The sequence below is a fragment of the Pinus tabuliformis genome, chromosome 7, assembly GCF_031772625.1.
Source record: "Pinus tabuliformis cultivar Carrire ecotype Pingquan chromosome 7, CPIR1, whole genome shotgun sequence".
In the NCBI taxonomy this organism is placed as follows: Eukaryota; Viridiplantae; Streptophyta; class Pinopsida; order Pinales; family Pinaceae; genus Pinus; species Pinus tabuliformis.
In genome coordinates this window covers 1,515,246,436-1,515,390,614 of record NC_142293.1, presented here as the reverse complement: position 1 = coordinate 1,515,390,614, position 144,179 = coordinate 1,515,246,436, and the positions used below count along the sequence as shown (strand labels likewise).

General features: G+C 37.3%; 2 protein-coding genes and 3 pseudogenes across 5 annotated transcripts; 2 read left to right on the top strand and 3 right to left on the bottom strand.

The window, feature by feature from the left end:
- Positions 1–35,403: 35,403 nt before the first annotated feature.
- Positions 35,404–95,803, bottom strand: LOC149253596 (F-box only protein 6-like). Of its 4 annotated transcripts, none has more exons than XM_089459984.1 (3): positions 95,414–95,803; positions 88,816–88,946; positions 35,404–37,053 (listed from the first exon to the last, which is right to left on the bottom strand). In XM_089459984.1, the coding sequence occupies exons 2-3, from the start codon at positions 88,822–88,824 to the stop codon at positions 35,830–35,832; spliced, it is 1,233 nt and encodes a 410-aa protein (XP_089316110.1). In that variant the 5' UTR covers positions 88,825–88,946; positions 95,414–95,803; the 3' UTR covers positions 35,404–35,829. The 4 variants fall into 4 exon arrangements, with proteins under 4 accessions (XP_089316110.1, XP_089316112.1, XP_089316113.1 ...); XM_089459986.1 differs by lacking the exon at positions 88,816–88,946 and adding an exon at positions 67,963–68,053; XM_089459987.1 differs by lacking the exon at positions 88,816–88,946 and adding an exon at positions 38,645–38,792.
- On the top strand, positions 37,064–38,634 carry LOC149253600 (uncharacterized; annotated as a pseudogene).
- Positions 71,048–85,363, top strand: LOC149253599 (uncharacterized). The gene is made up of 3 exons (XM_089460910.1): positions 71,048–72,668; positions 72,829–73,126; positions 85,279–85,363. Exons 1-3 carry the CDS (start codon positions 71,144–71,146, stop codon positions 85,361–85,363), a joined length of 1,908 nt encoding a protein of 635 aa, XP_089317036.1. The 5' UTR covers positions 71,048–71,143.
- LOC149253598 (coatomer subunit alpha-3 pseudogene) lies at positions 85,467–86,384 on the bottom strand (annotated as a pseudogene).
- On the bottom strand, positions 85,789–88,639 carry LOC149253597 (coatomer subunit alpha-2 pseudogene; annotated as a pseudogene).
- Positions 95,804–144,179: the final 48,376 nt, after the last annotated feature.

The following is a 144,179-nucleotide window of genomic DNA, read 5'->3' as shown; positions in this document are numbered from 1 at the left end:
CCTGACTGGTTTGCAATCTTCCTTAATGTATATATGATGATTACATACTGAAGGGTGCACTCCCTTCATCTCCTTATAACTCCAGGTGAAGGCATTTAAATGTTTCCTCAATAAGCTACATAGCTCCTTCTCCTGGGAAGTGGATAGGGATGGATTGATTTTCAAGGTTTTATCTGGGCCAAACTCTATATTCTTAACACAGAGAGAGGTCAGGTCAGCCACACAAAGATTAGTTAAGGGATTGTTTTTGGTTTCTTTCACTATGTCCTCTAATGGCAAGGTACTGGGGGGTGGATTTTGAATTAAATTTTCAATGATATCATCCTCATCTTATAGTTTCCCCCCCATGGAAGTTTCTAATGCACAAAGTGGTGTAGAATAGACTTCATCCTCATCCTCCTCCTCCAACCAGATAGGTAGATCATGTTCTAGCAAGGGTTGGGCAGGAGGGTATAAGAGTAACTGTTTGGACATATGCTCATTCTTGATGGTCATGTTCCGAGCCCAACCGCTGATGTAGGCATCGATAGTAGCCAACCAGGGTCTTCCCAGGATGAGAGGATACCCAGTGAGATTTTCCTTTGACTTGAGAACTACGAAATCAGCATGGTACTCCCAAGAATCAATGGAGACCATCACATCTTTCACAATCCCCTCAGGGGTCACGGTGGAGCGGTCTGCTAGCTACAATACTGTCGTGGTCTTCCTTAAGGAGCCTTGGAGGTTAAGTTTGAGCATGGTGTCCTTTGTCATCACATTAATGGAAACTCCCAGATCAATCAAGCTGTGTGGGATCATGGTTCCATTGATGTGGACATCAACTACTGGGCTTCCAGGGTCCAAATATTTCGAACGGATTACTTGCCCCAACATCAGGTCGGGCAGTTGTCCTATGACATTGATGGTTGGGGCATCTCTCTTGCACCTGCCTGGATGCCTAAAGCACTTCTCTTTGATCAACCTATTGTATATAGGCACATCTTTTATGGCTTGGAGAAGTGGTATCTTCACACATAACTATTTCAATTCTCCCAGAAGTTCAGTTTCTTCTGGGGTAGGTTGTGTTTTCCCGGATAGTCTCTCAGGAAAGGGTGGAATTGCTTTAGGTTCACTTTCCTCTTTATCTTCCTCAACCTCCCTAGGTGGAGGCTAGCTATCTAGGAGAACCTTCCCAAATTGCAAGTTAATCTCTTGAATCTCCACAACATATGTTGGGTATGATGGTTCCCCACTATATACTTGTTGAACCTATCTGTTGTTCAGGTTCGGGTTTGGTTGGGAAGGCATTTGGGGTTGCCTTGGTGGAGCAGGAGGCAATGGTTGTGGTTGAGCAGGTGGTGGAGGCAAAAGAGTGGAAGATTGTTGTACTGGGGCCTCCACCCCTGAGGAGATGCATTCCACTGAGGTTGTGGCTAAGCATAGGATTGAAATGAATGAGAAGCTGGTTGGGCATGGTATTGAGATGGAAAGGACCAAGGAGGAGGCGTGGACCAGGAAGGATGAGTAGGGGGTCCCCAAGAAGGTATGGAAGTGACTTGGTTGGGGTTTTAATATGCCTAAGATGTCCCTTGCATACCCTGCTGGTATGTTCTAGGTCCACGTGGTCTCATTTGGTTCATGAAATAGAGTGGTTCAGTGGCTCCTTCGACCCCTTGGTATACAACTTTAAGTCCAAGCAAAGAATGAAACTTGTCTGTAGAATATTATTCTTCACAGACTGAACAAACCTCTATAGAGTTCAATGGGCATTCGTTCCTAGGATGCCTCTTGGTGCACCTAGGACAAAATATGGCCAAAGCCCTCTCTGCTTCCTCTTGTTTCCTTTTGATATGCAAGGTATCCATTTGCATGGCAAGAGTCTGCAGCATCTCACTCTTGAAGTCTTCCAGCATGTTTTGAAGTTCACCTTTTATGGATGAATTGGATGAGGAGGTACTAGCTATGGGTTGACTCCCCCTACCTCTCTTTATGGCTGCTCTAGCATAGTTTCTAAAGACAATATTTATGTCCTCATAAGTTAGTTGGTAGATGTATCCCCCGGCCAGTAAATGGAGGGTGTCTAGAAGGTATTCCAGAATTCCCCTCAGTAGGACCAACTTCAGAGATTCAGGGTCAAGTGTGCACCTGGCCCTTTTGTAACTGAGCTGGAACCTCTCTTCATAACCTTCCAAAGATTCATCACTTCCCATGGTCATTCGGAAGATTTCTTCCTTAGTATCTTTTGACCTATGGTAGTATCAATATTTGTTATTAAAGGCCTGTTGCATCGGAGTCCAAGTTGTGATCTTATTGCCCGGTAACCCCATGAACTAGCGCAATGCTGTATCCTTGAGAGTATAAGGAAATAGTTTCAACTTTTGCCCATCTTATACATAGTCATAGGTTCGGCATAAGATAAAAAACTCAAACAGGAAGGTTTTAGGATCTTCTGTGGTCAAACCATGTAAGTGAGGTAGGGTTGATGGTTATATTCTTCATTTTGGTGGTCCCATTGGTCTCCCGGATGGGAAAGGTACCCTGTATTCTTTCTCCATTCCCCCTAGGAGCTCAAGCCAACTTCTATGGATTATAGAAGAAGTTCTATATGTAATGAAAGAAAGGAAAGCTTACTCTACAGAGGCTACTCTACTTGCAAAAAGGAAAAGAAGACTAAAATGTAAAGTAAACCTAGCAAACCCTACTTAACCAACTAATCCTACTTTTGCAGAAAGAGAGATGAAAAACCATGAAATGAATGTCATTTCCTACTCAGGAAGTAACCAACGTCTACTCAAGCTATTTCTAGAAGGAAATGAGGAAAAAACATCTTTTTGGATTTTTATGTATTTTTATGCGAAATTGTCATGCATGTAATTTATTTGATTGTGAATGTGACGACAATTAGGTGGCAATGGAGGGTGGTTTTGGGACTTGAGAAGATGTAGGATGGTGTGGATGGGTCCTAGGAGGTCTCAGGTGGCCTTCTGGAGGCTTTTCCTGCAATCATACTTCAAAAAGAAGCCTACAGGAAAATCTACAGGAGGCTACAAGGGATCTACAGGAGGTCTATAGGAGGTCTACAGGAGGATGCCGAGAGTAGTTTTGAAGGTTTTGAAGGTGTGAGAATGGGTGGAAAGGGTAGCTGAAGGCTAGGATGATGTGTTAAGGTGCTAGGGTTCACCAAGGATTGCTAGGAGAGGAAAATATGGTCGGGAGAGAGGAAGAAACCCTATGGAAAACCGCAAAAAACTAAGGCAGATTTGAGGTGAACTTTGGGTGACTTGTAGGGCATAGACCAGGGAGAGAATGTGATGGTTGGTAGGCTGACTTGCTGTGAGAAGAGATTTGCTGCAAAAGGAACTGAAAATCAAACAAGGAGATCAAGCAAGCAAGGAAACTAAGTACATAAAAAAATAACAGAAATTTGCATCAAGCTAATCTAAATTATGAGCTATGGAAAGAAATATTAAAAAATGCTATAATGAGAGAAAGCATGGAAGGAAACTTATTACGAGACAGAAATGAGCATGGTGAAAGAGATCTTAAAGAAAAGCATTAAGCTTCTAACAAACTGCAACACTAGAAATCCTACAGAGAAGGCAAATCTATGTTTTTGTGGCAGCAAGAGGGTCTTGGCCTCAGTTCATGGTCCCAAAGGGAGGAAAGGAGGCCAAGACTCTATTGATTTCCTTTTATATCTTCTTCCTATCATTTTTCAACTTGCTATAGAAAACTCACATGGAAACAACCTTATAAATCACCAAAAGAAACCTATTCTTAACCAAGAAAGAAATTTATCTAAAAACAACTAATCCATAAACTGAAACAAAGCATATAAATACAAACAAGAAGAGCTTGGATGCTTGGATTGGGCCCTAACCTGAGAGCTTCAGCCCTCTGAGGTAACTCAATGCTAGCTCAAAAAGGATCTCATCTTTATTATCAAAATAATAATCGGATTACATGAAACTGTCAACAAAAGTAAGCTTGAAGTTGAGCAGAGCAAAGTTGCAACAAAAATTCAAAAATTTGACTAACTTCCTAATGAGGCCCTAGGCCTTCGTACTTATACAAATGAAGCTCCCAACAACTTCCTTAAAATCAGGGAGGCTTGGCTCCCAAAACTCGAGATAAACATAAGTTATCCTCCACTTACTTGGTTGCCTCCTAGTGCATCGATTTGGTTGTTTGTGCTTTGAGCTGCATGAAGGAGAATTTGAAGTGGGGGAGTAACAAATGAGGGGGATTCCCTCCTATAAATCCTTTCCTTTGTCCACTTCGAATTATTACTGCCAATTGTCCAGTAAATCTTTGACTTTGTCTTCAAAATTCAACAAAAAGTTGCATTAAACACATATTAGACTCCATGGCATCATAACCAATCCAACTCACTCCATAAGCATAAATATAATAAAAATACATGAAATAAGCTAAGGGAATGGTTGATTAAACTATTTTAGGAGGCAAAGTGAGTACATATAATTACCCATTTATGGGGCTCATCAATCAAGCACTGAAAACTATGCCTACTAGATGGTGGGGTACACATAAGAAGAATATAGGAGATTGGAAAAAATGTAGAAGGTTGATGTCAGTAAGATTTGGACAAGTAGAAACGAAGATTGTAGATAAGTATGATGGTTAGAATGATCCTAGAGACCATATAAAACTCTCTATGGAAGATAGGCGAGAAATTATGCAAGAAGAATGGGTGCATGGTTTCGTCCATACCCTAGAAACAATCCCTCAGAACTGGTATTTGGAAACTGAACTTCGACATGGCACTACTAGCTGGGTGGAAATGGTGGATGGATTTTTTATGACATTCATATTTGAAGATGACTATCCACATATAGATGTAGCATTGAATATAGTTAAGAAGAATATTTTTGAAAACAAAGTTCTAGTTATATAGCAACCTGATTGGGTTGCACAGATCCAAATTGTGATGGAATGTTATAACGTCACTGTAAAAGAGGATGAATATCCTCAGAGAATTAATATCAAAGAGTCATAAGGACATCACAAAGTTAATGGACTTAAGATAGAGATGTTAGACATAATGCAACAATTGAAAACAAAGAAAGTAATATAGGGACAAAAGCTAAACCAAAGTATGCAAACATAGGATATTACTGGGATGATGACAGTACTAACAAGAGAACAGCTTTGTTGCATGAATACCAGGAGTTGTTTCCCTCTAAATTTTCAGATATGAAAGGAATCCCAGGGGATTTGGAAGTTATGAGAATTCCTATGAAGCTGAATGTGAATCCTGTTAATCAAACGCCTTATAGACTGAACCCAAAATATAAGGAAAAGATAAAAGAAGAACTAGACAAAATGTTAGCTATGGGGATAATTGAACCTATTGAAGAGTCTGAATGGGTAAGTCCCATGGTAGTTCAGGAGAAGAAGGTGAAAGAAGAAAGTAGAATCTGTGTATACTTGAGGAATTTAAATGATGCATGCCTACATGACTCGTTTCCCACCCCATTGACAGACAAAGTATTGGATAATGTAGGAGGACAAGAGGTTTATTCTTTTATAGTTGGCTTCTCAAGGTATCACTAAATCAAAATTTCACTGGATGAAAGACATAAGATAATGTTTTCCACAGAATGGGGGTCCTATTAGTACATAGTAATGCCTTTTGGGTTGAAGAATGCACCTACCATTTTTTCCAAAGTCGTAATTACAGATTTCAAAAAGTATATACACAAATTTCTAGAAGTTTACTTTGACAATTGGAGAGTATTGGGCTATTAAAGAAGCATGTGGTGAGCTTGAGGTTGAGGCTGGATACATTTAAATAGTATCAGATATCATTGAATCTGAAGAAGTGCATATTTTGTGTGCCTTTTGGAATATTTTTGGGACATGTGGCTTGTAAACAAGGATTGATGGTAGATCCAATGAATATTGTAGTCATTGTGAACCTGGCAGCACCAGAAATAGTAAGACGACTACATACTCCGCTAGGACACACTAGTTACTACAAGAATTTTATGAAAGCATATGCGCAGATAACTGTGCTGATGGAAAATTTGTTGAAGAAGGATGTGACCTTCCAGTGGGATGAAAAATGCTAGAAGAGCTTGGATGTGTTAAAATAAAAATGGTAACTACGCCAATTCTAGTTTTTTTGGACTCGAGGAAACAATTTCATGTGCATGTTGATGCATCTTGCATAGATTTTGGAGTAATACTAGCACAACCAAGAGAAAGGGGATATTTATCATCCCATTGCATTTGCAAGAAGGAAGTTATCTAAGGAAAAAAAGAATTACAACACGAAAGAAAGGGAGGGCTTAGTTATGGTGTATGCACTACAAAAGTTTAGACATTAGTTGTTGGGAGGACACTTTAAGATGTTCACAGATCACTCTACGCTAAAATATTTGGTAAAAAAGTTTGTCTTAGAAGGAAAGATCTATTGATGGTTGTTATTATTCAAAGAATATGACCTCAAATTTATAGTGAAGCCGGGAAGATTGATTGTTGGGCCAGATCATCTATCTAGGATAGAGATAGGAGAAGAACCTACAAGTCTTGAAGATAACATGCCTGATAGATATTATTCAGTTTTTTTTTCTGCAGGAATGGTGCATGCAAAGTACACTACAAATAAAAACAAGGAATTAGTGGTTTGAGTAGTTGATTTCTCGCTGATTACAAGACACTTGTATAAAATGGGCCAGGATGAGGTACTACGCAGATATGTCCCTAGACATGACAGACATAGCCTTTTGATGAAATCTCATGGAGGATTTTCAAGTGGCCATTATGCAAGAAAATCCACTACACAGAAGATTTTGAGAGTCAGGTTATGGTGGCTTACAGTGCATAAGGAAGAAAAAGACTTTTTTCAAGTATATGATGTATGTCAAAGGACAGGAAAATCATCCAGAAGAGATGAAATGCCACTGGTACCCCAAGTGACTTTGCAGGCTTTTGATAAATGGGTAATTGACTTTGTTGGATTGATCAGTCCACCAGGAAAAAATATTAGTGCAAGATATATCATCACCGTGACAGATTATTTGACAAGATGGGTTGAGGCAAAATTGGTAAAGGATTGTAGTGTAGAAACTGCTACGAAGTTCATTTTCGAGTATATATTGTTTGGATTTGGTTGTCGGGAGATATTGATGAGCGACCAAGGGACAATTTTTTCAATAAGACAATTGAATTAAACTAAGGATTTCCAATATTACCATCAGAAGAGCGCTCCCTATCACTGATCAAATGTTTAGTATTTAGCTCAAAAATAAAAGTTCTCATAATGGCTTGAAACTTGAATAACCGCGTCTGTCTCGGAAAAACGATCCTAACACAACTTGTTTCTTCAAAAAATGAGTTCGTATGAGACATTTCTTGTGTTCTAATCACTTTGCTAAACATGCAAAATTTGCAAAAAAATTCCCAGTCACTGCATAGTCAGTATTCTGTACTGCTAATGTGGTAGGTGACTAAGCATGGTCAATGGTGGTCAACGATGAATCATAGGTGGACAAGTTTCATCATTTGATTGGGTTGTACAGGTTGTGTGTTGGTGCATTCTTATTGATTTATTTTTGGACCAATGGAAGAATGCCACATGACAAGCCTAGAGGCTACCATGTGGCAACTCCTAATGGCCTAAACAGAGTTCACTTCAAAATAAAATTGGTGGAATTTGGGGTCGAACCCACAACCTCTGACACACAAACCATATGCCTTAACCATCTTGGCTACCGGGTAGTTATTACCATGTATGATCTCCATTTACATTTGAAGTTAAGTGATGTGGAGTTGGGTAATTAGGGGAGGGCTAGCCTACAAGGCATCCCTCCCCCATGTGAACCCAAACATATAAACCGCAACAATTATTTTAACTCGGCGGCTCCAATAAACCGTTACCTCGATGGTTAGTGTATTGACATGTGAATGTAGTGGGGGTTACATCAAATGGTTTATCTAGTAGCTATTCAAACCAACCTACGATGGTAATGCTAAATCCGCATGTGAATAGGCCACCACAAACCTCTAACAGTTAACCACTCTCCGGCTCCAATGGTTAATTCAATGTTAACCATCGCATGTGACAACCCCACTAAAACCACTGGAAGTTAAGGTTTCAGTTTCCACTAATCTAGTTTTAAAAATTAATTAAGCGCAGTTTAACATTAATTAACTGCAGTTTAATCTGGCAGAGGTTTTGGCAGTTCCCCCAAATTTAGGCTTGCCTCCATATTTAGCGGGACTAACTAGAGATATTCCATAATTAGGGGAGAAATTGTAGGAAAAGACTGTCTGAGTCATAGAGAAGGCAATTTTTGACCAAATTGAGCTCAAAAAGAGGTGTTCTTGGCTAATTTGGACATTTTGAACACATTGGTGTAGGTATCAGGAGCCTTAGAGCTTTTTAAAATAGCATTTTTCCACATTGAGCTAATATAGAGGCCCAAGCTATGGAAATGGACCAAGAAGATGTAGCCCAAGAGGGGTGAACTCCTTCATTAAAACACTATGTTAAAGTGTTTGTTTGATGGTTTGTTGTGCTATGAATGTATGTCGTTAAGTATTTGTTTTTTAAGCTATTTTTCTCATGAATTTCATTTTAAACTTAAGGAAATTTACTTGTTTCCATGCACAAACAACCGAGGAAACCCTAGTACAAGAAAAAATAAGCATGCATGTGTTTATAAATCTATAATTTTTATTAGCACAACAAAACTAATAATAAAAAATAGATCAGTTTGGTATCAGAGGAACGGTTCAATTGCTTGATTACTTGAGTTTGTGCAATTAGGGTTTTAATGGTTGCAAAATTGTGATGCTTACAAGGTTAAAGTTACAAAAAGGAGAAGGGAAGCTATTGGTTGCAAATATTGAGGTATTTCCCAGAAGAAGGAGAGCCACAAGGCCACAATCTCCACCACCCAAAGTTCCAATTCCAGTTGCACTTGAAACTCCTCAAGCTTTTCCTTCAACTGAGATTGAAGAGGTACAAGTAGTACCAATTCTAAGACTGAATGAATGGCCATTATGTTCGGAGGAAGAGAGCCTAAAGGTCCTTCTTTAGAAGAGGAATAATTTAAGAAATATTTCTTCACTTTAACTTAGATGGTAAAAGTCCTATATGAATAGAGGAAGGCTAGAATGGTTGGAGAGAGTTCTAAACCTCCACATGGAGAAGGAATCTCAAAGGATAAAAATGATGAGAAGAAGGATTCCAAAGGGAATGGTAGAAATCCACCTCCATCTCCACCATCCTCGTCATTTTACTCATCATCTTCCACTACCACCATTGAAACTACCCATGCTCATTCAAAAACCCAAAAGGAATGACTCCCTTACTTAAATTAGACATAAAATTTGAACTTCCCATGTACAATGGAGAGGTGAATGCAAAAAAGTTAGATAGCTGGATTCGATAGTTGGAGATATACTGCAGAATTCAAAACCTTCAAGAAGTTGACATAAAGATCCAGTTAGCTTCATTGAGGCTAGAAGGAGTTGCACTAGTTTGGTGGGAAGAGAAGACTCAAGAGGAAATGAGAATCCATGGTAAGATATCCATTACTTGGGTTGAATTTTTTTCTCCAATTAAAAGATAGTTTTATCCTTTAGCCTATATGCAAAAAGCCATTATGAGTTGGAAAAATTTTAGGCAACTTAAAGGCTAAACAGGCCAAGATTATACACAGGATTTTAGGAAAAGGGATCTATTGTTAGGAGTGAATTTGAATTCCCAAGATACACTGCTGAAATATATTGGGGGTTTACATTCCTATCTGAAACATACTATTCTTACATTCAATCCAAACAATTTAGGTGAGGTATGTGTGCAAGCCATGCACCTTGAATCTAGAGGAAAGAACATTCATGAAGAGGGTAGTAAGAGGAATCCATTCAAGGGCAAGGAGAAAGATAAGGGTGGAAAATGGAAGGGAAAGAAGAATTCAAGTGTGAAGAAATAAGGGGAAAAAATCACACGAAAACACTTTTCCAAAGAGGGGCATGATGCAACTTACTGCTGGAAATTGCATCCTGAATTAAGGCCTAGGAAACAAAACAATAAGGGAAAACAAAAGACGACCGCTAGCACACAACATGACCTTGGTTCAAATTCTGGTGATGAGACCAAGATTTCAGCCATGGTTACAAAAGGAAAATAAACTTTTTCAAGAACTAATTCATCACAAAGTCAAAACAATACTCCAAATGAAGAGTCAAGAATAGAGTTATTTCATGTAAGAGTGATTTCAAATCATACAAATATTGATGCTATATTTGATAGTGGGTCACAATCAAACTTGATTTTAGAAGACTTGGTTAATAAACTAAACCTTGAAACTATACCTCATCATAAGCCATATCCATTGGGTTGGATAGTTAACAATGCAAACTTATAGGTTACAAGGAAGTGTTTATTCAAGCTCACCATTACTGAAAAGTTCATTGATGAAGTTGAGTTAGATGTAGTTCCACTTGACATCTCAAGAATCATTTTGGGTAGCCCTTATTTGTATGACAGGAAAGTAGTATTTTATCACCATGATAAAAAACACATATTTCTCAAGAATGGGGTGGAGTACATAGTGAGAGCCCATCGCAAAAAGCCGAATATTTCTTTGGTTAATGCGGGGTAGATGAAGAGACAAGTAAATGCAAGTAAAAATTTTGTGCTTCTCATGATCAAGAAAAAGAGTGATATTGATTATGAATCTTTTGAAGGTTGTGATGATAAATTGAAATTTGATTTTTTTGATGTGGTAAGCAAGCATGGCGAGATGTTTCAGGAACCAAAGGGGTTACCTCCCAAGAGTTGAATTCAGCATGAGATTTAGTTGAAATAGGATGTTCCACTTCCGAACGTTGGCATGTATCACATGTCTATTATGGATAGAATGGAAATCAAAACCAAATTCAAGAATTGCTTAACAAAGGTATCATATGCCCATCTACTTCACCATGTGGTTTGCCCATTGTATTGATGCCAAAGAAGGATGGAACTTGGTGCATGTGTGTGGATTTCCACGCACTGAAAAAAATCACGGTAAAGAATCATTATCCACTCCCAAGAATTGATGATTTTCTTGATCAATTGAGGTATGAAAAGTATTTCACTAAGTTAGATTTACGAAGTGGTTATCATCAAGTTAGGATAGCTGAAGAAGACATTTGGAAAACCGCATTTAAAACTAAACAAGATTGTTTGAGTGGCTTGTTATGCTTTTCGGTCTTACAAATACTCCATCTAATTTCATGAGGGTAATGAATGATGTATTGAGACCATTTCTAGATGATTTTTTTATTGTCTACTTAGATGATATCCTCATATTCAACAAGTCAAGAGATGAACATATCATGCATGTAAACAAAGTACTTGATGTCTTGAGAAAAGAACAATTGTTTTTAAAGATGTCAAAGTGTGAATTTGGCAAGACTTCATTAGTGTATTTGGAACACATTGTTGGAGGAGGTGAGCTGAAGATAGACCCCTCTAAGGTTGAGGTCATTCTGAATTGGCCGAAGCCCAATACAGTTACAGAGGTAAGAATCATTTTAGGGGAAGAACAATATTGGAGAAGGTTTATTGCTAATTTTTCTTCCATTGCAGCTCCATTACATCCATTGAAAAGTGTCAAGAAAGTCTTCCTTTGCGGAGATGTATAGTAGAAAGAATTTTATGCTTTGAAGAAAAATATTAGTTCAACACTGGTATTGGTAGTTCTGGATCTTAGACAACCATTAGAGATTAAAACAGATGCAAGTGATTATGCCATGGGAGAAGTTCTATTGCATCATGTTAAGCCCATTTCATTTTATTCTAAAATCTTGAGTGGAGCTATAACTAACTATTACATATGACAAAGAACTTTATGCATTGGTACAAAGTGTTAATAAATGGAAGCACTATTTTATGGGGAAGGAGACCATCATCCATACCTACCATAAACCATTGTAGTATTTACAATCACAGTCAAAGTTGAAGCAGTCACAACATTTCAGATGGATGGGTTTTCTACAACAATTTCATTTGGTTATCAAGTATAAAAAGGAAATCTACAATAAGGTAGCTGATATGCTTTCAAGGCTTATTGTAAATTCATTTGTTAGAATAAAGAATAATTATGTTTTGCATGAAAGTTACATAGAAAAATATGCAAATGATAATGACTTTCAAGAAGTATATGCAATCTTGAGTCAAAGAAATCAAATTGAAGAGTTGATTTATCATGTATATTACAGTTTGTTGTATCACTTGGGCAAGTTGTGTATTCCACATGGAGAAAGAAACAACACCATAAGGGAGGCACACACACCATTGATTGCTGGACACTTTTGTGTAGGCAAGACAATAGTGAATCTTCAAAGATATTTTTATTGGCCAAAAATGTTGGATAATCTTTCTCATTTCATAAGAGGATGTTCTTTATGTGCTACAAGTAATCCTAGAAATAGAAAACTTGGTTTTTACACTCCACTTCCGATACCTTCATGTCCATGGGAGAGTATCTCAATGGATTTTGTATGGGGTCTTCCATTGTCAAGGAAAGGTCATGATTACTTGTATGTAGTTGTAGACAGTTTAAACAAAATGTGCATACAAACACCATGTAATAAGAAAATTACCACTTAACAAACAACTCATCTTTTCTTCCAAAACATTTAGGTTCATTTTGGTCTTCCTACTTCTATTATAAATGACCGAGATTCTTGATTTGTTGGGAATTTTTGGTCAAATTTGTGGGACATGATGGACACAAAGTTAAAGAAGAGTACAACTTTTCATCCACAAAAGAAGGAGAAATCGAGGTGGCCAATCAAACAGTTATTCATATTCTTAGAGGATTTTGCAGCAAACATCCCAAGTTGTGGGATGAACAATTTCATTCCATACAACATGCATACAACAAGGCAAAGCATTCTTCCACAAAAACATCACCATTTGAGGCATGTTATGGGTACTTGCCAAGATCTCCATTGGACTTCATCTTTGAGAAAGATGTTGCCATCGATGGTCACAGTGACATCGATAAGGCAAGGAATTTCATAGAGAAAATTTAGTTGATACATCATACATTGCAAGAACAACTTGAGAAAAGTCAACGCAGCTATAAGGAAAGGCATGAAAAACACCGGTTTGATCACAAATTTCAAGTTGGAAATGAATTTTGGTTATATATTAGCAAAGAGTGACTTCAAGGGGAAGGTAAAAAGCTTAAACCAATCTATTATGGTCCTTTTAAAATTCTGGAAAAGATTAGTAATAATGATTTTAAGCTTTATTTCCCTCCTTATATGCAAATATACTCTGTTGTTAATGTTGAGAATTTGAGATTGTTTGAGCATCCTTTGATTGATGATCAAGGAGAGTATGTTTAGCTTCCATCAATTGATGATTTTTCACCAGAATATCTTGATGAACTTCAGTAGGATCTCATACTTGAAAAAAGAACGAGAACTTCGAAGAGAGGGGATGTCAAATATCTTAGAGTAGGACTTAAGGGACAAAAGCCTTCTCAAGCCAAATGTTGCAGACTGAGAAGGTGAGGGAGTTGTACCCTCACCTACTAAACAATTGATAGTACCTTTTGGGGTCCAAAAGGCTTCTAGTGGGTAGGAATGAACAGGTGCTCAGTATTTAGCTCAAAAATCAAAATTTCCAGAATGGATCGAAACCTGAATGACCACGTCCATCTCAAAAAATCGATCCTAACACAACTCGTTTCGTTGAAAACCGAGTTTGTATGAGAAAGTTATTGTGTTTTGATCGCTTTGCTAAACATGTGAAATTTGAAAAAACAATGCCTAGTCACTGCACAGTCAGCAGTTTGTACTAATGACGTGGTAGGTGACTAGGCATGGTTAATGGTGGTCAAAAATGAATCATATGTGGACAAGTGGCATCATTTGATTGGGTTTTATAGGTTGTTTGTTGGTGCATTCTTATTGGTTTATTTTTGGACAAATGGAAGAATTCCACTTGGAAAGCCCAGAGGCCACCACATGGCACCTCCCAATGACCTAAACAGAGTTCACTTCAACAAAAATTGGTGGAATTTGGGGTTGAACCCACGATCGCCGGCACACAAATCGTACGCCTTAACTGCTCTCGCTACCGGGTAGTTCTTACCATGTATGATCTCTGTTTAAACTTGAAGTTAAGTGATGTGGAGTTGGGTGGTTAGGGGAGGGCCATCCCACAGGCCAGCACTACCCCATGTGAATGAAAACATACAAACCGCAACATTTAAGTTAACCTGGCAGCTCTGGAAAACCGTTACCATGACAATTAGTGTCTTGACATGTGAATGTAGTGGGGATTACATCAAACGGTTTACCCGACAACTATTCAAACCAACCTGTAATGATAATGCTAACTCCCCATGTGAATAAGCCACCAAAAACCCCTAATGTTTAACCACTCTTTGGCTCCAACGGTTAATGCGATGTTGACCATCGCATGTGACAAACCCACCAAAATTGGTAGAAGTTAAGGTTTCAGTTTGTGCTAATCCAGTTTTAAAAATTAATTAGGCAAAGTTTAACACTAATTAACTATAGTTTAATCTGGCAGAGGTTTTGGTGGTGCCCCCATATTCCGGCTTGCCTCTAGATTGAGCGGGGCTAATTGGAGATATTCCAAAATTAGAGGAGAAATTGTAGGAAAAGACTATGTGAGTCATAGAGAAGGCAATTTTCGACCAAATTTAGCTCAAAAAGAGGCGTTCTTGGCTAATTTGGACATTCTTAACACATTGGTGCAGGTTTCAAGAGCCATAGATATTTGTAAAACAACATTTTTCCAGATTGACCTAATACAGAGGCCCAAGCCATGGAAGATGGACCAAGGAGATGTAGCCCACGAGGGGTGAACTCCTTCATCAAAACATTGTGTTAAAGTGTCTCTTTGATGGTTTGTTGTACTGTGAATGTATGTTGTTTAATATTTTTTTTTGAAGTTATTTTTCTCATGAATTTCATTTTAAACTTAAGGAAATTTACTTGTTTACATGCACAAACAACTAAGGAAACCCGAGTACAAGAAGAAATAAGCAAGCATATGTTTAAAAATTTGTAATTGTTATTGGCACATCAAAACTAATCATACAAAAACAGATTATCACCCTTAGGAAAATGGGACAATGGAATCTTTCAATAATATTTTGGAGAATGCATTAACCAAGGTGTTTAACATAAACAAAGATGACTGGGACTTGAGTATTCTAGCAGTGTTGTGGGCATACAAAACAACATGCAAGAAATTGACTCTGAAGACACCTTTTAGGTTGGTATATGGACAAGAAGTAGTTATGCCAATGGAATACGTTGTGCTAAGTATGCGAATTGTAGTTGTAACAAATATGGAAGACCCTAACATGATGAATGAGAGAATGTCATAGATATTAGCCTTAGAAGAAGGTAGACTCATAGTAGGATTCCATCAACAGGTGCAAAAAGAAATGGAGAAATCTTGGCATGACAGACACATCAAGAAGAAGATATTTTGCGAAGGGGATCTTGTATTATTATATGAAAGAAAGTTCGCAAAATTCTCGAGAAAAGTTAAAACACATTGGTTGGGACCATATATCGTCAATAAAATTACATATGGTGGTGTTTTTCAACTCGTGAAGTTAAATGGTCAAATGATTCCAAGACAAGTGGATGTTAGTAGACTGAAAATATATAGGGACGATTATGTCCTTGGGTTGTCGCACTGAAGAATGAAGGGAAGGAAGTGTTAGTGCCACCTATAGTTGAAAGTGGGCACGAGACTATAAACTATTGTGCAGGAAAGGACCTCATTGAAGGAATATTGTCGTGTGATACTCAAGAGTGTGATGCTGCGAAGAAGAAGAGGTGACTATGCCAAAAGGTAATTCAGATGAAGTTAGCTAGAAACATGACCATTGGAAGTAAAAAGGGCACCCTTAAAAAGAAATTATCGTTAAAAGGAGTGGGAGAAAAGAATTTATGAAGCACAACTGGATGTATCTAGCACATACCTACATTAATGAACCAAATCTAGAGCCAATCATGGGGCTTGGAATTCAAAAGTTGTTATAAAAACTGCATCCCGAGCCACATTTGACACTTTGTTTCCTAAGAGAGATCAGAAATTGTGCCTAAATGAAGAAGAGTTATTACATGTCTAAGAGGAGCTGGGAAGAGTAGGAAAGAAAGGGATAATTGGTATCATGGAGTCACAAGTAGGAAATACCACAAGAGTAAATGTACCTATGTCCCCGATGCGCTCAAGGTCACCAAGGAAGGTGCCATAGGCATAATGACAGTCATAGCCACATAAGATGAAGGAGAAGAGACTATCTCAAGTCTCTGCAACATAATTAAGAATGTCACGAAAAAATAAGACTCAAAAGGAAGTGCGGTCGAAGAACAAGGAGGACAAGGGAAAAAAGCCCATGTAGAAAGGAAAGAGACTAATTCAGCAGGAGGGACCTCAGCAAGTCCATGATAGTGAGGAAGAAGTTTAGTTTCATAGGAAGGAGACAAAGGACGTGGAGACTCCCTATGTTCTCCCAACATACATGCTGCCGAGGAAACAAGGCTCAAAGCTGGTTAAGGAGCCAAAAGAATGGAAATTATCTACTCATATGCCATTGGTGCCAAAAGAGGTTCCTTTTGAAGGAGAAGTGTTGGGAAGATTCCCTAGCTCAAAATGGAAGATTGGGATTTAAATGAAAGAAGAAAATACCCACAATTTGAGCCCAGTAGGTACCTAAAGAAGGTCCATTACCTGAAGAGTAGAGTTACAATATTGGAGCCACAACAATGGGTTATGGGAGTGTAGAGAGCAAGAATTTTGAACATGTTGAATGTACCACACTTTGGTTGAAGCCCATTCAGTACAATCTGTATGTGACAGCTCCTTGCACTGGTGCAAGATAATTGTGTTTTATTAGGGACGGGGATTTTGATTGATGAGATGCTCATAAGAAAAATAACAACACTTCCATATCAAGGAAAGGACCTCGTAGATGAGTTCGTGGTTAAAAAAAAATGTAAGGTGATGACCCAGATTATGAAAGAAAATCAGGTTAGTAAATAAATCCCACATACATGATGTAAACTCCATTAAGGATCAAGGTGTGCACTTAACCACACATATCTTAGCGAGCAAGATCATGAGGAAGTGGAGGGCTAATGAAGTTCCTGGAACAATAGTGTCATTAGAAGAATAGTGCAGCGCATGGGTCCCATTCAACTCAGATTCTTATCTATGTAAGGATTTTTTAATGGATTGTAGGGAAGCACAGGAAGAAGGCAAGACCTTCCACTATGCCTGGTTGTTAGTTCTTATTGTAATTATTGCATGGAAGGAGCAAGAAGATTCTCAATTCTAACTGTTGAGGTGGATGTATGTGAAGCAATGAAGTATGCTTCATTATGGTTTACGAAGGAGCTGACATGCACAACAGGGAACAAGATGTTATTTGTAGTCATGGCGATGGATTTTCGTATAGTGGTGAACCAGTATCCCAAACTGTCACTGATCATGTACAAACAATATTGTCATATAACAGAGTTTAAGGCAGACTTTCACAGGGCGTATGTGAAAGTGATGAAGGACCCAATAAAGACTTGGCATCCATTTCCATACCTGGTAACGAAAGATGATCTCCTCACGGTAGTGTAGGATTGGCCGAAGGAATGGATGACTCCACTTGATGGAGTGGTTGGAGGAGAGGGAGCAGAAAAAGGTACCTCGCAGGGTGCAGGTACAAGTAAGAAGAATGTTGATGAGGAAATAGAAGAAACAGTGGGAGGGAAGGAACATGAAGAACACCTCAGCGATGTGGAGGTAAAAGAAGATTCACCATTTTTGATAAAAATGTGGCCAAGAAAGAAGCAGAATGCAGATAAGAGTAAGGGCGTAGTTCTCCTTGTCCTCACTAATAGGTACATTGATGATATATCAAAAAAAATCTAGGAGATTAACACAAAGACTTGGGACAAGATTGATGATCATTACAAAGCAATCTTGGCTGAGGTACAACAGGGCATCACAGAACTAAAGCCGTTGCCACAAGAAGTGAAGCAACTAGAGAAGGAAACCCAACCATCGTAGCAAGAATAGAGACTCAAGGAAGTGGCCAATGAAAGGGAGGAAGCATGGCAACAATGAGAATAGTTGGAGAAGGCCATTGTAGAAACTTGCAACATAGTTCCGGATGTGAAAGTCCACAAGGATGAAGCACTAGCAGAGACTTTCATGAAGATTTCCCTCGCGATCAAGGACTCGAGGAATGCTATGGCCAAATTAAAATTTGACTAAGAGGTGCAGATATTGGAGCTAAAAATAAGGTTGTAACCAGGTATGCCGCTGGAGGTTTGGGAGCAAAGAAAAAGGGACGTCAACATAGCGTTGAAGGGAATATCTGAGACAGTGGCAGATTGTGTGAAGTTTCTCAACAACACGATGCAGATTTGGACCTTATTGCAGGAGGATCCAAACGTCTTATAGATTGAGGAAGAACTTTAGGCTAAACTGTCGCAGGATGAAGCCATAAAACTTTCACAGGCAGTAGATGAAAGGCTGAAGGAATTGAAGAAAAGGGAATCGGAACTACTACAGAAGACCATTGGCCCTACTACAGAAGATTTGTTGAAGGAGGCGCAGTAGGAAGAAACGTTGATGGCAGAAACACTCCAGAAGTACAATGCAATATACAACAGGATCACAATTAAGATTAAAGGTATCGAAGCTCAGTGACTCGAGACGAGTCAAGGGTGAGTGTTGGGGGCTTGTTGGGCATGGCCCAACTTGGTCCAAGTTTTGGGTAAAATACTCGGTGAAAGAAAGAGCAGACCGCATGGAGCTGGTGAATATAGATTCATTGCACAAAATTTTAGGGATTTTGGGATGGGATAAAGCCCTTATTTTGTAACGAGTATCTGGTAGTAGTTCTTGTTTTATGGATCCATGGTATGTGGCACATGTTTTTTGGATAGATGAATTGTATAAAAGGATATGTAATACTTTGTAAAGAGAGAAGAAAAAATTAATGAAATATCTTAAGTGAATTGAATATATGTATTTACATATGCAGTCTATAGTTTTGGAGAAGGATTTGTAGCTGAGTGCGCAAAGACCTTGAAAAGTCTATAGCTAACTGCACAGACCACTTGTAGCTAGGTGCACAAGTTAGAGAAGTGAATGTAATTGAAGATATATGTTTAATAAAGAAGAATTTTTTACAAAGCATTATATCTTTGTATACATTAATTTTGTCTAGTGTTATGTATCTTATTATGTATGTTTTTGCTGAATTATGCAAACACGTGTAAGATATACTATCATGTGTTAGAGTTTATGTGATTTTGTAAACTAATCATCTATGTGAAGTTCTTATGCATGCGAAGTTATAAGATTGATATACTATAGAAGTAAATACATGATGCCACTTCACGGATATCTCCGTGGTTGTGGAAACCTCGTTCTGCAACCTTCCATAACTGCTTCAAGTGAGACTATCACTTGCTTGCAAGACGTTGCCGAAAGGGCCAATAGTTGAGTGTTTTTTTGGTGTGCAACACACTCTGAACTTGGGTCAAGCTCCCTCAAACCAATAGTAAGAAAATGGTACTTTATTGGAATGTGCTTATTCTTTGAATGCATAATTGGGTCTTTAAAGATACTAGTGGCATTGTTGTTTCAACAAAGAATAGACACAAGTTGTGGCTATTGACTTGAATATCTTGCAGTCTTTGGATCATCTAGAGTAGTTGTGTACAACAAGTTTGAGCGGCAACATATTCTTCTTTAGAAGTTGATAAGGAAATAAATATTTTTTTTTGTTCCCAAGAATAAGGCTCCTCCACTAGTAATTTTTGCAATCATCAATTTTTCTAACCAAATCTACATCAGTATATCCTTGAGGTGTAAATTTCTTTTTCTTTGGATACCACAGTCTAGGATTTTGAGTTTATTGCAAATACTTGAATATTCTTTTGATAGATTTGAGGTTATCATATTTAGGATTTTCCTAGAAGAATATGATTATGTCATTTGAAAGAATAACATCTGGTCTAGTATATGTAAGATAGAGTAATCTTGCAATCATATATTGATATTCAAGTTGATTAACTACTCAGGAGTCATCATCTTCGTTAATTTTACATCCTATTACCATATGTGTGCAAACACATTTACAATCTTCTAATCCATATTTCTTCATGCTATCGTTAATATATTTAGTTTGAGAAAGAAAAATTCCATCCTTAATTTTATGTAATTGTAAAAAGGAGAGGGCATTAAAATTTACATGCATAGGACCAAAAATAAGTCGAACAAATCCAAATCCATGTAGAACAAGTCCAATCAATTTTAATAAAAAGTAATATCAATTTATAAGAAAATGCGTCTAATCATAAAAGTCCTTGTATCAAAATGAGAAAACCATAAAAAATAAACCTTAAAGCTATATTTAGCTTCTAAAATCCTTGAACAAACTAAAAAATATGTGTGATAAAGGTCCATAGTATAAAGAGGCAAGCAACGCACCCTCAATTGCAAAAGGCAAAAGAGCAAGATCGAATTCTTACAAGTGAGGAAGACAATTTATGGTTGAGAGTCGTAATCGGGATAGGCACCTCTTCCCGTAAATCTCTCCACCATACTTGTCCACTCTAAAATTTAGCTAGATAATCAACGCAGATCCATCTTAAATAGGGATCTAACATGATCCAGTTTTTTCAAGTGCAAATATTTTTATGAACCAACATTATTTAGAATGAGCCTCTCCGCTGAATAATGAGGGAGCGAGTGATACATTGCATGTTGTATATTTATTTATACATTTTAGTTTTTATTCCAAGTGATTAATTAAACAATTTAAAATTATGACATTTGAAATTTGTACGAGATTTTAAGTAAAATTGACTAGGAAAAATGTTAAAAAAAGAGTTGGGTAATCTATTAGTTAGGGAGTAGACTAACTTATAGATGAAATGACCCTTTTCACAATATTTGTTCTGGTTAATTTTAAACAAAATATTGTAGATATTTTTAAAAGCTTATGCCCCAGCGATTTTCCAAGGCGTTGAACCCATTTATGCATTCAAAAATACATTTTAATTAAAAAACACATTCTCGCTTGAAATTGTATCCCCATATTCCGATAACAATGGTCATGTCATCTGTAAGTTATACTACACAATTAGTGATTGTATTAAATTTGAACTTTATATGTTTTATTATTTCATTTAAATATCATTTTAAAAATTAAATTCAAAAATGAACAAATTAAGTTTTTACAAATAAATTAATTTACTTAAAGATTATTATTAATATTAAATTTAGGAGGGAATTTCTACAAAAATAAATAAACTGAATTAATCCATTATTAGCTTACTCAATAATGATCGAGGATCAATTTTAAACTACATGACAAATTAAAATTAATTTGTGCATAACATATAATGACTAATCAGCACACGCATGCGCGCACATAGACACACACACACATAAACAAGTTTTTAGTTACGATAATAATTTAAACATATAAAATTATTTTAATTTTAAATTATATAATATTAATAATTCTTCGGTGTCATAAAGTAATAAATTTTCACATTTTGACCATGAATCAACTCTTATCATAAATGTTTAGTTATAATTGGATATGCATAAAATATTTATAAAAGAGAATTTCATTAATGAAAAGCGCCTAACATTTAACGAAAATAAATATAATCTTTTATCAACGAATTTAGATGATAAATTAAGTTTTCTATCACATTAACATGATATTGAAAGTATTTATCATAATTTTACAACAATCCTAAAACGGAATTGTCGATATTTGGTTTCAAAATTCATTGGGGACATATTTAGCTTCTTGTGATAAGGATGAAAGGGTAGGCTCTCCCATCCTCTCTTTCTAAGTCATAAATTTTTGGTATTGTTTATTAGTTGCTCAATATACTGTTATTGTTATAACGGTAGCCTATAGGCTTGATCTTGGGCCTTCCCAAGGCTACTCTAATGAGTTATTAGATAAAAAATAGGAAGATGAATTTGATTAATGAACTTTCTGCTAAGAGGTGAGACAAGATACACCTTGAGGCTTCCAAACAACACTGCCACTTCATTGATTTAATAGTCAAACACTAGATATATTATATTATTACATTTAGTTAGTGAGATCAAACAATCTCCTGGAAAATAGGATCTAAATCCTAAATAAAAACACAATCACAACATCCTAACGAATATTTTTTCTAGTATTTCCATGTCTCCCCGTTAATGGAGAAAGGATTTATCTCCACACCTAATATCTCCCTAAACAACTCAATTTGTTCTTCCCAAGAGTCTTAGTGAAAATGTTAGCAACATTTTCATAAGAATTACAATATTCAAGAAAAATGTCTTTAGACTGTATCTTCTCTCTAACAAAATGAAACTGAGCATCAACATGCTTTGGTCTTGCATGATAAATTGGATTATTTTCCAACTTGATCTAGCTTTAGTTATCACATTTGATCACCATAGACTTATTTTGTTCTTCTCCAACATCTTGAAGAACTTTTCTCCAACAAACAAATTCACATGTTATTGCACACAAAGCTTTATACTTTGCCTCAGCAGATGACAATGATACAATATTATGCTTCTTAATACTCAATGAAACAATTCTCGATCCAATACTAAAATCATAACCTGTAGTAGATCTCATATCATTTGAATTACCAACCCAATATGAATCTACAAAATGAAATGTTCCTTTAAGATACCTGAGTACACCTTTTCACTGCTTTCCAATGGTTTTCTAGAGGTCTCCCTACAAATAGACTTAACACACTAGCAGAGTATTCTATATCAAGTCTGTTTCTAGTAAGATAATTCAAGATTCCCACCAATTTTCTATACACTATACCATCAACCTCCTTTGAGCCATCATCCTAGTGAAGTTTCGCATTATATTGAATTTGAACAAAAGAAACTTTACACTGATCCATTTTAAACTTCTTAAGCAATTCTCTGTCACATAACCAGCTTATCCCAATTTTTTTTTTTTTTATACACATGCTCTTGGTGTAAGTATTTATTTTACAATCCATGCCTTATCCTTATAATTATTCCTTATACTTTAAATTTCTTCAACATAATTGGTTATTCTTTCCCTTATTTTGTACCCTATATGGAAATTAATGAATACAAATATATTTCTTATATTCTAGGGACTAAAATTGGCTCTTGTATACATATATTTTCAACTCGTACACAAGTCTTGATGGGCTTATCCTTATGCTCCTTCATATCTCTTTAATTGATAGAGGCATCATGTGGGCAGGGTTTTTTTTTCAACTTTACCACCAATGGAATGAAGGGTATGCAATCGATTGTCAGGTACTTTCTTACCGTAATGACAAATAGCATGAAAAATTCATCCATTTTCTTTATTTCCATAACCATGTGACTCTTATGTACAAGAATTACTTAACCTTGTTTCATTCATCAATAAACGTTGGTAAACAATCTCTCATTGATGTGATTCCCACCTAGATTATCTAGAGACATTGGTTATCAATTTTATTTATTAAATCCCCACTTACATCATTTATGAATGTGCAAGTGTTATTAAAGGGGTGGAGGTGATCGTCCTAGGATTGTCTACTCGAATTGTAGTTATCCAGCTCCTCCTAGACCATGTGAACTTCACATGGCGATCAATCCTCAAAATATATGAACAATGGGGATTTCGTCATACCCATCCAATGATGACCATCATTTTTTTCTAACACTAAGCTAATATATCCAAATGCTTTTCTTTCTATTTGGGGTTCTTTCGCTAGTTGAGTTGTTTCATGGATGCATAGCACCACCAAGAGAGGTGTTGGTATCCCTATAACTGTGTGCACTTACGAGGTGTCATGGCCTCCTAAACCCATATTGAGTGTCTAAATGACATAGGTAAGTAGTTTATTCGATTACTTTGCTCCTTTTTAATACAATTTCTTACCTGTAGTGTTATTGTTGGCATTATGATACAGATGTTGTCCTTGATGGAAACTCACTCAGATGACAGAGCACAGTGCAACAGGTCAATAGCAAAGAATTAATGATCAGACTACAAAGAATGAAGAAAGAGTGGTATACACAAGTTCACCTTGACAAAGAAGCATATACATGCAGGTTAACAGACCAAAAGGAGTGTATAATGTACACACACACTTTCACAAGAGGGAAATCATGTACATGTTGGAAAACTAAGTTTTTGGTCTATGGTATTTGGTCCATGGTATTTGGTCCATGGTATTTTGATCCATGTTACTAGTCCAAGGCATCTGGTCCGAGGTATTGACCCTAGGAATTTGGTCCAAGGTATTGGTCCTAAGTGGTTTTGGTCCATGGTATTGAGAAAGGCCTAAAACTATAAAAAGAGGAGAAGATCATTAGGCCAAGTGTGCAAGTATTGAAATTATATCTGATGAAGTGTGAGATCCAGTATGCAGGTTACGGTTTGTGATGCTTTGCTAAACCAAGGATGCACCTATGTTGATGATGATGGATGATGGATCGGGATCTTAAGACTTGGAGTGTATTATCATTATGTGGGTTGATCATGGATAGACTAGATCTGAATACTGACACATCTTTTATTATGCAAATGTTGTGATATGGGTATGACTGAATTCTGAAATATCTGTGAAGTGTTTAAGTTAGTATTTTCAGATCTTTACACGGGTTCGCTTTGATGAAAGTGCGTATACACATTGGTTCGACTCATTAGAGTAGCATATACATTATGAAATATGATAAATGAATTTGCAAATGCTTTAGTGGTTGTTGCAAAGTTCTAGGTTCTGGTGGCTGTGTGATTCAATTATGGGTGATTCAGAAATTGATGATTGAGTAATGCAATGGTTGTATTGTAGTGGTGATTGATTTTGATCTTCAATGTTTTTGATGGGTCCAGTATGAAAATTGGATGAAACGTGGCCTTCATATTATAGTGTTGTGATCCAGAAGTATAGAGTCTGAAAATTTATGAAATGTGGTCCCTGGAGGTAGAGTGAAGGTTAGAGCCTTCATTAGGTCGCTGCCTACGTACCAGTAAACATATCGACTAATACAAGAGCCACGGGGTTGTAGCTCCCTTCCAATAGTAGCTAGAAAATGAGTGAAGGTTGTAGCCTTCTATAGATCAACGCCTACGTACTAGTAAATATATCAACTAGTACAAGAGCCAGGGGATTGTAGCTCCCTTCCAGTAGTAGCTGGAAAACGAGAGAAGGTTGTAGCCTTCTGCAGGTGGGTGCCTAGGTACTAGTATGAGTCTGCGCTAATACCATATTGTAAATAGGTTTTTCTTATATTAAAAGGAAGACAACAACAGGTAGTTTTTGTCTCGCATTGGGTTTCCACCTTATATCATGGTGTTCATGTTTGTTTCCTATGTGTGCTGATCTAATTTGTTTTTACTGCACCTGGTTACTATTGATATGGTTATTGAAGTTTTGATGCACTGATTAAAGATCAACATATGATGAAGTAACTGAATCATAAGTTTACCGGATATATGCTAGTTGCATTAAACACAGTTGCGTGTACACGCGGGTTCCCTTAACTGAAGTAATGAATCTGATTATGGAAATGAAAATGTTATTGATTTGCTAATACTGATTCATCCCCCTCCACCCTCTCAGTATTATTTCCAACAATTGGTATCAGAGCAGGTCCTTTGGTAGAAGCTTGATTGCTTGAAGGAGATCCATAGAACAATGGGAAAGAAAGCGCATTAGAAGAAGAAGACAACTCAAAGGAACAACGACAGCTTTCCATTAGGTGGAAGCAAGTATTCAGATTCTGAATCACCTCAAATTGAAGATGAACAAGCAAATGAAGCATCAGATAAAATCATAGATCAACAAGATCTATTTAACAAAAGGCAGTATGCCCTCAAAGAAGAAGTTACCAGATTAAAAGTTCAGCTGGAGTGTGCCTTCAAAGTACGTCAAATACTGCAGAATAAAGTGATATCATTAAAAAATAAGCAGAATGAAGTAGATAAAGAACAAGAAAATGAGATTCTCAAATTAAGGTAACAATTGGAAGAAGGAAGAAAGGCTGCAGAAGTCTTGAGAAACATCTGGAAAAGGAAGAGCAATATCAGGTTGAGGTAAATACCTTAAAAGTTAAATTAGAAGAAAAGGATAAACTGTTACAATTTCAATATAGTACTAAGATTTTGGATGATATTCTTAGTAGTCAAAGATCTCCTGCCATCAAAAATGGTCTTGGTTTTTATGAATCTGTTGAAGGTGAATCTAGCTCACAAGGTAAGGTAAGAAACTCCAATGAAAAATCTGAGATGCTCAACAAGGATATAGAAAGTCAACCACATCAACAACCAAGGAAAGAAATTCTTCAAAAGAATATTTTACTCCTAACTATGGAAGTGATAGATGGTTATTTCCTCCAATGAATAATGTTGAATGTTTCATATGTCATAATATTGGACATGTTGCATCCAGATGCAGAAGTAGAATGGTTCAAGACCGTCACATAGAAATATCATCACATTCTAGGTACTTTAAGGGGTATTGTTTTTCTTGCAATATGTTTGGCCACAAAGTCATTGACTGCTATAGAAGGAATATGAAACATGTAAGATGTTACGCTTGTAACAAGCTTGGACATATAGCAAAGGAATGTAGGAGAAGATTTTGAGCAACATACCAAAAGGAGAAAATATCATCACAGTCAAAGATATGAAGAAGAAGGAAGTACAGTCAGAAAGATGTGGCATAGCAAAGTATACAGACATGACAGACTCAAAGGGAGCTGAAAGTGTGAAACTTCAATGTTCTAAATCTCATACGCAAGTTTCATGAAGACAAGTCATGTATATACGCAAGTTTGGAGCTTCACAGTCGCGTATATGTTGGTTTGAGGAAAAGCAATGGAACAAGGGGTCTGATATGGTTCAGTCAAATATTTTCTCTGTTTGATGATGGTTACAATCTACTAATGATGTATGGAAATGTGTTGGTAATTATAAAATGTTATTTAGAAGTTCTTTTGATCCTCACAAGTTAACTTGATGTATATTTGATTGATGATGATGCCTTGATACTTCTTGCTGATATATGCATGATCAGATTTGACAATGAACAGATGGAACAAGTTCAGGGGGAGCATACGCTTCGAATAATGCATTGTTGGCATTATGGTTGAAGTCTTTGGTGATGATGCTTATGTGGCTAAATGATACATCTTGCTATCTCAGATGATACTTGGGGTAAAATATTATTGTTGGTTGGCCAAGAGAATGTTATTGCAGGTTACAGGTATGGATGCTGGTGACAGATGCTTAAGGTGCAGATCATATATGGTGTATGATAGTGGCTGATGACTATCATGGTCTTGTTTAGATTGTTGTTCATTGTTATAAAATTCATGTATATTATTTGATGTAAAGATCATGCAAAGACCTAATTTCTAACTCCACTTTGCATGGGAAGGATGATGTAATAATTTCTATTCCAGTCATGCATAAACATTTGGTATATCCCCACTTGGTTGGGTGGATGAGTAAAAAATGGTGTATCCCCACTTGGTTGGGAGATTGATGTATGTATGAGTCATTGGTGATAGGAAGGTCATACTAACTTAGTTGAGTTGTGGAGTCATGTTATTCTTTTGAAAATATTTTTTCGTAGACTCTTCATGTGCTCAAGGGGAGCATGGATGGATTGGTACATCTTAGCATGTACAAAGGGGGAGCTCAATCAGATATTTCAGCATGTACTCAAGAGGAGTATGGACAGCATAATGTATATCAAAGGGAGATAATATCTTGGTCCGCCCTTTGCCCTTGATTTCAAAGGGGGAGAGTGACTTGGTGTGGTTTTTGCCATCAAGTCCAAAGGGGGAGATTGTTGGCATTATGATACAGGTGTTGTCCTTGATGGCAACTCACTCAGATGATAGATCACAATGCAGCAGGTCAACAATAAATAATTAATTATCATACTACAAAGAATGAAGAAAGAGAGGTATACGCAGGTTCACCTTGACAAAGAAACATATACACGTGGGTTAATAGACCAAAAGGAGTGTATAACATACACAAGCAATTTCACAAGAGGGAAAGTGCGTACATGTTGGAAAACTAAGTTTTTGGTCCTTGGTATTTGGTCCATGGTATTTTGATCCATGGTACTGGTCCAAGGCATCTCGTCCAAGGTATTGACCCTAGGTATTTGGTCCAAGGTATTGGTCCTAAGTGGTTTTGGTCCATGGTATTGAAAAAGGCCTAAAATTATAAAATGAGGAGAAGATCATTAGGCCAAGTGTGCAAGTACTGAATATCTGATGAAGTGTGAGAACAGTATGCAGGTTATGGGTTTGTGATGCTTTGTTGAACTAAGGATGCACCTATCTAGATGATGATGGATGATGGATCGGGATCTTAAGACTTGGAATGTATTATCATTATGTGGGTTGGATAGACTAGATCTGAACACTGATGCATGTTTTATTCTGCAAATGTTGTGATCTAGGTACGACTAAAGTCTGAAATAGCTGTGAAGTGTTTAAGTTAGTATTTGAAGATCTGTACGCGGGTTCACTTTGATGAAAGTGCGTATACACACTGGTTCGGCTCATTAGAGTAGTGTATACATTATGAAATATGATATCTGAATTTGTAGATGGTTCTAGTGGTTGTTGTAGAGTTTTGGGTTCTGCTCTGTGTTTTGGTGATTGTGTGATTCAGTTGTGGGTGATTCAAAAATTGATGATTGAGTAATGTAATGGTTGTATTGCAGTGGTTATTGATTTTGATCTTCAATGTTTTTGATGGGTCCAATATGAAAATTGGATGAAACGTGGCCTTAATATTATGGTGTTGTGATCCGGGAGTATCCAGTGTGAAAATTTATGAAACATGGTCCCTGGAGGTAGAGTGAAGGTTGGAGCCTTCAGTAGGTTGGTTCCTATGTACTAATAAACATATCGGCCACTACAAGAGCCAGGGGGTTGTAGCTCCCTTCTAGTAGCAGCTAGAAAACGAGTGAAGGTTGTAGCCTTCTGTAGGTCGATGCCACGTACTAGTAAATATATCGGCTTGTACAAGAGCCAAGGGATTTTAGCTCCCTTCCAGTAGTAGCTGGAAAACGAGATAAGGTTGTAGACTTCTATAGGTGGGTTCCTGCGTACTGGTATGAGTCTGTGTCAATACAAGATTGTAAACAGGTTTTTCTTATATTAAAAGGAAGACAACAGTAGGTAGTTTTTGTCCTGCATTGGGTTTCCACCTTATATCATGGTGTTCTTATGTGTTTCTTATGTGTGATGATCTGTTCTATTTTTAATGCACCTAGTTACTGTTTATATGGTTAATGAAGTTCTAATGCACTGATTAAAGATCAACATATGATGAATTAACTGAATCATAAGTTTATTGGATATACGCTAGTTGCATTAAACACAGTTGCATGTACACATGGGTTCCCTGAATGAAAGTAGGGTATATGAATCTGATTATGGAAATGAAAAAGTTATTGATTTTCTAATACTGATTCAGGGAGAGCATGGACGGATTGGTACATCTTAGCATGTACAAAGAGGGAGCTCAATCAGAGATTTCAGCATCTATTCAAGGGGAGTATGGACAACATAATGTATATCAAAGGGAGATAATATCTTAGTTTTCCCTTTGCCCTTGATGTCAAATGTGGAGAGTGACTTGGTGTGGTTTTTGCCATCAAGTCCAAAGGGGGAGATTGTTGGCATTATGATACAGGTGTTGTCCTTGATGGAAACTCACTCAGATGATAAATCATAATGCAGCAGGTCAACATCAAAGAATTAATTATCAAACTACAAAGAATGAAAAAAGAGAGGTATACACAGGTTCACCTTGACAAAGAATCGTATATACATGGGTTAACAGTCCAAAAGGAGTGTATAACGTACACACACACTTTCACAAGAGGGAAAGTGCGTACATGTTGGAAAACTAAGTTTTTGGTCCTTGGTATTTGGTCCATGGTATTTTGATACATGGTACTGGTCCAAGGCATCTGGTCCAAGGTATTGACCCTAGGTATTTGGTCCAAGGTATTGGTCCTAAGTGGTTTTGGTCCATGCTATTGAGAAAGGCCTAAAACTATAAAATGAGGAGAAGATCATTAGGCCAAGTGTGCAAGTATTGAATATCTGATGAAGTGTGAGATCCAGTATGAAGGTTATGGGTTTGTGATGCTTTGTTGAACTAAGGATGCACCTGTCTAGATGATGATGGATGATGGATCGGGATCTTAAGAATTGGAGTGTATTATCATTATGTGGGTTCATCATGGGTAGACTAGATCTGAATACTGACGCATGTTTTATTCTAAAAATGTTGTGATCTGGGTATGACTAAGTTCTGAAATATCTGTGAAGTGTTTAAGCTAATATTTGTAGATCTGTACGCGGGTTCGCTTTGATGAAAGTGCCTATACACATTGGTTCGGCTCATCAGAGTAGTGTATACATTATGAAATATGATATCTGAATTTGCAAATGGTCCTAGTGGTAGTTGCAGAGTTCTAGGTTCTGCTCTGTGTTCTGGTGACTGTGTGATTCGGTTGTGGGTGATTCAGAAATTGATGATTGAGTAATGCAATGGTTGTATTGCAATGGTGATTGATTTTGAGCTTCAATGTTGTTGATGGGTCCAGTATGAAAATTGGATGAAACGTGGCCTTCATATTATGGTGTTGTGATCTGGGAGTATCCAGTCTGAAAATTTATGAAACATGGTCCCTGGAGGTAGAGTGAAGGTTGGAGCCTTTAGTAGGTTGGCGCCTACGTACTAGTAAACATATCGGCCTATACAAGAGCGAGGGGGTTGTAGCTCCCTTCTAGTAGCAGTTGGAAAATGAGTGAAGGTTGTAGCCTTCTGTAGGTTGACGCCTACATACTAGTATATATATCGGCTAGTACAAGAGCCAGGGGATTATAGCTCCCTTCCAGTAGTAGCTGGAAAACGAGAGAAGGTTGTAGACTTCTGCGGGTGGGTGCCTGCATACTGGTATGAGTCTGCGCCAATACAAGATTGTAAACATGTTTTTCCTATATTAAAAGGAAGATAGCAACGGGTGGTTTTTGTCCCGCATTGGGTTTCCACCTTATATCATGGTGTTCATGTGTGTTTCTTATGTGTGATGATCTGTTTTGTTTTTACTGCACCTAGTTACTGTTTATATGGTTAATCAAGTTTTGATGCACTGATTAAAGATCAACATATGATGAATTCACTGAATCATAAGTTTACTAGATATATGCTAGTTGCATTAAACACAATTGCGTGTACACGTGTGTTCCCTTAACGGAAGTAGCATATATGAATCTGATTATGGAAATGAAAAAGTTATTGATTTTCTGATACTGATTCGCCCCGCCCTCTCCATTTCCAATAGTTACTGACTATTTTTCCATTCAGATGGTGACAAGGTTATCTCCACAACTATTTTTCTACCTCTCATTAGTCTGTGCCTTTCTACAAATACTGTAGTCTTCAAGGCACACCTCTCTTAGTATCTTCCTAGTAAGGTTCTAGTTTTTCTTATCTCTTAATTCGATTTGTATCGTTTGGTTTTGGCTTACATTTTTTTGCTTATGAGTGTGGATGAAATCAATTTTATGTTGATTTCTTCACCTTCACTTATCTTTATGAGTGTAGTGTGTTTGCACTGCATTCTGCACATTTGAATCACTTTCCATCAGAGACGAGTTGCACTTGGATAACACAATAGGTATAATTTATATATTTTTTTTCTTTTAAAGGCTTTGTTCATTTCCTCTATGGTTATTGGGAAATTTATTTTTCCTTAGAGGGTTCTCTCTCTCTATATTTATATATTTATATATGTATAGTTTTTGTTGGCGTCCAATCATGGATAGGGATGGAAACATCATCACGCCCTCTGGTTTAGACTTAGGAAGTAATTCACAATGATCTAATGCATAATATTTGGTGATATGTTGTTTTTTTCATTGTCTTCCTCTATCCTTATAATAGATGAAGTTGATGAACTTAGTTGGTTCCTTCCATCCTAACGATAAAACTCCTGTAATGTGCAGAGTGAAACTATGAGGGGTCATCCCCGTTATAGGTACCATAGTCATTAGTCCATGGAAATTAATTTTGTTTTTTGTTGTTATTTGTTAAAATCTAGCTGTGTTCACCCCCAACATACTAGCACTCATCACATGCACTGAGTTATTTCATGGTTCTCAAGGAACAAAGGACTTGTTTTCTAACTGTATCTCCCTATGATAGAGTCCAGTTTCTACTACACAATCCTTTCGACTTCTTGCAGATCTTCTCAAGCACAATGAATATTTTTGCGTCTTCCACTCTTAGTCTAGAGTTTTCCCTTTTATTTATAACATTATGTCAACCTTCCTTTAGAAGAAATATTTTTTTGTGGGAAAACTCTTTCTCTGATGTATTTTCCCCACAGTATCAATGATTGTTACTCGTATAATTTTCAGAAGAGAGAAGCTATATGCTTCACCGATGTAGTAATTAAGGTTTAACCCTCTTATAAAACCTGTGAGGGTTTCCCATTGGGAGATTTTTTTCATCAATTTATAACCCTAACATACCTCTAATTTCTGCAAATTTTGAGGTTATTACCCGTAATGAACACTGTGATGGATTTAACAATATGTAAGAAATTTATTTATAATGAATTCCATGGAGGATTTTGCAGTATAAATCACATGCCAAAATGCCTTGATGTACTAATGTTTAAACAACTCGATATTGTTTTTTTTATTTGTTTTCTTCTTGATTAAAATCAAGGGTGATGCCTTTGCCATAAAACACAAGTTAATCTCACTGGATTTAAAGTCTTTATGTGATATGTATGATATACGACATTCAAATTGCTTCTACTTTTTTGTTGTTGCATCTAAAATTGTATGGGTATAGATAATTATGTTACTGATTGTTCTTTCGTTATGTCCATAGAGAAATATCTAGATTCAATATGAAAGTCGAACTGTTTTGTTGTCATATTTTATCTATGTTTCTACAAAAGAGTTCACCCAACCACAATTTCTCTTGATAAAGTATGATAGTTAGGATTCCATTTTTTTGAGGAAGGTTCCATTCCGAAAAGAGGTTAAGTACCTCTCGACCATTGGAGCTCAACTCAGTCCCTCCTCACTTTTAAGTAGATTCAATCATATTCTGTGTTTAGTATAAGATATAGGCTCAATTTTCCTACGTATCACCAAATCTAAAACTTATTAGAATCTATATGCCTTTTCTCTCTCCGAAATTTAAATGGAAAAGGTAGGACCCACACATTCATATCATTCAATACTTGTATTGAAACTCGAACTTGTTCTTACTTTAGTGGAAATCACTTGTTAATTCCTTCCAAATATTTTATTCTTTTATTTTTTTCCTACTAACATTGTCAGCAACCATTAAGAGAAAAATGGTGGGTTGGGATTTTTATTTCCTCTTTCACAACATATATTATGTTCCTAACTATAGACACATACCCTATTGTGGACAATACTTTGGTGCCCCCATGATCTTAGGTCTTGCCATTTGTTCCTTGTTCTCTTTATGAGTCTAACAAGCTAGTTCTATTGTGTAAATAAAACAATTGAATTTGACTATAGCAGACATGTCTAGAATACAGTAAATTTTGGGTTTTCACCCATACAGCTAGTATGTCAAATCAGATTGTATTTTATTAAGGCTCTCTCCCAGTAATACTATTTACCATTCACATAGTCGACAAGGGGCCACCTAGTTGTCCATTGCTTTTGAGGGTCTTTCTCTTCATTATGGCACCCATGGACCTCATTAGGCATCTCAGAGGGACCTACGACATGCATATATTATTATTTGACCTCTTGAGAGACTTATCCTTTCATTTATGAGCTAGTTTGGTGGGCTTGTCACCAAAAGTTGTATTATTAGAACATTATTTTATTTTTGGGGATTATGTAGGCCGAGTCTAACTCGAACTCCTAAGTTGTGTATAAATACAAGTGATCGGTGAGATAATTTCATCATCACTTTGGTTTTGGATCTCTTATCTCTCTCTAAAGATTTTCACACTTTTTCTAAGGATGAATTAGAGCTTTATGGATGAGTTTTGATGTATGGATATTGGCCTTTCTCTTGGAGCTTATTTATTGTAAATTGTAAATGGTTGGATATACTTTGTTAGATGTAAGTACTCACCTTTTGATGTTATTCTTATTTAATTTTTCCATATATTCTTGATTGGGATTTTCACTATTCTAGGGATAATTGTTGCATGCATTTAATTGCTTTCTATTATAGTATTCCTCCAAGGTATGGACCATTTAATGTGAGAAATCTCCTAGGGGTAAAATTTGACCTTGACAAGCCATTCCTCTTACACATGGAAGTATAAAAACTATCATATTGCTTCTTCTTTACCTAGAAGACAAATCCAAGTAACCCTAAGGCCTCCTTGACTTGAAACCAATAAAACACTCTTACTCAACATAGAATCCATCATCCCAAATATTAAGGCACTCGTCTACCAAGGGTGGTCACCAAAATCCATTTTTTAAGCATTAAAAAATTTAAAAATATTATATAATAAATTCTCCAATAATTTTGATTTGTTTGGACAATATACTTCTTTTAATATGAATATCATTTTTCTTTTGTGTATTTTCATTAATAGATAAGGTAATTCATTAAAAGTTGAGTTGGTAGTGACTTCTTTCCTACTACAAATAGAATGTATATTTTAGTACCCATCATAGATAATTAAAGAAAATATAATTTTATAAATTTCAATAAATTTTATATATAATTGTTGAAAAAATTTAACAATCATTAATTATTATTAAAAATTATAATGTAATAAATAATTACTAATTCCAAAAATACATAATAATTTCAAAATTTTAACCTAGTTTAATTTTTCAAACATAAGTCTCATACATCACATTATTCAACATTCCTAAACTAAATCAATATTCGACATTTTATAACTAAATCAATATTCGACATTTTATAATATAATCTAAGACAATTAAATGAACCAATATTCAACATTCCTAAGCTAAATCAATATTCTACCTTTTATAGCATAAAAGGTAACTTAGTTTAAAGACATGTAATTTTTGTTTCTTCAATAGTAAAAAAAATAATTTTAAGTTTCATATTAATACAACTAAAAAAAGGTCTTCATTTTGTATATAATCATTTAAACCATAAAAAATTATAAATATATCTGTAAAAATCCCAAAAATATAAAAATTTAAGCATAATAAACAAGTATTAATCATGACTAAATAATATCACATAGCTTTCACACATATAAAACCATTATAAATACATTTGTAAAAATCTCATCACACGATTATAAATACATTACACATAAAACGATTATAAATACATTTGTAAAAATTCCAAAGATATAAAATTTTAAGCATAATATTTGTTTACAAATATTGACCATCAATATTATGGTGGCTTTCACACACACCCTTAACTTTTGTCACCAAAAATAACTTCTTTGCAGCAATCATTTTATAACATTATAATCCAATACTTGATAAACCAAAGCTTCATTAAACCCATTTTATGGGCATGGGTGAACACTTACAAATCCAAATATGGAGTGAAAACAAATATATCTCCTAATCAACAAAACAATAATCCTCTATGGACTGAAGCATATCACGATTAATTCATTCAGTGATCATTCAGATTTCCAGAGTGCAGTCATTCAAATCATAGAAAATTGACAGTAATGGAAAACCCAATTACAAGAAATAAAAGACAATGATACTTGAAAATGTTGGGCCGTTGAAAGGCTTCACATGACCTTCATATCCAACCTGGGCGTGAAACCCGTGAGATGGGAATATCTTGCATCACGCGGTGGCATTGAACACCTGGGCAGGCAAGTCCATGAGTTTTCTGTAATGTTGTAAACAGCGATGTTCAGAGCAGTGTCTTTGTCCTCACATCCATAGGCTTTAACGTAGACACAATCGTCTAGTCCCGCCCATTCAAGGGAATCCTTACTTATACGTTGTAGCCGTTTAAATGGCTTGATTATGGTTGCAGGCATCCTCGTCATCTCCTTCCACAAGGGGGATTTAGGTTTTGAGCCCATGGCACGCCTCTGAAGTTCCCAGATAATGACCATTGACAAAAACAAGGATTCGGTTTTCCAGCACGCAACTAAAACCCTAGACCCACAAGTAAAGAGTTTGCTCATGCCATTGAAGGGATCATCAAATTTGCGATGATCCAATCTAGGCAACTCTGTATACATGGTCGTCTCACAGATTTTATCATCTTCAATGCTGAAACTAAGAATACCCCACAATTGCGGCTGCAGATTATCAGGCACTAAACAGTAGAACAAACTATCACAGAAAATAATATCCCTTGTTTCTATTAGTCGTAGCTCCCATTCTCTGGATATATGTCCCACCATTTTCCATGTCTTCTTGGAAGAATCGTAGATTTCTACTCCAAATTGTTCATCACGAAACGCACCCAATGCCACAATTTTGTAGGTGCCTGCATGGTCACCCTCCCCTCCCAATATGCATGTAGCATAAACAGTTGTTATTGTCGACATGGCAGGAAGTTGGATGGACGTTTGTGTTAGAGGATTGCAGATAGTAAGGGAAGCGGGACGCTGGTGTGATAAATAGAGGGAACCTAATAGGAATAGGCCTGCTTGGACTGATGTAGGTTCATACCATTGGCTACCCACTCTTAAGACCAGGGAGAAGGAGGGTTTCCAAGTTTTTGTGAGGAAACAATAGGCCCAAAAGCGAGAGTTTTCACCGTATTCCCATACAAGTAGCCATGGCTTCTTGGACGGAATGGTGTGATCCCATTTTCCAGTGTTGAAATTGGTTGATAAAAAAAGCGTATTCCATTGTTTACATACACTTCTTAATCTGCATAGGGATTCCACAGGCAGCCGTGACAGTATCTCCTCTTCTATCTCCTTTGGCAATTCAGCCAATTTAGACAGATCTCGGGTGCACCTTTTCATCTTTATCAGCACTCCAAACAACTACATCAAACATAGATTAATGTTAAATAGACAATCATGCTAATCAGAAACGATGTTACAGAAACACATACCTGCTAACTGTTAATGTTAAATAGACATCATACTAATCATAAATTTTATTATGATAGACTTACACCTGCTCCAACATAGAAACATGTAACCAATGAAAAGGTTAAATTAGGATATGTAACCAATCTATGAACAGAAACCAGTATTATGTAAAATTATAAGCTATACACACATTCAGCGACTGATAGATTCATTGGATGTGGACACTTATCAGTCCTCCCATTAAATGACTAATTCTTTTGAGAGCTAATTTATTTCTCTATATACTAGATGTGCGTTGAACCTGGACCGGAGTGTGAAATAAACTTTTCATTGCATTTGCCATTCATAAGAAATAGATTGTGAGAGTTTTGAATAGTAGTTCATAACAAATGGCTCCTGGACTGCTGGGTTTCTCCTTTGCCTCCCCTTTAGAGAAGCCCAAGGCGAAGGCCAATATTGTAACTCAGAGGGTGGAGGATAAGAAAGAAGAGGAGATGAGGGAATTGAGATTGATAAACAAGCGACTCCTGCAGCAGTTGGAGGAGAGGCGAATGCAGCAGGCGGAGATGAGGGCGGAGCTGGAGGAGGGCAGGATCCGCCTTCTGACTGTTCGAGAAGCGGAGGAGCATCTGTGCACTCAGCTTGGAGAGTTCCAGGCTGAATCTGTGGAACAACCGCCTCAAACAAGTCTAACAATTCTCTTACGCAGCGCCTCAAACTGGCGGAGCGCCTTCTTTGTGAGGCCAATGATAAGCTCCAACACCGTATAACAAGAAACAAGAAAAACCCTAGGAGAATCAATCAGACTGATTATTAAAGACGCAAGTTTAGAAGTATGAACCCTTTGAAACAAGAAACCGATGTTTTGTTATGTGACGGTGAAGTGATAAAAGGAAAGACCAAAGAAACTTCTTTCATGTAAAATGATTTGTGAAGAGAATTCACAGAAGAGGCATGATTGGGAAATAGTCCACACCTCCCAGTACCCCAAGTTCCTCAAAAGTTACTTGAGGGTTTATGCAATCTGTTGCTTCAACAGATCGAACCCTAGGTGCAACAGATCGAAGCCCAGGTGATGGTGAACACCGTAAAACACAAGGTTATATCAAGATTATACCATTCCGCCATGAAGGATCCACTGAGGGTCACGTTATGACGACCGACAACGAAGAGGACCACTGTTGGTAATGGGGATTCGGCATATTAAGTATGAAAAACCTTAACAAATACCCACAAAAATGGTAAGAAGGTGAAGGCATTAAAATTTACGCGCATAGGACCAACAATAAGTAGAACAAATCCAAATCCATGTAGAACAAATCCAATCAGTTTTAATAAAAAATAATATCAATTTATAACAGCGGCGTCTAAACACAAAAGTTTTCGTATCAAAATGAACAAACCCTAAAAACTAACCTTAAAGCTATGTTTAGCTTCTAAAACCCTTGAAGAGACTACAAAATATATTTGATAAATCTCTAGAGTATAAAGAGGCAACTCTCAATTGCAAAAGGCCAAAGAGCAAGATTGAATTCCTTACAAGTGAGGAAGATGATTTGTGGTTCGAAGTCGTAATCTCGATAGGCACCTCTTCCTGCAAAGCTCTCCACTGTACTCTTCCACTCTAAAATTTAGCTAAAGAATCAGCTTATGTCTTCCGGCAAAGCTCTTCACAGCATTTGTCCACTCTGAAATTTAGCTAGAAAATCACTATAGATATATCTTAAATAGAGATCTAACATGATCTATGAGTGAACATTATTTAGAATGAACGTTGAGTGATTGATACATTGCATGTTGCATATTTATTTATACATTTTACTTTTGATTCCAAGTGGTTAATTAAAGAACTTAAAATTATGATTTTTTGAAATTTGTACCAGATTTTAAGTAAAATTGACTAGGAAAAATGTTAAAAAAAGAGTTGGGTAATCTATTAGTTAGGGCGTAGACTAACTTATAGACGAAATGACCATTTTAATGATATTCTTTCGCGTTAATTTTAAACAAAATACGGTAGAGATTTTTTTTAAAACTTGTGCCTGAATGATTTTCCAAGGTGTTGAACCCATTTATCCATTCAAAAATACATTTTAAGCAAAACAAACACATTCTAGCTTGAAATTGTATCCCCATATTCCGATAAAAATGGGACTACACAATTAGTTATTGTATTAAATTTATAAAAATGGGACTACACAATTAGTTACTGTATTAAATTTGATCTTTATGCGTTTTAGTATTGCATTTAAATATCATTTTAAAAAGTAAATTAAAAAATGAATAAATTAAGTTTTTTAAATAAATTAATTTACTTAAAGAATATTATTAATATTAAATTTATTAGGGGTTTTCTACAAAATAAAGTTGAATTAATCCATTATTAACTTAATAACTATCAAGGATCAATTTTAAACTACATGACAAATTAAAATCAAAATTGCACATAAAATATAATGACTAATCAACATCTAAATCTATATATATATATATATATATATATATATATAAACGGGAGGATGGGTTTTACGCTCCGCGACCGTAAGGGCCTAGGTTAACCCTAGCCGCAGGAGCCGCAGGAACACGGGATACCTCACCGGAACGGCCAGCTCTGAACAGGGATCGGGTTTGGATTCGTCGCCAGTTATCGACTGCGGTTATCGGAGGGTTGACCGGTATGGAGGACCTCGGAGTTACGGATCTCGTGGATTACACCGAGGATCCTCTTGAAGGGATAGGCATATTTAGAAACCCTAATGAGGCGTCCACACCAGCTGTTGAGTTTTCCGCCACCCAGGACGCTCTACCTGTGGTCTCCCTGCCCGATCTACCTCCCACTTCACCCGCTCTGGAAGCCCCGCCTCTCTCGCCAGGAACTGCCCTACTTCTATCTTCATTATCACCAGACACATTGGCTTACGATCTGCTACCATCGCCGAGAATCGATCAAGCTACAGCACAGGTTGAGACTAGGGCAGCAGTTGAAAAACCCCCGCAAGAAGAAGGGATCAGGCCCTCGGGTTGTTTCAGCACCCCGGCCCTCCATGCTCAGCCCACAAAACCCTCCCCTGCGGTAGGGGTCTCCAATCCACTCGTAGATCATCCGACCGCACCCCGCACGAAGAAGAGATCGAAGTGCATCAGAGCGACGGTAAAAGATATTACTGTATCCTTCGGTGACCCCACCAATTTTGAGGAGACTATGGCACTGGCTCGAACGGTCCTGGTTGGACATGTGCGGGGGCGTACCTTCTCGGCGGAAAGATTGAAACTATGGGTGAAAGAAATCTGGGGTGCGCTATTCACAGAATTGCCGGAAGTACAAGAACTCCCGAGGGGATGGTTCTCTCTCCACTTCGCAAAAGAGGAATACACGGACACTGTACTGGCTCAGTACTGGCACATAGAATTGGCACCTGTGCTATTGAAGCGGTGGAGCCCTCTTTTTGATCCGGAGCGCGAACAGATAGGAGCTGGTCCTCTATGGGTGCGATTGTCGGGGCTGCCATTACAATACTGGACTGAGGAAGCTTTCATTAGGATTGGGAATGCGCTGGGAACGTATTTGGATCACGACCGATCCTACAAGGAGACCAATAAAAGAATCCTGGCTAGAATCCTGGTTCACCTGGACACCCGGGAGGGATTAGAAGAAAAAATGACTTTGAGATGGGGAAAATTTAGCAGAACGCAGATTTTGGATTACGAAGGCGTCCCTTTCAGATGCAACCGATGTCACCAAGTGGGTCACCTGTTCAAGGACTGTCCATTGAACAATAGTCAGGAAGGATCTCCAAAATCAACACCAGCAGTTTCCAGTGGAGTCCCCCCAATCAACCCTCGACCACCCCAATGCAGTGCGGGACCTCAAGGTGATTCGGTGAAACCAGACCTGCACAAGACAGCCCCGCCTTCGCCTCCGCTGACTAGGGCTCGGGCAGCAGCAGCGGCCGCGCAAGTGTCGGGTATCTCTCCTATCCTTCTCTCTAATTCATCTGATATCTCTTATGCACATGTAAATTCTATTGCATGCTCCATGGCTCAGTGCATTATTCCCCCTCCCCCTCCGTCGACATCCACTGCTCCGCCCTCATTGCCCCTTTCATCTCCGCCCCCCTCGCCATCATCATCTCGCTCGACCCCATCCCATTCATACTCTCTCCGACCCCGTTCCACACATCTGGATGTTTCTGAATCCCATTCCGGGTTGGGTATTGTCCCTCTGGGCCCTGGTTTCCTTTCATCCCGGGGTCGCAAATCGTATCTAAACAAAGCCATTAGGCATGCTGGCGCGGAAGTGGCAGCTGGGCGCCAAGCCACTATCGATGGGGTTCTTAGAGCAACAAAGCCCCCAAAGAATGGCCCCCCATGAAGTGCCTCTCCTTCAACTGCAGGGGCCTGGCTAGCTCCCCAAAAAAGCTAGCCCTCAAACGACTTTTTGAGGTCGAATTGCCTGATATCATACTCCTCCAAGAAACCCTTGGATCTGCAGAGTCTACTACTCGATCCCTCTCCTCAATAGGGGCCAGATGGAGAATCTAGCTACTGATGCCATGGGTAGATCGGGTGGACTGGCGTTGGGATACAACCCCAAAACTATCAGATTGGACTCCTCTTGGTGGGGTCATGGATACCTGGGAGTAGACATATTCTCTATTGACCTTGGTCTCTCCCTCCGTATTGTCAACATATATGGACCCTGCCAACAGAGGGAAAATTTCTGGAGACATCTTCTCACCTGTAACCTAATGACTCTCGATCACATCATCATAGGAGGAAACCTGAACTTCTCCCTGGGATTCAGTGAGTCATGGGGTTCATCGGCCCAAGTTGACCCCATCACTGATTTCATGAGGCGAATATTGGAACAGTATGACTTCATTGATACCCCTATGCAGAAGCCCCTTCCTACGTGGAGAAATAGAAGGGTAGGATCGGCTGCACTGGCACGCAGGCTGGATAGATTCTTGCTGAAGGGCCCTCTGATTCATCGGCTGCACTCATATAAACAGTGGGTAAGCAATGGGGGTATCTCTGACCACTCCCCTATCGTTTTGGAAATCCTGGGACCGCACCAGAAACCAAAAGCTCCTTTTAAGTTCAATCACTTGTGGCTCCAGGACCCGAGCTTCTCAAATCTGATCACCGAATTTTGGAGAGCACACCCCATTGATCGAGAATCCTCGATGGCAAGGGGATTCGTTAAAAACCTCACTGGGCTCAAGCATATAGTGATCAACTGGGCAAAAGAGAAAAAGACCAGAGAAGATGAGCAGCTTAATAAAGTGGAAGATGAATTGAATGCCCTTCTGGACGAGCGAAATCTGGGGTTCATAACACAGGAAGACAAGGCTCGTCTGGTGGAACTGGAAAACCAGAAGAATAATATTCTAAAGGGTAGGGAGGAATCTATCAGACTTCGCAGTAGAGCAACTTGGCTTAAAGCCGGAGATGAGAATACTAGATTCTTCCACAACTTTGCCAAAGGAAGGAAAGTGGCAAATACCATATGGAACCTTCCCCTTCCTGATGGGGGACTGGCAGATTCCTTTAACAAGCTCTCAAATCTGGGTACTACACACTTCAGAGGTCTATACAAGAGCCCTGCAGGTACAAATCTGGCGGAAATCATCAATGTGGCCTCACATCTCCCTAGATTCGTTGATGAGGACGACTCTGAAGATCTTGAAGCACCCGTCACCATGGCAGAATTGAAAAGTACTCTCAAATGGTTCCATAAGGAAAAGAGCCTAGGACCGGATGGCTGGACTATAGAGTTCTACATTGCCTTCTTTGATCTCCTGGGAGGAGATATACTAAAGGTGGTGGAGGAAAGTAGGATCTCGGGTAGTCTCTACAATGCTATTAATTCCACATTCATTGCCCTCATTCCTAAAACAGACACCCCATCCTCTTTTGATGACTTCCGTCCCACATCCCTATGCAATGTTCTCTATAAGATCATTGCTAATAGGATCAAGCCTATCCTGTCCAGACATATCTCCCCACAACAATTTGCATTTCTGGAAAACAGGCAGATCCATGAAGCCATTGGTTCAGCCCAAGAAGCGATACACTCCATTTGGACAAAACACCTCAATTGTATTCTGCTGAAGATAGACCTATCCAAGGCATTTGACCGAGTCAGCTGGCTATATATCAAAATGATCCTTATACATATTGGCTTCCCCCTTGCCCTAATCAATTGGATCATGGCTTGCATCACCTCTCCCACCTTCAGTATCTTGATCAATGGATCAGCCTCACACTTCTTTCACTCTGAAAGAGGGTTGCGACAGGGCTATCCTCTCTCGCCACTACTCTTCCTACTGGTCATTGAAGCTCTAAGCCGGCTTATCATCACTGCAAAAAGGGAGGGGACTATCAGAGGCCTCAAAATCACGGATGAATGTTTCCTCACACATCTACTATTTGTAGATGATGTCTTAATTCTATTGGATGGCAGCGTACAGGACACATCTTCCTTCACTCGTATCCTAAGTCTCTTCTCAAAAGCTACGGGTATGGAAGTGAACAGATCGAAGTCCACTATCACAATGGTCGGAACCTCAGCCAACGAATCCCATGTGGCTAGACAGGCTTTTCCTTTTACCTCCCAGCCTTTGGACAGAGGCCTTAAATATCTGGGATATTGGTTAAAGCCGACATGTCAAAAGATTGCTGATTGGGTATGGCTAGTAACAAAGATAGAAAAAAGGCTAACATGCTGGAGCTACAGATATCTATCCAGGGCTGGGAGATTAACCCTGATTAAATCCGTACTTGAAGCTACTCCGGTATTCTGGATGGCACTGGCTTGGATACCTCGGAATATTCTGGCAAAACTACAGCAACTTTGCAATAGATATCTATGGGCTCGCAACCAAGACAAGCGTATATTTGCCTGGATTGGCTGGAACAAGATTGCCTTACCAAAGAAATGGGGAGGATGGGGGTTGAAGGAGCTCCCTATCTTTGCAAAAGCTTTAGCAGGAAAAATGGGTTGGGCTCTTCTGACGACCCATAGTTTATGGACCAGAATCACTTTCCATAAATACATCTGGCCTCTCAGCATCATCGACTGGGTTAGGCTCCCAGAGTGGAATAAAACTGGCATATCATCTATCTGGAAGGCCCTATTACACTCGCTGCCTCTCATCAGAGATAACCTGGTTTGGCGTATCAGAGAAGGGAACAACGCAAGGATTGGACTTGACCCTTGGACGGGAAGCGGTGGAAGGCATATACTGCCACATGATCTGGTGGCACACCTCTCAGCTCAAAATATCAAGGTTATCTCACAGATAGCGGATCATGACCATACGGACATCTTTCATCAAGCATGGAAATCCGCGCACCAACTAAACCTCCCTAGAAGATGGCATGCAGCCTGGGAAGAATACAAAGAAGCCTTGATCGAATCACATATTCGAATAATAGAGGGCCCGGATGAACTAGTATGGAACCACACAGATCACGATATATACACTCCCAAGGAAGGTTACATACAGCTTATCGCACACAAAAAACCTGAGGACATTGCTAGTTGGTGGCAGAGTATCTGGAAACATGCCGCATCTCCCCGATCTAAGCTTTTCAATTGGTGCATATTGCGGAATAAAATCCCCACCGGAGATCATCTCATGAAAAGGGCACAACATGGTCCTACTCGGTGCGTTCTTTGCAAGGAGGATTCGGAATCAACAGACCACATATTTCTGAAATGCCGAGCAACACTGAATCTTTGGCAAAACCTCAAGCCCTTCATAAATTACTCTGGTGATTGGGTCGGAACAGACCTCATCAATGCATGGACAGAATGGGAAAAGAAAAATAAAGGCTCGAAAAACATCAATCTCCCCATCATTGTAAACTGGACCATCTGGAAAACAAGAAACAAAGCGATATTTGAAAACAAGCCGATACACTGGCCATTGCTTGAGGCCGGGATTATATCTGCCCTGAAGGAACTTCCCGACCCGCCTCCTCCTTCATCTCGTCAACCTACTCCTCCCCCTCCCATCGATCAAAGTATACCTTGGGCATATTTCGATGGAGCTGCTAACTTGCAAAGCTGTGGAGGAGGCATCATCCTAAATGTATCAGAGCATCATCAATTCAGAATCAAGGCCGGTCTGGGTGCCGGTACCAATAACTTTGCAGAACTCATCACTCTTCGCCACTTACTTCACTTTGCACTGAGACACCACTGCACTAGCATCAATATATTTGGGGATTCTCAGATCATCATTAATTGGATTAATGGCACAGCTACATGTCACATGCACTCTCTCAGCATTATCTTACATGAAGCTCTTGCTCTCAAATCAGCATTTAACAATATTACTGTCTCTCACATCTACAGGGAACATAACAAAGGTGCCGACAAATTATCCAAGGAGGCAGCGCTGATGGACAAAGGCATTTGGGAGATTACAGAGATCAAAGACCAGCAGGAACAAAGATTTTTCCACCGTCCGTATATAGACCCGGGATACCCAACCTCGGGTCATCTAACAGCATAAAGGGAACCGCTTATATATGACAGCAGTATATATATAGATTCATACTGAAATTTTTGATAATTTTTTGGCTAGATATGTGACGAACAGGCTACTGTAACAGCTCAGACAGCTTACCCTGCGTGGTAATGCAAATTAACAGCACAAACTGTCAATATTTTGTAAAAACAGTCTCATGTAATTTCTGCTTATTAATGAAATATTTATGGATTTTTCCAGAGGAAAAAAAATATAAACATTTTTTTAGTTACAATAATAATTTAACCATATAAAAATATTTAAATTTTAAATTATATAATATTAATAATCTTTCGGTGTCTTCCCCAATGGGGGTGAGAATCTCGGAGCACGTGGCCACCGAGTCCCATGATCGTTAACAGTTGGCATGCCAGCGGAGGACTGACCTCCTGGTCCTTTTATATGAATTGGTGTAACCAGAGGTGTAATTGCACTTGTAAATGTGATCGTGTGAAACTTGGTCTTGTCTCAGCGAATGTGGGTGGTGAAAGTTTAATGAGCGGGATGGCTCAACAAGATGATATTTGCGTTTGCATTTCATTCCTGTGTTGGGCTCCTGGTTGGTATTCTACAAGCAAGTTCAAGAGTCAAAGGTGGGCTTTCAACGCCGGGTGGTGGCATCTGATCTTCCCCTACAACTCTTGGCTATGTGAATTCATTATCGTTTTGCTCCAAAGGCAACCCAAGATTTATTGTGTATGCATAGTGCAATTGCAAGTAATTGGGGGAACTTGGTATTTTTGTCTTCCATAGATTTTGGAAGGTGCGAGTAGTTGGTCCATTGGAGGCATCTCAAGGAAAAAACATACAACATATGAGCTTTGGAGGTGGTGCTATTAGGGGTAGTGGTGGTTGTGTGAGGGATTCTTCATTTCTAGTGCTTGGTTCGAAAATTGTCGCGTCTGGTGGTTTCGTGGGCGTTTCTATGTGTGCGGTGGAGATAGAGGATACCTTTATAGAGTATTTGTCATCAACATTTTGGTGTGGGCTATACAAGGCTTCTTGGGTAGTTTCGACCTGAGGTGAATTTCTCCTGCCTTATCCTTCTCAAGTAGCTTGTGTTCTCGTCGGGGTGCTCAATTAGTGGTGAGGTGGTAGTTAGGTTGTAGCGTGTGGACGTCTGTAGAGAATTGTGGATGAAGGGAGACCTAGTTTTTGGGTGTGGAGGTCTGGGCAAGTTTCAGTGGGTCAGACTCTGAAGACTGTTAGGGGATTTGGCTTTCCTAGACTGTTCAATATGAAACCTTCCTCATGTCATGAGTGCTCCTCCCCCCTTCCAAATGAGGCTCTACAAGTCATTGGGACCACACGAGGTTGGATTCTTCAAAAAATTTGGCGATGGTGGTACCCAAGATGCGACAGGGTGGTAAGAATATTGGCCACTCTCGACTATCGAGTGTTGGAACGTGTGGCGGACGTGGTAGTAGAAAGCAGACTTCCTGTGGAGGTGGGAGGTCTCAACAACCTTAGCGAAGTGGTTGTTGTGCTGAGGTTGAACAACTAACCGGGGATCTAGTCGACATGCAGCTCCCAGCCTGGAGGTAGTTTAACATTGATGTCTGGAGAATTACTGTGAACTAATTCAATCTCTGCGCTATTAGGTAGAGTCAGCTGAATGGGTTCGAAGGGAGGAGCATGTTGAGTTGGTGGCCACCTTGGACATGATCCACTACTTTCAGTGCCAGGTCAGAGAGCGAATGGTGGTTGTCTGGAGAGGTCAAAGCCACCTTGGACAAAAAGTGGAAAAGTTGGAGACTTGGCTGGTGCACTTCAAAGGGCGCGCCTAGTGCAACTTCCTCCCTCTGCCACCTCTTGGAACTGCCTTGGATAACCCAACTTCCATTACGTCGAATGAATAATATGTTATTAGGTGTTTCTTTATGTATTGTCTATATTTTGCTGCCTTTGGCCCTTTCATTTATGGATGTTGTCCTTAACCTCCTTTTTCTATTTTTGTCACCTACTACAAACATTGGAAAACAAACTCAGTCAGGTGAGACCACCTAGTTTTTTCTCTATAGGATGTACATTCTTTTTACCATATGAATAAAGCATTGACCTACAAAAGAAAAATCCTTTAGTGTCATGAAATAATCAATTTTGACATTTTGACCATGAATCAACTCTTATCATAAATGTGTAATTTAAAATTGGTTATGCATAAAATCTTTACAAAAGAGAATTTCAGTAATCAAAAGAACTTAATATTTAACAAAAATAATGATCATCTTTTATCAATGAATATAAATAATAAATTAAGTTTTCTATCACATTAAGACGATATTGAAAGTATATATCATAATTTTACAACAATCCTAAAATAAAATTATCGATATTTGGTTTCAAAATTCATTGGGGGACATCCTTAGTTTGTTGTGATAAGGATGAAAGAGTAGGCTCGCCCATCCTCTCTTGATAAGTCATAAATTTCTAGTATTTTTTATCGGTTTCTGGATATACTCTTATTGTTATAGTGGTAGCCTATAGGATTGATCTTGGGCCTTCCCAAGGCTACTCTAATGAGGTACTAGATAAAAATAGGAAGACAGATTTGATGAATGAACTTGCAGCTCACATGTGAGACAAGCTAGACTTGAGGGCTTCCAAACAACAATTTCACTTCATTGATTTAACAATCAAACAATACATATTTTTATATTATTACAGTCAGTTATGGAGATCAGACGAGCTCCTGGAAAATATGATCTAAGTCCTAAATAAAAACACAATCACAACATCCTAATGAATATTTTTTCAATTATTTCCAAGTCTCCCCCTTAATGGAGAAAGCATTTATTTCCATGCCTAATATCTCTCTAAACAATTCAAATTTCATCTTCCCAAGAGGCTTAGTGAAAATGTCAGAAAAATTTTCACAAGTATTACAATATTCAAGAAAAATATCTTTAGACTATATCTTCTCTATAAAAAAATGAAACAAAGCATCAACATGCTTTGTTGTTGCATGATAAATTGGATTATTTTCAAACTTGATCGAGCTCTAGTTATCACATTTTATCACTATAGCCTTCTTTTGTTCTTCTCCACATCTTGAAGAACTCTCCTCAACCAAACAACTTCACATGTTGTTGCACACAAATCTTTATACTTTGCCTCAGTAGATGACAATGATACAATAGTATGCTTCTTACTACTCCATGAAACAATCCCGGATCTAATGCTAAAAGCATAACCTGTAGTAGATATCCTATCAACTAGTTTACCGGCCCAATCTGAATCTGATTAACCTATTAGCTCAACATCAAATGAATTGGTATACTTAATACCAAAATCAAATGTTCCTTCATGATACGTTTGTACAAATTTCACTGCTTCCCAATGGCTTTCTTCAGGTCTCGCTATTAAATGACTTATCACACTAACAGAGTATTGTATATTAGGTCTAGTTGTAGTAAGATAATTCAAGCTTCCCACTAATTGTCTATACATTGTACTATCAACCTCCTTTCATCCATCATCATTGTGAAGTTTCACACTCTGTTGCATTGGAACAAAAGCAACTTTACATTGATCCATTTTCAACTTCTTAAACAATCCTCTGTCACATACCCAACTTATCCCAATATTTTTTTTGTACACATGCTCTTGCTGTAATTATTTGCTTTAAAATCCTTTTCCTATCCTTATAATTATTCCTTATACTTTAAAGTTCTTCAACATATTGAGTTACTTTTTTTCCCTTATTTAGTACCCTGTATGGAAATTAATGAACACTAAATATATTTCTTATATTCTAGGGACTAAGGTTGGCTCTTATATGTATATTTTTTCAACTTGTCCAAAATCCCCCATGGGCTTATGCTTGATGCTCCTTTAGTGTTATTTAACCAATAGAGGCATCATGTGGGTAATGTTTATTTTTTTTTTCCACTTTACCATGAATGGAATGAAGGGTATACAATTGGTTTTCATGTACTTTCCTACACTAATGATAGATAACATGACAAATTCATCCATTTTCTATATTGCCACGACCATGCGAATCTTATATATTGGATTTACTTAACCTAGTTTCATTCATATATATACCTTGATCAACAATCTCTCATTGATGTGATTCCTAACTGTTAAGTTATGGTATGTTCTATGCTTATAATAGTTTACTTCTTTTTCTTATTATATTCTACAGATTAGCAATCACATGTACATAAAGTAAAGTGTAGATAGAACATTAAACGATCGACAGAAAACAAGCCATGACAAGAGACACAAGATGTGGCGGCTAGCTAGGGACAAACCCCACAATGTGTGGGGAAACCCTTTGATAAAATCTTCTTTTACCTTCAATAATTCAGCAGAGAGAAATAGTACAATAAATCTGATTCATATCAGCAGTAGCAAACCCTAGATCAGCAACATCAACATTAGCGGCTTTATTATCAAACTAGGGTAGACGATATCTCACAAACTGACCATCGGATTGACTTCATTCCACCACGAAAAGTTGTGGCTTCTAGAGGAGGTTCAAATGAACCTACAGCGCAATTCAGATGAGGAGATATTCTAGGCCATGCAAGTCAATCTTTACTTCTGCAGTTGTAGCTTCAGTTTCAACAGTTTCCGACTTCAAAATAGGGCAGTCGATATCTTGCAAACTGTTCGTTGGATTGACTTCATTCCACCACCAAAAGTTGTGGCTTTCAGAGGAGATCTAGATTGACCTACAAAACAGTTCCAAAGAGGAGATCTTCTAGGCCACACAGGTCAATCTTTGCTTCTGCAGTTGTGGCTTCAGGTTCAACAGCTTCCGGCTTCACATGTGTGAGAGAGAGACCCATTTCTGCGCAGTGGATAGAGAGAGATTTGATGAGGAGAGTGAGTGCAAATGAGGAAAATTCCTCTTATATTTATAAACAACGTTGGTGTTTGAATAGATGCCACTGTTGGGCTTCTAGCCTACATGAGTTGTAGGTCAGCTTGATAATAATTCCATAATCAAAATAAATTCATATCTCCATGAATACTTATCGGAATCGGATGATCTAAAATCAATCCTACACCTCTCGATGAGAGGAATCTAATAAAAATATTATCGGCCATGAATAATATGACCCACATGAAGTTTTGTCCTGGTTGCCAATTTTAACACTCCCTCTCAACCAAGGAGAACTTCATCTACAATCTATCTATCGGTCGTTACTATTCATCCATCAAATGCACTGCCCTATACAGCCTGACCCTTGCCCTGCTCTGCTCTATTCTGCCTATTCTACTTTGTCTTGTTCTGCCCTATACTCATCGGTATTGTTTTGCTCTATTCTGCTCTGCTCTTGCATTGTTTTGTTCTGCTCTGATTTTGTCCGAATTATGAAGAAGAAGAAATGATCGAGGATGTATCATACTAACTCAAAGTCAGTCTTAGAGTATGTACCACTAGTCCCAGACCAATCTCAACCAACCCGAAGTCAGCGTCATAGTGAATACAACTCAACTGGTCCTAGACCAGTATCATCCTCCACTCACTCAAAGTCAGTCTCAGAGTGCATACCACTGGTCCCAGACCAGTCTCAGCCGACCCGAAGTCAGCTTCATAGTAAGTACCACTCCTACCACTGGTCCCAGACCAGTATTGCAGTCTCAGAGAGTGTACCTACTACCACTGGTCCCAGACCAGTCTCAACCAACCCGAAGTCAGTGTCATAGTATGTACCACTCTCACTGGTCCCAGACCAGTATTGCACTAACACAAAGTCAGTCTCGGAGTATGTACCACTGCTCCCAGACCAGTCTCAACCGACCCAAAGTCAGCATCATAGTATGGTACAACTCCTACCACTGGTCCCAGACCAGTATCGCAATCTCAAAGAGTGTACCACTGGTCCCAGACCGGTCTCAACCAACCCGAAGTCAGTGTCATAGTATGTACCACTCTCACTGTTCCCAGACCAGTACTACACTGACACGAAGTTAGTCTCGGAGTATGTACCACTAGTCCGAGAACAATCTCAACTGACCCGAAGTCAGTGTCATAGTATGGTACAACTCCTACCACTGGTCCCAGACTAGTATCATTTATCCCAGATTAATGGAGGTCATCCTAGCGTAGGGAGTATGGTAGATACAACGATGTGTCCATCGGTACTACTATGGTCCCTAACTTCATTTCCCTGCTCATTGATCAGATGAGAGGTACTTCCCATGAGTCCCAGACTGCATGGGTAGGATGCCTCAACAGGAGAACTAATCAATTCTGTCCTCACAGGAGAACACATCACTCCTGCTACAATCGCCATGGAGAACACATCAATCCAAGCTGCCATGGAGAACACATCAATCCTGCTACAATCTCCATGGAGAACACATCAATCCAAGCCTCATAAGAGAACACATCAATCCTGCTACACAGGAGAGCGAATCATCCTGTTCCACAAGAGAGCGAATCATCTTGTCCCACAAGAGAGCGAGTCATCTTGTTCTAGTGTGCACCACCAGGGGAGGATGAGTAACCCTGTGGTCGTATGTTGCTCCAGTAAGAACCGCAAGCCCTCAGAGATCCCGGAGCTCAATGTATGCAACATGCAGGACCCTTGTACAAGGGTTTCTTAACGACTCCAAGTCGTTTGGGAAAATCACAGATTATATCTTTCCTCGGGGCTTTGACAAGGTGTATCGACCTGTACATCATCTTAATGCGATGGAGCCTCCTTGCTCATCATCTTACCATATCCCAGATGATGTCTATCTGCTGGAGTAATGGACAAATACGGGATTCCTCAATAATCGAATCCCACCTCTGGTTGTTACAGAGAATCACAGTGGCATGTGTTCAAATAGCTCACTGAAGAGCTTCCCCAACCAAGCAGCTTCATACGAGATCATACTCGTAGATATGTATATGGTCTCGGCGGTGCTTATGGCAACCGACTTCTGCTTCCTGCTCATTCGTTATATCGAAGCAGAATCCAAAGAGAAACAACACTAAAAGTTCTCCAGCGATCCTCCACACTACCTGCCTAATCAGCATTCGAATAATCATGCAGTTTCATATTTTCAGTAGTGTATCTCAATCCATTAGTAATTGTGCCATGAAGATATCTTAGAATATTCTTGGCATCAATGTAGTGAGGCTCAACCAAATATGAGCTCACAGTGCTAACTGCAAAACATATGTTTGGATGGAGGTTCACCAAGAACATCAATGCGAATGAGTTTTTGAAACTCAAAGGCATTTCCCAAATTTGGTCCGACATCACTACCATATAACTTCTAAAAGTTAAGATCCTCGAGGTAGTCACAGGCTTGCAGTCCATCATACCAAATCTTTCCAATATATTTACCACATATTTTCCTTGAGATAGGAAAATTTCCCTTGGCTTCTGCCATACTTCAAGTCCTTGGTCCTTCATTTCAAATTCAAAAGCCAACTCCCTCTTACATTTGTGAATGAGAGGGTCTGCACCTGTTAGAAAGAGGTCATCCACATACAACACTAGTATGAGAGGCTTGTCATCTTCAACCTTAAAGTAAAGGTTAGGATCGACTTCACTCCTAGTGAATCCCAGCTTCATCAAGTAGTTGTCGATCCTCTCATACCATGATCGGGATTCTTGCTTCAGCCCATAGAGAGCCTTCTTCAACCTGCATACATAAGACTTTCGATCATAAATTTCAAATCCTTCGGGTTGCTCCACGTAGACCTCTTCTTTGATCGAGCCGTGTAAGAACGCAGTCTTGACATCCATCTGATGTAGGTTCCATCCTTGTGAAGCGACAAGGGCTATGATCGAGTGGATGGTCGTATATCTGGAAACAGGTGCAAATATCACATCATAGTCTATATCTTCCTTCTGGGAGAAACCACGAGCAACAAAACAAGCCTTATACTTTCCCGTACTTCCATCTGCTGCATGCTTTATCTTGTAAAGCCATTTGGAAGTAACAACTATCTTGTCTTGGGGTCTGGGAACTACTTCCCAGACATCATTCTTCATGATAGACTCATATTCTTCGGTCATAGCATCCTTCCATACTTGATGCTTGACGGCGTCTGAGAATGATTAAGGCTTATTTTGTATGATCATGCTCATCATGGTCAGGTATCCCTGATACCTATTAGGTTTCTTACTTTCACGAAAGGTTCCTCGGGGTGCAACATGTCCTTCAACATCATCAAGTAGCCCCCTAAGCCATGAAGGCCTCTTCCTAGAAGAGGAAGGTTCATGTGGAGGAGGATCAATCGGATCCATGGGTTCTTCTACATCAGGCATTGATTCATCATCCTTTTCTTTCGGTTCCCTGGTGTCGGCTTCTTGAGAGCTCCTCAAAGTCGAAAGATTGTTCACCTTGCTGAGAGCCATATCTTCGTCAAAGGTGACATCATGACTAATTACGACTTCCCTTTGACCGGCTACATAGATTCTATAGCCTTTAGTATTTTCACCATAGCCCACGAAAATTCCCTTCTTTCCAGATGCACCCAATTTATTTCTTTTCTCTTTCGGCACATGAAAATATATAGGGCTTCCAAAATTTCTAAAATGAGAAACATCAGGTTTCTTACTGGTGAACTTTTCTTTAGGAATCTTGGAACCCAATGCTATATGGCAGTGTTTGTAGTTTCAGCCCATAGAAACTTCGGAAGTCTTTGATCATGTAGCATGGCCTAGACAGCTTCCACAATCGTGCAGTTCTTCCTTCCCGCCACACCATTCTACTCAAGAGTACGTGGTGTAGTAGTCTCCCTCTTAATTCCAGCCTCAGATATGCGTGAGTGAACCAACTATAATATATCAGAGGTCTTGCTTTGGCTTGAGGGGAATGGTCCCCTTTTGAGCTTTCCTTCGGCACATCCCGGACATACACCTTCTTTCTCTACTTGGAATTCAGGCATCCCTGTTACCATCTGTCTTACATCGGGTAGAGCTTTGTAATGTAGGTGGGCAAACCTCTGATGCCAAAGTTCGGACTGAAGAGTTGTGTCACAAGACATGACACCTAGCGGACTTACATCGACCTGATATAATGAATCAACACTAAACCCAAGAGTAAAGGCATCTTTAACATTATTTTTCCATATACATACCTCGCCATTGCTGAAGGTTACCTTGTAGCCTTTATCTTCCATTGCCGAGATGGACACTAGGTTCTTTTTGAGGTCAGGTGCATTTAATACATCTTGGACTTTCTAGCCTTCTTGAATGGTTGTCCTCTTCCTCGATCCCCAGCTCTCTTCTTACATTTGTTGTTGAATTTGTCATTCCTTTGATTTGCCATTAGAGGGATTTTGATCATCGTCCCAGTGTGAGTCCTTTCTATCAGGGCACTCCCTTGCATAGTGACCTGCTTTATCGCAGATGTAACATCGTCCTTTTCTTCCACCCTTAGGTCCAGCCTTTCCTTTTGATTTAGTCCCGAAAATATTTCTTTTATTAGCATGAGAGGAAAAGGTAGTAGGAGGACCTTTAGGCATGGGCATTTTTTGCTCTTCTTCCCTTGTTTCTTCTTGAATGCATCTAGCCATTAATTCCTCGAAACCAGAAATTACATTATAGTTTAGAAGAGTAGTCCTAAACACGTACCATTTGGATGGTAATCCTCCAAGAGTCATGAGTGCCATTTCCCAATCTATTGTAGATTTCCTTGGAGGTGTCCAGTTCAAAGATGTAGGCCACCAAGTGCTTGTCGATAGAGTCCCGGATGATCTTATATTTTGACTTCTTCGGTTTCCATTTGTTCCATGTAGCACTCCTGGATCTTCTAGGGTTAGATCGATAGACATCTTCCACGCGTGATAGTCATCTTTCTCACAGAGCTTGTCTTCGGCAGGAAAGAGTGTTGAGGACCCCATGGTTCTTTTAGGATAGCCTTGCCAATTTTCCCTTCGGTGATTGCTCTTGCTCTTGCTCGGGCTTTGTCTTCACCTCAGCTCTGATACCATGTTAAGTTATGGTATGTTCTATGCTTATAACAGTTTACTTCTTTTTCTTATTATATTCCACAGATTAGCAATCACATGTACATAAAGTAAAGTGCAGATAGAACATTAAATGATCGACAGAAAACAAGCCAAGACAAGAGACACAAGATGTGGCGGCTAGCCAAGGATAAACCCCACAATGTGTGGGGAAACCCTTTGAACAAATCTTCTTTTATATTAAATAATTCAGCAGAGAGAAATAGTACAATAAATCTGATTCATATCAGCAGTAGCAAACCCTAGATCAACAACATCAGCATTAGCGGTTTTATTATCAAACTAGGACAGACGATATCTCACAAACCGACCATTGAATGGACTTCATTCCACCACCAAACATTGTGGCTTCCAGAGGAGGTTCAGATGAACCTGTAGCGCAGTTTAGATGAGGAGGTCTTCTAGGCCATGCAAGTCAATCTTTACTTCTGCAGTTGCAGCTTCAGTTTCAGCAATTTCTGGCTTCAAACTAGGGCAGTCGATATCTTGCAAACCGTTCGTCGGATTGACTTCATTCCACCACCAAAAGTTGCGGCTTTCAGAGGAGATCCAGATGGACCTACAACATAGTTCCAAAGAGGAGATATTCTAGGCCACATAGGTCAATCTTTGCTTATGTAGTTGCAGCTTCAAGTTCAACAGCTTCCGGCTTCACATGTGTGAGAGAGAGACCCCTTTCTGCGCAGTAGAGAAGAGACTCATTTTTGCGCAGTAGAGAGATAGATGTGATGAGAAGAGTGAGTGAAAATGAGGAAAATTCCTCTTATATTTATACACAACGTTGGTGTTTGAATAGATGCCACTGTTGGGATTTTGAGCCTACATGAGTTGTAGGTCGGCTTGATAATAATTCCATAATCAAAATAAATTCATATCTCCATGAATACTTATCGGAATTGGATGATATTTATATCAATCCTACACCTCTTGATGAGAGGAATCTAATAAAAATATTATCAGCCATGAATAAGATGACCCACATGAAGTTTTGTCTTGGTTTCCAATTTTAACACTAACTAGATTATCTACAAACATTGGTTATCAATTTTATTTATGCAATCCCCACTTACATCGTTTATGAATGTGCAAGTGTTATTAAATGGGTGGAGGTGATCATCCTAGGATTTTGTGCTTGAATTGTAGTTAGCCAGCTCCTCCTAGCCCATGTGAACTTCACATGGTAGTCAATCCTCATAATATACGAACGTTGGAGATTTAGTCATACCCATCGAACAACGACCATCATTTTTTTCCTAACCCTAAGCTAATGTATCCACATCCTTCTCTTTCCGTTTGGGGTTCTTTCTCTGGTTGAGCTGTATCATGGTTGCAGTAGCAAACCCTAGATCAACAACATCAGCATTAGCGGTTTTATTATCAAACTAGGACAGATGATATCTCACAAACCGACCATCGGATGGACTTCATTCCACCACCAAATATTGTGGCTTCCAGAGAAGGTTCAGATGAACCTATAGCGCAATTCAGATGAGGAGATCTTCTAGGCCATGCAAGTCAATCTTTACTTCTGCAGTTGCAGCTTCAGTTTCAGCAATTTCTGGCTTCAAACTAGGGCAGTCGATATCTTGCAAACCGTTCGTCGGATTGACTTCATTCCACCACCAAAAGTTGCGGCTTTCAGAGGAGATCCAGATGGGCCTACAATGTAGTTCCAAGGAGGAGATATTCTAGGCCACGTAGGTCAATCTTTGCTTCTGTAGTTGCATCTTCTGGTTCAACAGCTTCAGGCTTCACATGTGTGAGAGAGAGACCCCTTTCTGCACAGTAGAGAAGAGACTCATTTTTGCGCAGTAGAGAGAGAGAGATGTGATGAGAAGAGTGAGTGAAAATGAGGAAAATTCCTCTTATATTTATACACAACGTTGGTGTTTGAATAGATGCCATTGTTGGGCTTTTGAGCCTACATGAGTTGTAGGTCGGCTTGATAATAATTCCATAATCAAAATAAATTCATATCTCCATGAATACTTATCGGAATTGGATGATATTTATATCAATCCTACACCTCTTGATGAGAGGAATCTAATAAAAATATTATCAGCCATGAATAAGATGACCCACATGAAGTTTTGTCTTGGTTTCCAATTTTAACACTAACTAGATTATCTACAAACATTGGTTATCAATTTTATTTATGCAATCCCCACTTACATCGTTTATGAATGTGCAAGTGTTATTAAATGGGTGGAGGTGATTTTGTGCTTGAATTGTAGTTAGCCAGCTCCTCCTAGCCCATGTGAACTTCACATGGTAGTCAATCCTCATAATATACGAACGTTGGAGATTTAGTCATACCCATCGAACAACGACCATCATTTTTTTCCTAACCCTAAGCTAATGTATCCACATCCTTCTCTTTCCGTTTGGGGTTCTTTCTCTGGTTGAGCTGTATCATGGTTGCATATTTCCACCAAGAGAGGTGTTGGTATCCCTACAACTGTGTGTGCTTACCAAGTTTCGTGGCCTCCTAAACCCATATTCAACGTCTGAATGACGCATATAAGTAGTTTACTTGATTACTTTTCTCATTTTTAATACAATTTCTTAACTTTTACTGTCGCTGACTAAATTTTCCATTCAGGTGGTGAAAAGGTTATCTCCACAACTATTGTTGTACCTCTCGTTCGTCCTTGTCTTTCTAGTAATATTGCAATCTTCAAGGCATACCTCTATATCTTCATGGTAAGGTTTTGTTGAAAATAGCAACAAGAAATGGTAAAAATAGAAATGCTAAAATTAGCATTGCTATAGATAGCATTTCACGATATATTCCAATTTTAATTTTTCCTTGAATTAAAATTCGAATTTAGTCTCACCAGCTATTTGAAAAATAATTAATTAATTCATCCTGAGTTAATTAGTTGGAGAAATTCAAACATGAAATCCTTGTGAAGACATGCAACAACTATCCCTATGATTGAGGAAGTCATCCCTTAATTAAGGAGATAAGGATGAGTTTTATTTGAGTTGTAATTAGTTAGCTCAGTTAATTGAGTTAAGTCCATGTAGATTAGTTCCAAATAGTTTGTGGAACTGATTGTGAGTTCAGTAAGTTAATGCATGCATGCATGAAACTAGTGTACTCCAGATAACTGAATATTCTCTCATAAATAACTCATGCATGTCAGTTTAGACAAAGGCCCAGTTGATATTAAAGGCAGGGATAGTGTACTATCAGTTGCAAGAATTTTCCTATACGAAATTCTCTTGCATGCAGAAGGAATTCATTCCTTGAGATTTGCATAGTTTTACAGTGTGTTGGAGCAGTGTGTGAGACCAGTGTCACACAAGGTTACAGCAGGAACACCAAGGGAAAACAACACAAATAAATAGGAGGCTTGGAGGATAGAGGGAAAGGCATATGAGTTGTCTAGTCTGTCTATGAGCAGTGAGAGGGATTGTACTAAGAGTTGGATAGCTGTGAGAGCTAAAGCTTAGTGTAATCCTGAGATATTTCCACTTGTATGATAATACAAACATCGGGGTTTTTAGCTGAGGCTTTCCCCAGAGTATTATTCTGTGTTTCATGTGTGATTGATTCTTCTCTATTATATGTGTTCTATTTCATGTTTCTCAAATCAATTAAGTTTCTGCAAGTTTTATTGTACAAGTAGATTAAGTATTTTGCTTTAGTACATTGCATAATCAGATTAATCTACAATGAGAATTTCTACATGGTATCGGAGCAAAGGTGATCAGAGCTATGAACAACATACTAAGAAGAGAAAGTTGAAGTTTGAATTTCTTGATTGTAGGTACAAAATCAAATTCTTATCACACCTCAAAGTTCACCAATGGCATTCAATGGCTTGAGACTCGATTATGCACTAGATGGCAGCTCAAATTATATAGCATAAGTGGTATTATAAGACAATGGTTTGAAGGATTTCATTGATTAAGAAATCCCCAAGCCAACAGCAGCTAATGCCCAAGAATTGGTGGAATGGAAGAAGTGTGTGGCGAAGGCGAGGAGGATTATTCTGGAGGGAGTTCAAGACCATATTGTCTCGAGTCTCCATGGGAAGGAGACTCCATTCTCAATGTCGAAGACATTGAAGGACCTATATTAGAACAACAATGACCATAGGAAACTGGCGCTGAAGGACAAGTTTCAAAAAATTAAGTGTGAAAATGGAAACACTATTTCTACATATTTGAACAAGCTCAACACCTGCAAAGATGAGCTTGGAAGTGTAGGAATAACAATAGCCGATGATGATATGGTGAGTCTTACTCTCCTCGGTATTCCTAAGAGCTGGCATAGCTACCATGACTCATTGAATGGTAGAGAGAAACTGTCAGATTGGGAACGACTGTGGTCGGATCTGATGTAGGAGAAGATCAAGAGGAGCACCAGAGATGGTTCTTCATCTAACCAGGATGATGAAGAAAATCTAGCCTTAGCCAGTAAGGCAAGCAAAGGGAAATGGAATGCTTCCCATTCCCAATCAAGTTATTCTCATGGTGGGAAGAAGATTAAAAAATCTAAAGTGAGATGCTTTAATTGTCATGAGGTGGGCCATTATGCAACTAATTTTCCATTGAAGAAATCCAAGAAGGGATCCTCAAAGAGATTAGAAGGTGACGCACTGGCCTGTCAGTTTGATTTGGATTTTACCCTCATCGCATGTATGGTTTCATCGATGGTGCGTTGTGTTTGGTACTTGGACAGTGGAGCCTCATTCCACATGACTGGGGATAAGAGTTTATTCAGTACCTTAGAGGAGAAAGACCTCAAGATGCGCATAGAGATAGGCGATGATGGAAAGTACCGTGTTTTAGGTGAAGGTACGGTTGTGTTTCAGAGGGAGCATGGAGCTCCTCTCACCTTGACTGAAGTAAAGTATGTGCTTGGACTGAAGAAGAACTTGGTATCGGTCATGATGTTGGAAGATAGAGGTTATGATGTAGCCTTTAGTAAAGGAAAGGCATTCCTGAGACACATAGCCATGGATCAAACTAAGAGGATTAGGATTTGAGTGAATAATCTCTACAACCTAGAGGTAGATGACTATGTTGCATTGAGTTCCAAAGCAGAATTGGTGCAAAGCCAAGATATTGGTGAGTTATGGCATAGGAGGTTGGGCCACTTGCATCGTGGGGCCTTGAAGGTAATGCAGCAAATTTCTACTGGACTTCCCAAAGGTAAACTTGAGCAAGTGGGCACATGCAAAGGTTGTACCTTGGGTAAGTATGCAAAATATTCCTTTCATGATCAAGACAGTTGAGCTGAAGCAATCTTGGAGCGAGTTCATACAGATGTGTGTGGACCATTCTCGACAGCCTCCACCGTTAAACAAAGATATAATGTGATTTTCATTGATGATTTTTCTCGTAAATGATGGATCTTATTTCATGCAGAAGAAGGATCAAACCTTATCAAAGTTTTGTGAGTTCAAAGCTTTGGTTGAGAAAGAATCAGGGAAGAAGATCAGGGCCTTGAGAAGCGACAATGGTGGAGAGTATGTCTCTCAAGAGTTTAAGGACTTCTATTCAGTAGAAGGAATTAAATGGGAGTTGACGGCACCTCATAACCCACAGCAGAATGGGGTAGCTGAGAAGAATAACATAATGATTATGGGGGCAGCTCGGGTGATGCTGCATGACCAAGGCCTACCACTTCATTTGTGGGCTGAGGCATGCAATACAATGATCTATTTGCAGAATAGAAGCCCGCATCACATACTTGGGATGAAGATACTAGAGGAAGCTTTCTCCAGGAAGAGACCAGATGTGGGTCACTTCAGGATCTTTGGCTCATTGGTTTATTTCCATGTGACCAAGGATGCCTGGAAGAAGCTTGAGCCGACAGCTGAGTTGGGGATACTTGTGGGGTATACTGATACACCCCACAACTATCGGGTGTATTTTCCTACTAGTCAGGGGACATTGGTTCACATTGATCTTAAGTTTGATGAGTAGAAGCCCATGCGAGTTTCCCTTGAGAGGGAACTCCAACTACAGGTTGTGGAGGAACTTTTGGTTCCTAAGGAGGAGGAGCCTCAAACTAATGTGGAGCAACTGCATGCATAGGTTCCAGGAGTGAAGACATCCACTCAAGCAGAGTCTTCCAGATATGGGTGGAAGCGAACGAGAGAAGCTGACAGATTGTTGTCGGATGCGAGAGAGAATGTGGGAGAACCATATTCTCAGCGAAAATAGAGGAGGTCACCTAATAGGTACACTGGATACATGGTCCTTGTTGGGGAATGTGTTTAGACCGATCCATCTTCCTTTGAATAAGCAGTGTAGTAGCTGATTTGGGTTGATGCTATGGTGGAGGAGTATGACTCCATAGTTCGGAATAGTGTTTGGGATGTAGTTCCAAGACCGGAGAACAAGTCAATTATGAGTTCCCATTGGCTTTACAAGGTAAAGCAAGCTACTGATAGTGGTGTGGAGAAACATAAGGCAAGGTTTGTTGCCCATGGTTTCTCACATGTCGAGGGGATCGACTATGATGAGACTTTTGCTCCTGTAGCAAGGTACTCATCTATTAGATCGATGTTGGCACTATCAGCACAAATGGGTTGGAAGATCCATCAAATGGATGTGAAGACTGCATTCCTCAATGGCAAGATTGAGGAGGAGGTGTACATAGAGTAGCCGGAAGGTTTTGAGACCTTCGATCGTGAGTCACATGTGTCCCAACTCAAGAGAGCTTTGTACAGGTTGAAGCAAGCACCTCATGCTCGGTACACCAGGATCGACAACTACTTCACCGGGTTGGGCTTCACTAAGAGTGAAGCAGATGCGAACCTATACCACATCATGGTAGAAGGTAAGTAGTTGATCATTGTTCTTTATTTTGATGATCTGATATTGACAGGTGATGATCAGTTGATCATGTCTTACAAGGAGGACCTTGTAAGCAAGTTCAAGATGAAAGACATGGGTCTCATGCACTACTTTCTAGGAATGGAAGTGTGGCAGAAGGATGGGGAAGTGTTTGTGTCTCAAGGTAAGTATGCCAATGAGATACTCAGAAGATTCCACATGGAGAAGTGCAAGCCCATGCAGACTCCTCTAGCATGTAACTGGTGGAAGGAGGATGCTACTTCAAGAGAAGTAGTAGAAGCTACTGTGTATCGGCAGCTCATGGGTTCACTGATGTACTTATTGAACACACGACCAAATTTGTGCTATGCAGTGAATCAGCTGAGTCAAGCTATGGTTCAACTTACCAAGTTGTTTTGGAAGGCAGCAAAGCATGTTTTGAGATACCTCAGAGGCACATCTTAGTATGGATTATGGTACAGATGGTCCGAAAGAGTGAAGCTACAGGGCTTCACAGATGCAGATTGGGCAGGGAGTCCATCAGATCGGAAGAGAATATTAGGAGGAATTTTCAACCTTGGTTCAACTGCATTTTCTTGGTACAACATGAAACAGAGGTCAGTTTCACTCAGCTCAATAGAGGTTGAATACATGGCTGCAAGTCAGGCAGCATGTGAGGCCATTTGGATGCGGAAAATTCTAGTTGGTTTGTTTTATCATAGGATGGATCTAACTGTGATCTATTGTGATAATTAGAGTTGTATCAAACTCTCTGAGAATCCAGTATTTCATGACAGGTCCAAGCATATCGACATTTGGAATCATCATCTTAGAGACTGTGTGGCGAGGAGGATCATGTTGTTGCAGTATATTTCAACTAAGGAGCAAGATGCTGACATTTTGACTAAGGCATTGTCAAAGTGTAAATTCGAGTTGCATAGAGACAAGATCGGGGTGGCAGATAATCCCTTTCTTATTGAGAGGGAGTGTTGAAAATAGCAACAAGAAATGCTAAAAATAGAAATGCTAAAATTAGCATTGCTATAGATAGCATTTCAAGATATATTCCAATTTTAATTTTTCCTTGAATTAAAATTGAGAATTAAAATTCGAATTTATACTCACCAACTGTTTGAAAAATAATTAATTAATTCATCCTAAGTTAATTAGTTGGAGAAATTCAAACATGAAGTATTTGTGAAGACATGCAACAGTTATCTCTTTGATTGAGGAAGTTATCCCTTAATTAAGGATATAAGGATGAGTTGTATTTGAGTTGTAATTAGTTAGCTCAGTTAACTGAGTTAAGTCTAGTTAGATTAGTTCCGAACAATTTGTGGAACTAATTGTGAGTTCAGTCAGTTAATACATGCATGTATGAAACTAGTGTACTCCAGATAACTAAATATTCTCTCATAAATAAATCATGCATGTCAATTCAGACAAAGGCCCAGTTGAGATTAAAGGCAGGGATAATGTACTATTAGTTGCAAGAATTTTCCTATAAAAAACTCTTGCATGCAGAAGAAATTCATTCATTGAGATTTGCGCAGTTTTACAGTGTGTTGGAGCAGTGTGTGAAACTAGTGTCACACAAGGTTACAGCAGGAGCACCTAGGGAAAACAGCACAAGGAAATAGGAGGCTTGGAGGATAGAGGGAAAGGCATATGAGTTGTTTAGTCTGTCTATGAGCAGTGAGAGGAATTGTACTGAGTGCTGGATAGCTGTGAGAGCTAAAGCTTTGTGTAATCCTAAGATATTTCTACTTGTATGATAATACAGATAACGGGGTTTTTAGCTGAGGCTTTCCCCAGAGTATTCTTCTATATTTCATGTGTGATTGATTCTTCTTCTCTATTATATGTGTTCTATTTGATCTTGCTCAAATCGATTAAGCTTCCGCAAGTTTGATTGTAGAAGTAGATTAAGTATTTTGCTTTAGTACATTGCATAATCAGATTAATCTACAGTGAGAACTTCTACAGGTTCTAGTTTTTTTTTTCTCTTAATTCGATTTGTATCATTTGAATTTGGCTTACATCAATTTTCATATGACTATGAATGAAATCAATTTTATGTTGATTTCTTGGCCTTCACCTCTCTTCATGAGTGTAGAGTGTCTGTATTGCATTCCATAGGGTTGAATCACTTTCCATCGGAGAGGAGTTGCACTTGGATAACATAATAGGTATAATTTATATAATTTTTTTCTTTTAAAGGATTTGTTCATTTCCTCTATGGTTATTGGGAAATTTCTTTTTCTTTATAGGGTTCTTTATATATATATATATATGTATATGTATATGTATATGTATATGTATATGTATATGTATATGTATATGTATGTATGTATGTATAGTTTTCCTTGGTGTCTAGTTGTGTATAGGGCTGGCAACATCCTCATGCCCTCTAGTTTAGTCTTAGGAAGTAACTCACAGCAATCTAATGCATAGTATTCAGTGATATGTTGTTTTTTTTATTGTCTTCCTCTGTCTTGCTAATAGACGAAGTTTTCAACCTTAGTTGGTTCCTTCAGGCCTAACGATAAAAATCTTATAATGTGACGAGTGAAACTATGTGGGGTCATCCCCGCTATAGGTACCATAGTCATTAGTCCATAGAAATTCCTTTTGTTTTTCATTGTTATTTGTTAAAATATTGATGCGTTCACTCCCAAAATATTGTCATTAATCACACGCCCTCTCCTTTTTTTTGTTACAAGTATGTGTGCGTTGAGTTATTTCAGGGTTCTCAAGGAACAAAGGAATTGTTTTCCCACTGCATCTTCCTATGATACAGGTCGGTTTATGCTACACAATCCTTTCGGCTTCTTGCATGTCTTCTCAAGCACAATGGATATTTTGCGTGTTCTCTTCCACTCTCAGTGTAAAGAGGGATTTTTCTTTTTATTTGTAATGCTATGTTGACCATCCTTTAGTAGAAAGATTGTTTTGTGGGAAAAAAATTTCTCTGATTTATCTGCCCCACCGTATCAATAGTTGTTACTTGTATAATTTTCAGAATAGAGAAGTTATACACTTCATCGGTGTTGTAATTAATAGTTTACCCTCTTATAAAACCTATGAGGGTTTCCCATTGGGAGATTTTGTTAATCAATTTATAACCCTAACATACCTCTCACTTTCTGTCAATTTTGAGGTTATTATCCATAATGAACACTATGGTTTATTTGAAAATATTTAAGAAGGTTATTTATAATGAATTCCATGGAGGATTTTGTAGTATAAATCACATGCCGCAATGGCTTGTTGTACTAATTTCTAAACAACTCGATATTGTTTTTGTTATTTTTTTCCTTCGTAATTAAAATCAATGGCGATGCCTTTTCCAGAGAAGTAGAACACAAGTTAATCTTACTGGATTTAAATTATTTATGGGATATGTATGATATAAAACATTCAAATTGCTTCTACTTTTGTTGTTGTTGTGTCTAAAATTATATGGGTATAGATAATTATATTTATTGATTGTTCTTTCATTACATCCATAGAGAAATATCTAGCTTCAATATGGAAGTCGAACTATTCTATTTTCATAATTTATCTACGTTTCTACAAAAGGTTTCACCCAAAAACAATTTCTCTTAATAAAGTATGATAGTTAGGATTCCCTTTTTTTTTGGAATGTTTAGTTTCGAAAAGAGGTTAAGTACCTCTAGACCATTGGAGCTTGACTCAGTCCCTCCTCACTCTTAAGCAAATTCAGTCATATTGGGTTTTTAGTATAAGATACAGGCTCAATTTTTCTACGTATCACCAATTCTAAAAATTACTACAGTATATACACCCTTTCTCTGCGTAATTTAAATGGAAAAGATAGGACCCACACATTGATATCATTCAAGACTTGTATTGTAGCTTGTTCTTACTGTAGTGGAAAGCACTTGTTAATTCCTTTCAAATACTTTATTCTATTATTTGTTTTTCTTCTAACACTTTCAACAACCATTAGGAGAAGAATCGTGGGTTGGGCTTTATATTTCCTCCTACATAACATATATTATGTTCTTAACTATATAAATATACCCTGTTGTGGATGATACTTTGGTTTCCCCCTGATCGGGTCCTACCATTTTCTCCTTGTTCTCCTCACGAGTCCAACAAGCTATTTCTATTTTGTATATAAAACAATTGAATTTGATTATAGTAGACATGTTGAGAATAGAGATAAATTTCAGGTTTTCAACGATACAACTAGTATGCCAAATCGGGTTGTATTTTCTTAAGCCTATCTCTCATTAATACTATTTACCATTTACATAGTCAATCATTAAGGTTTGGTCATTTTAATGTTCTTAAATTGCAAGCATAAATTATTGACCGAAGTTGGTAAACTTATGAAGTGCAAGTGCATTATATATGCTAGAAGCTTTTCTTTTAATTTATAAGATGATGGTTGTATTTGTTATTGGGATTTTCGTTGTTATCCAGGTTCCTATTTGTAAGCATTAAATTAGAGTTAGATTTCTACAAATTAATGAATGGAAGTAGAGCTATTGTTAAACTAATCCACCAAGTTATATCTATATTGAGTATCATTCTAAAACATCTTATGTTAATCATTCTAAAATTACGAACCTAACCTAAAGACCTTGCTGCAATAAAACATAGTATTGAGATTCAAATGATTCTAGGAGCAATAAAATGATCCTTTAAAATTTGTCTGCAAAGTATATACAAATTTTGATTCTAAAAAACATGAGGAAAATCTTTTAACACTCACTACAAAGTATATACAAGTTCTAATTCTAAAATCATGAAAACAATCTTTTAACATTGACTGTAATTAAGTGAAAAGCATTGAAGAAACTAAACCATTAAACAACTAGAAAGAAATTCAAATGCAAACAAAATAACGAGATTTAATTGAGTTATAACGAAATGATAAAATAGTGATTTAAGTAAACTAAGCTAGAAAGAAATGACAATGTGATAACAGAAAGTGATAAAATGAAAGAAACTTAACCTCGACTGTCTACAGGGGACCTCCACATAGAGTAGGTGTAAATCACGCTCAAATACACATCCAATAATAGAAATGTAACTTTAATTCAATATGAGAACAAAAGATATATTTCTCACAATTTCTTCAAAGATTAACTATTACTTGCTTGTTATCCTTTACAGAGGATAAATATTTATATATAAAATGTGTGCTCAAAAGTTTGAGACTTATATGCCTACATGTCTTTTAATCAATCCTTATTCAAATTCGAAACTTAAATAGTAAAAGCATTATCTCGACGATTTTCTATTTGGAAAGAAAATCAGAGAAATGTGATGCATTCGAACTTCTACTGCTGCGTGTTAGACATGTGCCTTTGACTGCGCCACTATGTGATTCCCTCAGTGAATTGGTTCGAGCGAATAGGAGGAGATCCATTAGGGGATCAATCCTCAACAGCCCATGTGCTTCCTTGATTCGTTGGTGTTACCAGAAAAATAGTGTCCATTCAGAGCTACTAGTCCCACTAAGATGGGTAGCTATCTTAGAAACAAACAAACTAAAGTTACTTGTGTCTTCCTTTATGAGAGATAGATAAGAGAGAAGTAGAGAGTACCAACCTTAGTCTTTCACTTGGCTCCTTGCTTGTTTCCTCCCTCCTTTGACAGAGCTTTGCCACTCTTTCCTCACTTTTCCCACTTCAAAGAACACCTGTAGAGTGAAAGCAGCATAATACCATCAAAGCATAGAGATCTATAACCATAAACAATATAGGATCAGATGTATATTGACCATACAAATGCATACACCAATACAAGATTCAGAAATATACAAGCATATGGAGGAAAACTCAAATAGCTTTATTGATAAAAGTAGTAGAAGAGAGGATTACAACCTAGTGGTCTGACCCAGCGCCATCCTCCCAGCATGAAAGCCCTCTTCACCTCATGCAAAGCTAGATCACCCAACACTATGATGTTTCACAGAGAAACCAACATCACTTCCTTACAAAATACAAAATTCCAGTCTTTGGATCTCTAGAATGAGGGATCCATATATAGATATTTGTAGGTGGGTGAGTCAGCTTATGGGATTTTGATTAGTGTCATTTATCTGATAGTTCTTGGTTCCACTTGGAGATTTCATGATCTCTTACTCATCCTTGGGTGAATTCAGAGAGGGAAGTGTTAAATGAGCAGTTTCTAGAAGATTCTTTAGGTTTCCACCTAGCAAACTGTCTCTTCCATTTGTCTGCTCTCACTCATCACACCCTATAGAAGGGATTTTTAGTATGCATCACACCCCTCGTGTGTAATAGGTGAGATGCATCGCACCCTGACCATGGAGCGGGTGAGATGGTCCAGTTTTGACCAGTTCTGGGCAGTTTTTCAAGGAGAACTTCTAGGAAATGATGTAATCAACTGACCTTGTTCCTTTAGGGTATGAAACAACACTTTTATGGTCTTAGAAGCCCTTGGTTTATGGACATATGTGATTGGGGTTGCAGTGCCCAAATATGTCTATAATAGTTGGCGCACTAGAACCCCGCAAACCATGGAGATAAATGCAGATTTGTAAAATAGTTGTAGAATCATGTTAATTATGTAGCTAATGCAATATTTAACATAATAATAAGGTACATTAATGAATATGAAAAATAAGACATATGAGAGTTTTTACCTTATCAAAATCTATGGTTTTACTGCTTTTATTGAGTTGATAGCAATGATGAAAAGAGGAAAATGGAGGAAAAAGGGTGTCAAAACAAAACAATCATGAAACTCTACATTCCCCCACACTGAAGATTTTGTATGTCTTCTTGCAAAACACAAAATTTATATCTTTGTTTAAGTGTTGCATTTGCTTGGACACTTCTGCGAGTACATCTAACTTCATCCTTTTCACTTTCTTATTAGTCATTGCTATCCTTTGTTTTCTCATGAGGATCTTGTATTTCAAGCTTATAACATGTCTCTGTAAAGCCCTATTTTTCTTCTTCTTAAACCAAAAACTTAGATGTAAAAGGAGGTTGTCAGTCTTAGCTATTTGGATTTCATTCTTTTCTTTCAAGGCTTGATTTTCATTTTTAATGTACTTGTTTAATGTCTCCAGTTTGAAGATTTCTTGTTTTAATACATTGATTACTAGAGGTTCTTGTGGTTCATTAAACTAGACTTCTTCTTCCCTTTGAATTGGAATTGATGTTTTTGTTGCATCCCTTTTCTCTAGGGATTTGATATAATCATAAATCTCGTGTTGCACAGGATCAATTTTTGGCGTTCTTCGACCTGGACTCTGAGCAGGCAAGGTGAAAGTTGGTGATGAAACCCTTGGTGATGAAACTCTTGGAGATGTTCTCCGAGAAATTCTTGAATCTTCTTTTTCCTTTGAATTTTCTTCTATTTCTTCATCAACATGCTCTATTCTTTTTGAGAGTAATACCTTTGTTGAGTTGATTCTAGTACTCCTTCTTAGACCCATGACAGGGATCTTTTGAGTATCCCTACATTTTGTTTTAGGCTTCTTTGTTTGAGGTGAAATCTCTATCTCTTTAGTGGCTTTCTTTCTTCTAACATCTCTTTTGTTTATTTTATCTAAAATTTCTGCAAGAGGGATATCATCCTCTGACAGTTCCTATGACTTTTGTGGTTCTTGTTCCATTTTTCTATCAATTTTTAGTTTCCTTGCTCTTTTAGTTTCGTTGCTATTTGGCTACTGATGAGTATCCTCCTGAAAGTTATTCCTTACTAAAAATCCTTCCCAATTATCACCTATGTTTTGGAGATGAAATTCAACAAGTATTTTGACTCATTGTTTTACGAAACGACCGAACCGAAACGGAAACGGCCGTTTCAAACCAAATTTTTTTGACCCGGCCCATGACCCGGTTCGGCTGGCCGAGTCAGCTATGACTCGGCCGAGTCAGCCAATGACTCGGCCGAGTCATAGCTGACTCGGTCAACCCGGCCGGGTCCCGTATTGACTCGGCCGAGTCATAGAAAGACGGCTGGGCAGCGTTTTGTAATAAAAAAAAATCAATTTTTTGCTGATTTTTGGTAAAGTTAGTTAGGGTTTGTGGATTCTAAAGGGTTATTGTGATTTGTTTAATGCTTTTGGGGTCCATTTCCCCCTCCCAAACTCTATTTAAGACAGCCAAATGCTCTCATTTCACTCACAGCAGTCTTATGCATTTGAGTGAGAGTCTTCTTTGAGAGTTAGTGAGCAGTTCTTGAGCTTGTTTTGGAGCAGCAGTGAGGAGTCTTGGAGGAGCATTGTAGCTGGAGTGAGGAGCTTCTTGGGCAGCCATTTGGAGCAGCATTGAGGAGCTGATTTTTGGAGCAAGCTTGAGGAGGCAGTTTGTGCCTGGAGGTATTTTTTCCCACCCTTACAAATCTGTTTTTGCTTAATAAATTTTAGTTGCATATCAAGAAAGCTTAGAGAGTGTTTTTTGTCAAATAAATGAACATTGAATCAATTTTATTTTTTTTTTCATTTTCAGATTGTTTTCCTAGTCAAAAAATGGCACCTAGAGCAAAAGATCCTGCTTGGGCATATGTTGAAATGGTTGATAATCATATGTGTTGCAAGTTTTGCCATAGGAAAATTAAGGAAGGTCCTGAGGGGATTAATAGGCTGAAACAACACTTGGCAGGGATTAAAGGCAATATTACTGCATGTAAATCTGATCAAATTGGGGAGATTAGAAAGAATTTGTTGGAAAGCTTTGAAAATTTTAAAGAAGAAAAGACTAGGCAAAAAGAGATACAGGCTGAAATTGGGAGGAAGAGGGAGATACAAAGAATGATGGCTGCCAACCCCCACTATGAGTTTGAGGGTTCTTCCTCTATCCCTCAAACTGATGCATCAAACCCTTTCCGTTATGTTCCTCCCTCTTTTGCTTCTGTTCAAGATAAGGGAAAGGGTAGAATGAAGGGTGATGGGACTATCAAAAGTTTTTTCACTCACTCAGGCTCCTCTCCATCAGATGCACATGGTCCTGAAGTTAGTATTAGTAAAGGTCTTGCTCAGCCCACTTTAGATGACCATTGGAAGAAAGAATTGAGGGAGACTGCTTGTGACTACATAGCTAGATGGTGGTATGATGTTGATATCCCCTTTAATGCTGCTCGTTCACCATATTATGAGCCTATGTTTGAGGCCATACATGCTGCTGGAAAAGGCTTCAAAGGCCCTACTATGCAAGAGCTAAGGGGGTTTCGTTTGCAGAAAGAAATTCAATCAATTAATGAGTATTTGCAAGATTTCAAGGAATCATGGGCAAGAACAGGGTGTACCATCATGTCAGATGGATGGACTGATCAAAGAAACCGTACCATCATAAACTTTCTTGCCTTCTGCCCACAGGGAACCATGTTTTTAAAATCAGTTGATGCATCTGATAAGGTAAAAGATGGCCACTTGTTGTTTCAGCTATTGGATGAGGTTATTGAGGGTGTGGGGGTGGCTAATGTTGTTCAAATCATCACAGACAATGCCTCTAACTATGTTCTTGCTGGTAGACTGTTAGAGGAAAAACACAAGACCATCTTTTGGACCCCATGCGCTGCACATTGCATAGACCTCATGCTTGAGGATATTGGAAAATTAGATTGGGTCAGAAACACTGTAGATAATGCCAAAAGCATAACAAAATTTATCTACAATCATACACTGGTTTTGAGTCTCATGAGGAAACACACTGGAGGCAAGGATATCATTAGGCCTGCCATCACTAGATTTGCTACACATTTTTTGACATTGCAATCTATGCTTTCCCAACATAGAAACTTGCAAAAGATGTTTTCCAGTGATGAATGGAATCAAAGCAGTTGGTCTAACAAACCAGAAGGCAGAGAATTGAAAAGGAAAGTCCATGATGAAACTTTTTGGAGAAAGGCAGCAGAGATTGTGAAGCTTGCTGAGCCACTAGTTAAGGTGTTGCGGTTGGTGGATGGGGAAAGGTTGGCTATGGGCTTCATTTATGAGGCTATGGATCAAGCAAAGGAGCAAATAAAGACAGCATACAAGGATAGAGTGGCAAAGTATGGGCCCATTTGGGCAATCATTGATGAAAGATGGAACAATCAACTCCATCGCCCTATACATGCAGCTGGGTATTTTTTGAACCCACGGTATCATTATAAAGCTAAGGAGTCAGGAGCTTTGAGGGGGGAGGTCAGAGATGGACTGGTTGATTGCATTGAGCGCATGGTCCCATCGGAGTCTGATCAGCTGCTGATACATCAGCAGGTCACATCCTTCAGCAATGCAACAGGTACCTTTGGGAAGAACCTAGCAAAGATTGCAAGAGAAGCAGATGAGCCAGGTAAACAAAAATTTCAATTTTCAATTTCTTAATGGTTTTACTTTTTTTATTAAAGTTTGTTAAATCATTTATAATTTGAAAGTTAGATATAATTTGTAATTTTGTTGAGCTTCAGCCTTCATCTAACTCATAATTCATTACACTCCTATGTTTTTTGCAGCACAATGGTGGGAGGCCTTTGGTGGCCAGTGCCCTGAATTGCAAAGGTTTGCAATTCGTATTTTGAGTCAAACTTGCAGTGCATCTGGGTGTGAGCGCAATTGGTCTGTCTTTGAGAGGATTCACACAAAGAAGAGAAACCGTTTGGAGCAAAAACGGTTGAATGATCTAGTTTTTGTCCAATACAACCTTCGGCTCAGACGGAACCAATTGCTGAACAAAAGACCTGATTCAGATCCCATTGTGTTGGAAGACATTGATCCAACATCAGATTGGGTAGTGGAGAGTCGTCTACCAGAGTTTGATCCTGATAAGGATCTTGATGAAATTGATGTTGGAGATCCACTGCAGCGTGTTCAGTTGAATGCAGATCCCAATCCACCAGCCTCAGTCTCATAGCCAGCTAGTAGGACTCCAGTTGTAGGTGCTTCCTCTGCTCAGCCACGACAGAAGCGCAGCCGCATTTGTACTCTATCTCAGCTTGCATCTGCTGCACAGCCTAGTGGTACTGGCACCACTTCTACAGTTTCAGTTGGAGACAATGATGATGAGGAGGAGCCATGGGGCCCCTTGTCTGACTCTGATGATGATGATCCAGAGATTGGTCGAGATGATCTTGGCTCCTCTGGCAGTAGCGACTAGCCTCCTTGGTTATTTGTATTTTGTTTTGACTCTTGAGTCTTTGATCATGTATGACAGACTACAGTTGACTATGTATTTACTATTGCCATTGGGTACACAGTACCATTTTGATATAATGGATTGGTTCATGAGCCTACTTTGATCATATGTTGTCTTCCATGTATATTATAATGTTGTGTGTTTGGAAACTTGAATGAAAATCTTTAAAATTATGTTTAAAATATTTAAAATTATGTTTTTTTATAAAAAAAATAAATATTTAATGTATTTTTTACAACGACCGAGTCATTGAAATCGAGCCGGCCGAGTCATTACCGAATCCGAGTCCGAGTCCGAGTCGATCCTCAGCCGAGTCCGAGTCCGAGTCCGAGTCCGAGTTGTAAAACATTGTTTTGACTAGACCATGGTGACACATTGTATTATCTATGGGCTGAATTCTCCTTTGAACATTCCCTGACACCTTTTTTAGACTATTCAGCAAGAAATATGGAACGTTTATCTCATTTTCTTCAAGAAAATTCATTAGCAGTCGAATATGATAGAAAAACATACATCCAAACCTTCCTTCACAGGTAACAAATTTTTGGATTATTAAAAGTAAATTCATCCACTTACTTTTCAATGCCATGCTTTGGATGCCCTTTTTAAAAATGGTGGTGTCCATGCTTGGTTTCTTAAGGAAAACCTTCCATTCTTATCTTTCAATACCTCTATTTTTGAACCATTTTTCTCCAATATGCGACAGTCTAGTAGCTTCAGCTATAAACAACTGTCACTATTAATTTGATGTCTCTTATCTCTATGTCGGGCCCATCAAAATCCCTCGTGAAGGACTTGATCACTTCTTTGTGGAAGCCATCAAATTTCTCTATAAATTCTAGCCATTGTTCCCTCTGCAACAATTCTTTTGTCTGTGGATATCCCTCCAAAAATTTCTTCCCTCTTGGGTATGTTTTGACTATCACTCCCATGGCTAATAAGATGCATTTCAAAAAGATGTTTGACAGGGTAGGACAGCTTGATAGTGTTTTTAGAGAGGAAAGGTTGAGGATGTGACTGATGGAATATTGAGAGCGTAGGTAGTGATAGTATAAGGGAATGTGGCAGAATCTAACTATTAAGGGTATTTATGTTTATGATTTGAGCAATTGGATCAATGGATCGGGATGTGAGTCGGGATGTGAGTCGGGATATGAGTTATGATGATGGGGAGTGAATGGCGGATTATACTAGATTTGACATGATACTATCAACTCTTAGCAATAATGATTTTGATTTTCGATAGTACCGTGTCTATATAATTCATATATGTAATGTTTTGATCCTTATTATTTAATTAAAGAGTTGCATACCTTTGAATTATTTGCTTGCTAACCTTTGGTTTCCCTTTTTATGTTGTCTTCAGGTGCTTTGTAGTGGAGGGAGTCAATCATTCCTTCAATTGTATCATCAGAAGTTTCTGCCAAATTGGCTGGAAAAATTTGTCAGAGCTGTAGAAAATCAACAATTCTGTAGCCATTTTATTTTTAAAAGAAAGGGATGCAACAAAAATGGAATTCTAGAAAAATGGGATACAAAGAAAATTTAAGATGCCAAGAATTCTTGGTTTTCACCTTGAATTTTCTGCATAAACATGCCAACAATCGTTGCTTTTCATGTTTATACATATATATTTTTTATTTTTAGATATTTTATATGAAAAAGAAATTTTTTAATATGGAGAAGAAGAATAATTCTTCTTGACCAACTTCAAATCAGAGTTGTTCTAGAAAATCTTTACAAATTCCTCCTTTGTCATTGTTTTATGATAGATCGTGAGTCGATGTCCATTCACTAAGTGAGGAACTTTTTATTCATCAATAGTCCTAATTCTGACTACTCCATTATCAAAAACGTTTTCAATCTCATAAGGCCCACGCCAGTGAATTTGAAACTTTCCTTGGAAATTTTTGAACTTTGAATAAAAATGTAATGCCCATTCTCTTGGCTGAAATTTTCTTTCTTTGATGATTTTATCATGCCATCTGGATCTCTGTTGCTAGACTAAACTAGTCTTCTAGATATCATCTTTCTTTATTTCATTTGAAGGAACGGGTTTACCCATTCTTTGACAGATATCACATGTCTTAACATATTTCTTGGAATCCTTAAAAACGGAAGGCCAATAATATCCTAAGAGAAGGACTTTATAAGTAGTTCTTTTGTCAAAAAAATGACCTCCACATGGTTCATTGTGTCATGATTTAAGTGTCTCAGGTATTTCATATTCTCTTACACACCTTCGGATGATGAGATCTAGTCATGTCTTGTATAATTATTCATTTATCCATGAATAAGATGCACTTGTTTGGATTATTCTTCTCTTTTCTCTAGGAAACATATAGGAGAGTAACTTCCCTGTAACCAAATAATTATCAATATCTACAAACCAAGGTGGTTTAGTAGATACTGCAAAAAGATACTCATCAAGAAATTTATCTTCTACAGGTGTATCATTGTTATCATTCTGAATTCTAGATAAAAAGTCAGCAATTGTGTTTTTTTTTCCGGGTCGGTCCAGAATGGTGATATTAAATTTTTGTAACATTAATAACCATCTTGTTACTCAACCATTAGTAATAGGCTTTTTCATTAAATATCTAATGGCAGAATGGTCCGTATGAATGTAATTTTCATAGCGAGTGATGTAATGTCTGAATTTATTAATGGCATGAATAACAGCTAAAAACTCATTTTTAACATAAGTAGTGAGATCCTTTTGTCCTAACACAACTTCTAGAGCTATGCCTGAAGCATCGGTTGATATATGAAAAGGAAATTTCCAATTAGGTTCTTTTAAGATAGGTGCTTCAAAGATCTTCTTTTTCAAAGTTTCAAAGGCGTTTTGAAAATCAAAGTTCTAACTAAATTCACAGTCTTTGGTAAGTAATCTGAAGAGTGGAGATGCAATTTTTGTGAAGTTTTCTATGAATATTCTATAATATCGAGTAAAACCAAGAAAACTCTTAGCATCTCATTGACAACTTGGAACTAATAATTTGGAAATAATTTCTACCTTAGATGATTCTACCTTAATTCCATTTCTTGAAATATGGTTACCTAAAACAATTCTTTCATTAAACATCATAAAACATTTTTCATGACTTAATGAAATATTTGCTTCTTTTCATCTTATGAGAAAATTTTTCTAAATTTTCAAGTGCTTCTTCAAAATAATTTCCATAAACTGTGAAATCATCCATATACACTTCCACAAAATCATGAATAAGATCAGAGAAAATTCCTAGTACTGCTCTTTGGAATGTTGTTGGGGCATTGTATAATCCAAAAGGATGTACTTGGTAAGCATATGCCCCCCATGGACAGGTGAATGTGGTTTTGTCTTGATCTTCAGGTGCTACCTGAATTTGATTATACCTACTAAAACCATCCAAGAATGAGAAATATTTTTTTCCAGCTAATGTCTCTAAAACTTGATCTATTTCCATTTTTTTTAGGAATGATTACTATGGGTGAAACCAATTGACTGTCTCATATTGGATAAATGAAATTTACATTTAACAGTTTCTACAATTCCTATTTAACAATTTCCTTTAAGTTTGAATTTATTCTTCTTTATGGTTGTCAAACTAATCTAGCATTTTCTTCGATATGAATATGATGCATGCAAGTTTTAGGATTAATTCCCTTCATATCAGTGTATTCCTACCAATTTCTTTTTCTATAATTCCTCTAGGTTTTCACTGATATTCAAAATTTTCCCTAGAATTTCTATTGAAGAGTTTCCAAAATTTTCCATAGAATGTAAAGACATTTTTCTAGATGATAGATATTCAATATTACATTGTTGTTGAAAATCCTGACTATTGTCACAATATGAAGAGGGTTCATTTTTTTTTATTGAATTTAAAGTTTTATCCTCTTCATTTATTTGTGCAATAGTGAAAATTAGTTGTATATCATTATCATCATCTATCCATTCTTCATTTTCTACTTCTATCATTGTTTTTGCAGATGGGTACAATGTAAATTTCTTTGTCAAGATTCCATTTGAGATAAACATGTCTCCTAATCTACAAATGATAAAAGCATTTGTTGTAGCTAACCATGGCCTTCCTAGAATTAATGGATTTCCTCCTAAATTATTCTTGGGTGTTAAAATCATGAAATCAACAGGATATTCCCAAGAATCTAAGGATACATATATATGCTCTAACACACCATCAAGTTTAATTACAAACCTATCTGCTAATTGTAACAATGTTGGTGTGTACTGAAAATTAGGTAGTTTCAATTTATCCATAGTTTGTTTGATCATTATGTTTATGGTTTCTCCTAGATCAATAATGTGTTTGGTATTTCAGTTCCATTGATGTGTGTTTTCACAATGGGGCTTCCTAGATCTAAATAGTTTTGAATTGTTTTCTTCCCCATCATGATATCTGCAATTGTCTTGACTATTTGAATTCTATTTATTTCTTTTCTTTTTCTTCTTGGTCCTTGAGTACTAAATTCCTTAATTTTTTTTGCAAAAAATGGTATTTCTTTTATTGCTTGTAATAAAGGAATTTTTATACAAATGTTTTTCAATTCATCTAACATATCATAATCAGGAAATATGATTTGTTTCTCTACTCCCTTATCGATTTCAACCTTTCAAGAAAAGGTGGTCTTGATACAGATATTTAAGGTTGTTCTATAATAGGAGTATTATTAGAATGTATAGGATTTTTTCTGTTTGAATATTTTCTTTCTGAGGAAGGGAAATCTCTCCTTCAGAGTCATTATTATCTTTTTGGGAATTATTTTATATTTCCTGAATAACAACAGATGGTTTCTTCCTTTCTAATACTCTACCATATCTTAATTGAACATTATTCAGATCTAATGGAGTTATCATATAAGTTTGAGGATTTTGTCCTTCTAAGTTGTAAACAGGTTGTGAAGTTTTATTGTTTGGATTTGGGAGCGGTTGAATGGGTAATTTATTTGTTCTTAGTGGAAATGGCAAAGAAAGTTGTGGATTTGCATTTTGAGCTTGAATTTGAGGTTACTAGTTGGGTTGAGGGAAGTATTATGGTGGAAAATTTGGATAAGGTGGCAGATATTGTTGATATTGAGAATATCTTCCATAAGGTTCTGTCATCCTTGATTCCAAGATTTGGTTGAGCCCACGGTTGCTATGGCATAGGTGGATTCCAATTATTTTGTGAAGATTGTGCAAATTGTTGAGGATTAAAGCCTTGAGTTTGATTTGTTTAGGGATTTTTCCATGGTATTTTGGCAATAAAGTAAAAAGGGTCTACTTGATTTGGTATTCCTTCTTCACTAAACACAACCTTAAGACTTGGTATAGAGGGACATTCTTTTATATCGTGATTTTCCACACATATAACACAGGTTTATATGCTTTTTAAATCTAAAGGACATTCTCTCAAAGCATGTTTATTTCTACACCTAGGGTAAAAGATGGATAATGCAACATTTTCAGCTTTCTGCTTGTTCTATATTTTAAGGGTGTTAATTTTCTCACTGAGACTCCCTAAAATATATGTCTTAAAATTATCAAGAAAACTAACTAATTTTTCCCTACGTACTGTCCCAACTGCAGATTTATTTACTCTTGATAAAAGAAGATCCCTTGGACTTTTCCCTTGTTACAGAGATTTGAACCACATATTTAAGAAATAAGTTCTCACTCTTTGGTTTTGCATCTAGAGGCAATATATTAATTTGTTGATCACAATGTCAATTTTCATCAATGGTTGATCCGCTAAAAGTATCTCCCTATGTGAGGAATTCTAAAATAGGGGCATCATCATCAAAAACTATCTAGTTTGTAATATTGTTTGGTAAAGAAGGTCTGGAAAATTGTTCATTAGAAAACATGTCCATAGAAAAGTTTCCCAATGGTATAAATATAGGAGTTGTGTTTGAAATTAAATTTGCATTTGCATTTTGACTTCAATGTATGAATGTACATGATTAATATTGAATGTTTCAAAATTAGAAATAATAAACGATGCCTCATCTCTATAATTCTTAAGGTGATTAAAATACAATGAATTGAATTTCCTAAATGTTTGATAACTATTTGTAAATCCTTATTAGTTGGAGCTATTTAACATCCAAATCTATCACTTTTTTAAGGCATTGTATCAAAGCCTCATACTTAGTGGCATTATTTGTGCATGGGAAATACAAGCGACAAGACATCAAATATTTGTATCCTTTAAGATCTCTACGAGTGCATCTAGACCTTGCTCATGAACTCAACTTAGAGCCATCAAAAAATAAAAACCATACATTTTAATTTACATCTAAATTTAGTAATTTTAAAAATAACTTTGTACATGTTCTTACATAATTACGCTGATAGACGTTCTCTTTGTTGGCTTGTGGTGGGCAAACATTGTTTACCCCCGGCCAATGGGAAAGCTTAAATTTCGCCCTTCTAACCAATGGAAATTTTCCATTTGTCAAAATTGCTTTCGGCATGTTTTCTACTACCTCTGTGTTTCTACAGCTCTTTATGGCATCCCCCGCCCTGTTTTGAAACCTTCTACTCCTCTCTGGCAAGTTGTACCTATTAATTTTAGGTATGTTCTATGCTGAGAGCAAATTTACTTCAATTTTCCATATTAGCTCAATATCAATTCTAGATTAGCAATCACATTTAGCATGATAATAAAATGCAGATATAACATAAACATAAATCGCAGAAAACAAACCAAGACAAGAGGACACAAGATGTGGCACCATCCAAGGACAAACCCTAATGTGGGGAAACCCTTGACCAATTCTTCTTATGTTCTTCAATAGTTCAGTAGAGATCTTCACTAAGAAGATAACACATGAGGTAGCTGATTTGAACTCAGGTGAAGGCATACTACTTCAATTGATTCTCCAAGGTGATTCCATCACCATGCTGCACCCATCACAGTGTTGCACCCATCATTGTGCTGCACCCATCACTGTGTTGCTCCCATCACTGAGTTGCACCCATCATTGTGTTGCACTTCATTACACTGTGTTGCACTTCATTACACTATGTTGCACTCATCATACTACATACAATGATCATTGCGCTGCACCCATCATGCTGCACTTCATCATCACTATGTTGCACTATGTAGCATTATGTTGCACTATGTTGCACTATGTTGCACCATTCATCATCATTATGCTACACCATTCATCATCATTATGTTGCACCCATCATGTTGCACTTCATCATCACTACGCTGCACCATTCATGTTGCATGATGTTGTACCATTCATGTTGCACTTTCATCAATACTATCATGGAACAGCCTTACCTACTTGCTATGGCTTGCAGTCTAGCAAAGCAGCTAGCTACCAAGTTCTTAAATGGCAGCGATATCCTCACACTTCTAATATAGATACAGTTGCCCCCAACTTACCTATGCCTTAGAACAGTTGTAATTAACATTGTCACTGTTAGGCTTCCTTTGCAACGTTAGTTGTATTTATGACAGCGAATTAAGTCTTCTTCAGGCCTGAGATTAGGGCCTCTTCTAGGCCTCCTTCCTGCAACTTAGGGTAGCGTCTGAGTAGCATATAGAAGGCTAGGTATATGCATCCTCCTTGACTGTGGCCACAATGTTTAGGGCACTCAAGGACAACGTTAGGGTGACTGTGTATTCCCTATAATTAGGTCAGCTTATAGATCTCAATTCAGTGGATAGAGTCTCCATTATGACAGCAAACATTAGGAGTTGTTCAGACATCATATTAAGGCTCTCTTTTACTGCGTTTTGAGGGTCTCTTGTAACAACAAATTGTGACCAGTAGCTAGGGCATTTAGGCTTATCCTTAAGCTGAGTGTAAGCCTCTTTTATGAGGGCTTACACTTCACTGCCCTCCTTGACATCGTTGTGTGTGCAGCTAGGGCTTAGGACTTTAGGGCAGCGTTAAAAGCCTATCTTCATAACTACGTTAGGCCTTCATATCCATGCCAGCATTAGGAGCTAGGGCATCTTCTCTTAGGGCAGCGTATTCTCTTAGGAACTCCTCCTTCCACTAAAACCCAAACAAGTAGGGAGGAAGAGATCACAAGAGGTGTGAGTGTGTGTCTCAAATGACTTGCAAACCTCTTCTATTTATAGTAAAACGTTGAAGATAGATGGGGTAATTTGGTTGTTCGTCGACCTTGACAAATTGTCACATAACACAATTAAATTCTTATCTCCATGAATACATGTCGGAATCGGATGATTTTTAGATCAATCCTACACCTCTCGACGAGAGTAATCTAGGAAAAATATAAGCTGCCATGAATAAGTAGACCCACATGTAGTTTGGCCCTAGTTGCCAATTTTAACAGTACCCTTCTACTTCCCGTTGGTCAGTCTATCACCGTCTGCCATACCATACCTTCGGCATTGAATTATTGCACTGGGCATAGGGTATTAGTTGCAGGTACCACAGAAAACAACGGAAAACGGATTGTAACCTAACTCTTATCCAAAGGATTCAATATCAGGGTTGGTGTCTGCAATGTGGACAGTGCCAAGAACAAGGTGCTGCTTAAATGAGTGAAGTAATGGGCAATGTTGAAGCTGCCATCTATGCAACGAGGTTACACTCTTTTTTGGATTTTCTAGCTCCTTTTTTATGCATGCCAGAGTTTACAGCTCTATCATGTTTGCAGCTTTTACCTAACAAAGCGTGGATGTGTAAGAATTGTAAAACATTGAAAGACCTAAGTTCCTCTTCTCCCCATTGATTACCTCTGTCTTCACTATTCCAGAGCTCTGACGCAGGCGCCACGCATAAGGTTAAGATTTTTTTCATCATAAGCCTTAGATTCCCAATTTCCCATTACTCTTTTTGAGAATTGCGATTGATAGGTTTAGCAGTCTCAGTTTTTGGGCATCTGGGTACTCAACAAACTATTGATTTACTGTGTGAAAAGGAAGTGGGTCTAATCAAGCACGTCTTCTGCAAGATATAATTTGGGAGGGTTTTCATCGGATTTGGGCACCTGCGGTTGTTTGGCATGCCGGGGAAAATTGCCCTATTCTTTTCCTTAAGGGCCCAAATACCTCTTTTGTGATACATTTTTTATTGTTTGGCAAGCTGGGAAAAACTGCCCCCGTTATTTTCCTTGAGGGCCCAAATAACCCTTTTGTGATACATTTTCGATCTGGAAAAGCGACCTACTCCCCTTATCAGTATCAGTTCTTTGTTTCTTGAAACCCTCTGCTTCCCATGGTAATCTCTCCTTCTGCTGCTGCAGCAATCTCTTCCTCTAATATCAGCTACAGAAGACGACTTACTATGAAATGCTATAATTTTACTACTAGTGTTCGGGATTTAAAAAAGGTTTGGTGCACCTAGTTTGGTAATAAAAACATGTGTAGAAAGTAGTGCTTTTTCTTTATGCGCCAAGTTTGGTCCCTTGGATCCTAATATAAACATGCAATGAGTTTCAAATGACCTTGCCTCCAAAGAAAAAGGAAGACCAAAGAGTCCTATATGTTGAAGCCCTAAAGGCCTTATAATTTGTTCCTGAGATGAAGCAGTGTTTGGCTGCGAGGTTTAGTTTGAGATTAGGAATGAGGCCACATGGTGTAAGTTTCCTAGGCAGCGTGAATATAATATACCCCACTACTAAATTTTCAGCATATAGACAGGTAAATATACAAATAATGCAAATCTAAATTGTGTCATAGCTTTCCTTCCTGCTGTGAGTCAATTGCATTAAAAGATGCCTTGGTTTCAGCAAATAAATGACACCTTTTCAAGTGCATGTAGCACAAACAGCTGGCTATAGAATTTCCAAGCCTTTCTAGTGTAAAAGTGATGTTATGTTCTGAACTTAGGATACCCATGTAAACAAAGATAGAAACCCAAATCTAAAGCCCTATGGCCAACATACAAGTATAGAAATGAATACTGTTATGTAGATGCAAACCAATTCTTTTAAGCATTTTGTAAAATAGTTTTCATTCAAACACATAACAACTTCAGAGTTATAAATTTTGAGTCATAATTAAGAGAGGATTGTTATTTCCAGGCAGAAAAATTCACAAATGTTTACTTTGCATCTATAGTCATCATCAAAAGAATAAACCAACTTTGTTGTGCATGTACAAAAAAATTCATTCAGAAAATTCATAGAAATTTAAGTCTCTTGTCCAGCCAATTAGGGCCAGTCTGTACTGGTTAGGTACCAGTCTAGTTAGCAGGCTGGTTCAATACCATGCCCAGTCCAACGGGGCGATTTGACCAGTTCTGATTCTAACAGGACCTACATATGAAAAAGCATTCAAACAATTGCATTGATTTCTGGTGTTGAATAATAAGACCCTAGTGCCTGTTTCTACTCAGACAAACCACTAGAACACTTGCATGATAAAGATAGGATAAACACCCAGGGGGTTCTATCAAAAATTCTCGAGACCTAAAGCTAAATTACTGGCACTTTTCATCGTCTGAGACTGAGAAAGGGAAGCAAAAACACAGACTGAAATTTCAAATTGTAAACAATGAAAAAACATGGAAAGTTTTACTTCTACTATCACTTCAGTGATCAATAAACAACCTCCTCCAGTCTCTTAAGAAGACCCTCAAGTCTGTCCAAGACTTGTTAGTGATTGTCCTGCCATATCTCTCAACGTGGCTCTCAAAGGTAGAGAGTGCAATATTGATATGGAAATATGCATGGGTAATGAAATTTCTTGAAATAAAGATGCACATTTAGCACCCAGAAACATCGGAACCCACAATGGAAAGCTCAGATATAGGGCAGATATTTCCTTGTATGACTGGAACAAAGCATGCTGTACAATATGGATAGGACACATCCTTCTGATTGACCATGGTATATAGGTGTAAAAGTTGCTACACCACCAACAAAAGGATTTCTGAAGTCAAAATCATAATTCAATTTTTTGGCATCCTACAGTTGCCTTTTGCATGCCTGCAGAACTTGTTGTACCTTTGTTGAATGATTGCAGGGGTTCACTTTCCAATATACATCAAGCAAAGTTAGCTGTTGTACTAAAGCTCCATCCCTTATAACAAACACCCATGGTATTCAGCAAAGCCAACCTCAAATGGAATTTTTGAAGGTTGCTATGACTAAAATAAACTGCAAGCTCTTTCTGTCGAACAGTATCATCCTTAACTTCCTTTCTCTTGAACTGCATCTAAAGACTCAGAACACAACCGCAAGCTCACATATAGCACATAGATTTCCCTTTATGATTGGAATAAAGTGTGGTGTACAATGTGGACAGGACACATACTTCTGACCACGGAATAGAGGTGTAAAAGTTGCTCCAAAAAAAACAAAAGGATTTCTAAAGTCATAATTCAGTGTTTTTAACATCCTGCAATTACCTCCCACATGCCTGCAGAACTTGCTGGGCCTTTGTTGCATGGTTTGCAGCGAGCTCATTTGCCAGCAGTTATCAAGCCAAGTTAGTGGCCCTGTAGAGTTCTGTGCATGGGGGGCGACAGCATGAACTTGCTACAGCAAGGCGGCTGAGGACTAAAGGAGTAGGCCAAGGCTTTGAAGTCTGCTACAGGAGGACTGAGGAAGCAGACCATGGCCTACAGGATGTAACTGAAGAACTGAAAGATGGGTAGATTGCTGATTGAGTGTACAGAGGGCATGCCAGGAGGGCTGCCAAGTCACTAGGAGCAGTCCAAAGTGTCCAAAGAGTTGGTTGTTGGAGCTGCTAAAGGAACAGCAGCTATTGCATGTTGGGACTTCAGTTTATAGTTTATACAGAGCTAACAGCTGTAAGTATTGACTCGTATTTGGCATTTTGTGCAGGGATTGTAAAGGGCCATTATCCCTAGTGAATAGAAAAGAAATTATCACTGGTGTTTTATTTCCAACTGGAATGATGATATGGTGAAGACCTTGTTGTTGTAGCTAAATGTACTGAAAAACCAAGCTTTTATGTTTTGGAAAACTTGAATTTCCCTAGCAAACACCTATGGTGTTTAGCAAAGCCAACCTCAAATGGACTTTTTGAATGTTACAATGAGTAGAATAGGCTGCAAGATCTTGTTGTTCGACAGTATGATCCTTAACTTCCTCTTGACCCCCATTTGAAGACCCAGAACACATTCTTTAGCAATTCCAATCAATTTCTTCACCTTCTCAACTCCTAAAAGAAATCTACATCAATAACTGGAATTGCGTGCAAGATTGTAAGAAATAACCTTAATGCTTCACTAAACTTCCCATCTGCTGTGGCTTTGTAAGCTAACTTCCCATCTGTTGTGGCTTTGTAAGCTAGTCTAAGTTTCTCATCTAATAGAAAAAGCTTAAATTCCAAAGCTCATGGACCTCTAACATTTGAGCTAGCAATCTCACTCTAGCCTCCCTCTATTGCTAAGAAGACCACAGTGCAGAAACAAATGTAGGGAGGTATGTATGGCTGCCCATGTAAAGATCCAAAAACAAAGGTTTTAACTTTTAATGGAGTGAAATTCTTAATACCAAGTTGTTGACTTGAGAGCTGCATCGCCATATTAATGTTACTAGCAGCTGCATCCTCACCTGCAAGAAAAGATTTTCTGTATCCATATTTGAATTACTGGCATACGTGGTGATGACTAATGACATTATGAGTTGTACCTGCAACATTTGCAGCTTAGACATCTGTAGGGAGGTTCAAAGCTTCTACATCCCATCCTACCTCATCGTCATTGTCTCCTCTCACTTCTCTATCATCGACCACTACAACCTCGCCATTTTTTTTTCAACTCCAAAAGTGTCAAGGTCTTAACCCCTGTTGGCTGCAGCTCCTTCATTCTCTTCTTCATGGACTGCACCCCCTGCATTATCCAACCCACCAGAAGTGTCAAGGTCTTAACCCCTATTGGCTGCAGCTCCTTCATCCTCTTCTTCATGGACTGCAACCCCTGCATTACGCAACCCACCCTCAAAAAGGTCTTTGGTAACCCTCAATAACAGCCATTCACGATTGTGACAAATTGATGGAGGCACAATAAGTGATGATTTCTTTCCAGATGGCAGAGTGGGCAGATTGCCACCTAACAATTAAGTACAAGCATATCAGCAATCTCTGTAAGCCCATGAACTGTTGCACTCACATATGGGCATTGTGAAACTGACCCATAACATCAATTTATATTTATGTAATCCACAACATCTTCAAAAACTTATCAACATTGTCCATGACAAGATACAAAATGAAAGCCTTTCAAAATTCTTTAATATTTGGTAAGCATATTCAACAATGGCAGCATTTCCTTACCAAAGGGCCTCAGTTCCCAGTGTATACCAGGGACCTTAACATCTCTCTATTTTGCAGAAGCAACATCAATTTGAATAGTTTCACCCTACACTGCTAAGTTAGATCATGCCTTCTCATCTTTGAAAAAGTGAAGTGCCGCCTCTGGGAAGCCCTTCAGATGCAGCTAAGCAATCACTGCCTATCCACAAATCAGTTCCTAATCATGCTCATAACATTGTCATACTTCCTTTTTATCAGTGCCAGCTTGAATATATACTCATGCATCAATCTGTATGACACAGTTATTTCCAACTCATTCATGCGACTGACAGAATTCTCAGACACCTTCATTATACATACTTGAACATCAAGTGTTCCAATAAGGCCACCGTTTCTGTTTGGAAGACAACAAAGCACAATTGTCACCCCGAGCACCACTCAAGTTTTAACACAAATAATCTTATGCAGAGAACAATGTACAAGCTCCTTGCTTCCAATGATGATTGCATGCTTGCTCAGCAAGGCTACATTTTCCATGTCATCTGACTAAATGTATTTAACAAATGGAATATGGAGGTCCCCAGGTACAATCCTCTGTTGCAAACCAAAGTTGCTGTCTTTTCTTCCTGCATATGGTCACTCTTCTGTCCCAACACTATCTTCTGGCCCAAGAAGAAGGTTTTATGTTCCTGCACAGAAAATTGTATCCACAGTTACTGGACAACTAGACTTCTTGATCACCTTATTTCTGCGATTTTTATCACTTGGTTATGACTCATGTCAGTGACTACCGATTGATTGCAAGCAAAAAAGACAGCAGGTCCTCCAAGTCGCTGTCTTTTCTTCTTGCATTGCGTCACTTCTCCCAAGTCCCAACACTATCCTCTGGCCCAGGAATAAGTTCATATCACCCACCATCAACATCCAAACGTATTAGGACAACATTCTCCATGGGGCTAAACAACAATGATCATCATCCTTGATCCAATTCATGGATCCAGCCCTTCTTATCTGTATAAGTTGAGAGTATTTTTGAGTTGCAAATTGATGAGCAAACAAAAAAATGTTCATTGTTGCAGTATAGGGTGCCCTCATAAACAACAAAAGCAGATCTTTCTCTTTCTAACTTGAAAACAATCATCCCACGGTCATGCCCAGCAGCAAGAAGATTCACATCAAGATGTGCTACAAGGATCCAGAAGCAATCATGGTCTCTACGAAATGTTTGGACACCTCTACAATACTTGGATACATCTCAAACTCAGATACTTTTATCTTCTAAATGTTAACAAAAATGTCGTGGCGTGGATGGAACATCACATGAGACATATAGTTCACATGCCCTCTTAAAAGTTAAAATATCCAACTTCCCAAGCTTGGTACCTGAGAATAAAAAACATACTAACTTTTCACAAGTGAATTATCTACAAATTTTTCACGTGCCCTCCTAAAGTATTCAACTTCCCAGGCCTTGATCTCTGAGAACAAAACTAACTTTTCACAAATGAATTATCTACAAACTTTTCACATGCCCTCTTAAATTATCCAGATTGCCAGGCCTTGGTATTCGAGAACAAAACAAACTAACTTTTCACAAATGAATTACATGCAAACTGAGATGCTACTCAAGAAAGCGGAGTAACAGGCAAACAGAAAAGAAACAAAAGATATATTAAACCAATAAATAAAAAAAAAAAGAAGAAGAAAGAAAAAAAAAAAAAAGTTAATACATCTCTAATGAAATAGATATAGCTTCACCAAGCAATTGAATCTGCATGCCATTCAATCTGCTTGGTGACCATCTGCTCCTGACACAATCAATGGCAAGCTGGGATGAAAAGCAGCAGCCCAGTTCACTCCACGGTCATGACATTCCAAAACATATTTGACAATAGCATCACCCTTTCCAAAAATATCTGTGTTCATTTGTGTTAACCTTAATATCATTAGCAGACGGTTTTCCTCCTCGGAGCACAAATATCCCATACACAATCAGTCTGATCCAAGGGGCTTCAAATGACCAAATCTTCCTTATGATGAAAAGAAACACACATTACACAAAAAAATGTTGCCAGTAAGGTCAGATACAAGTTCAAGATTACCAGTTCCATATCATTATTGTTTATTCGTCATTGGCACTGACAATCTAAGGATACTCATTGTGGAACTTAACTCTCTGGATATAGGCAGCGCTGCATATTGTAGTTCCATATATTGATCTTAAAGACATTCCCTGTAACATTAACAAGTAAATTGGAGTTATAACAACTTTTCATAATTGTATTTTTGACTGTTATGTCAGATGACTTGCAGTTAATATCATTTACAATCGAAGGCACTACTCTTTAGATGTCATAAATATACACGTACAATGTCTACATAAGAAGCTACATGGCTGGGAAGCTTCGCTAAACCTACCAATTCTAAAATAACTTTGTTCCTAGGATGGGAGAGGGTGGGATTTTTTCTTGCAGCTCTCCTTTGGCTAAGTGGTTGCACTATGAGAGGCATTTCTAAGTCTGCCAAAATCACCAAGGACTTATCATCTGGCCCAATCTCCGCCCATTCAGAAGGTTTTAAACTAGGTATCAGAGTTTGATTACCTTGCGACCTTTTTCCTTGCGTGTAATTTCTCACCCCACCCTCCATCCAGTAGCAAGACTGAGATATTCTCATAGCTCCAAACAAAAATTGACTCTATTCCTAATAGCTCATGAAGAAGAGCTCCAAACAACAATTGACTCACAAACAGGGAAAGATAACATTCTCTTCCCAGCCACCCAAGCTAGACCCAATTGACACCACTACAAAACTTGCCACTAGACATGTGTAATTTCCAGACATTTTACAATACATAGCAAGTAAAGGTAATCTCCTAGTTGATCCATGAAAATTTTTTCAAAATACATGAGGGACTCACACAACGCCAATGTGTTCAAGACCCTCTCCATGTCACCAAGGTGTTAGACACCCACCATTCCAGGATATAAAAATGTATCCATTGAAACACATATCAATTGTCCAATTCATGGAACTACTGAAAAATGAACCTTGGTGATCAGTTTCAAAGCGCTTCTCAATCTCTGAAATACATAAAAAAAGAGGTTCACATGGACCACAAAACATGCAATAAATATCCAAGCCAGTTGGCTTACCTATAGACACAAACACGGCTGAGCCTTGTGAAAATGTACTCCTCTAACCGACCCATCATGCTCATCAAATCTATCAATGTTCCCACCTGATAATGCCATTGTTAGTGTCAGTGTTTGCAGTCTTCCACCAGTGATCAAATATGCTCTTATAAAGTGGTCTTGGGGTGTCGAAATCAAATTTTTGTCATTTCAGTGAGTCTTCAAGTAAAATTTAGTCACTAGGTATTAGGTCTAGGATTGTTTTCACTCCTTCCAAAGTTTTCCAAGTACTGGTCCATGTCATCATTCGGCCAAGTGTGCCATCATTCAAAGAGTTGTCATCATTATTTCAGGTTCTAATGGGTCATTTTACACCTTGTTTGTGCTTCAGTTGTGCTTAAGGCTCATTTCCCTCTTCTAGGGTTTTGAAGGTAATTTTTTTTGGATGGTCAAATCATCAAAAAAACTTGTATCCTGATGTTAATACACCTTCCCCTATCCTTAATATACCTTCTTAAACACTTCCCATCACTTATATCCCTCAAATTCATCATTTTCCCACAAACCCTAGCCTATTGCTACAATTTAACACTTTTCTAGGTTAGACCTGTGTTTTGCCCTGTTAGATCCCTTCCCCTCACTTAATCTTTGAAATTCTACTTTCCCCTGCTTCCTAACATCCCTCCCTACTTCCCAAAATTTTCTCAAGAAATTAGAAGCCCCTCAACCCCTTCATTTCCCTTCATTTCTACAAATGCCCTGTTCCACACATCGGGATAGGTTGTATTCAAATGATGTTTCTGAGCAAGAAAAAATGAATTTGAAAAAAGTGAGAGAGGTTTTCTCCCATAATAGACTCGAGAAAAAAAAACCTCATTCAGTTTTTACACAGGTCTCATGGTTTGGGAGAAATGTCCAAAACATCATTTGCTTCGGGAGAGTTGTTGCATTTCTGGAGTGACTTTGGGAAAATCAAGATTGCTCCTAGCTAGATTGACCAAATGACTTGCTTGATGAGTCAAATAATAATTAGACACAGAGATATTTCCATTGAGCTATCATGAGCTCAATTTGGAGTTGAGGAAGACCTCCAAAAGTTGATTGAAACGGCACTCTGCATTTTGGCAACCTCATTCTGCACATTTTGACCAGTCTTGGGAGATTGGGATTTTGACAGGGCAAATGAGCTCCAAATTGAAAAATTAAAAATTTTCTGGAAAGAAGACTCGACAAGCTTTCCAACGACCTATCCCACGCCCAATTTGGACATCGGGAAGGCACTCAAAAGTTGATTTGAAGTCGGCGTTGCGCGTTTGTCCAAGAGAGGCACTGCGCACTTGACAGGCAGCCCAATTTTTCACTGTTTCTTTGGTTTTTCGCTTTTCACCTATGGGATTTTAATCTTTTCACTAATGTAATGTAAAATCATGATGTAATTAAAGTGTATTTATGTTACCTAGGGTAGATACATTAGATGAAAAGCTTAAATGAGATGAATGAATCAGTTTGCTTCATAGTAGGAATGTTTCAGTTTCAGCATCCTAGTCTTCAGCGGTCTGCTCAACTTTTTGTGCAACTGACTCCTCCTCTCATGGAATTCGACCCCTGAGGCTAGGATTAGTTGTTTGGGGGTCTATATCATGTATTTTCTCAGTCATTGTGTGGGTTGGACTCACTTGGATGCTCAGAGCTTGATTGTACATCATTGTAAGCAGTTTGACAAGGAGATTAATAAGATTTGCAGCTATTTTTATGGGATCCCTGTGGTATGGAGTTTTAGCATAGTTTCTTCTTTTGTAATCATTTGTTTATATGTTTTATGTATGCCATCACTCATTTCATTGCTTCTTATTGAATGTTATCAAGTTTGATGGGTAGAATCCATTGTAACAATGCTCTGCCTTGGGAAATCATTCAATAATTCATGTTTTCTACTGTTTAAGAAGGATCCATGATTGTCACATTCCCTCCTCAGCTCCTCATCAATCTTAAACACCTCACACCATTAAGCCTAAAGTGCTAAAGCCTATGCCTACCTTGCCCCATAGAACACCCTGCATTCTTGACCTAATTTCCCAGACCTAAACTGCCCAGCTCCATTTGATCCAGCAAAACACCAACAAATTCAATCAAAACCTTTCGTGCTACTATACCTAGCCTAAAATCCTTTACCTGATCCAGTCATCTTGACTGAGATCCTTACGGAGAGAGCCCTCTCCCGGCCTAGCAGGGCTAGCTACTAGGCTAAGCTTGGTTTGTGGTTACCCTGGAATTGCCTCCCTTCAGCCTGAGGTCAATCTAGGTGATAACAGCCATAACTGAATAACCCCACTGTGAAGACCGGCCAGGATCCATGGCCTTTTCATATAAAAGCTAAACCCCTTTACCCAGTTACTCTGGCACTCGAATTTGGTTGACATTGCAAATGATGTTCCAAACTATATACCATAAAAGGGGTTGAATCAGCATACAGAACTAGTAAAAACCCTAAACCAAACCCCACATGTAATGGCGTGAACGATCCAAACCATTTGCCCCATATTTATGTGGTATTGTAGTGATGCATTATTATTTCTCCTTTAAGATTCTTATTTACAACAAACGTTTTGAGGCATTCCCCTCCTTTATGGGGAGAAATTGCTTAATGTGAATTTTATAGATGGCCTTGTTCTCACTACAAAGCTCATTCAGTCGTTTAGTGGAGGGAATAACACAATGTCTTGATATCGTCACTACATCAACAGGCATCATGGTTAATCAAGAAAAGATAGAGGCCTTTATTATTTTGGCAGGAATACTTTTTAGATTGGCTTGTCAATTACGGGATTATTTTTTCTTAAGAGAACTTAAGGTTGGGCTCCCTCACTTGCCTTGATATTTCCTCTTCATAGAAACTTGAGGTAAGTGAATTCAAAGAAACTCTTCAAGTTATGATCATTTATGTGTTATTTATGTTGACGATGCATATGCTAGTAATGCAATCAGCGTTGATAAGGGAAATTTTGTAGCTCTCTCAGTAAAGGAAATCATTTCCCTTTTCTAGAGGGAAATCCCTTTACTAGTGAGGGAAGGATATTCCTTTCCTCTAACTCAAGGAATCACCTTGCCAATATAAAATGAAAGTCCTTTTCTTACAAAAGATTAGAGAAGTATAAATCCCAAAAATAATTAAAAAGTAATTTGAAGAACGAACTTGAGAATTGGTTGAAACATGTTCCTGAGAGGAGATCCTAGAAAAAAGCAAAGCATAGTTAATCATTAAAAAAGAATGATTTCTGGAGACAAAAATGATAACTACCAGTACTACAAAAAATACTTTTGGGGGGGCCGTATGCTGCCTCCAAAAGTGGGAATTAGAAGTGGTTTAACATTAGTTGCAGTTTTTTAAACCCTCACTCAACCCCCCCCCCCTCGACAGCCCCTAATGCATCACCTCTAAAAGTCAAGCCTTTTAGGGGCAATTTTTTAAGAGAGATGAATTTCCCCCAAATGTGTCACTTTTCAAAGGGGGTTCCAAACTTGAAAAGTGACTTTTGGGTGCAATTTTTTAGACCCCCCCCCCTTCAAAGCATCACCTCTAAATGTCAAGCCTTTTAGGGAAGGTATTTGAACAGATAGTGTTGATGGGTAACCCAAATGGTTGGTTGAAGCCCCCCTGCCAAGTCTTTGGCCCTCTGTTATGAGGCGTTGGTTCAATTCTCCTTGGCGTCGTCAAGTTCAAGCCCCAAAAGTTGGGTCAATTAGGTGTGAGGGTCCTTCAGGTGGGCTAGCCTAAGGGCGTTGTGGGGACAAACAAAAAGGCCTTTTAAGAGATATGAACCAGCCCCAAAAAGTGACTTTTAGGGGTGATTGCAATATCCCTCAAAAGTCATCTTTCAAGGTTGGTTGTAAATCGCCTCCAAAAATTCACTTTTGGGGGCGATTTGAAACCCCCTTGAAAATTGACCTATGGGGGCAATTTAAAACCCCCCTCGTAGCAACCTACAAGGGTGACTTACAACCCCCCTTGTAGCAACTTATTAGGGTGGTCTAAAACCGCCTTGTAGAAATGTTTGGGGAAGTTGGGAGCCCCCCTCGTACTAACTTTTGGGGGCGTTAAGAGCCCCCGTCGTGGCAACTTGTGGAGGCATTAGAAGCCCCCCTTATAGTAGACTATACATACTTTCAAATTTTTAGATTGTGATAATGTCAAACTGTTATGTTGGACACGAGTGAAGAGGTTCAAAAAGTTGGGTAGTAGTATCCAATTGAGGTTGGCTTACACGTCATTGAAATTCATTACTTAACATTTCCTAATTCTGATTTCCTTTAGTTCCTTGATTATTTTGATTTTGACTTATTTGGGGTATAGTGATGGGATTTTTAACTTTCACATTAACAGTAAACCCTTAAAAATAATCCAAATCCTGTTACAATCCTTCATGCTAGTTTATCATTTGGTTTCTCATTATTTTGTTGCTAAGATGGAACACTTGAAGAACGAAACTAACAATCAATTCCTTGGTGAGAGCACACAATGATCTCTTTGATTTCGGTGGGAACAAGTGTCAAATAATACACAAACTCCTCAACATTTTTGCTATAAGATAAGTGTTGACAAATGAACAGGAATGTTTCAAAATAACTAGCAGCACAGTTAAAACCTCAAATTCGTTTACAACCCTATGGACACAAAATGTTGTTCAGAAATGCATCTAGATAACTAGCAACAGAAGGTAAAACATAATGTATTTTTGATAGCCCTCTCGATAACAAAAAGCTAGAACCTACTATATTTTTGGCAACCCTTCAAAGTTTGGACCATACTGATCCTACCAGCCATTCATATCTTGACAACGCTCTTAAGCCACTTTGGAAATGAAACAGAAGAAACCCCTGCTAAAACTGAAAATACAAACTTAATAAAAAAAATTCGAAAACGCTAGTTATGGTTGTTTTACACTCAAAGGAAATTTTAAGATTATTTCAAATAGTGTCATTTGAATTAGTAAAATGAGATAGGTTTCCTATAAGAAACCATCCATTTTGCATGATGTTATGTAATTTTCGTCTTAATTCCCGTAAATTTTATTATTCTCTTAAAATAGCTCCCAAGGTTCTTTAAGAAAATCATTACCTTTGAAGTCGCTCCCCGAGGTTCTTTAAGAAAATTATTTACCCTTGCAAACCCCCAAGTTCAGAGGCCGGTTGCCAAGTTATTCAATCCAATTAAAGTACCACTACAAAATGGCAGTTAAGCGACCCTATCTACTCAACGTGGAAACTTATTCTTCATCATGGGGTTACAAACAGAACAACATTGTCATTGTCGAAGCTTAAAATAAACCAAAAAACTGCAAACCCTAAATTTATCAAACCCTGATGATTTTAATGAGACCTCCCAAAAAAACACATGGAAAACCACAGTCTATTCCAGAATAGTATTTTTGCTTAAAAAAAAAAGATTGAAGACCCAATATATTGTTTGATGACTAAAATGTATAGCCAGAAATGGCTCACTTCTGACAACTTCATTAAAAATTGGGTATGAAACCTCAAACTAAGAAGAAAACATGAAGATACGAACCTCGCGTCTAGAGAAATATTTTGAACCAGAAGGATAGTGGGCAGAGTGGAGCGCATGTCTCTGAACCTATCTCACTCTCTGTATTGATCGCTCTCCCTGCAATCCTAGTAACGTCTTCTATGAAGAGGGCTTCGGCTCCTCCTGGGGATGTCGCTTCTACTGCGTCTCCAGTTTCCTCCCATTTCGCCTCGAACTGTTTGATACGGAATCAAATGTGAGAGAATCTATGAACAAGTATTTACACAAATAGCTTTTGCTCTGTCCCTTGTTGTGGCTATCAAGCTGATGCGTCAAATGCTTTCCTGCAAGTATTGTGACAGTCCTCGGCTTCGCAAATGGAGAGAGGGCAAAGGAATGTATGTGTGGGGGATAATAATGGCTTATTTCAATTCTTTAGCTTACATTAAATCGATATAAATTAAGATTATACATAAATCATTTATAAATTAGGTAATTATTTATTATTAAATTGTGATTTTATATAAATTATTTATTAATGTTAATTTATAGTGATTTTTAATATATTTTTGTTAAATAGAATTATTTGAATTATTATAGTATGAAGGCTTTTTTTTCTATTATTATATTTTAATTCGCTTTAAACATGTTTAAAATATGCTTTCATCTTCATATGTGGAGGTTATCTACTTGCATATTCAAAGAGTTGTTTTTACCTTTATATGTGGAGGTTATGTATTTGCATATTCAAAAAGTTTTGATGTAGCTTTTGCTTTAAAAAATGACTATTGTGACTCTATGGTGAGAAAGTAATTTATAAATAGAGTTAAGAGTTATTTAGAATAAATAGGAGATTCTTTCTCATCTATGACTAATCTTTGAGAGATTGGGTATACATTCCCTAATTATCACATAAACAAGAGTTTAATCTTGCATTTAGTGTTTTATCTCCATGGAGGTTCGTTAAACAAAGGGAATACCTCCTCCTATATGACGTTGATTATCTCTCCCTCTTAAAGGATCGCTAAACATTAAGAATTGAATCTTCATTACTTTAAAAATGCAGTCTTGTCGAATATACCAAAAACATAGTAGGATTCTTTCATTGTGGACAAACTCAAGTACATGTTAGAGGGAAGTATTCCTCTATGGATGGTTAACAAGTTGATCAATAACTACAATCAAATGCTTCAATCTATATATTTAATGATCTCTAGTCATCATCTAAAAAGTTCAAGAATCAAATAAATTCCAACCTAACTTCTAAGTATATAGTAAGCTTGTACTTTAGAGGTTCTATTATTGTAAAATTTCAATTATGGAAGTTGTGGCAAGGTCTTGGAGGAGGGACTGTCATTTTGGAGCAAAGCTAGCCTCTTTTTAAAGGATAGTTTCTAAAACTGAATCCATCTTCAATGTTTGTCTCTTCAACCCCACTCTAGATTTGAATTTTCAATATCCGCCTACTTATTTGGGATGACACAATCTTTCAAAAGCCAACATAAATATATTGGGGATGTATAACAAGATACAAACCAATCAAGGAAGGTTATACACACATGTGCTAAAATTTGCATTGAAGTTGACTTGAGCAAAGGTATAGCAATGCATATTTAATTAAATATTCATGATTTTACAATAATGATACTTTATGTGTATCTATGTGCAAAGAGAATATACTCGAAAAACACCTTCCCAACAACAAAATGATTATAAGAAAAATTGAAAAATAACAGCTAATTGGTGGTAGGATTGAATGAAGAATCAAAGATCATGAAAGAAGAGGTGTCCAAGTTTAGTCCCAATAAAATATTCTATGACACCCTCCAAGGAGTGCGTTATTAAGAGTGACACAAACATGATCATGGATTACATGCCAAAATCTTATGGGAAAAACAGGAAGCAACATGAATGAGATATTATGGATTTCAAAGAGAGAATTTTATTCAATCCAATAGAAGCAACGCAATTGGTGCTACTTGAGCCTCCCTAAGCTCTAAATAAATTGGTTGAAAGCAAGAAATCTAAAAGAGAAATGAGAACTTCGAGAGAGGGTCTTCCTGACCATATGGATCCCAAACTTTAAAACCCCACAAAGAGAAATTTAAATATCCCTTGACAGTAATGTAACCTGTTACTACTCAAACTAGCGGGGGTCCTAAAAGGGGATCCTTGAAGGGTTACTACTAGCCTAAGGGCAACAATGGACCAATAGCCCTTTGTCACCTTGGCTAAGGCTCCTTTCTCTCTACAAATTTTCACTGATGGGAGGAGACCCATTATGATAAGGATCACGAAATAGATGGACCAATGATAGGGTGAGGGGCGATCCTAGAAACCTATTCACAAGAGAGGCTCAAATATGTGCTTGCTTCTCTTCGAAGACAATATGTAAGGCTATTTGTGAAGGGCTTGGGGGAAATTTATAGGGTTAGGTTTTAAGTATGTGCCTTATAAAGGAGATCCCTAAGCCCTATAATTCTTGTCGAAACTTGGGTTCCATGTGATCTTTGAAGAATTAACCTTGATAGTGCATGGGACCACATGGGACCAAGTGGACTCAAGGTTCAGTCAAGGGGATAGGATTTAGCAACCAATGATATGCTTGACCTAATTAGGGAGGGGAAAGGGATCAATGAATGAATTTTCAATGAAAGACAATGCAAGGATACCAACGATGTTTCTAGTCTAAGGGAAACCAAGGGAAAGAATTGGTTTTCGAGCTATGGCTTATGATATCTCAAGATCCCACCATCAAAACCTCGTGAAATTTTGGAGGGCTTATTGAGGAAACAAATGTGTGTGTATGTATTGATTGTATGCATATGGTGTCACAGTCTCAAAGCTATGTATGGTGAACTCTTATCGAGTGGCTATTTGATCCAACCTTGTGAAGGCAAAGGAGAATTAGTCATTATGGTTGATCACATGACTTAGAGGCTTCAAATGTACCTGAATCACTTCGTACCTTATATGAGTCATCTACAAATTTGTGAGCATACTTTTCATATTTATGCATAAACCATGTGAGGGACATTGGTTTGCTGCAAAAAGAGTCATGAGATACTTAAAGGGGACTCAAGATTATGGGCTTAAGTACACCAAGGTGGATGACTTCTGTCTTATTGCACATACTAATTCATACTTCAATGGGGACAAGGAAAACATAGAATCAACTTCAGGATATCTCATGACTCTTGGATCAACAATGGTCTCCTGCACGAGGCTTCACTCAATGAATCTCCCACATTTCACGTGCACTCGTGGCATACTAAACCACTGTGCAATCCGAATTAAACCATGTGAAGAGTTTCAGATTTTTCCCCAATGAGGGAGAGCATTCTATAGTAATTGGATCCCCTTTTCCCCCTCCCCCATTGATTCTTGTATAATGACAATATGAGGGTAGTGAACTTGATTAATCTATTTATAGCTAAGTTTTTTATAGGGTTGGCTAAGGACTTGCAATTCAAGGATACAACTTTCATTTTGAAAGAGATTCAACGCTTGAAGCTCTAAGGTGAAAAATGATATATATATATATATATATGGAGCAAATTTCAAAATTTGCATATTTATGTTTCATTGACAAAAAGGATTTTCCCCCTCTCTTGGAGACATTTAGATGATCATTGCTATGAGGCCCCAATCCTCTACCAGAGTCTAAAAAAGGGATGTTAGAGACACTTGAATGTGTGGAGTTTTGAGAGTTTTGCCATTGATGCCAAAGAAAGGGTCATTGCTGAATTGGAGGTAACCCTTAATATGTTGCATGTCTCGTGAGTCTTATTGAGAAATGTTCAAGCCTTCTTAAAAGACTGCCACCAAGGAATTCACTATCCCCTGAAGTTGACTATAATCCCTTGCCTAAAAGAATTCAAGATCACACAGTGTGCTAAGCAAAAGCTTTAAGGCTCTCATAATACGAGGAAGCAATTGCATAGTAAAAATGCAATAGAGTATGAATAGTGTAAACATGTGCGTAGATCAATAAATAATAAACATATGTATGTCTATGTGTTGATTGTATGCATATGGTATCACAATCTCAAAGATGTGTATGGTGAACTCTTATCTAGTGGGTATTTGATTCGACCTAGTGAAGGCAGAGGAGCATTACTCATCATGGTTGATCACATGACTTAGAGGCTTCAAGTGTCCTTGAAACACTTTGTATCTTACACGAGTCATCTACATTCCTCACATAGAAGATGACAATTGAGGTAGTGAACACATTATCTGATGATGGTTGGATGTCATTGTCCAAACATGGTTTGGGGGATGTCACTATTTGTATAAAGTCTTTGTCAAATTACATAAACCATATATCATCGTTAAATAGCCTATGTTCAATAGACATGAGCATCTCGAGTTTAAAATCTTCCCTGTTTTTACAAGAGGTTTATATGGTAGACATCTTGAAGAAATGATTTTGAAGTATTTTGATAAAGTGCGTGTTTTTTTTAAGCATAGTTAAAGGCTTCAACCTAGGAGGATTGGTGTCCTCATATTGACCAGGTTGGTGCATGGATTGGCCTAAGAGGCTTTTTATCCTCATTTAAGGTTGGTACCTCGAAGAATTAAAGAACTTATATTACAAGTTGGAGCCCATATTTATAAGTGAGAATCAAAGTTTATTTTTGTTATACTTCTTAAGTTTTGGCTTAACCTTTTAACTAACATAATATAACAATTGTAAGAAGTATCAATTCACCCCCCAGTGTTTCCAACAAGGGTTGAGACATATTTGGACATACCAAAGCCCATGATTATGTTGTTTATGTGAAAGATAAGTATTTTCCACCTGCGTGTCTGCTGAGACCCTTCTCTGGCACTGTAATTCTATAATGGTTAGTAATGGCAGCAAAACTACATGTACAAACTACTTTCAATATGTTTCAACATATATTTTTCTAAGTTGATAGTCAGATCTGTCATTAGGTAATGGAGAGATTTTGCACTAACTTTTCAAACTATTTATCATTCATAATTTCAAACCCTCATCATATAGCCTATATCAACAAGCTCATCTGCTCTCCAAGGTCACCTTCAAATAATTAGGAGGTTGAGAATAAGGGAGTGTTCTCCAAATAAATTTGTTGACCTCAAAGTGCAATGTACCAATTGTGCTTTCCACATACTCTCGAGGTGGGACATTCCTTCGACCAATCTAACAAACTCTTCAAAATAGAAACATGTGCCAAGGTGGTAGCTCTCATTTAATAAATCCATATCTATTTATAATGAGGTCATGATAAGCTCATTAGATTCTACTTATAGTGGTTGTTCCAGCTTACACCTCAAGCCTTGAAAATGTTGTTTCTAAATTCAACTCAGCTCGTAATCCTCTCAACATTGCCTCAACTATGGTGGATGTTTAAGGGTTTAAAACAGGTCTAGATTGGTGCATTTCTATTCTCAAACCGCTTGATTCATCTTCCAACTTACGCTAAATCCAATGATAATTATGAGCATAAATGATTCCCTCCAACAGACTCCCATAAAAGCACTTAAAGCTGAGCTAGTGCTTTCATTCCCTCAAAAAATCTAACAATTTTAAAAATACATCTCAATTTTTTAATTTATATATTTTACCAAAAATATATTTATATTATTAAGTTAATGTTTTTTTTTTTTTTTTTAATTAATATATATTGAATCGATAATTTTTATTAACCCGTTAAATTAAACAAAATAAAATAATTAATAAATATTAAATCAATAGATCCTAATTAACCCATTAAAATCATGTAATTATTACATAAATCAAAAATCGATCGGGCACTTCTCAAACAATTTGGTGGGAAATTTTCAAATTTTCAAGCGCTTCTGGAACAATTTGGTGTTGAAGCATTTTGGGAAACTTTTCAACAAACAGATAAACCGTTCGAAGAGCATTAGCTGGTGCACACATCTACAGATAGATGATTAACTCCACTATCCTCGGGGAGTATCGTGGAGCATTAACAGGTGTGGTGCTTCTGGCAATAACCCTTTCACACCATAAGACATGTTTACAAGCTATGCAGTTACAGCCATTCCTTCTGCGAGGCCCGATCTTCCGTGGATTTTGCAAGGCCTGATCTTCCATGGTTTTTGCCTAAAACAGGTATTTTTTTCTTCTTCTCAAAAATTATCTCTTTGAATAAAATATCATCTCCAGTAGGTGAAAACGGAAAACGTTTCTCCGGTCTGTCCTTTGATAAGGATTACGTTTTTCCCTGCAGAAAAGATAGGTGGTAGAACTGCAAGGCACTTCAATCGAAATTTTTTCCTTTAAGTTAGATTGAATACACAAGCAATTTCTCCCAGTAATGGGAAATTTAATGCTCGAGACAATAATAAGAGTCAAACTAATTGACCCAAAGTTTAACCTTCAAAACTAGGACACCAGACAACCTGAACTTTAACCCTACTTTCAGAACAGGACACCACGCAGAAGGCACACTGGTCTAGATGTGCTCTTTAGTAGTCCATGCCACCCATATTGTCTCTCATACCTGGGACTTCCCTCTTATCCTTCAGAATCACAACAATGACGCACTCTGTTGTGGTTAACAAGGAAGACACACTTGCAGCATCAACCAAAACAGCTCTGATCACTTTCAGGGGATCAATAAACCCTGCCTTCACCTTATCAATGTATTCACCTTAGTCAGCATCGTAGCTAAGGTCAAGATTATATTGCTCAGTAATTTCCCAACAACCACTGCACCTTCCACACCAGCATTTGCAACAATTGTACATGAAAACATCTTCAATCGTATATGCAGTTTGACCTTCTTGAGGCAGAGTTCATCATTTTTTCCTGAGGCAGGATTTGGACCCTTTCCTGAAGTAATTTGGGCCTTTACTTCCTTATTTTTATGTGATGCCAATTCATGCAGATATGTAGACTGAATTATAACATTCTTGACAATATCTTAGAGATTGTTTTCTTTCAAAAACAATGTTACCTTGGCTTTTGATGACACCTATCTGGAGGCACCATCTAATTTTCCTCAAATTTGAGACTTAATGCTGCCATCTCTGAGATCTATTTTACAAACTTTTCAGACATGAAAATAAAACAACAAAAATATACCTGCAAGAGTGGTTAGTCCTTCAAGCAACAATAATGAAACCCTCTAACTACTGGTCTTTGATTCTGGTAGTTGATCTATTGTTGTAAACCCTTGAGGATCTCAATTAGAGATGATCCTCTTATACCATGTGAAATTTTTATTATTCAAGAGGACAACTGTCTTGTGTTTCTTTCTCAAATAACTCAGATCTTGAATTACTTTAATAACTGAATGAAATTCTGAACATGCAACAGTCACACATATAAATAGAAAACCTAAACAATGGACTCATAATAGCTTTTCAAGTACACACATAATTCTGTCCTTCAAATCAACTTATCATTAATGATCAAAACTTACAAGGACATGTCAAAACTGAGGTTTTCATCTTCCTGGACACTCAGATCTGCTCTATCTCCTTGCTAGATACTGAAACCCACACTTTACTGAATTGTTGTACAACACTGTTCAATATGGATTTTGATCTGACCTTGGCTCCTCTCCTGTGCTTTGAATCTGCGCAGCTGATCTTTCTCTGATCTCTTGTCTTTTTGATGTCAAAAAATGTTTGCATACAACTTCTCTCATCTTGTTCTATTTATGCTCTCAGACTCTAATTGAGAAAATTAATCTCCCCTATCTTAGCAACTAATCTCTTTAATCCGAGCAACCACCTTTTTTCAACAATTATGTGTACAGCTAAGTTAGATCAAGTACAAATCACTAATATTCCAAAAATATCTAGAATATTTCATTTAGATTTTGAAGAGTTAGGAGATCTAGTGAAATTGATCTTTCACTTTTATTTACTAAGTGAAATTACAAGATGGTATTATTTCACAGTTTTACTAGGTGGTCACCAAAAGTTGTCTTGAACCACTTCTCACACATTCACACCTTACATGTGTAAGAAGTTCCTACATGAGTTACACTTATCGACATAACCTGTATACCTTGCACCTAGTTCCAAATCAAAGCAAAGGTCTTAGCAGAATGCCATTTCTCACATGCTACTGGTCACACTGGCTTCTTTAAGACATATAACAACAAGAGTAATTTCTTTTAGAATGGACTCTAATAAGAGGTGAAAAATATTTGTTGCTCATGTGAGACTTATTAGAGGAATAAAACAAAGACTGTGAGAAGTCTAGGACTAATGTATGCCTTGCCCATTCCGAATAAAAGGTGAGAATCCATTAACATTGTCTTTAGAAGTTTGCCTCAGGTCGGAGGGAAAATCTCCATCTTTGTTATTTCTAGGGTGCTATTGGCAAATTCTCACACGTTGTTGAACTATTCATGCCACATGTTTATAGGCTTCATGGATTTAAGAAAAATCAGTTTGGAGTTAGAAGAGCCAACTAGGTTTAAAGAGAAATTTAAGGCTGAATGACAGCTTTAGGGTAACAAAAATTAGTGGTATTAATTTGAAATTTTAACAAAATAAAGTTTATTGTGTAAAATTGGTTATCCCACATGCAAGAGATAAGTGAGCCTGCCTGAAGGCTTTAGACGGGCTCTTAAGCCTGAGACAAAAGTATATTTGGGAATGTTTTCATGTGGGTAATCTGTGAGAAACAGATTCCTAGGTCAAGTGCAGTGTCCATATTCCTCTTGGACAAGCATGGATTCACATCTAAACCTATCTAGGAAAGCATTTTGGGGTAATGCTTCAAAAAATGTGCTTCGAGTGGCTGCACCATGGAGCAAACTTTCATTGGCGTAAGGTGTGAATTTTGAGGGGTATTTATTGGCGTAAGGTGTGAAATCTGAGGGGTATTTATTCTATGAACTCTGAGGGGTATTTATTCTACCAAAATTGCTCAAGACATGCACCATGGAGTAGAGTTTCATTGGCATAATGTGTGAACTTGACGGGTATTTATTTTGCCAAAATTGCTCAGGACATACACCCAATCTAATTTAATTAAGATCAAAGTGAGAATGGATCCCTGGTGGACAACAAAACACTTGTTCACCTCACCAGTGAGTCAATCGCCCATTGGCAGGAAAAGCCATTTTATCCTATATATTGTTGAAGCATTTTCTTTTTCATATTAATAAAGGCTCTGTTTTGAGGGTTGTCCACAAATATTTGAATGTTGTTCTTCTTTATTGTCAAATATTCAACGTTTTATTCCAAAATTCAAAATTTTGTTTCAGATTTCAGGTATTTCAAAACATTTTTTTTCCTGGGGAAAAGTATCGTAATTTTCATTATCAAGGAAAATTACATGTTGTAAATGCCATAGGCATATGCAGAAAAGTGACCGTGGTCATCTGAGAACTGTTTTGTACTGTAGAAATCTATACAAAAAACCCAGAGAAGGGTGTGCTGATAGTATCTGATCATATACATTATTATTTACATATTCAATTTTTTTCAAAATTTCACCCATGGTGATTACTGTTCTGTAGACAAAACATAAATAACAAAAATAGATAAGTTAGGGCTTGTCAACCCTCTGCAGTTCCTGATCCATGTATGGTCTATGGAAATACTGGTAGATCTGTTTTGGTGTGTGCTCCCTGATCAACCATTCCCCTCTAGGATGTGTTGCTGCTTTTGAAAGCTGGTCCGCAGGTTCATTGCGCTCCCTGTAGATATGAGCACATGAAACATGATCAAAATGTGTTTTTAAAAACAAAAAATCATCCAATATGGTTATGAGTGTATATGCATTGCATATAGAAATGCAGTTGAACTAGTTAATAACAATCTTGGAGTCCCCATAAACTTGTAAATATCTACAGTTTTTATTTATAGCAAATATAAAAGATGACGAAGTGTAAGGAGCTCCACAAAGTTATTTGTGCCATCTCCCAACCCCATACAAATATGGAAATAATGTGTCTCAGATATATGGAGGATAATGCCACTGCCACAACCCTGTTCCTGTGCTAATCCGTCGAAATAGGCCCAAGGGTGCGCTTTGTCTATGACCTCTGGGGTGATGGTTTGAATCTTGGCAACCTGTTCATCAATCGGAATTTCCATATAACTGTTACAAATCGTAGGAATAATCAAAGGCCAAACTATATGCTTCCCACGAAATATGTTGTTGTTCTTGCTCATCCATATGTGCCAGCACACCATTAATGGAAGATTTCGGGATCTTGGGTTTGGAGCTTCAGCCCACCATCAGTTCCAGGCATTTAGTATACCATCGCCAGTCCAAGTAAGTGATAAATTAGGAGTATGTAACACCTGCGCCTAGACTTGTTGTGTTGTAGGGCAAGAGAGAAAGAGATGGTGATTTGATTCCTCCTCGTCACGACATAATACACACCATGTAGGTCCCTAAAAAGATTGTTTTCTGAGATTATTTCCGGTCGGGGTTTTGTCCATAATGATGTTCCACATCAAAAGACGAGTACCCAGCGGGCCTTTTAGCTTCCATATGCTGCTCCACCAACTATCCAAAGAATTAGGTTTATGGCTAGCATGGATAATAGGATATCCATCCTTTGGAGTATAGATCCTCTTCTGTGCGAAACCCCAAATCAGTTCATCATCCTCATCCCTTAGTCTCACATGGGATTCAATTAAAGCCGCCAAATATCTCCTCCACTCCATATGCCACTGATATGGTATATCCAGGGCCTCCACTGGTATATGTAGTGGTGTTGTATAGGTCCCACAGATTTGTGTGATGTTTGCCACTCCATTATGATTTAGGAAGGAAATCAAGCCAAGAGGGAGATGGTGTGAGTTGCCGCAACCAATCCATGGATCAGTCCCAATGCGGACAGACATACCGTTGCCGATCTGCCAAGTAAGACCCCTTCTTATGATGGGAAGGGTATTTATAACAGCCCTCCAAATCACTGATATTCCTTTCCTGTTCCAAGCAGGTAACCTTAACCAGTCCATGACTGTGTGTGACCATATGTATTTATAGGTAACCACCTCTGACCAAAGGCTCTTGTGCTTCAGGAGAAGCCATCCTAATTTGGCTGCAAGTGCTTGAGGAAAGGTAGAGAGGTTCTTGAGGCCCCAACCTCCCCATTTTTTGGGAGTTGCAATTCTACTCCATTTGACCCACGCATAGGGTTTTCCCTCCTTGTGACCCTTCCATAAGAAGTGGCAGCAAACTCGCTGAATCCTTTGTAATATACCTTGGGGGATCCAGGCCAGAGACATCCAGAAGACTGGTGTTGGTTCCAAAACTGATTTATTGAGCACCGGTCTACCTGCTCTGGGTAATAGATGATGGCTCCACATATTTAATCTTCTTTCCACCTTCGCAATCAACCAGGTCTAATCTGCAATTTTGTATCCATCTGCTTTTATCCTGAAACCCAAGTACTTCAATCCATCCTCCATTGTTAGGTTTTGGAAGGGGAAGTTTTGGAGTGCATGATAGGTCTCCTATTGAGTACAAGCTGAGAGAGATATAGTGGATTTGGCCCCATTTATTTCCATCCTTGTTGCGCCACAAAAAAGATTTAGCACTTCAGAGAGAGTGTTGTTGTCTTGAATGCCTCCATATAAGAAGATGAGCATGTCATCCACAAAGGGCAGATGTGTTACAGTGCATTGCTAATTTGCTCCATGATCTTGAGACCCTTGAGCCTCCTGGCTCTTTTTTCTGATGTAATCAACTTGCTTAAGCCTTCCATCACAATAAGAAAAAGCAATGGGGAGAGAGGACACTCCTGCCTGATTCCTCGCTCCGCCTGAAATGAATGGGAGACTGATCCATTGATTAAGGTTCCAAAGGATACAGATGTAATGCAGCACATTATCCATCTAATAAAAACTAGTGGAAAGCCCAGGTGAGTAAGGATCATCCTTAAGAACAACCAGCTGACCCTGTCAAAGGCCTTTGAGAGGTCAATTTTGAGCATCACCCCTTTAAGCTTCTTTTGTTTGATGGAGTGTAAGGCCTCTTGTGTTGTGCCGATGGCCTCATGGATTTGTCGATTGTGTAGGAAGGCAAACTATTTCGAGGAGATGTTGCTCGATAGGATCAGCATGATGCGGTTAGCAATGATCTTCGTAATAATTTTGTATAGGCAGTTACATAGGGATATAGGCTTGAAGTCATTGAAGGATGGTGGGGAGTCCATCTTGGGAATGAGGGCTATATAGGTGGAATTTATAGGTTCATACATTCTGCCCGATGTACGACATTCCTCGATCACATCAGGTAGATCTGGTCCAATAATGTCAAAGAACATAAGATAGAATTCCACGGACATAACATCTAGCGCCGGACTTTTGTCCTTCTTAAACCACTTCAGGGTGCCCTCCAGTTCCCCCATAGTAACAGGTTTTATGAGATCCTCCACCAAGTCAGGTTCCACAAATCTGGGAAAATGCCCTGCAATGCGAATGATATCAGCTAGAGGTGTGCCTAGTGGGGTTTTGAACAACTTCTTGAAGTGAGTGTTACCCAGCCGTGCCAGCTGATTATAAGTTTTAGCAATCAGAGCCTGTTCCGTAGGCATCTACTAGATAATATTGTTGGCTTTCCTTCCATTTGCAAATTTATGGAAGAATTTTGTATTGCCATCCCCCGCTTGTAACCAAATTGCCTTGCTTCTGGGTCTCCAAGTTTCTTCCCAATCCAGTAGAATCCTTGATCTCTAGGTTTCCAAGTCCACAAGGTGTAGTTTTGCTGCTATATAGGTGTACCCTCTTCCCTGTTCATCCATTAGAGTGGCCAGCCGATTTTCAATGTCACCAAGGGTATGTTCCTCCTTGGCCTTTTTTCTTCTGGTCCAATCTATGGATAATCGCTTGAGTTTGATCAGGTTACTATAGAAACCCTCAGCCTTCCTCTGGACATTTGGTAAGGGATGGGCCTTCCAAAATTCCGAAACCAACCTGAGATATTCAGGGTCCTTTAACTAGGTCGAATTAAACTTAAAAGGAGCCCTAGGTTTTTTGAAGGAGCCTGCCACTTCCAGATAAATAGGGGAATGATTTGATATTCCTCTAGTGCCCACCCACTGTTTGTAATTTGTGAGGGAATTAAGCAGATCTTCATGAATGAGATACTTGTCTAGTCTCCTCCCTAGAGCTGCATCTCTAGTCCTTCTGTTGTGCCAGGTTGGCAGCTTCTTGTTCATAGGGACATCAATAAGACCATGTTGCTCCAAGAGGATGCCGAGCTGATCTGAGAGTGGATCCAGCTATGAGTGGTGTCCCTAGAATTCTTCATGTCTGATGGAGAAATTAAGATCTCCCCCTAGAATAGTGGATTGGTCTATCAGGGGATTCTCAAGGAGCTGCTACAAGAAATCTAATATACTATGATTGGGTGCATAAATGTTCATAATACAAAGATTTCTACCTAATTCAGCTGAAAATATATCGATACCCAGGAACCCTGACCTCCCCAAGCCGATGCAACCTTGATGGTTTGAGGGTTTATCCCGAGAGCTAGACCCCCGGATCTCCGAACAACATCCAAGGCTTGAAAGTGCCACCCTGGCATGATAGTTAGAAGGGTCCTAACAATCAGCTCAAAGCTACTTAGGGTTTCTTGAAGAAAAATAATGTCACAAGGCTCACAGCTCAAGAGTCTCTTAAGGGCTAATTTTTTAGAGGGACTAGCTAATCCCCCACAGTTGAAGGAGAGCCACTTCATGCAAGAACATTGCAAAGGGTGTCTGGTGCTCTAAGTACCCTTTCAATGGTGTTCTGTCTGCCCTAAGCTACATCATCCCCAGCAATCTTAATGGCTTTGGACATCTTGGAAGGCCTCCCCTGGGTGGGTTTATGCTCAACATTAGAGGGTGTGATACCCAATCCAAGTGAGTCAGGGATTTCTCGGTGGCGGGAACGGAGGTTGTAGGAATGTGAACCCGAAGCAGATGGGGAAATAGGATTTTATTGGAGCCCCTGTCTAAGGACAGCCGGGGGGTGGTGGAAAAGATAGGCAATGGGTGATCACATGCACATGTAATGGGAGAGGTAATCAAACAAGGTGAAGATGCAAATGATGCCAATGAGAAAAAAATATTGATTAAAATTCAGTGTAGAGGATAAGGGAGAAGAAACTGTACCTGATGTAGGAGCGGCCTCTGTAGCAGACCGTGATCTAGTCATAGGAGGGGAGATTGGCAGCATCTGGGAAGCACTGGATGGATGAGCAATGACCCCAGCCACATTCTTTGGACTATCCAGACCTGTGGGCTACTCATCCACAATCGGGTCTTCTATCTGGTGATGTTTGGTTCCCTTTGTAGCAGCCGGAGTAGTAGGCATGAGTAAGATGTCCAACCTTATGGCATTGTCTACACCTGAATGGAACGCCTTCATAATCAAGATTTTGTTAGCGAGAGAAATGCCTCCAATGTAGGGTAATCTTTTCCTCCAGGCCTTCTCTGGTGTCCAAATGAACCAGGATGCGAGCCATAGTCATATTCCCTGACGTTTCATAGGACTGATCATGTTCCAAATAGGTACCTAGTGCATTGCCTATGCGCTCAAAAACGACTGGAGTCCAGTATTGTATTGGAAGGCTTGGTAATCGAACCCAAATCGGCCCAGCTCCTATCTGTTCCCTCTTAGGATCAAATAAGGGATCCCATCTTTTCAGCATAACAGGGGCTAATTCGATATGCCAAAATCTAGAGAGTATCCAGTCTGTGTACTCTTACATGTCGAAACGAAGGGCAAACCATCCTCGCACAAGCACCCAAATGGTGGGTAATTCTTTGAGTAAAGAACCCCAAATCTTCGAGGTCCAGAGACGAAGTCCCTCCACAATACAGTTCCGCCCCCGAACTCGGCCCACCAAGACCTTCTTGGCTATATCAAAAACTTCCCCCATCGAGAGGCCTTCGCCCAAGGATAGGTTGATGTCCCTGTCGACAGCTTTTAGGCACCTTCCTTTCTTTAGCTTGTCAGATTTGCGAGCCGTTGGATAGTCCCAAATATGTCTTCGTATGCCCTGGTTAACCGTCTGTGGGGTGGATGGGGTCGATTTATGGTTTGAGACCGAGGAGTTGAAGCATCCGAAACGGATAGGGGTGCTGGGAGATGGGCCACCATGATTAAGGGTGCTACCGGATAGTGCAAGGACATGGTAGGTAGCAGTCCAAGGAGGGGGGATGCCAGAGGAGGAAGGATTATAGGGCGGGGCGGAGATGTGGGGTAGACAGGGCAGTGGCGTGTTGAAAGTGGGCGATGGTTGCAGGCAGGTACCGAGGAGATTCAAGGTAGCCGGAGAAAGCGGTGGGCAGTCCAAGCCAGAGGCGTCTTCGATGTTGACAGAGGGCGGAGGATGGGGCACAGATGGCCCAGGTCGGTCTAGTGCAGAGCTAGGCACTGACAAAGGTCGCAGAGATGCGACAAAATGACCAAATCCTGACACGGCGTGATGGCGAGACCAAATGACCTCATGGGGATTGGGGTCCTCGGTATAGTCCACCTCGTCCAGGTCCATTGCAACTGATAGGAAAACGGTCGATGGTGGTTACAGACTGCGGGGAAGGCGGGAGGACCATAGGAACGAAAAATGCTAGAGAGCCCGCGGGAAGGAGGTAAGGTTGGACGGAGTCTGGAGAGCCATGGAGGTTAACCCTTACCATCAGGCGCCTGGCAGCACTGCCACAGTAACTCCATTATCACTGACCATCAGAGCTCCGCTAGGGTTTCTTTTCCTCTTCGTTTTCCGCCATTTTCAAAACAATTATTTGTTTGTGTTCTTGTCTATAATTTTTTTTGAAATAATTTATAAAGATGTAACAGTCAGGTGGTTTCAGATTTTAGATGTTTCATCAAGTAAATTCTAGTATAATATTGTATTCCATCTTTGTTTATAGGACATTATTTGTTCAGGAACCTAACATGTCATATTTGGCCATGATATAACTGTTTACTATTTTAGTATTACAGTGAATTGATCAATGGACATAGGGTGCTTGTAAGAGATTAACTGCATACATGAGATACATTTTGGGCCTGTTTGGGTACACTAAACTTTATTTATAAGATATTCAATACCTGTTCAGGTACACCAAACTTTGTGTATAAGATCTCCAATAAAGAGAGTTACTTTACTTCATTGTTACTCCATAATGAATTCTTTTCTCTTAACCTGTCATTAACTCTGTCAGTGTTAACTATTTAACATGTTCTTTAATTTGTTTAAGCCATTAGCAGATTGTTGTTGTAGTGGGTGCATTTTTAGTGGGAAGATACCATTTTGTTTGAACGCTTTATTTAGATTATTTTTTACACAAATGTTCTTATGAACAATATTTATATGGATGTCACGGTTTGTTAAAAGTGAGGACTCATAAATAGTGAGCACCTTATTCACATCCACCTACTCATTCTTTAAACTTTATATTGAATCACAATGCAGGAAATTCTAGGGATGCTCCTCGCTTTAGTGCTCTGTTCTGATTACCGAAAGAATAGGGATCTTGGCAATGATACAAAATTTCCTGTTATGAGGGGCTGCAAGTATTTTTGGCATGCACTTTCAGGATATACGACTGGTTTGATTGCTGCTCTTGCTGCAGGAATCTTGACACGATTACCACAGCCTGCACTTCTGTATTTGGTATTGATTAGCATCATGCACTTTAAACTGGATAACTTACAAGTTAAAAATATATTTCTTTGGCATCTTCATTGTGCTCTGGTATTCCTCAGTTAGAAACTAGAAAGTTTTCATGTCATTGTCTACTTTGAGAATATGAATGAACTTGCATAGATTCCTTTTGAGAATATCTTATTGGGGACCTGTTTTAATTTTTTTTTTGTCAGTTCACTCACTTATTTCTTCCATTTTCTTTTTAGTATCCTTAGATGAAATGGCATTTTTTAATTTTTGGAATGGGTTATAGTTGTTAGAAAGTATTGAATAGTTCAGAGAATTACTTCTTTCATGTATGAATGTAGTTGTTTACCTTCGGACACATATTAATGGAAAGTGTATTCTGTCTCAAATTAAGAGATTTTTGGAATTGCCTTGCACTATATTATAATCAGTATTTTGACCTTTAATCAAAATGAATGAGTACGTCTTGAAACAATTTTCTAGGGTTCTAACATTAGAAAATACTCTGACTGCATTTGATTTCGTGTATAAAACGTATTTTCCCATTGGATGTTACATGGTATTTCTGATGCCTGCCTCTAGTATTGTTGTCGTCTGGAGTCAATGAGTTTACACCAGATTCTTTGTTTAGAGACTTGAGGTGTTTGGATGTTTCTAATATTGTGAAATTGCAGTGATGAATGGACCGATAAGTTTGACCCAAGTAATGGTACAAAACTTTTGTTTAAGGTCCATTTTTGTCGATTTAACTTCATCCTATTGCCATTGAAAAATTAGAGCCTTCAAGGTCATGCACATTTGATCCAGAAGACCAATAATACCCACAAATGGTCGTTTCTCATTAAAAAATTGAACACACAGTGAGGGGAATTAGAAAGATGGAACCTGATTGTTTTATAGTGGTCCACTCACTATAAGTAACGTCTTAGTCTCTTAGAGTCTATTTATGAAATATAATGCCCAGAAATTGATACACAGACACAACACTTCATAACGGTGCTTGTATCACCATCAAACCCTAAACCCCATAAGCTGAGTGGTCAGAGCAGCCAGATCTTGTTTTTGACTAGGTTGAGGAAACATCCTCTTGCTGGTTTCGAGATCATTTTGACCTATATCATCGATCATTCCAGAGTGCACCTTTTCCAGGCCCCAAAATTGTCCCTCAGCATTGACTTCATGTGGATTTGTTAGAGGTTCATTGTCTACATTTCCTTTTAAAAATCTAGTGCATGAATGATTGTCCACATGTTTATGAAGAAGAGAACCTCTTTGCATTTGATGTGGTCCAGAGAAATTTTTTATTTGGTCAAGCCTGTATTCTTCATCAATTATTTTCTTGACATCGTTTTCATTCTTGGCACTGTAGTTGTATATGTCATCGAGGGTTTCATTACAGGTTTCATCAATATTCTGGGCTGTCCAACTTTATTATTGTCAACAATAGAGCCATCTAAAGGTGGAAATGGATCTGTATGACTGAAAGCTTCAATAATTGTGTGTTTATAACATACCCTTTTTTCGTCTACCAAGGAATATCCATCACATATGTCAATAACATTTTCTTCTAGATGAGTATTGACAGTAAAAGGAAGAGACTTCCCTATCCCATCAGGCTTGAGGAATAAATTCAGATTGTAGGCATAAAAAATAGCAGGACTGTCGGATTCCATGATATAGGATCTTTGAGGATTGAACTATAGTATTAATTTTTTCTTCATTCAGATAATAATAATGCTCACGTTATTACTTTGCTGGCTTTGAAAAACCTTTTGAGTTTATTGACCTCAAACTGTAGGAAATCATGATTACTTCCATTTATTTCTTACATGGTCATAATTAACATCAAAGTGCAACGTGGGGGTTACATTACTCCTAAAACTCACAATGAAATGTTGAGGTGCCAAGTATAATACCATGAAAGTCTACAGCTCCCTTAATTTCAGTGTCTATGAAAATAGGATTAGTGTGATTGAACTATATTTCTGTGACCTCAAAAGTGTTTTCAGGATTTAAATTATCAGCAAGGGAAGCATGATTTTCATCATCCTTTTCATATGGTTGATCTTTTGAGGTAGAAACATGGTTTCTACCTGTCTAGAACTACATTTGGGTTGTATCATTGGTGGAAATATTAAAAAAATCTTAATTTCCTCTGTTTATCACTTTGTCATGTAGGAAATCATGACTGGCATCCTCACAATGGTGAAAATTATTATCATGCTCCTTGTTTTCATGCAAATCATTCATAGAATCTAGGACAGATACATCAACACATAGTTGTTCTTTGATGAGGATGGGGTTTAATGTGGGGCCACGTTGGTCACAAGTAGCCTGTCCATCAAGAACTAATCTTGTGAATTTGGAGGGTCTTTTTCAGTGATACTGTTATCATCTTCAAGAGAGGTGGGAGCTTCTTCTTTCTTGTATGTCTACTACAAGGTCTTGAAAGGTGTTTTCATATCATCAGAACCCAGGGCCCCAATGCTCGAAAAAGCCCTCAACTAGACTAGCAATAGAAGATATTCCCTTTGGACTACCGGATCTAACCCAAGCCTTTTGTTTTTCCTCAAGATAGTATAGAATTAACCTCATGCATAACGTATATATATTCTTTTGAGAAGAGTATATATATTCTTTTCAATCCATGTCCTTGCCTTGCAGGACCTTGAGAGGGGTATATAGATTCTTCTCAATGGAAAACAATTTCTGTTTGTATGATTGTTTATGATCTAATCATCTGCAGAATATCACAGTGCAAGGATTGTTAGGGGATCTATATTCAAAAGAAGGCTTGAAGATAATATCCACTATCAAATCAACCAAGGGTAGGCTTAAAATATGAAATTGAAAAACATTTTACTTCCTAATTCTCCCTACAAAAGAATTTTCAATTGCAAAGACCAAGCACAAAGAATATTGTGTGACTAGTCTTTGACCTTAGGTAAGCTAGCTGCTACCCTCTCAAACATGATCCATGATGATGGTAAGTCTTGGGATTACACAGATTCCAGTGTGAATTCTATAATGCTACCTAGTACTTTGTCAATCTAAACATTTTTTATAGGTTTACAAAGAATCCATCACAAGAGCAATCATTGAGAACCAACTTAAACAAAGGTATTATCAAGTTTATACCCAAACCCAATGATTCCAAAGTGACTATGAGCTGGAAGCCTATCACTCTGTTGAATGTCGCATGTAATAGTCTTACCAAAGCTCAATGCTCATAATCAAGCATATTCTCATGATTATTATCAAACTTGGGCAGACTTGTTTCATCAAAGGGTGATTCATCATCACCAATATTATTGCAGTCTGTGAAGGCATGGAATGGCCCAGTCATTATGGCCATAACATCCTTGTCATCAAAACTAGCTTTGAAAAAACTTACGCGATAGCGTGGTATCCCTTTATTCTACCTCTTGCATTTGAGCCAATTTCTCTAAAGGCTTTTAAGATATTATTCACCAAGACCTAACCTTGCCTCTCTCTTAAAGAGTGTAAACCAGAGTTAATCCTTATCCGATCAAGTTGCCAAACAGAGGCCAGTGTATGTCTGATATCTCATAGGGTCAAGCAAGGTGTCATTAAAGTGGATTCATCTGCACAAACCATATCCAAATAATCTTTTGAATGGGCTAAAACTCATTGTTCTAGATTGGAGTCAATTGATAATGTGTTATAGATTACTTAGGCATTTTCTGCAAGGCCCTTAGCTCTAAACATTCAATGAGTGAAAACCTATTGCTACAGGTAGAGCTCACAAAACATGCCCGGTTGACTTAAAGGTAGAGCTCACAGAAGATGCCAGATTTACTTAAAACACAAGGGTGGGTTTGGGTCCAGTCAAGCCAGATTTTTAAATTCCTAGGAATTCCTTTTCTTTTCAAGAAACACGTGAGGAAAATGGGATATGCTTATCCAAATGTGGAAAATAATTTTGGTAAATGGATTTATAAGCCCAAGACCTTAGCAGCATGATTTCAGATCTGTGCTAAGTGTTGGCTTCTATGCATGTTATTCTTTATTGTGGGTGCCCTTGGTTGATTCTTTGTGCCAATTTTGACGGGGGGATGGGTTTCAACTTTTCATAGATTCAGGAACCTTTAATATAGATGGAGGGAATGGAGTGGCTTTGGTATTCCCAGGACATCTGTAGAACTGTGGTTATGTATACCTTTAATGTATTTGATGACCACTGTAAATTTTTGCAAGAAGGCAATCCAGTTGAAATGATGTCTTTGGTGCACCTTGGAGTGGATTTGAAGGAATTAGAAAGGCTTATGATATAAAATGATAACTTGTTTCTTGTCCCAATAATTTAAGTTATTGATGTTATGCATAACAATTGTTGTTATATTCGATATTCTGCCAACATGCCATGCAGATTTTGTTTTTCAATGTGTATTCATGTATTAATTCAACTGTTTTAAAACTATTTTATGAGATCAATGATACGCAGAGGCACTTTCATGGGTGCTTCAGATCCTAAAAGGCTAAACTTGCATACACAGGAGTTTATATATAAAAGTGAAGATATGACAGGAAGTAAATTTTATCATGCTCTAATAACCAACTAGCGTTTTGGTGAACAACCTTTTGAAAATATAGTCTAATGGTTCTTATGTGTATTTGTATTCCTGTAGCAGGATAGTTCCAACATGATTTGATTTAGACAACTTCCAAGAAAGCCATTAAGGTAATTTTTACATGTATTAGCTACAATTGCAGACTATTTTAGCACACTTTGTCTTGATGCTCTTTGTTTGTCACTAAGGATTAATGAGGATCATTGTTTCATTGATAGCTTTGTGCACAAACATTAATGATTAAATAGGTTATTTTAATGATACCACAGTTGTGCATATTTGTTGTGATTACCCTTTTGTTCCCAAAATTGGTTAGATCTCACCAAAATCATCCTACACCTTTTTCATCTTTCCACTTTATGGTGGGTCACACCATCTTTAATGACGCGAATGTGTGTCATACATTATGGCAATCCTGTTTCTTGTGTCACTTTATTATAGGTGACACATCTGTCAGAGGTTGACTGCAACCAGGAAAAGCCATTTTGGGATCTTGTGATTTGATGTTAGCTATTATAGGAAAGGTCCTAAAAGGCTTGCCTTGGTTCTGTTGTTAAAATGTTAGGTCATTAAAGTAATGGCCAAATTTTGAAATTAGTGTACATGAAACAAACATGTGTGGTGTAATTTAAGGGTCTGTAAAATGGCAAGTCAATAAGAGGACAAACTTGGCTACATATGTGGTGAGAGAGAGATTATAGGAAGTGAAAGGTTATTGGGCAAATAAAGAGTCATAGGAATTGGAATGTTTAGTGTTAAAATCTCTATTATGTGTTCATGTGCTTCCAAATCCATTTTCTTTTGCTCTATCTTTGTAATAAAATTGTCAGTGTCTCATTTCATGGTATTTTTGTCTTATTGAATGATCTATGTGATCCAGTTTCAGTGATAACATGATGCTAATTTGCTTCAATTTTGACCTGGCGTCAGAGCTGAAGCATGTGTTTTTGGAAAGCAGAAGATGGATAGCTTTGAAATATCTAAATTGAGAGCAACACAAATCACGAGTTAATTCACAGTGACATTTGTGGTCTTATCTTAACAAAATCACTTCGAGGAGCAATCTACTTAAGCATCTCTGCCATGTGAGCCCTGGAACTCTTGTTTCTAGGAAAAAGCAAACTGTAAAATATAACAGTTTCTGGGAATCTATTGAAACTGACTCTGTAGCAATCCCTAATCACTATAAAGACCTAGATACACCTGTCATCAAATATAGACCCTAAGATATATTGACTGCTCAACAAATTATGAATCTCAGCAATAGATTTTGTTCAAGGTTGAATATGCCAGATGAAGGTATTGTACTTCTGGAAAACTGAAGCCCATACATCATCAAGATGTACCCTGACTGTCATACATAATCATACTAATAGTAACATATGCTCACTTCCCAGGATATCAAAGAAACTGCTTTAATATTCTATTCCGTTGTAGACATATGGCAAATACTTTGAAAATCTTGGTAGCTTTGCTTAAGCTATTAAGCAAGCCTTCAAACTTCTGATCAGCAAGTCTTCCATCTTTCATCTTCTCCCACATGCATCTTGTCATATGAGTTATCAATACTGTAAATCAGCTATACAGAATTTTGACAAATCTCACTCAAAGACAAACCCTACGCACCACCAAAAACATCAACTCTCAATCTTGATGTGCATTATACTACCCTGCAATCATTATTTCACAATTGTGTATGCAGTAGTACTGACTCATGTATAGTGATCTCAATGTCAAGACTTTCACAATTCTCAGCCTTTGCAAAATGCATACAACACCTACTCTCAACAAATGTAACTATCTGAAAGTATTGTCAATAGAATATCTGGAGAAGCAATTGAAGTGACCTTTTGAGCTATTGCTCTAGAGACAATGACTTGATATTTCAATCTCCAGAAGGGATATAGCAATATTCAATAGTAGTAAGCCACCAATCAACTATGGATGATCAAGTGAACAAGGTAATCATCATAGTGTTCCAAGGGTGATCTTCACAAGATGAAAAGCTTAGGACATACTACCTCAAATTATATTCTTCAGATTTGAGCCACAGAGGTATTTCAACTAATAAAATTAGATATTCAAAGATTGACACAATATAAGGTTGTGATCAACTTGAACCCCATATGATGCTTTTGTCATTTATCTTCATCCTCAGGATTGTTCCATTTACATTTATATGATATACCAGCAGCTACAGGGTTTACTGTGCTAAAGACTTAACCTTGTCAATGTTACTTCTATGCAAGGTTCTTGTCAATTTATAACCCAGATCTAAGGAGATATGTTATAGATACTGATTTCATGGCACTGAGATAAGGTCGTAGTACAGGAGCAAGCTATCTCTGGCTAGATTATAGTTTAGACAACTTTAAATAATAATCACAGGTGCAAGCTTGATTAGTACGAAGTTGATGAAATCTGAATTATGTTATACTACGAGGTTACAACAGTACAAATATGTTATAGATGAGAATTGTAGTAACTATCATGGGATTTGTAGAGTATCAATTTCCATGTGTCATATCTTATCCATCGTATCATGGCCAATATGGAGTTTGAACAGACTATTTTACATATCAAGGTGTTGTGTAGACATAATGAGTCATTGTCATGTGACTGGAGAGATCTGTAGTGATTCTTGTGAACACCAGGCAAGCCAGAGTTTATAGAATGCAAATCATACAATGTGAGTCATAGAAACAATGCAGGTCAAGGATCTTAAAGGGCTGAAACACTTCTGTAATGATGAACTAAGATAATGCCAATTATTGAGAGGGTTTGATGGCAAAATGTTACAACCTTCTTTCTTTGCTCCTAGACCCCTACCTGATTGTCACCTTCCTCCAAACACCTCTGTTCCAATTTGCTGATGGTTTGGACTATTATTCAAACAAAAGATAAGAGTCACAGTCTCCCATCCAAGAGATCCAAGGCCTGCAACCTCCTGCCAGCATTTCAACCTCCTGTCCAAGGCTGTCAAGGCCTACGACCTACTTGTAACGCACAGCTAGGGCTGTGGCCTGCTGTAGAGAGAAAAATCCAACTATGACAAGCCCAAAGATCATGCAGAAATCCCTCTCGGATGCATCTTCCTCCTTGCTGCAGTTTGGACCTATGAGAGATTACAAAGCAGTCCCAAACACATGGAAGAGTGCTTGACCTAGCTGCGCTCTAGCCTAGGCATATGTGGCCTAGAGAGAAGGATTTTACAGCCTCCAAATTTCTTACCAATAAGTTGTTGTAGCAACCCTCTTTCCGTGGCTTGTAATAGAGATGCAACACACCAAATGGCACAGAAAAATACCCAATGAGCATACCTCTGACTGCGGCCCTATCCAATTAGAAACTCACTCTCATAATCAAGAGTTAAACCTCCCAGACAATCCTCTAGCCTCCACCCATGGTGCCTCAGACCTGCGACTCTCTCCCAAGGAAACTGCACCCTAAATAGAGATAAACATCTTCATAAACTTGACTCTTGGCACCTACGTCCTTGCCTTAGATGTCCACCTTTCTCAAAGGTGTGGATGATGCACTTGGATGTGTTGAAATGTGGTGAGAGGACACCTCTATATATACAATTCGATGGGGGCTCATGGGACATGACCATTAGGCTTGATGAGTCGACATAAGGATGAGGCCGACCTTATAAATTTACTTGAGAGAACATAAATTCGAAAACCCATTTTCCTTATCCAAGTTTGGCGATCTTTAGATCAATTTTGGTCTTATCGAAGAGAGGAATTTAATGTTGCAATAATCTTTCCCATAGGAGTTGTCCAAAGTGGAATTTGGCCCTATTTGCCAATTTTAACAAACCAATGTGATGGAGTCTAGTTAGATTAACCCTCCAGTTGTGCAAAGAAATTTTGGGTTGACAGACTTACCTTTTATAGGACCTAATTCATTCTAACAAATGAGAAATGCTTGAGAATCAGTGCCTTGTGTCATTTTCAAATGCTGCAATGGATTATGAGTTCTCTGACAATGTTCTCGAGGCAACTGTTACAAAAATAACAAAAAATTATCTTTGGTCATTTCACAGAGATTGGTTTCCTTTAGAAACAGAGAGAGATTGTTTTTACAATACCTTCTTTTGTTTGTGGCATGTAAGTAGATCTTGAGAGTAACATAGAATAGGAAAACCAGTTAGTTAGCTTGTGATAAAGGTGAGTAACTGCTTGGACACCAACTTCTAACCCTACCACATTCTTCTAAGAACACTAGATCCAGAAATATCCAAGGCTTCAACTACACTGATTATGTCATAGAAGTTGGAAGAACCAGAGATGCCATGGATGTGTAACTGTTAACATTCTAAAGATGATAGCACGTGTGTCTTTCAAGGTTCATCGCCAATCATAGTGAAAACAACAAATTTTACCGCTAATATAGTTCCTCGGTCATGGATATCAATCAAGCCTAGTTAGCCTTACTTGCTTGGTAAGGAGACGAGGCTTCATGTTTTCCATCCCGCTTTCCCCAAAGAAAGTTATTTTTCCAGTTTAAATTATTCATTACTTTCCCCTTTTACAAGCAAACACTTGGCAAAAAAAGGATTTCACACCTGGGAGTGTTTTGTAGGATAAAGGGAAAGGTGAGTGGGTATCCTAGTAGTAGTTGCATTGGTATTATCATCATTACAACACTTTTCATATGGGTCTTCACAACAAAGAATCACCATTACACTTTGTTGATTTATAAGCAATGATTTGGCAGAGTGACTTGGTGCAAAGTCACTACGATATATGTCATTTATAGATCAAGAAATGTCAAAAGATTTTCCTTGTATGGATCATACTAGAATAACTGAATTGATTTAGAGATATGGGAATGACAACCTTATATTGTTTGACCTATCAGAGATAGCAGACCAATGCCAAAGAAAGAAATTACACATTATATATGATAAGTGGGATCACCCATGACAATCTTTACTTCAACCTAATCTAGATGAATTCAAGCGGCCTACTCTCATAATTACTTTTGAAGAGATTGTGCTAAGTATGGAGGAAATATGCATTCTCCATCTTAATCCTCCATGGAAACTTCGAGGTCAAACCCTTAGCTATGGTTCAGGCTTACTGATTTGTTACCTGCTATGTGACCTTCCATTGATAGTTTATGATGGATTTCTTTATTTATTTGATCCTTTGGGTTTGGTCCTTAATACGTCTTCGAACCCTGGTCATTTTATACCTTCAAGATCACCAAGTGCAAAAATGTATTATTTACGAGGTAAAAATTTTCTTGGGAGGTTCCAAGATCAATTTCTTCCACTTTCTGTTAGCAAAACTCTTTCTTGGGGATTACCCGATTCTACAATTATTTGTATGCCTTCGAAGTCTAACTCTACAAAAGACACTGTTGAAAGTGGTGATCAGATAATCAAATGATTATTTAACAAATTTAATGATCATGGTTTTGTTGTATTATTGGTTTTTATGTCAGTTGAACAGGTGTTATTGTCAACTCGAGAAACAAGATTATCATTTCCATGCCAGAAATATGTTGTCTCTGTGGGTCCCACATTTTCCATTCTAAGGAGTTTATTTCCTGAAAAAAAAGTGGAGAAAATTTCAAATATCAAATCTATTTAGTAGCTCAAGTTTTGTGACAAAATTGCATACTATAGATGTATGCATAGTTGAAGATGGGAGCGAAATTATTAACAAATGGCTTGTTGCCATTACCCTTGGCTCCGGACAGACAAGTGTGGCATTGGACAGGAGGTATATGTCTTACAACTTGGCTCAAATTGCTAGTGTTGCTACAAATGTGTCCCAAAATGGAAAAACTACGAGGGTTTGTTTAGATAATTGCATCTTATCCCCCCTTCCATTGAATTTCTCAGCCAGCATGCTAGTGATGATCATTGTATGTTTTCTTATATGCCACAATGCGGGGCGATATCTATTTGAAAATGAAGCCTTCGTAACTGCTTTTAAAAATAAACATGACACACACAATCAAATTATTGCCTCTTGGAATAAGGAATTGATGGCTTTTGTTCACCATTCCTATGTGGAATTAATGGTGGAATTTCAAAGACTTAGAAAGGATCCTTTAACTTCACATGTGGACTTATTTGTTGCTCAAGTTGTGAGTGGGATCTTGCAGATATCTACTGATAAAGTTTTTTCATTTTGGCCACAAGAAGCCTAAAAGACTATCTATTAATCAACTTCCATCTATTTAAGGTTTTATGAGTACTTCGAAAATTCAAGATGTTGAGTGGCAATGTCTGATAAAGGGAGTTATAAGGCCTTTTTACTCACATCTTGTTGAACTACTTGTTTGGCAAAAATATTGTTGTTTGCTTGTGTTTGTGCTATGCGTAAATCTAACACGTGTTAGATTTTCTTCACCTTGCAATGTTGTTATTGACAACATGCTTCTATTTTGGCTCGAAGAAATCTAGCATGCACTAGATTTTTTTTTCACTACAATGTGGTTGTTGGCAATATGCTTTTGTTTGTGCTAGAAGTAAATATTACCATGTGCTAGATTTCTTTTATCTAGAAATGTTATAATGTGTTTGTGATGGTGCTAGAAGGAAATCCAACATACATTAGATTCCTTTCACCCTTCTATGAGTTTATTGACAATGTGGTTGTATATGCGTTAGAAGGAAATCTAGTGTGCACTAGATTTCTTTCGCATTGCAATGTTGTTGTTTGCAATTCAATTGTTTGTGCTAGAAGGAAATCTAGTATGCATCACATTTCCCTCACCTTACAATGATGTTATTGGCAATGTGCTTGTGATTGTGCTAAAAGGAAATCGGTATGTGCTAGATTTCTTTTGCCCTCGAATGTTGTTGGTAATATGTTTGTGTTCTTGCAATAACAAAATCTAGCATACGCTAGATTCTTTAGCCCTACAATGTTATGTGTTTGTGTTTGTGCTAAAGGAAATCTATCACACACCAGATTTATTTTGTCTTGCAATGGTGTTTTTGGCAATATGCTTGTTTGAGCTAGAAGTAAATCTAATATGCAGTATGTTTCTTTCACCCTACAATATTGTTATGCGCTTGTGTTTGCGAGAGAAGGAAATCTAGCATGTGTTAGATTTCATTCACCTTGCAATGTTGTTATTGGTGACATGTTTGTGTTTGAGATATAAGTACAAATAGCATGTTAGATCTAATTCACCTTGCTATATTGTTATTTGAAATATGCTTATGTTTGTGATAGAAGAAAATATAGCATGAGATAAATTTCTTTTACCCTACAATATTGATGTTGGCAATATGTTTGTGTATGGTGGAAGGAATTCTAACATGCACTAAATTTATTTTGCAATGCACTATTGGTGTTAGAAACGTACATGTATTTGTACTAGAATAAAATCTAGTATGCAATAGATTTCTTTCGCAATGCAATATTGTTGTTGGCAACGTGCTTGTATTTGTGCTAGAATGAAATATAACTTGCATTGGATTTCTTTTTCAATGCAATATTGTTGGAAATGTACTTGTGTTTGTGCTAGAAGGAATTCTATTACGCGTTGGATTTCGTTTGCCCTACAATGTTATTGTTGGCAATGTGCTTGTGTTTATGCTAGAAGTAAATCAAGCGTATGCTAGATATCTTCCACCTTGCAATGTTGTTTTTGACAATGTGATTGTGTTTGTGCTAGAAGAAACTCTAGAATGTTTAAGATTTCTTTTACTTTACAATGTTTTTGTGAGTAATATGCTTCTATTTATGTTATAAGGAAATTTAGCGTGTGGTGGATTTCATTCACCTTATAATATTGTTATTGGCAATGTGCCTGTGTTTGTGCTAGAAGGAAATATAGCATGTGCTAGATTTATTTGACCATGTAATGTTGCTTCTAGCAATATGCTTATGTTTGTTTTAGAAGGAATGATATTGATTGTTAGCTTTCATTTGAGGTGCAATGTTGTTGTTTGAAATGGGCTTCTACTTGTGATAGAAGGAAAGCTAGCACATTATATTTCCTTCATAATGCATTGTTGTTATTAGAAATATGTTTGTTGTTATGCTAGAAGGAAGGTTAGAATGTGTTAAATTTCCTTCATCTTGCAGTTGAAAATGCGTTTGTGTTTGTGATAGAAGTAAATCATGCATGCGTTAATTTTTTTTCGCAATGCAAAATTATTGTTGGAAATGTGCTTGTATTTGTGTTAGAAGGAATTATAGAATGCACTAGATCTTTGTTCTTGTGCCAAAAGGAAAACTATCAAGATTTCATCCTCACCAAGGTTAGTGCTCTTATATTGTTCTTGGCAGTGCATTTGTGATTATGCAAGAAGAATACCTAGCGATTACTAACTTTCTTCTAGACACCATTACACTTATGCAACCAATGCTCTAAGAGTGACATTGTTTAAATAATCACAATGGTTAGAGTTATAGCCTTTGATGTGCCTTTTTATTGAATTTGGAACAATTTATGAAGATCAATGATAGTGCAAAATAATCGTATATAAATATATGTTATTGTTGGCACTACATTTGTGCTTGAGTTGGAAGGAAAGATAACGGTATAGCTTTCCTTTTGGCACAGACACAATAATCCAATCATAATTATTTGATCCATGGAGAATAATGTGAGCTTTGTATAATTTTGAAGTTTATGAATAAATGTCTTATTGAGGTATACTATAATTTTCTTTAAATGCAATTTCTTTTCTTTTAGAATAAAAATGAGAATTATCAAGTATTTACAGTACCAAAACGTTTATTTGGAAGAAAACCTCTAGTTTGGCTTTCAATTATCAAGTTCAAACATCAAACATCTTCACTAAGTGAAATATAAATATAATTTCTCCTTCTCATGGGGATTTTAGACATCTTATGTAGCATCGATCTTGGAATTTCTTATATTTTCCAAAGAACCATGTTTTGGTTCTTCAACTTCTACAAATTTCTTATGGTCATTATTCATAAACATGCATCAAGACTACAAGTGTCATTTCTAAAGTTAAATAGGAACTTGGTGGTTTGAGATGAGGTTATATTTTTCATTCTATGATACTATCTACATCTCTAATTGCCCAGTCTTCATATATATATATATATATATATATATATATATTGTGTAATTTGCATGTAAAGTAATTTTTGGTAGTAGGCACTAGATGGTGGGAAACAATGTTTCATTACTTACAATATGACTACCATACTATTTAAATTATTGCATCTATATTACTTTTTTGTAAGTTGTGTTTTTGCGAAAATATAAAGTCACACTTTACATGGTTCAACCTTTTAATTACATGTTACGATTTAAATTTTGTTACAGAATTGATACAAGCTACAATGGAAAATATAATTTTGGCAAAAGGGGACTATGTTGATCTCCTTATTAATGATTAGGTCATTGGGCTAGGAAGGGTCGAATTTGCAGAGTCTAGAACTTATTATGTCAGAGAAAGAGTTAATGCAGGTTATGTTACAATTTTGATAATTGGTATCACTCAACCACATTTGATTGATGAGGATGTTAATGAAGGGGACATACATCCATGGAAGATCATAGATTTGAGACACAACATAGGTAAGTCAAAATATTGAGGCATGTGTTAAATATTATTGATAGTATAGTAAATGTTTTATTGAATAAATACTAACCTTATTTACATTCGTTTATAGGTGCAAATGTTTCTTCTACATTTTCTATTGGAGACAAGGTAGATCTTCTGCAACATGGATTGAAGTTGGGTGAGGGCTCCATATTCAATACAAAGCTTGGGCATAAAGTGCATAGAAATATGGTAAATAAAGGATGCATAGTGGTTAAAATTGAGAAGGTGTTAAAACATGATGCTCCTCTACCACATCCAACAGGATTTGAGCATACATTAGGGGGTGCTTTGGAATCTTATGAGATTTGGCTAGAATCAGATTTGGAGCCTCACTGTCATGATCATGCCATAAATATTCCCCAAGATAGGGTTAGATTCATATGTAAAAAGGTTTCTCTTACACATGAATGCATGGGAACATGCATGTGCATTGGCAACAGGTGTATGTTGTAGAAAAGATTGTCTTCAACATGTGGATAGGAAGGCCATTGCAGGTGCTAGGAAGGGTATGAGACAAATAAATAAAAAGAGGGAATCTGTCTTGAATTCACTCATGTCAAACACAGTCATGTGAAAGAGCCATGGCCATGGCCTATCACCTATTGCTAGAAATGTAAAGGACATGATATTTAATGGGAATATTATTTGTAAGAAAGCCTGGTATAAGATACATAAGATTCCTCAAAGCACATTCTATAACTATCAACATTATTTCCAACATGAATAGATCAAAGCTATTCATGGTAACACCAACACATGCAAAGCAATGGCTCACACAAAGGCAACCATAGAAATATTGCACAAAATTGTAATGGATAATTCAAAATTTTCACCAAACCAAACACGTCAAGTTGAAGAAGATGGAACATATTCTCCTTTAAGATTGCTCCCTTCGAATTACACACAAAATTCTTTGTTAAAAGAGATCAATGAGGCTCTTCAAAAGCTCAATCACCCATCAATATCACAATCAACAATGAGCAAGCTTTGGAATACTAAGTTTCGAGATGTGGCATTTTCAAAGAACCCCAACTTTAGTAAACGCAGTGACTGTATTGTGTTGAAAGCACAAATGAAGTTAGAAACTACAAAAGAGTTGGAAGAAAAGGCACAAGGTAGGTTGAACAAACATAAAAAGATTGTTATGTGTGGAAGATAATGCTACTATGCCCACATAATTATGTTAGAGTGGTTTCCAAAGGAGTATTTGAGCATTATCCATGATAAAATGGACAAAACAAAGACTTAAATCCCGAGGTTACGTGTCAAATCAAAATCTATTATAGGAACAAATTTAGGTTTGTCATTGATAGGTATGCTTACACATGGGCATAAGACAAGAGGTTTTGGTCATTTCTTTTTACCATTTGTACATATGGGATCACAATTTACTATTACATCCCTTGCAAAGTGCTTAAGGGACCTTGAAGACCCACAAATGGATATGTATGGTGATCCACTTTATGAAAGTGGAAGTTCAAGAAACCCACTTACAAATGCATTACTTGACACCTCTATTTACTCAAAATGTCAAGTGTACAAGGATGATTTTATATCTCATGGAATATCAACAAGTCAAAATGTTGATTTTGAACCTCTTCCTTGACATTTGTTGTTACATTTGGACAATGCAGCAAGTGATAATAAGAATCGCTATCTTTTCATGTTTCTATCACTTTTAATTGCACTTGGTGTCTTCATCACTAGTGAGGTTGGGTTCTTGCCTGTGGGGCACACCCATGAATACATAGATGGAACCTATAGAAGAATGTCTTCCAACCTAAAAAGTAAAGATATATATTCTTAACTTGAAATGATGGATACATATCGTATAATTGAAGAAAATCGAGTGTTTCCACCTATACTTATTGACAAGGTCTATGACTTCAAAAGTTTCCTTAGCAGATACACAGAGGGAAAAAATGCACTAGTTGGACATCTTAATGTCCAATACTTCTAATTTCTTGTACTCAATGATGTTTCAATACTAAGGTACAAAGAATCAATTAGAGATACTAAGTGGTCAGAACAAGTTGAGATATGGAGATGATGAAGGTTGACCTATAATTCCAATAGGGAAGACATCTTTCTGAGCTTCCAAACAGAATGATGTCTATTTAAAAGAACTAAATGAAGGGATAACATCATACATAAAAATGTGGAAAGACACTATCGGGAATGAGGATTCGCCAACTGTTATATAGGAATGGAAAAATAAAGTAGTGTATTGGGAAAGAGTTCTTGATACATTAGAAGGAACCTATGATGATGATAGAATAATAGATGGAAGTGATTCATCTTCTGAGGATTTCTGGCCCAAGAGAAGGCAAAGCATTGATGTTGATTGTAATGCACTCCATGTAATCTCAAGTATTATGGATGGAGATTTTGATAATGCAATAGATGAACCAATATATGTTGGATCCAAATGAAACAAGCCAAAGCCAACATTCAATCCGATGATTGATGTTGAGAAAGGAAGGATGTTGCTAGTTAGATCAGGAAATGAGGATGCATGAGAGATGATTTGGATGGAAAAATCCATCTCAGATATATTTAGGTATAATGAAATTGAGAATCTTCATGTAAAGGTTGACTAGTGGAAGCCTACGTCAGGGAAATACAATGGAAATTTTTTAGAGCAATATTGGATACCAAATCCTGATGATACAGAGCTTGGTTCTATTCTAATTAATACCATAGTGTGGGCATGGATGCCAAAGAAAGAACATTGTAAGAACAAATATCTTAAGATTAGGTTTATATGATTCATGAATGTAATTTTTTTTTGAAGGATCTATTAATATACATTCAAACACACTTTTCAATATTTGTTGTATATAAAATATTATCTTCATATTATTTTTGGAGTTTCATATTATTTAGTATTTCAATGTAATCATGTGTTGATACAAATTACATGACATTGCCATAAAATATTTAAGTTTTCAAAGCTTTATTTGACCAACATGATCTCTCACCATGTCAAATACGCATAATCAAATTCAATAACACACTTAAAAACATCTTCTAAACTTGGTCTATTAAAACAATAGTGGGGTACCTAATTAGTATTCTATTTAATATAAATCATTTAAACACTTAATGAATAGATGCTAGACACTTGTAATAATGTTTGAAGTGAGTTTTCCTTAATATTCCTTATTATAATTGATATAAATCCAATTTGCTATTTTGTTGCACTCTAATTTATAAAAAAAATATTTTGATCATTGAACAATACAACTAGACTTATAAAATATTTCCTCTTATAGATTTTGAAGCGATGCCAACATTGTACCATTATAATAAATTTGTACTCAACTTAGGAAAAATAGTTAGTGTCAATTTAAAATGGTCAATAATAGTAAGAAAAACAATATTAATATATTGTTAAAAAACTTTATAGGTAAGATTTTTTTTTACAAAATCTACTATTCATGAGTCAAATTTAATACATAAATATGAATATTAATGATAATAGAAATAATTTAAGGAATCTAAGTTTTAGATGAATATTAAAATGTTCTTTTCAATACAATATCCTTAAACACTACAGGAACAAAACCTAAACATTTGTAATAAATAGTTTAGTCAATTTTCTCTCTTTCCTCTTGTATTTGAAAATAATCAAATTGTACTACTTTGTTACTATTCTAATTCACGATTGATTTTAATCATTAAAATGATTAGTAATTGAGTTGAGAGGCTCATCCTACAACCCAATATGAGGAGATGTGTAAGTTTGTCTGTCCGTTTGTGCCCCTCTAAAATAAAAATTATGTTCTAAATAGAAAAATAAAAAAATGAATATGTTGTAAAGTAATTAGAAGGAAAAAATGTGTGAATTAGATGTTTAAATATTATACTTTTCAAAAATATTTCAGCTAGAGATTCAAATAAACTATTTGAAGATCTATATTAACTAATTTATGTCAATATCAACTTCATATATATCTATATATATATAAAAGAAGTTTTTATGGTTAAATTTTTTATTGGTCTTATGTATACTCTATTTAGCATTCAAAAATATAGTTTCAACAATGAAAAATAACACATTGTATTTTACACTCTAAAAATGTTTGAACGTGAAGAAATTTGATCCCTACATTCACACTTACGATGTATCTATGTTGGTATATATTGGACACATTACTATGATCATTTGACATTAAATAATTTTATACTTAATATGTATCTTGCGTATTAATCTATTATTCATTAAGTAAGCTTCAATCAACTTAGTTTGTAACACAAAAGTACAAATAATAAATAAAAATAAATTATGCTACTACTCACATTCAACATTTAATTTGATCCTAAAAAAGCATTTTCTCCTCGACTTTAAAATAGTGCAAATTTCCTACAATAGTATGAAACGATAATGGTGATAATGATGATTATCATCCACTAAGACCAAATATGGTATATAAGAAGGCAAAAAGATATTACCCAAAATTATTTCGAATTTTATTGTTATGCTAAAAAAGCATTAAAAGAAGTGTTTCAAGCTCATCATAATTTTGTTTAGTTAAAAGATCAAGAAGGTTGGTAGTGTCACAAATATTTTGAAATTTAAATCCAATATGAGTATAAACTCGATGATCTATGAGATTTTTAAAATCTTCAACGATATTACTAGTGTTGCAAAGGTGATAGACTTTTAAATTGTGCCAACATTGTCTTAGTACTAATTGTAACTTAACACATACATGATATTTACTATATCGGATTATAATTAAATGGGTTAATAATAGTAAAATACACATCATTCTTTTCATAAAATAACTTTAACAAACTTATATTTTAATACAAACCATAAAAATATTAAAATAGATAATGTAAGGAATCCAAGATTAAGACGTGAAAGATTTATTTTTGCAAGTTTATATGAATTTGTTTAATAAAGTTTATCATGATAATTTTTTCACAAAAAATGATGAATATCTATCTTAAAATTAGTGAACTAAGTGAATTTCTAATTCCCATTTTGAAAAAACTTAATCTAGTTAAAGTTCTATATTCTAGATCCACTGAATACTTCCAAATTTAATGAAATATATGTTTATTGCCTTTTCCCATTAGATTGAGAATATAAATCCACTCATATTTAATGGATTTTAGTAAGAGAGCTTTCAAAGTTTCCTCATCTAGATTATTCATTTTTCCCTTTTGATATTATAAACAAATATTTCAACAAAATCTTCAAGATTTCATCTTCTTTTTTTACCATTTTAAAGACTACATCTTTAATGCTATGAAGCATACAATAATCCTTGTATTTATCCAAGAATGTTTCTTTCATTTGTCCCCATGTTCTTATAGAATTCGTTCATAAACTCATAAACCATTTTAATGTTGAACCCATTAAGGTGGCATCGAACAATTGTAGTTTTTGAGCATCATGCAGATAATCATATGATCTACATAATACTTCAAATTCAAAGAGAAATTTCTCTGTGTCTTCAATTTTTATTCCATGAAAATTAGGGAGGATATAAGGCAAGATATTTTTCATTGTTAATGTTGTATCCTCATCAAGGATAGGGAACCCAAAATATTCTAGATCTCCTCTTCCTCTACCTCTACCACCACCTCTTCCAACTCCTCTATTTCCTCCTCCTCCTCCTCTAATCATATGTTGTTCAGCATTGACATTGTGTACTTCTCCTTCTCCCTCTTCAGCCATGATGGATTCCTCATAATAAATATCTACTTATAAAACATGATTCTATAGCTTTTCTTCTAGTTCTTCTGGTTCCTCTATCAATGGCTTGAAGTAGGTTTCTTCTTCCTCTTCTTCAATAGGAACTTCCAATTCTTGAGCTAGAAGTTGTTCTCTAGTTTAAGATAGGAAAATGATTCCTTCTATTGGGGATGTAGGTTCTACTATGATTACATATTTTCTTGATGAAGTTGGTGAATCTTTAGGTTGGATTTCATATCTCAAGACTTCAGGAAGTCTATATTGTCCTGCAACATAAGGAATTCGAGTTTGTGTGGGTGGTGTGGCACTATGCGGCCATGGTGCAGCGAGTGATGATGTGGGAATTAGACTTCTTCCTTGATCCATAAACCTACCTCTAGAGTCTTTTTCCCTATGCATATCATGCTTTTATTTGATTTTTTTAAGACTTCTATTTACACTTCCCCCAAAACGACGCCAAAATGTTTGGTCAATTTAATGTTCTTAAATTGCAATAATAAATTATCAACCGAAGTTGGTAAACTTATGAAGTGAAAGTGCACTATATATGCTAGAAGCCCTTCTTTTAGTTTGTAAGATGATGCTTATATTTGTTTTGGGGATTTTTGTTGTTATCTAGGTTCCTATTTGTAAGCATTAAATTAGAGTTACATTTCTACAAATTAATGAATGGAAGTAGAGCTATTGTTAGATTAATCTACCAGGTCATATATATATATTGAGTATTGTTCTAAAAAATGTTATGTTAATCATTCTAAAATTATGAACCTAACATAAACACCTTGCTGCAATAAAATAGAGTATTGAGATTCAAATGATTCTAAGGGCAAGAAAACGATCCTTTAAAATCTGTTTGCAAAGTATATACAAATTATGATTCTAAAAAGCATGAAGAGAATCTTTTAACGCTAACTACAGAGTACATATAAGTTTTGATTCTAAAAGCATGAAAAGAATCTTTTAACGATGACTGTAATTAAGTGAAAAACATTGAAGAAACTAAACCATTAAACAACTGCAAAGAAATTCAAATGCAAGCAAAATCATGATATTTAACTAAGTTATAACGAAATGATAAAATAGTGAATTAAGGAAACTAAGCTAGAATGAAATGACAATGCGATAATGAAAAGCAATAAAATGAAATAAACTTAACATCGACTATCTGTAGGGGCACTTTGCATACAATAGGTGTAAATCACGCTCAAATATGCATCGAGTAACAAAAAGGTAACTTTAATTCAATATGAGAACAAAAGGTCTGTTTCACACAATTTCTTCAAAGATTAACTATTAACTCCTGATTATTCTTTACAGAGGATACATATTTATATATAAAATGCATGCTCAATAGATTGATACTTCTACGCCTACAGGTCTTTTAATCAATCCTTATTCAAATTTGAAACTTAAACAATAAAAGCCTTATCTCGACGTTTTTCTATTTGGAAAGAAAATTGGAGAAACATGATGCATTCAGACTTCTGGTGCTACATGTTTGACTTGTGCCTTTGACAGCGCCATTGTGTGATTCCTTCAGTGAATTGGCTGGAGTGAATAGGAGGAGATCCATGAGGGGATCGATCCTCCACTGCCCATGCGCTTCATTGTTGCGTTGGGACACCAGAACCCTGCAAACCCTGGAGATAACTGCAAATTTTTAAAATAGCTGCATAATCATGTTAATTCTATAGCTAATGCAATATTTAACATAATAATAAGGCACATTAACAAATATGAAAAATAAGACATATGAGAGTTTTTACCTTATCAAAATCTATGGTTTACGTCTTTTATTAAGTTGAAAGTGATGATGAAAAGAGGAAAATGGAGGAAAAGGGGTGTCAAAACAAAATAGTTATGGAACTCTACAGCAGATATTATGTTCCTAACTATATACATATACCCTATTGTGGAAGATACTTTGGTGCTCGCCTGATCTCAGGTCCTACCATTTTCTCCTTATTCTCCTCATGAGTCCAATAAGCTAGTTATATTGTGTAAATAAAATAATTGAATTTGATTATAGTAGACATGTTGAGAATAGAGATAAATTTTGGGTTTTCACCGATACAACTAGTATGCCAAATCGGTTTGTATTTTCTTAAGGTATATCTCAGTAATACTATTTACCATTCACATAGCCAACCATTACCATTTATACATATGAAGCATATGCAAAATAAATCAATTGCATACAAGAGAAGATATGGCCTATATTCTTACTATTGCAAATAGTAACTCAAAATTAAATTGTAGCTTAATTAAGGAAAACCATAATCCTAACTAGAATTATTCTTGAGACAATTATTCTAGAACTGTGCACATTCTCTTAACCATGAACTGAATCCACCAGTTCTCCCTTGAGCTAATATTTTCCTTCCATTAGAATTTGAACCACATTGATTATTGAATGATACATTTTATAAGTTTCCTTCCCAACAGAGTTTTTGGCAGCATCTTGCCTTTTAGGTCTGCCAACACAATTGCCTAGGTCTTTGTATTTTATTTTATTTTCTTTAAAGTCTTCCTTTTTCTCCTGCAATGCTTTATTTTACCCTCCACTTAGTAAATTCCTCTACTAAGTGGTTTATTATGATATTTTTCTCTCATCGTAATAAATCTACTAATTTTCAATTATTTCTCCTGGGAATTTTAGGATATTTTCAGGGAAGGAAACAACTTGAATTATCGATCTACAACTATTTACAATTAATAAGAAATATTTTGACTCGGAATCCCTTCCTCTTGATTAATTTCCAATAGTTTATTTATTAATAGTAATATATTAATCACATTACAGTTAATTCTTATTGATCATTTTGTTTCCCAAATTCAACATGGCTTCCTTAGCCATCAAATCTAGAAATAGTCCAGGTCTAAAAATAACAATTCATTATCATAAAGAACATAGGGGTACTACATATTCCCCCCTTTTATTCAACATTGTCCTTGATGTTCATTTCCCACTTGCTTCTTTGGTGGAATAATGATGGAAAGGAATCTCACATTTTATTCGTTATCTCCTAGGTAGCTTCCTTAGGTGTAAAATGCTTCCATTGGACTTTAACCTAAGCGACAACTCGATTTTGGAACACGATCTCTCTTTGATCTAATATGCATAGTGGCTCTACTAGGAAGTCTCCTTCTAGTTCTACCTATATCAAATTCCAATCAATTATGTGAGAATTATCATGGACATATTTCTTTAACAAAGATACATGAAAAGCATTGTGTACTTTTATATGGATAGGAAATGCCAGCTGATATGCTACTAGCCCAACCCTCTCTAAAATCTCAAAAGGCCCACAGAACTGGGGTGCTAATTCGGTACAGGTTCCTATCCTTAAAGTGATTTTCCTCGATTTAACTCTTAAATATACATGATATCCAACCTTAAATTCCTTGTGAGTTCTCTTTTTATCAGCATAATTTTTTTGTCTATCATGTTTAGTTTTTATGTTCTATCTAATTTTCTGCACCACCTGTTCCATTTCTTGTAATGCATCTGGCACTAATATTAGCCTATATTTCGGCTGACACCATCTAAGAGGTGTGTGGCATTTTATACCATATAAGGATTCAAAGAGACTCATTCTTTTGAAGCTTGATAACTATTATTGTATGCAAATTCTGCTAAATGTATAAAATATCCCCATTTAGTAGGTCTGTGCATGACATACATTCTTAGCATGTCCCCTAAAATCTATTTTTTTCTTTCCATTTTCCCATCAGTTTGGGGGTGATATGCAGTGCTAAAATTTAGTTGTATTCCCATGGCCCCAAACAAAGCTCTCCAAAATTTGGAAGTGAATTTAGCATCCTTGTCACACAATACCAATTTTTGTATTCCATGTAATCAGAAAATCTTCTTCATAAAACTGTTTGCAATATGATCAATTGCATAAGTAGATTGTACAAATATAATGTGTGTTTCTTTACTTAAGGTGTCGTCATGTTGTCATATTATTTTTGACAGTCCTATAATAAAGTCCAATGAGATCACTTCCCATTCCCATTCGAGAATGGGTAGTGGGTTTAACAGTCCTAGTGTTCCACCTTCACCTGTTGACATTCTAAGAATTTAGAAAAGTATTTTATTACTTCCTTTTTCATGCGAGTTGGAAGAATCCATTCCTTAGTGTACTTATCATATTTTGATAGCATGGATGTTCATCATATCATTTCTTATGATATTCATCTAATATTATCTATTTTAGAACACTTAAATTTCAAACATACATTCTATTTTTGTAGGTTAGCAACTTTTCTGAGTTTTCAGCATAACTTGGGATTGTTGTTTGTTGCAATTTCAGTTGAATTTCCAGATAGTTATGATCCTCTTATATGGAATTTCTGATTTTGACCATAAAATTTGTATTGACACTACTAACAAATATTTACATTAGAGCATGTGCACGTCTACTTTAAACATCTTCTATTTTATTTTATTTTCCTTTAATATGTTTGATATCAAATTCAAATTCACCAAGAAAGGCCATCCACCTATCTTGTCTAGCACTAATATTTGGTTCGGTGAAAAAAATATTTCAAGCTAATATGATATGTTACCATGCTGAATTTGTTTCCCAATCTGTAGTGCCTCCGCAACTTTAAGGCATGTATTACATTAGCCAATTCTAAATCATATACTACATAATTTTTTCATGTGGTTTTAGTTTCCAAAATCATAGGCCACTAGCAAATTTTCCTTCCTCAAGAGCCCTTCTAAACCTTCCAAACAAGCATCTTTACAAACTAAATTACTTTTCAGGATCTGCAATTTTCAAAATAGGGACCACTGTAAGCAACTGTTTTAGTATGTCAAAACTTTCCTTGCACTTGGTTGTCCACTCAAACCTTGTTTCTTCCTTTTGTAAGGATGCAATAGGGTAGGTCAGTCTAGAAAACCCTTCAATAAATATTCTGTAGTATTCTGTAATAATCCCTCCTTTGAAATGACATGGCCCAATATTGTATTTTCTCATTATAAAACTCACATTACTCAACTTAACATGTAATTGATGTTCTCATAAAGTTTTTAGCACCAATATTAGATGTTCCTTATGTTCTTTATCATTCTTGGAATACACCAGAATGTCATCTATAAATACCAGAATGAATTTATCAAGGTACTTACTAAACACGTTGTTCATTAAGCACATGAATGTTGTTGGTGCATTGGTAAGACCAAATGGTAACACTACAAATTCGTAGTGACCATATCTGGTTTAAAAAGTAGTCTTATGAATATCTTCATCCTTTATTTTCAATTGGTGATACCTGATCCTCAAATCATTTTTTGAGAATATGGTTTCCCCTCTTACTTGATAAAAAAAATCATCAATACGAGGTAGCATTAATTTGTTTTTAATGGTTAGCTTATTTAATTACCAATAATTGATGCACATTTAACTGTTCCAACTATTTTCTTTATAAATAACATAGGACCACCCCCACGGTGAGACACTATGTCTAATATATCATTTATCAATTAGTTCTTGTAACTCCATCTTCAATTCTAGTAATTGAGGAATACTGATTTTATAAGGGGCTCTAGAAATTGGGGTTGCACTTGGTACTAAGTCAATGAAGAAATATATGTCTCTACGGGGAGGTAAACCCAACATCTCTTCCAAAAAACATTCTAAAATTCCCTAATGATTTGCAGGTCCTCTAACTTTTTGTTTGTTTGTTGTTCATTCGCTTCAACATGCACCACGAATAACTAACACCCTTTCCTTGCACTCTTTTCTAGTTGTAAATTTGAGATATGTCTAACTAAGATTGGTTCACTATACCTTTTATTAATTGATTTTTTCCCCCTTAACTTACACAACTCACTTTTTTCTCGAAATAGTTTATGACTACTCCATGTTTTTCCAACGACTCTGTGCCTATTAACACATCATATGACCCTAAAGGGAGTATATTTAAGTTTAATTTTGTGGAAAAATCATTTAAATTAATGGAACACTATTTCACTTGGCTAGTTACCCTCCTCTTTGTGTTGATTTCTAACTGTACCAACCATGTAGTCTTAATTTTTTAAATTTTTAATTTACATTTTTCCACAATCTCAGGACTAATGTAACTTAAGCTAGCCCTTAGATCCATTAAGTTAGAAACAAATTGTTTTAAAATGATACCTTCGACCTCAATCACCATGGATTGGTGCTCCACTTGCCTATCCTCCAGTGTTGCACTTATCCTTGGAATATTTCTAACAATATGATTCATTGTTGTTGCCTCATGAATAACCTAGATATTTTGAATGGACCTAGGTTTATGCAGACAATCCCTCAACAAATGAGGTTCCCCACATCCCTAGCACTTCAACGGTTCCCTCTCTTTGACCCAACCTACCCTTTTATTATTCAAATCCATGGGCTTGGACCTTGTTTCAGATTGTGTTGGATGAGTGGAAATCCATTTTATTTACGTCCTTACGTTACTAAGGTTTTGAGCCTTCTCCCCTGTTTTTTAAATGTTGATAACACAGTCTTGCCTTCCTAACTGCTTCTTCCATTGTTTTAGGATTGTCAAATTTAATTATTTATTTATAATGGACTAGTAGGAAATTTAAAAATCTCTGCACTTTGGCTTTTTCTTCCATAATATAAGGGAGATATCGCATAAAATTAGTGAATTTAGTGACAAAATTGTCCATAGTTAACTTCCCAAATCATTAACTCATGGAACTCTTTTTCTTGGTCATCATAATAACACTCATTTATGTATCTGGGCTTAAATTGTTTCAGGAATTCCTCTCAAGAAATTGTCTTCTCCTCCAAAGTATGTACAATTTTGACCTCCTCCCACCACAGGGAAACCTTCCCTTGTAACTAATAAATGGCTAAGCTAGCCTTGAAATTACTCTCATACTCGTAAACTTGGAAATACTTTGTCATGTTGAGGAGCCATGCTTCTGCATCCTCCTCCTTTTCACCATCAAAGGTAGGGGAATTTATTTTCTGAACTTCCCTTGCAACTCCACTTTCTTCTCCCTTCTCTCTATTTTTATTAAGTTTTGCTTGAATCAACTCCACTTTTAGACTTTCCTGACTTTATCTCAACATTTTTCCCTTTCAGTTCTTTTCTTTTTATTTTTCTATGACTAGAATTTTCAGTTAAATCCCTTATCATCCTTTCCTATTCTTCAATAGCCTTTAGCAGTCATTGAATGTTACATTTCTAAGGTGAGCCAACTCTTACTATAAACATATGATAATATCCATGAGCTGATTTTTTGGAGGGTTGTTTCCTCCCTCAAACTCTACATATATTTCCTCTCCTTCCACTATAGGTGGAGGATGATCATCATGCACATCAAGAAAAGTAATAATTTTTTTTTTTCAATTCTTTTATGATGGTGGTTTCCTATAGGCCGAGTTTTGAAACTTAGGCTCTAATACCATCTGTCACATACCCAACTTCTCCCAACATTTTTTTTTATATACACATGCTTTTGGTGTAATTATTTAGTTTACAATCCCTATCGTATCCTTATAATTGTTACTTCTACTTTAATGTTCTTCAACATAATTGGTTATTTTTTTCATTATTTAGTACCCTATATAGAAATTAATGAAGACCAAATACATTTGGTATATTCTAGGGACTAAAGTTGGCTCTTGTATATATATGTTTTCAACTTGTACACTAGCCCCTATGGGTTTATGCTTGATGCTCCTTCAGAGTTCTATAACCGATAGAGGCATCATGTGGGTAATGTTTATTTTTTTCCCACATTACCATGAATGGAACGAAGGGTATATAATGGGTTGTCATGTAATTTTACCCTAATGACAGACAACATGACAAATTCATCCCTTTTCTTCATTTCCATGGTCACATGAACCTTATATACTCGACTTACTTAACCTAGTTTTTGTTCATCTATATAGCTTGGTCAACAATCTGTCATTGATGTGATTCCTAACTAGATTATCTAAAGACATTTGTTATCAATTTTATTTATGCAATCCCCACTTACATTGTTCATGAATGTGCAATTGTTATTAAAGGGGTGGAGGTGACCGTCCTAGGATTTTGCGTTCGAAGTGTAGTCAGCCAGCTCCTCCTAGCCCATGTGTACTTCACATGGCGGTTAGTCCTCAAAATATACAAACGTTGTAGATTCATTCGTACCCATCCAATAGTGGCCATCGTTGTTTTTCTAACCCTAAGCTAATGTATCCAGATCTTTCTCTTTCTATTATCGGTTCTTTTGCAAGTTGAGTTGTGTCATAGCAGCATAGCATTGCCATGAGAGGTGTCGTGACCTCCTGAACCCATACTCAACATCATAATGACAGAGGTAACTAGTTAGTTCACTTACTTTTCTCATTTTTAATACAATTTCTTACTTGATAGTGTTACTGACTAAATTTTCCATTCAGGTGGCGAAAGGGTTATCTCCACAACTATTGTGGTAGCACCCATTTGTCCTTCTCTTTCTAGAAATACTACAATTCTCAAGACATACCTCTCTTAATATCTTCATGGTAAGGTGCTAGATTTTTTTTTCCTCTGTCATTCGAGTTGTATCGTTCAAATTCGCGTTACATCATTTTTCTTATGACCGTGGATGAAATCAATTTTACGTTGATTTCTTGGTCTTCACCTCTCATCATGAGTGCATAGTGTTTGTACTACATTCTACAAGTTTGAATCACTTTCCCTCAGAGAAGAGCTGCACTCAGATCACTCAGATAACACAACAAGTATAATTTATATATTTTTTTCTTTTAAAGGCTTCGTTCATTTCCTCTATGGTTATTGGGAGTTTTCTTTTTTCTTAGAGGGCTCTTTATTTGGATATATATATATATGTATAGTTTTCCTTGGAATCTAGTCATGGATAGGGATGGTGACATCCTCACGCCCTTTGGTTTAGTCTTAGGAAGGAACTCACATCGCTCTAATGCATAGTATTTGGTGATACGTTTATTTATTTATTTTCTTCTTCTGTCCTACCAATGGGTGAAGCTAGCAACGTTCATCGATTCCTTCAAGCCTACCGATAAAAGTCTTGTAATGTTCATATTGAAACTACCTCAAATAATCCCCCATACAGGTATCATAGCCATTAGTCCATAGAAATTATTTTTGTTTTTCGTTGTTATTTGTAAAAATCTGGTTGCATTCACTCCCAACGTACTGTCATTCATCACATGCCCCTCTCCTTTTTTTTAAAAGTATGTGCACACTAACTTATTTCAGGGTTCTCAAGGAACAAATGACTCGTTTTCTAACTAAAGCTTCCTATGATACAAGTTGGTTTCTGCTACACAATCCTTTCGACTTCTTGCGGGTCTTCTCAAGCAAAGTAGATATTTTTGCATCTTCTCTTCCACTCTCAGACTTGTAGAGGGGATTTTTTTTTTTCTTTTAATTGTTATGTCGACCCTCCTTTAGTAGAAATATTTTTTTGTGGGAAAACAAATTCATTCAATGTCTCTGCCCCATGGTATCAATAGTTGTTACTTATATAATTTTTAGAATAGATAAGTTATACGCTTCGTCGATGTTGTAATATTTAGTTTACCCTCTTATAAAATCTGTAAGCATTTCCCATTGGGAGATTTTGTTCATAAATTTATAACCCTAACATACCTCTCACTTTCTGTAAATTTTGAGGTTATTATCCATAATGAACATTATGGCGGATTTCACAATATTTAAGAAGGTTATTTATAATGAATTCCATGGAGTATTTTGCAGTATAAATCACATCTTGAAATGGTTTGATGTACTAATGTCTAAACGGATCGATATTGTTATCTTTATTTGTTTTCTTATTAATTAAAATCGAGGGAGATGCCTTCGCGAGAGAACACAAGTTAATATTACATGTATGATATAATGTATTCAATTTCTTCTACTTTTGGTTTTATTGTGTCTATTATTGTTATTTCATTATGTCCACATAGAAATATATAGCTTCAATATGGAAGTCAAACTGTTATATTGTATTCTTTTATCTATTTTTCTACAAAAAGTTTCGCTTAGCCACAATTTCTCTTAATAAAGTATGATAATTAGGTTTCCTTTTTTCTTTTTTTTTTTTTTTTCTTTTTGTGGAAGGTTTTATTTTGAAAAAAAGGTTCAGTACCTTTGGAACATCGGAGCCCGACTCAGTCCTTCCTCACTCTTAATAAAATTCAACCTTATTGGGTGTTTAGTATAATATATATGCTTAATTTTTCCTATGTGTCACCAAATCTAAAATTTATTACAGTCTATACGCCCTTTATAACAACCTTCTCCCACATCTACCTAAGTAGACAACCAACTTGGGTAAACATGCTACAAGAAGCCACTATGATATGATTCACCCTCCTAAGTCATGTTAAGGAAGTGGAACTGATGGAAACACACCACACAAACCTTCAACATCAACATTAGGACCGTCAGGAACCATCCCATCTTTTCTTCCAATCAACCCCTTGGTCCCACTGAGATTTTACACCACTTGACCCCTGGATGCTCCCATGATATGGGCATGACAATGTCCAGGAGGCTATATATGCTCTCATGACAAGGCTTTCTAGTGTCTAGGGACTAAATTGCACAGTGTTGTGCTAGCGTCCCTGGGATTTGGGCCACTTTTTTAGGCCCAGAGCTCAAGTCACTTCCCAGAATGGAATGAAACTCTCAGAATAGCAAGATAACAAGGAAATGACAATACAAATGAAATTACTTGAATAAGACATTGACTGGGCCCCTACTAGCCATGTCAAGAAATTCGTCAAATATATCACGAATATGTAATCTACAATTGTAAATAATGGATCTAAGCATACGGGTTTCATAGTCATTTGAGAATCGCTAAGAAGCATTGATGACTCAACACATTAGCTTACATTTCATCCATTAGGTCATAGATACATTTTTCATACATTTACAAGTAAAAACATGATGAGAGGCATACATAGCTAGTGTCATAAAACACATACAAAACCAACATAATAGCAATAGAAATACCAAGGAAATCACAACCATATGATCCACATATAAACCAATATAATACTCAAAAAATAACAAGGACAAATAACCTCATATTATTTATGCAAAGGCCAACCAGTGTGTGGAACTTCCATGAACCACCTAACCATAGACATGGTTGAGCCAAAAATCTCTTCAGCGAGTCACCTCCATGCCATATTCCAAGCATGAATGTGGGATCTCATAGAGCACGTCAATCCAACACCATCCGCGGCTTCCATAGGCCATCAACCTCAACCCATCAAACAATGATTCCACCTCACAGTTGGGCATCACCAAACCATCACCAGATTGGTCTCTATCCAAGCCTTCCAGGGCTCCAAAGCATTTATTCCAACCAAGGCTCTAGGACTAGTAACTCAACCCACAACTGCTACCGAGCTCCGGAGTGTTTGTCCAACCAAGGCTCCAAGACTAATAACTCAACCCACCTAGGGATCCAGAGCATTTATCCAACCAAGTATCCAAGACTAATAACTCAACCCAAGATGTTACAACGCTCCAGAGCATTTGTCTAACCAAGGCTCCAGGAACCAGTAACTTAACCCAAGCTGAGGAAACATAAGAACGAATTAGAAAACAAAGAAAATGAACACAAAACTCCATGGTTATCTAGGAAATGGAAAGGCTAGGAAAATCCACTGTCAATCCAAGCAATCATTCATGCCAGTGACAGATCATGACCAATAGACCACATGCATATTCCATGCATGCTAAAACTAGTGAGGAAAACATACATGCAACTCAGTACCTGCAAGAAAAACTCATTGTGTCTCCTAATCCCAATGTCCTCTTGCACTTTCCTATTCTTTCTTTGCCTTCTTTCTCCAAAAATCCAAGTATACCACACCCTCCAAGAGTTCTCCAAGAAAACTCTTTGTGTCCAAGAATGGGAGAGAGAGAGGAAATGAGAGAGCTCCAAAACTAAACTGACAAAAGGTTACCCACTGATCCTCATAAGCCTTTTTATCAATGAGGCCTCTATTTTCTTCATTTTCCATTATTTTCCTTCATTTTCCTCCTCACATGCAACCTGTGACCTTTCACCTCCCTTTTCTCCTAATTTCCATTATTTGCATAAATAAATTTTCCAGAAATGTCATTTTTCCTTTCTAAAGCCTTAGCCATTTCCATTTCCAATTCCCTTAGCCATATTAACTAAAATGAGCACCCACACTAGGATGCCTTGCCCAACATTGAACTTGGAATAAGTGTCCTTGATCAGGAGCTCAAGACCAAGTGTCGAAAATGCTTAATTTTGAAAGTTCTTAGAACTGGTTCGAACCTAAACGACCGGATAGAGCTTGTCCTCCTGATTTCGGTGCCATGAATGGTTAGAAAAA

Excerpts from the sequence above, each read along its gene's own strand:
- LOC149253599 (XM_089460910.1), top strand. The coding sequence starts at position 71,144 with ATGATGGCTGCCAACCCCCACTATGAGTTTGAGGGTTCTTCCTCTATC. Across the intron at positions 72,669-72,828 it reads AAGAGAAGCAGATGAGCCAG|CACAATGGTGGGAGGCCTTT; the intron begins GTAAACAAAAAT and ends TGTTTTTTGCAG. Across the intron at positions 73,127-85,278 it reads GTGGAGAGTCGTCTACCAGA|GGATTGTAAAGGGCCATTAT; the intron begins GTTTGATCCTGA and ends CATTTTGTGCAG.